The sequence below is a fragment of the Manis pentadactyla genome, chromosome 1 (assembly GCF_030020395.1).
Source record: "Manis pentadactyla isolate mManPen7 chromosome 1, mManPen7.hap1, whole genome shotgun sequence".
NCBI classification, from domain to species: domain Eukaryota; kingdom Metazoa; phylum Chordata; class Mammalia; order Pholidota; family Manidae; genus Manis; species Manis pentadactyla.
Genome location: NC_080019.1, coordinates 63,410,161 through 63,554,339, shown reverse-complemented (window position 1 = coordinate 63,554,339; position 144,179 = coordinate 63,410,161). Strand labels below are relative to the sequence as shown.

The 144,179-nt window shown below is 46.0% G+C and overlaps 2 protein-coding genes across 2 annotated transcripts; both read right to left on the bottom strand.

The window, feature by feature from the left end:
* Positions 1-44,033: 44,033 nt before the first annotated feature.
* On the bottom strand, positions 44,034-113,937 carry SPSB4 (splA/ryanodine receptor domain and SOCS box containing 4). Its single transcript, XM_036920766.2, has 2 exons — positions 113,110-113,937; positions 44,034-45,451 (listed from the first exon to the last, which is right to left on the bottom strand). The coding sequence occupies exons 1-2, from the start codon at positions 113,801-113,803 to the stop codon at positions 45,324-45,326; spliced, it is 822 nt and encodes a 273-aa protein (XP_036776661.2). The 5' UTR covers positions 113,804-113,937; the 3' UTR covers positions 44,034-45,323.
* On the bottom strand, positions 113,797-126,353 carry LOC130682800 (spidroin-2-like). The gene is made up of 2 exons (XM_057497739.1): positions 125,489-126,353; positions 113,797-113,956 (listed from the first exon to the last, which is right to left on the bottom strand). The coding sequence occupies exons 1-2, from the start codon at positions 126,192-126,194 to the stop codon at positions 113,928-113,930; spliced, it is 735 nt and encodes a 244-aa protein (XP_057353722.1). The 5' UTR covers positions 126,195-126,353; the 3' UTR covers positions 113,797-113,927.
* Between the last annotated feature and the right edge of the window lie 17,826 nt (positions 126,354-144,179).

Below are 144,179 nucleotides of genomic sequence, written 5' to 3'. Positions count from 1 at the left end.
GAACCTATATGCTGAGAAGCTGGAAAACCTAGTAGAAATGGACAACTTCCTAGAAAAATACAACCTTCCAAGACTGACCAAGGAAGAAACACAAAATCTAAACAAACCAATTACCAGCAAAGAAATTGAAGTGGTAATAAAAAAACTACCCAAGAAAAAAAACCCCGGGCAAGATGGATTTACCTCAGAATTTTATTAGACATACAGAGAAGATATAATACCCATTCTCCTTAAAGTTTTCCAAAAAAGTAGAAGAGGAGGGAATACTCCCAAACTGGTGAAGCCAACAACACCCTAATACCAAAACCAGGGAAAGACCCCACCAAAAAAGAAAATTACAGACCAATATCCCTGATGAACGCAGGTGCAAAAACACTCAACAGAATATTAGCAAATCGAATTCAAAAACACATCAAAAGGATCATACACCATGACCAAGTGCGATTCATCCCAGGGATGCAAGGATGGTACAACATTCGAAAATCCACCAACATCATCCACCACATAAACAAGAAGAATGAGAAAAACTACATGATCATCTCCATAGATGCTGAGAAAGCATTCAACAAAATTCAACATCCATTCATGACAAAAAATCTCAACAAAATGGGTATAGAGGGCAGGTACCTCAACATACTAAAGGCCATATATGATAAACCCACAGCCAACATCATACTGAACAGTGGAAAGCTGAAGGCTTTCCCTCTGAGATCGGGAACAAGACAGGGATGCCCACTCTCCCCACTGTTATTCAACATTATACTGGAGGTCGTAGCCATGGCAATTAGACAAAACAAAGAAATACAAGGAATCGAAATTGGTAAATAAGAAGTCAAACTGTCACTATTTGCAGATGACATGATATTGTACATAAAAAACCCTAAAGACTCCACTCTAAAACTACTAGAACTGATATTGGAATACAGCAAAGTTGCAGGACACAAAATTAACACACATAAATCTGTGGCTTTCTTATACACTAACAATAAACTAATATAAAGAGAAATCAGGAAAATAATTCCATTCACAATTGCATCAAAAAGAATAAAATACTTAGGAATAAACCTTGCCAAGGAAGTGAAAGACCTATACCCTGAAAACTATAAGACACTCTTAAGAGAAATTAAATAGGACACTAACAAATGGAAACTCATCCCATGCTCTTGGCTAGGAAGAATTAATATAATCAAAATGGTCATCTTGCCCAAAGCAATTTGATTTGATGCAATCCCTATCAAATTACCAACAACATTCTTCAATGAACTGGAATAAATAGTTCAAAAATTCATATGGAAACACCAAAGACCCTGAATGGCAAAAGCAATCCTGAAGAGGAAGAATAAAGTGAGGGGGATCTTGCTCCCTAACTTCAAGCTCTACTATAAAGCCACAGTAATCAAGACAGCTTGGTACTGGCACAAGAACTCACCCACAGACCAGTGGAACAGAATAGAGACCCCAGATATTAACCCAAACATATATGGTAAATTAATATATGATAAAGGAACCATGGACATACAATGGGGAAATGACAGCCTCTTCAACAGATGGTGCTGGCAAAACTGGACAGCTACATGTAAGAGAATGAAACTGGATCATTGTCTAACCCCATACACAAAAGTAAATTCGAAATGGATCAAAGACCTGAATGTAAGTCATGAAACCATAAAACTCTCAGAAAAAAACATAGGCAAAAAGCTCTTGGACATAAACATGAGCAACTTCTTCATGAACATATCTCCCCCGGCAAGGGAAACAAAAGCAAAAATGAACAAGTGCGACTACATCAAGCTGAAAAGCTTCTGTACAGCAAAGGACACCATCAATAGAACAAAAAGATACCCTACAGAATGGGAGAATGTATTCATAAATGACAAATCCAATAAAGGGTTGACATCCAAAATATATAAAGAGCTCACACACCTCAACAAACAAAAAGTGAACAATCCAATTAAAAAATGGGGAGAGGAGCTGAACAGACAGTTCTCCAAAGAAGAAATTCAGATGGCCAACAGACACATGAAAAGATGCTCTACATCGCTTGTAATCAGAGAAATGCAAATTAAAACCACAATGAGATATCACCTCACACCAGTAAGGATCGCCACCACCCAAAAGACAAACAACAACAAATGTTGGTGAGGTTGCAGAGAAAGGGGAACCCTCCTTCATTGCTGGTGGGAATGCAAGTTAGTTCAACCATTGTGGGAAGCAGTAGGGAGGTTCCTCAAAATGCTCAAAATAGACTTACCATTTGACCCAGGAATTCCACTTCTAGGAATTTACCCTAAGAATGCAGCACTCCAGTTTGAAAAAGACAGATGCACCCCTGTGTTTATCACTGAACTATTTACCATAGCCAAGATATGGAAGCAACCTAAATGCCCATCAGTAGATGAATGGATAAAGAAAATGTGGTACATATACACAATGGAATATTACTCAGCCATAAGATAAAAGCAAATCCTACCATTCGCAACAACATGGATGCAGCTAGAGGGTATTATGCTCAGTGAAATAAGCCAGGAGGAGAAAGACAAGTACCAAATGATTTCACTCATATGTGGAGTATAAGAACAAAGAAAAACTGAAGGAACAAAACAGCAGCAGAATGACAGAACCCAAGAATGGACTAACGTTTACCAAAGGGAAAGGGACTGGGCAGGAGTGGTGGGAAGGGAGGGATAAGGGCAGGGAAAAAGAAAGGGGGCCTTATGATTAGCATGTATAATATGGGGGGAGCATAGGGAGGAATGTGCAACACAGGGAAGACAAGTAGTGAGTCTACAGCATCCTACTTCGCTGATGGACAGTGACTGTAATGGGGTTGGGGGGGACTTGGTGAATGGGTAGTCTAGTAACCTTAATGTTCTTCATGTAATTGTAGATTACTGATAATAAAATGAGTTTTTAAAAAAAGAAAAATAGGAGTTTTCAGGCTTAGCTAAAAATGAGAATATTTTTAGAAAAATGCAGCAAGCACTTAGCAATTTGTTACATCAACATTAAATCAAATGTGGTGAATAGTCAAAAATAAATAAATAAACAAATAAATGTCACATTTTTATCATAGATTTTCCATTGAATGACTTTTTAGTAATCTTTTACATACCTGTATGTTTTACTGTGCTGTCTTCAGGCTTAGAAGATTTGTCTCTTGTTTCTGACTTACAGTGTGAGTTTAGACACTTCAGCCTCCTTCAGACCCAATATTCCCATCTGTAGATAGAATAAGATTATCTCTGATTTTTTCTTCTGTCTGTACCTCAGTGTTTGACACATTGAAATCACATATAAGTGCCAAATAAATGAGCATTTGAAGGTATTTAGAAATGGGTAAAACTGAAATAAATGGATATAAACACCAGTGTTTAGTAATAAAACAATAGCTTTAAAATATATTTTCTGTAACAAAAGGCTAGTAGGAAAAGAAACCCTTTTTGACAGTATATTTGTAGTGTTCAGTTTGAACAAAAGATTTCCTAAAACAGAAATTGGAGGAATTTAAATAGTTGTTTTTGTGTGTTGTATTGCAAAGATGGTATTTCTGAATGGTAGCTTATCTAGTAAGTTGGCTGCCTTGGTGAAACTATCTAGGCTATTGTTTAGCATTTATTGAATGAAGCTGTGTGTAGGATGTAATGGTAAATAAATGTGGTGAGGATAGGGATTGTCACGGCAGCTCCTAGAGGGAAAAATAAGGTAAGTTGCCGTAATCTTTATAATTAGAATTTATAACCAGTTAAATTTTAAACAGAGGGAGAGAGTATATTAAACACAGAAATCAGAAGTATCTCCAATGTTTGAACTGGTGATAAAGAAATTGGAAATGAGAACCAAATGATGCAGGGGCTGAGGTTGGAAGTTGGTGGGAAAGAAGTAAAATACATGATTTTAATCATAGATGTTGTAGTTTGAGAGACAAAATATACATGTTAAAGGACCTGAGAGCAAATTAAAGTAGAAAATTTCTACATTCAAACTACAATTGAAAATAAACTGTGTTTAAGGTGATTGGGGTGGATCTGTCAGATAAATGCCAATCTGACTTTTAAAAGTGGGAGGAAGATGTGCTCTGTCGTCCAGGGGATGGTATATGAAGAGACAGGAGGCAGAGCAAATGGCACATGGCAGACAGTAAAGCTTTACAATTTAGAAGCAAACACTTTTATTAGTAGAAATTAATGGTGAGATGAGAGGAATATGGTACCCCTGAGGGCCTTACATTTGAAAGGGGATTCATACTTAGGAAGGGTGACAAGCTGGGAACTGTTTAAAGAAGGTGATTCTGGCAGCTGTGTATAAGATGTATGGTAAGTAAGTGTGGTGAAGACGGAGATTGTCACAGCAGCTCCTAGAGGGAAAAAATTAAATAAGTTGGCATAATCTTTAGAATTAGAATTTGTAACCAGTTAAATTTTAAACAGAGGGAAAGAGTATCGTTAAACACAAATCAAAACTATCTCCAAAAGTTTGAATTAGATTTTAGCTGCTGGTGGTGATCAAGAAATTGGAGATGAGTATTAATTTGGGGTGGGAGGTAGCATTGAGATAAACCTTGAGCATCAAGAAGCTAGGTTAGATCCTTCAATCTGTGGGATTCAGCATTTTTGTCTTGTTTTAAATGTGTTACCTTATTTTTGTCATAACAGCTCGGAGTCTGTGAGTGCAACATGTAAACAGCTGAGCCAAGAACTAATGGAAAAATATGTAGAACTGAAGAAAATGAAAGTACATAACAATGAGTACAGGGCAGAGATTAAAAAGGTAAAATCTACATGAAAAGTTGTATGAATTTATGGACTGAGCTATGGCTGGGAGATTATAGGAGTTATTTTTAATGAGGAAAATATTCCCCAAAAGTCACTTGGTATTCAGGAGGAGACAAGCACCTGGAATGTGCTTAGAAAAATTATTTCTTTGTCATCCTCAGGGAATCCATATTAGTATTTTCAAGATAATCAAAGCCTACCCTTTTGAACCCTAAAACTTTATTATAAACATGTTTTGATGAAAAGCTTTCTAAAAGACACACACATTTTTTTGCTTGCAAAAAGATATTATATGAGTTGGATTCAGTATTTTCTCATTTCCTTACAGGTAAAGGTAGTTAATGGGCATGGAGATTTGCTTCTGTGCCATGGCAGAGGTCATCACTCATCACTCATTGGCTGTTGGGGTGAGCAGAGCTGTTCATCTCTGCAGTTATGGGCCCTGGCTGTCGTGTTGCAGACTCATATTTTGTATTATTTCTGAGATTTCTTCTAGCCTCTTCCTCTTGTCTTTCTGTTATCTCCTGTGGATCAGGAAACCATATAAGAAAGGTTTTTTAGATTTGCAGCTAAAAACAGAATGAAGGTCACAGGTGCTATCCTATATAAATAATGTGTACATGGACTTCATTATTGGTTCTCAGCATTTGAATACTCATCTCTCCCTGTTTTGAGATCTAATAAATGATTGTGGGTCTGATCACTTGACCTTCAGTATAGAAAAGCTGTTGGGCTGGTACAACCAACTGGGCTTTGTATTGGGTTGGACAGGAAGGGTGAATTAGACAGTTAGGAAAGATGTCACTCAGGATTCCAGCTTAGGCAGGTGAGTAGAAATAGAGAAAAGATAGAGGGCAGGTTTGAGGAGGATAATGATTTTGTATGAAATACACAAAATAGGGAAGCTGGTGGGAAAGGGGACATTGGTTTGAGATAAAGACTGGACTTTCATATGGAAATATCTAATAGTCAATTCCACAGAAGACCTGGAGTTCAAGATTAAAATCTGAGTAAGATATTTAGCTGTGGAAGTGTTTGCACAAAGTTGCATTTGAAACACCCTGAGAGACTTAGAGATTATAGTGAGATAGCACGGAGTGTGAGGAGGGGTGGCTTGAATGGAACAGGAACTACTGCATTTCATGTAAAGGATCTTAGAATGGAGCTAAAAAAAGTTCAAAAAGAAAAGAAACTGGATAGTTTTTAAAAAGGAAGCAGGAGGCCAAGGAAGGCAGGAGTCTTCTCAAGTAGGAATGGGCAAGCAGAAAAGCTAAGGAGAATGAGGACTGAAAATAAGTGCCTGCCATGTGAAAGGAGAGCAGCCCATGTGGAGGAGGTGAAGCCAAGTTAGAGGAAGACAGTACAGGGGAGCGGGCAAGGGTCTCCAGTGAACTCGCTCATCTTCTTAGAATGTTTTAGTTACATGCACATTAATTCATCTTGAAACAGCCTAAAAAATCCTTTCCTTTCAGAAAGTGTGTGTGTGTGTGTGTGTGTGTGTATGAAGAAGGCAACTTCGTCTACTGAAAATCACTTTTCTGTGGAAAAATTTGTAAGATATTTTTATTGTGTTTGTTATATTTATTTGTTTTTTCTCCTTTTCCCTTCTCAGGAGGTTTTAAATCAGATAGAGTCACTCAAGTTAGAAAATCGTCATCTTTCTGAAACGGTGATGAAATTGGAATTAGGTTTACATGAGGTACATAAATAGAAACATGGGGGAAGGGTGGAAAGACCAGAAGCTGCAGAATTAGCCCTCTGTGAGTTGGAAGACTGCTTGGAGACCTTAGAGTGCCGTGTAGTGGCTGGCATTGCAGGGTCTCTTTTCATCCAGATAGTGGAAAATGTTATACAGGAGAAAGAGAGGGTTATCAAGAGGGTTAGTGAGGAGAGAGAGGGACTTAGGCAGGAGAGGGACACACTTCAGCACCACTTGGAGGAGCTGGGCGATAACCTATGGGATGCTATTAAAGAAGAGAGACAGTTACTGAAAAGACAGGTCACGCTCCTAGAAGACTCCTCAGTGGCAAGCGGGGAGGCAGCAGGAAAAGCCGTGTTGCAGGAGGCCATGGGAGAGGGGGAGGAAAGACTGGTGCCTTCAGCCCCGGAAATGGTGGAGGAAGAGCCCCTGGTGGAGGAGCCCGAGGGAGAAGAGGAGGAGGCGGGGCCGTTGGCAGATGTTCTACCCAGGTCACCACCAGAGGTACCATCTTTTCCTGTTTTAAAGGCCCGCCCAGCTGTAATTAAGAAAATAAAAACAGAACAACCGCGGGCTCCTCAGGGGGAGGAGCAACCCCCTCCCCAGGTTGTGGAGCACTCCATGCTCTGCCCCTATACCCAGGATGTTGGACATGAGCGTGCGGTATAAGCAGCTCTGCCTACTTTGGAAGCTCTGTCTACATGGCTTTTACGTCTCTGGGATATGGGGGGGGGGGACATAAAATTGTTATGTCGGGTACAGAGACGAGTAGAATGGTTTCCCTAATGACTCACTGTTCCCTCCTGCAGTGGTTCCAAAATGCCCGTCATGCCTCCAGGATTTTAGACACTCCTGGAATGGCTGACAGCTGCAATCGGGATAGTTTGGTCTAATCAGGGTGGTTTACCCTATTTCCCCAGTAGTTGGAAAATGTATACAGAGCTCCAACAGGTACTGTGGGAATTGGGTATGAAAAATATCATCTATAATATAGATCCCCAGGGCCCTGATGAGGAGGTGTTCACTATAGGAATGAGAAACCTGGTGCTGCATACAGCTCCCACATCTCTCTTTGGGTCCCTAGTGAATACTCTTGCCCCCCACTTACAGCAACCCATAAGGGAGGCTACTCATATGTTAGCAGATCTGGGGGAGGTTGAAACAATAAGGACATAAGTACGGGCCATGACTGAAAGGACAAGTGCAAAAGGCCCCATGAAGGTCTCGAGGACCCAGATGTGGGTTGATTTGATAAAGGCCAGGGTAGTGAAAGAAAAACTCGATGGGCAGCCCAATAGAATACTGTTAGAACTGTGGCACCAATTAAAGCCAGAGCAGCAGTTCCAGCCACTGAGGTGCAGGACACGGAAAATAGAGTCAAGGCCTCATGCCCAGCCTGTGTCCCTGCAAAACCTCCTGGGAGACAGTACTCAGGATTCCCCCAAGCCCTCAGCCCCACAGGAGGACCATTGGGCATTGTGGTCTGACTGAGGGGGGTGATCAAAGTCCCCACCTTGGGGGACATGGTGGGGACCAGAGGCCACATGTAGAATTAGCAATTCATTGGTCCCCTGTGAATGTACAAGGTGTCCTGGTGCTGGTGGACACAGGAGCTCAGTGTTCTCTGATTCGTGGCAACCCTGCATGGTTTCCCAGGACCCCCTGCTGTGATAGATGGCTATGGGGGTAAGGCAGTTAGAGTGAAGAAAGCCCAAAACTAATTGGGAATAGGGCGTTTGCCCCTAAAGGAGTATACCGTGTACATTTCTTCCATCCCTGAACATATTTTGGGGGTAGATATCCTGCAGGGCCTGTGGTTACAGACCACTGAAGGAGAGTTCAGACTGAGGGTATGTGTGGTAAAGGCAGTTCTGAGGGGACATGCTAAGCACCCACCTGTAGCTCTGCCTGTACCATGGCGAGTGACAAATACTAAGCAGTATAAATTGCCTGGGGGGCACAAGAAAACTGGAGCAACTCTACAAGAGTTGGAGAGGGTGGGCATCATAAAGCCCACTCATAGTCCTTTTAATTCCCCAGTGTGGCCAGTGAGAGCCAGAAGTCTCTTGGTGTATAACTGTAGACTGCAGGGAATTGAATAAAGTCACACCCCCTTTGCATGCTGCTGTCCTCTCTATAGCAGACATTCTGGACACCCTCAGCCATGAGCTGGGAACATATCATTATGTAGTTGACCTTGTTAATGCTTTCTTCTCTATTGACATAGCAAAGGAAAGCCAGGAACAATTTGCCTTCATGTGGGAAGGCCGACAGTGGACATTCACTGTCCTTCCACAGAGATATCTCCACATGGACTTGTAGCCCAGGACTTAGCCACATGGAAGAAACTGCAAACAGTGCGGTTGTATCACTACATTGATGATATTATGCTCACATCTGATTCTCTTTCAGATTTAGAAGGTGCAGTTCCTAGACTATTGCAACATCTACAGGAGAAAGGATGGGCTGTGAACAGCACCAAGGTTCAGGGACCTGATCTGTCTGTGAAATTCTTGTGAGTTGTCTGGTCAGGTAAAACTAAAGTTGTTTCTGAGGCAATTATAGACAAGGTCCAGACTTTCCCAACCGCTACCACTGTGGCAGTGTTACAAGAGTTTTTGGGTCTTTTGGGCTCCTGGAGAGTGTTTATCCCACACTTGGCACAAATTCTGAAGCCCTTATACCAGTTGGTATGAAAGGGCATCAGGTGGGACTGGATGAGACATGTGCAGCTGCTTTTACTATTGCCAAGTGGGCAGTCAAGGCCGTGCAGGCCTTGAATGTAATGGACTCATCAAGGCCCTTTGAACTAGATGTTCATGTAACCAAAGATGGTTATGGATGGGGCCCTTGGCAGCAGCTTGAATGGACATGCCAACCTATTGGATTCTGGTCACAACTATGGAAAGGAGCAGAGGTCTGGTACACCTTCATAAAGAAGCAACTGGCTGCTGTGTACCATGCCTTGCTGGCTACAGAGCCCATCACCAGAACAGCTCCTACCAAGGTAGTAACCATGTATCCTGTTGCAGGGTGGGTGCGAGACTGGACCCAAAGGCCATGGAGTGGTGTGGCACAGACAACACCTGCACTGACCAAATGGGGTGCATATTTACAGCAGCGCAGCACCCTCTCTACTAGCCCCTTAAGTGGAGAACTCCAATGCTTATTAGGGCCACTGACCTATACCAGTGGAAAGCAGGAATAACTTGCTTTTGAGCCATTGGTAACTGAGACTCCTTATCAGGAGGAACAATCCCCTTTACCTGAATATGCTTGGTACATCGTGGCTCTAGTCATGGGTAGCCCCAAAGTGGAGGGCTGTGGCTTTCCATCCTAAGACTGAGACAATATGGCTGGAGGATGGAGAGGGGAAGAGCAGCCAGTGGGCTGAGTTGCGGGCAGTATGGCTCATGATCACCCAGGAGCCCTCCCCCATAGTTGTCTGCACTGACAGCTGGGACGTCTATTGGGGCTTGACCCTGTGGCTACTGACATGGTATCATGCCAACTGGATGGTTGGTCACTGACTCCTTTGGGGGCAGGAGTTGTGGCAAGACCTGTGGGCCTCTGGTCAGACTAAGACTGTTACCGTATATCATGTGACTGGCTATTTGCCTTTGGCATCCCCAGGGAATGATGAAGCAGACACATTGGCCCACATGTGCTGGCTGCAAGGAAAACCTGCCTCGGATGTGGCCCAATGGCTACACCAGTGTTTGTTGCACATGGGGCAAAAGGCAATGTGGGCTGTAGCCCATCAGTGGAACTTGCCATTAACCTTTGAAGAAGTCAGCAGAGCTGGAAGGAGCGCCTTGTGTGCTCTAAGAAGGACTTATACTGAGTCCTGCAGCAACATGGGACAATAGTAAGAGGGCCAATACCCCTTGTCAAGTGACAAATAGACTATATTGGGCCTCTGCCCATATCAGAAGGGTATCAATATGCCATGTGTGGACATGGCTACTGGACTATTGGTTGCTTTTCCTGCATGTTGTGCAGATTAGCAAACCACCAAGAGGGCCCTGGAGCATCTCTTTGCAGCCTATGGCCAGCTGCAGGTGATTGAGAGAGATCAAGGCACCTACTCTACTGGACATGTGTCACAAGAATGGATGCAGCAATTAGGAAAAAAGTGGAAATTTCATGTACCATATAATCCTTTTGGGGCAGGCATGATAGAGAGGCACAACAGTTTGTTGAAATCTGGCCTGAAGTTGAACACCAATAGTCTACAGGGTTGGTCAGTTCACCTATGGAGAGTGCTGTGGCCTTTGAATGAGAAGCCACTTAAAGGAGCTTTGAGCCCTGTGGATATGCTCACCCACCTTGCTGCCTTTCCTATACAATTGTACGTCCAAACCAAAGGAGCTACTGAAGCCAGGATATGGCCAGCAGAGCAACATCCTGCTGCCAGCCCTACTGCATTAATCCCTGGAGACACTGTTGAATGGACCTGGCCCTGGACATTTTGACACATGGACCAGCCATGGCTGGCCCTTCTGGCACCTTGGGGAAAGGCCTGGAAGCTGGCCTCCTGTGTATTCCTGGAATAACAGCTGAATGGCCCCCAAAGGTCACAGTAGGGTACCCCAAACATCCAGGAGTTAAGAGCATCTTGCAGGGAAGTTTTGTTTTATATTTATGGCCAGTGCATGCACCTCCCGTAGCCCTATATATTGACCCATCTGTAACTCCCACAGGGAGGAGGGGTGAACGTCTGGTATATGAGACCAGGACGAGATCCCATTCCTGCCACTGTTTTATCACAAGACTACTCTCTTGCATGTATCCTACCTGATGGACAAGATTTGCCTGTGCCGGTGTCATTGAAACATGTATCTTATCGCCCTTAAGGTTATTTTTCCCTACAATCCCTGTGGCCTAAATGCATCCTCTGGCTGCAGCTGCCATGTGATGATTGCTCTGAACCCTCAGCTACTGCCTGCCTGTGGAATGAACAGGCTATGGATTTAGTCTGCATAAGACTTTGCACCTAGTAAATCCTCCGGCTTGAGGATTGTCATGATTTTATGCTGTTGCTATTATTATGTCATTAGTCTCGTCACAGTGCTTCAGTGTTCTCTCCCAGGGACCACTGTGGAAGAAGGGGAGTGAGTAGATTGTAAAGTGAGATTTCTGGAGGGGTGGCCTGTGGGTAAGATTGTAACATTTCCAGACTATCTCGCATATCCTCAGGGGTGGAGAGAAGTTCATCTCCACGTTAATGGGTAATTACCTGGGCAACCGAGGGCGTGTCTGAACCTGACAGGTTAGGGGGAGGGGCTTTCTTGCTTCTTCTGGAGCAGGGGGGAGAGATAGCGATGGACTGCAGTTTGTAGGCAATAAACGGGTTTTAAACTTTATTTCTCTTTAACTGATTTCTGTTTTTAGAGGTATTTTGCCCTGGGATTTCCTTTCCTCGAATTTACAAGGTTCTGTCCACCCCCTTTTCCCAGTTTCCACCAATGGTAATGTTTTGCAAAACTCTGGAACATAATCAACAGGATATTGACATTATAAAAGCAAAGATACAGAACATTCCCATCACTATAAGGATCCCTCATGTTGCCTTTTTTAGCTATACCTAATTCCCTGCCACCTACTAGCTCTTTAACCCATGGCAACCATTGATGTGTTCTTTATTTCTATAATTTTGTCATTTCAAGAATGTTATATGAATTAAATCATACAGCAACCTTTGGAATTGGCTTTTTCCACTCAGCATTATTCTCTGCAGATTCATCCAAGCTGTCACATACACAACAGTTCATCCCCTTTCATGACTGAGTAATATTCCATGGCATGGCTGTGCACATTGCCTACCCTTTCACCTGATGCAGAACTTTTGGACTGTTTCCAGGATTTTTCTGTTGTGACTGCAGCTTCTATAAATATTCATGTACAGGTTTTGGGGTAAACACAGGTCTTGGTCTTTATTTCTATGGAAAAAATGTCCAGGAGTGCAGCTACTAGGTCTTATGGCAGTTACATGTTTAGTTCTTTGAGAAACTTCCTGTTTCCTAGCTTTCAAAGATCTCTCCTTTTTTTTCTGAGATACATGCAATAAAATCCAAAATCTTAGTACACAGTTTGATGAATTTTGTCATGTGTAAACACTGTGTAAACACTTGTATAACCATTCCCTGGTCAAGATACCAAACTTTCTTGCTACTTTTTCCCCCTTCACCTATCTCACCAACCATCAGGGAAATGCAAATTAAAACCACAGTGAGCTGTCCCCTCACCCCAGGCAGAATGACTAGTACCAATAAGAAAGAACAAGTGCTGGCAAGAATGTGGAGAGGAGAGAACCCTCCTAATACTGCTGGTGGGATTATAAATTGGTGAAGACCCTATGGAAAGTAGTATGGAAGTGTTTCAAAAAACTAAAACCAGAAATACCACATGACCCAACAATTCCACTTCTGGGAATTTACCTGAAGAAAACGCAGTCACTAATCTAAAAAGATATGTGCACCCTTATGTTTACGGCAGTATTATTTACAATAGCCAGAATACGGGAACAACCTAAATGCCCACTGACAGGTGAATGGACAAAATAAGAAAGCTGCTATTGTACATTCACAGCGATGTATGTCTAATTCCTCTATATCTTCACCAGCATTTGGTGTTGTCCCCAATCTTTTAAAATTGAGATATAATGGACTTACAACACCGTGCAAGTTTAAGGTATGATATGATATATTGTAATATGATTATTATTGTAGCTTAGCTAACACCTCCATTGTGTCATATAATTATCCTTTTTCCTAGTAGTGGGAACAATTAAGATCTTGCCTCTTAGCAAATTTAATGTTTATAATTCAGTATTGTTGTCTATAATCATTGTACTGTGTACTGAATCTCTAGGCCTTTACCTACCAGTTCAAAGTATGTAGCCTTGAACAACATCTCCCCAGTTCACCCACCCACAGGCCCTGGTAACTACAATTCTGTTTCTTCAGGCTCACTTTTCTTTTAAAATTACATATGTAAGTGAGATCATAAGGTATTTGTCTTTCTCTGTCTGACTAATCTCACTTAGCATAAATGTCCTCAAGGTCGTTCCATATTGTTGCAAATGGCAGGATTTCCCTTTTTCTTACAGCTGAATAGTATTCCATTGTGTATATGTACCACATCTTCTTTATCCATTCATCTATTGATGGACACTTAGGGTATTTCCATACCTTGGCTATTGTAAATAATGCTGCAATAAATATGGGAGTGAAGATAGCCCTTCATAACTTGTTTTCATTTCCTTCAGACATATATCCAGACATGGGATTGCTGGACCATAGATAGGGTAGTTCTATTTTTAATCTGAGGGGGAACTTCCTTGTTGTTGTCCATAGTGGCTGACCCATTTTATAATTCCCACTTAAAGTGCACAAGGGCTCCCTTTCTACACATCCTTGTTAGTGGTGTTGTCCCTAATTTTATTTTAGCCATTCTGATAGATGTGTAATGATATTTTATTGTTATTTTAATTTGTACTTCCATAATGGGTAATGATGTTGGACATCTTTTCATGTCCTTATTTGCCAGTTGTATTTCTGCTTCAGTAAAACATCCGTTTATGTCTTCTGCCCACTTTCTATCTGTATTGTTGTTGTTTTTTAATTGTTGAGTTTGACAGTTCTTTATATATCCTACATACCATTCCTTTGGTGGATAAGTGGTTTGCAAATATTTCTCTCGCTCTGTAGTTGTCTTTTTATCCTCTTTACAGGATCTCTCGTGGAGCAAAAGTTTTAAATTTTGCTTAAATCCAATTTATCACTTTTTCTTTTATGGATCATGCTTTTGGTATCAAGTTTATGAACTCTTTGCCTAGCCTTAGATCCAAACAAGAACAAATAGGAATAACGTGAATAAGACACAACTGTACAGGATGTGCCTTATTTAGGATCATGGTTACAAGTCATGCTAAATAGCGTAACAAGATGAGATTCAGGTAGAGGATGGATTAGCAGGGCCGAAAATGGGGGTGTGATTCCCTTCAGGAGGGGCTTTTAAGATTCAAAGAATCACAGATGTTGTCAGGGTGAGAAGAGGGCCTCAGAAATCATCCAGGCCAACCTTCTCATTGTATGGATGAGGACCCTGGGGCAGAGAGATGAACCCCTATCAGTGGATTCTTCACCAGAAGTGATGGAAACCTTCTATGGGTAGTTAAGAAAGTGCTTTGTAACTTTAATGCAAATGCAGCCCCTGGAGATCTTGTTAAAATACACGTGTGATTCTGTAGATTCGGGTGACATCTGAGAACCTGCATTTCCAGGAGACACCTGTACTACTTGTCCATGGGTCACACTGATGGGAGCCCAGTTTAGAGAACATTAAGCAGCTCACAGAATTTCCAGGTGAGCCAGAAGGCCCAGCAAGGTGGCTCCATGATCAGGAATAATGCCTGGATCCCACTGGGAAGCTGCAAGCAGCCTGCAAGGGCCCTTCTCACTGCTGCCCAAGCCCCCTGTTGCTGCTGCCCTTGCCGAGTGGGTTCCCTGGGGCATCTGTTACTTGGTGAGCTTTAGATTCAGTCTGGCATGAGGCATCTGACTGGCAGAGTGGGGTTCAGGCTGGTCCCCTGATGCAAAAGGAGCTTGGAAAGAGAGGTCCCTTAGCTCTTCTATTTGGTATTCCCTGAGCCACACAGTAGGGAGCCCCCAAAATCAACTCAAGGGGGCTAGATGGCCAGAGAGAATGGTAGTTGTTTACTATATCCCCTCTTGGAGACAAAGCTGCAATATCCTAACAACTAGTAGGATGTAAAATCCTGAAACTTCTGGAAGGAAGAAACATTAACTCAAGTGAGTGAAGGCCAATCATATTTTTTTAGTCTTCTATCTGTTAAAGAAGTGTGTGAACAATTTATTGAGTATCTACTTTTGAGCAAAGCATTGAGGGGGCAATATCCTGTGTTCATTTTTCTATCTTGTCAGGAATGAGGCTCCAAATATCTCTGGAATTTTCTTCAGGCTTAGGACTTTTCTCTGATTTGTGGAAATCATGGGAATGGTCTCTCTTCAGGAAAGAGAGGCTTCCCAGGCATCCATGACCTCTTTGAACTGCTGTTCAGAGGTCAGTTCATTTGCAGCAAATTATTAAACTCCATTTATTCATTTTACCCGAAGGCTCCTGGCACATTCTCCTTCACACAAAGGGGAGAATTGTCTGTCTTTCTGAAACATTCCAAAGCATACTTGAATAAAATGGTGATCTTATAACAATCAGAGGGACATGACACACCACAGCTGGAAGGAGCCTCAAGATGTTCAGTGCTTGCAAAGTACCACAAATGGAAAGGAAGGTGATAGGAATGGAATTGGCTAACAGGTGGTCAGTATGAAAATCTGCAGTCCTAGTTCAAATAGGCAGATATGTACCTTTAGGAAGAAAGCTGGAAATGGTAACTCAAATGGTTAAGTGTATAAGCTTTTTTGTTGTTATTTAAATTTCATTGAAAAGATAATTGTCTAAACAACAACCAAAAAAAAATACCCTGGCATATGGGGTTTATAATATATATACAAGTTAAACATTTGACAACACAAGCACAGAGGCTGAGATTGGGGACATGAAAGCATAAGATTTTAAGGTTCTTACTCGACATGTGTAGAGGTAAAATGTCACTTGAAGGTACAGCATGTAAGCTGAAGATGTATAAAGAAACAAGTAATGTAACAAAGAGCTATAGCTTATCAGCTAACAAAGGAGATAAAATGAAACATAAACAATATTTACCCAAAAGAAGGAAAAGGCAACAAAGAACAGATGGGACATGAACTTCCTTTCAGAAAAACCAAACCGATGAGGAGCCAAGGTGGTGGCATGAGTAGGGAGGTGGAAATCTCCTCCCAAAACCATATATATATTTGAAAATACAACAAATACAACTATTCCTAAAAGAGACACCAGAAGATACAGTACAACAGCCAGGCTACACCTACACCTGTGAGAACCCAATGTCTCATGTAGGGGGTAAGATACAAGCCACGGCCCGGCAGGACCCGAGCACACCACCCACCCCAGCTCCTCAGCAGGAGGAGAGGAGTGGGAGCCCAGGACTGCTAAACACCCAGCCCTAGTCGTCCGCACCGGGAGCACAGACACACAGTGCATGGTGTGCTGGATACTAGGGAAATGGAACAGTAAAACCTGTGAGCAGGTCCCCTGCAGCTGGGGCCCCTGGGACAAAAGAAAAGCGAGTGCTTTTTGAAAGACTTAAAGGGGCAGGAGCCTCACAGCTGGATGGAAATTGCCCAGCACACTCAGCCCAGCAGCTGGGAATCCCAGGGAACTCTGGGTGCCCTAACCTCCTGGGCAGCAGCGCAGTTCTGAGGCCCCTCACAGGAATAAACAGCCTCCCGCACATTCCCCCTCTGGTGCGGCCCTTCTGTAGCGGAGTAGCAGCCTGAGACTGGCCACGCCCACAGCAGCCATGCACAGCCTCCTCTGCAGCCGCCTGGGCCAGACTCAGAGACCCTGTTGGGGCACAGCTGCCCTACACAAGCCGCTAGGGGGTGCCATTCTCACAGGAAGGGAAGGCGACAGGCAAGCAGGAAGGGACTTTGTTCTCCCAGCTGACATACATGCCAATTGCCTACAACTAGGTATCACCATGAAAAGGCAGAAAAATTTGATTCAGACAAGAATAACCCAGACACCCCCTGAGAGGGAACCTGGGGAGATAGATTTAACTAATCTTCCTGAAAAAGAATTCAAAATAAAGGTCATAAACATGCTGATGGAGCTACTGAGAAAAATGCAAGAGCTAACGCATAAAGGTGGGAGGGAGACTACAGAAATAAAACAATCTCTGGAAGGACTTAAAAGCAGACTGGATGAGGTGCAAGAGGCTGTTAATGGAATAGAAATCAGAAAACAGGAACGCAGAGAAGCTGAGGCACAGAGAAATAAAAGGATTGCCAGGAATGAAAGAATATTAAGAGAACTGTGTGACCAATCCAAATGGAACAATATCTGCATTATAGGGGTACCAGAAGAAGAAGAAGAGAGAGAAAGGGATAGAAAGTGTATTTGAAGAAATAATTGCTGAAAACTTCCCCAAACTGGGGGAGGAAATAGTTGCTTAGACCACAGAAGCATACAGAACTCCCAACAGAAGGGACCCAAGGAGGACAATTCTTGCCCGGCTGCTGTGGAAGAGGCTCTTCCCTGCTGCCTCAGGCTGCTGCTCCACTATAGCAGAGCAGCGTCGGTGGGGAAATGGGCGGGAGGCTGTGGGGTCCCTGTCCCTTTAAGACTTTCAAAAAGTACTCGTTTTTCTTTGTCCCGGGGGTGCCAGCTGCGGGGACCCACTTGCAGTTTTTACTGCCCTTGTTTCCCTAGTATCCAGCACCCCATGCACTGTGTGTCTGTTCTCCAGTGCGGATGGCTGGGGCTGGGTGTTTAGCAGTCCTGGGCTCCCTCTCCCTCCTTGCTCTGACTCTTCTCCTTCCACCAGGAGCTGGGGTATGGGGCACTCGGGTCCTGCCGGGCCATGGTTTGTCTCTTACCGCCTTCGTGAGGCACTGGGTTCTCACAGGTATAGATGTAGTCTGGCTTTTGTACTGTATCTTCTGGTCTCTCTTTTAGGAATAGTTGTATTTGTTGTATTTTCAAAAATATATATGTTTTTGGGAGGAGATTTCTGCTGTCCTTCTCATGCCGCCATCTTGGCTCCTCCGCCAGGTCTTGCCTTTTTATCCACAAAGAAAAATCCAGGCACAGATGACTTCACTGACAAACTATATAAAACACTCAAGGGAGAAAAAGTATCAATTCTACACAAAGTTTTCTTGAAAGTTGAAAAGGAGGGAATCATTTCCAACTCATTCAGTGAAGTCAGTATTAACCTGATGCCAAAACCAGACAAAAGATATCACAAGAAAAGAGAGCTACAGATTAAATCCCTCACAAAATTGATGCAAAAATCTAAAACAAAACATTAGCAAATTGAATTAAAAATGTGTAAAAAAGGATAACATATTACTGGTGTGTTCACCCTGGAAATGCAAAGTTGGCTTAACGTGTCAGTTGATCAATGCAATTCACCATATTAAATTTAAGAAGATAAACCATATAATCATCTAAAACATGCAGAAAAACATCTAACAAAATCCAACATCCACTCCAGATAAGAACTCATAGCAAATAGCACTTCTTCTAAAGGGAATGTCCTCAACTTTTTAAAGGACATTATTTAAAAACCTATAGCTAACATCTTAGTTAAAGGTGAAAGATGAATACTAATGCCCCCAAGATCAGGAACAAAATGAGAATGTCTTATCTTACTACTGCTATTTTACATTGTACTAGAGGGTCTAGCCAATGCAGTAAGGCAAGGAACAGATGGAAAAGGAATCTAAATTGGTAATAAAGAAGTAGACCTGTCCTTATTTGCAGACAGCATGGTCAATCATGTAGAAATCTGATGAAATCTACAAAAGGACAATGGAATTAAGTGAGTGTAACGTTGCAGGATACAAGATTTATATGCAAAAATCAATTGTATTTCTATATACTAGCAACCAATAATCCAAAGTAGAAAATTGTTTTTTAAATTACAACACATCAACAAATATTAAATACTTAGGGGTGAATCTCACAAAAGATGTGCAAGACTTATTCACTAAAATTACTAAATGCTTTTGAGAAAAATTAAAGAAGACCTAAATAAATAGATTTGTTTTTCATTTTTCATGAGTTGGAAGACTCAATATTGTTAAGATGTCAAGTCTTCCTAAATTGATGTATAGATTCAATGTAACCCTATTGAAATCCAAGTAAATTTTCTTTTTGGGAAAAGTTGACAAATTTATTCTAAAATTTATATGGAAATACAAAGGACATAGGATAGTCAAAATGAATTTCATACAGAACAAAGAAGACTCAGAACTGATTTCAAGACTTACTACAGAACTATAGTAGTCAAGACAGTGTAGTACTGGCACCAAGATGGACAACTAGATCAATGGAAGTGAACAAAAATTTCAGAGGAAGACCACCTATACATAGATAGCAAAGTTTGTACAAAGATGCAAAGGCAATTGGATGGAGAAAAGGATAGCATTTTCAACAAATGGTGCTGGAGCATTTGGATATCTGTGTGCAATAGTATGACTTTGATCAGTGCCTTCCCTAATATACAAAAATGAACTCAAAGTGGATTAAAGACCTAAATGTAAAACCTAAAATTATAACATTTCTAGAAGAAAACATAGACAAAGATCTTTGTGATCTTAGGTAAAGCAAAGATTTCTTCAGTAAGATACCAAAAGCATAGTCTATCAAACAATAAATTAGTGATTTGGACTTCACTAAAGTTGAAAACCTCTGCTCTTAAAAGCTATTGCTAAGAGAATTAAAATACCAACCACACAATGGAAGAAAATAAAGCATACATTTTGATAAAGGATGTGCATCTAGAATATGTAAAGAAATACCACATTTTAATGATAAAAAACAAACAAGCCAATTTAAACCAGGCAAGAGATTTGAACAGATTATTTCAGCAAAAAAGATATATGGATGGAAAATAAGCATGTGAGAAGATGTTCAACACCATTACTCATCAGGCATCTTTAAGTTAAAATCTCTATGAAATACCACTTCACACTTAAACCTATAAGGCTGATCATATCAAATGTTGGCAAGGATATGAAGGAACTGGAACTCTCACACACTGGGAATATAAAATGATCCAACAACTTTGGGAAACAATTTGGCTGTTTTGTTAAAAGTTAAGCATACACCTACCGTATTAGTCAGCATCCCAGTCCTAGGTATTTACCCAAGAGAAAAGAAAGCATATGTCCACACATGAATATTTATAGCGGCTTTATTTGTAATAGCCCTAATCCAGAAGCAACCCAAAAGTCCATCAATGGTGGATATGGCTAAACAAATTGAGGTGTATCCATTCAATGGAATGCTACTCAGCATTAAAAAGTAGTTCACTATTACTGCATATAAAAATATGGTTACATCTTAAAATAATTATGCTACATAAAATAACCCAGATAAAAAGCACATAGAACCAGATATATCCATTAATGATCAAAAATGAAAATGACAAGCTATTAAACTCTAAGTTTAGATTCTAGTCAGTGAAAAACACATTGATGATAGACAATTATTAGTGTCTTGGAGAGAAAATTAGGGAATTTCATTTTCATTTTCAAAGGTTGAGGAGAAATGGCAAGTTGATTTAAACAGACTTACCCTGATCATTAACTCATGTGATTAGATGTAAATGTTCTTTTTCCCAAATCAATTCACCTGCAGATAATCCGTTTTTTAATAATTACAGACAATTTTAAACAATAATGTAAGGTTGAAGGCACTGGGGGGAGGGGTGAGCACGTCAGACACTGATTACGTGCCAAAGTCCCCAACTGCTGCCCCTTCCCAACCTGAAAAATGTGCCTTGGGCTAGCCAATCCTCGCGCCGCTGTAAATCTATGCTCTGCCTCCCCCTACCTTCTTTAAAAACTTGCTGGCTGCCCTGCTGGGCGCGACTTTCCCAGCCTCCATTTCTGTAGACTGAGAAACCTCGCCTGGGAATTTGCGTTCAAATAAACTACCTGGCCCTTTGTTGCCTCTCTTCGCCTGCTTATTTCAGTTAGAATTTATCTTACAAATAATACTAAAACAAACAGTATAATAAACTCTCACGTTCCTATTACTCAGCTTCAACAATTTTCAACTCATCAGCTGTCTTGTTTGATTTATATATCCTTGTCCACTCCCTGTGCCTCCAGCCCAACTTCATGCCATTTCATCTGGAAATATTTGTTTGTGTTTCTACAAGAAAAGGATCATTTTCAGTTTCTATTTTAAATTCCTAATAATTCAGAACCAGTCCTGGCAACTTCATCTTAAAATCTTGGCAGGGTTTGAGAGGAATATGGAACTGCCCCCATACCACACATTGATAAAGGAGAAGGGATTTGCCTGCCAAGAGACTTCTTAAAAGAAAAGAATAAAGGAAAAAGGCTGTTTTCTTTGTTTACTAAAAAAGAAAGAAAAAAAGGTTGATTTTTCTGTAGCTAGTGGGCAGTGATATTCTATTAGGTTCTATGTGAACATCCCAGGGGCTATTGTGTAACATGACCATTATCCAGGAAAGGAGCATGCATTTTTAGATGGAAATATGAAATTCTAGAACCAATTCCTGGTGTGCAGTTGGGCTTGGACGGGCCTTCGCACGCGCTTTACGGGCGGCCACTTGATACAGGAAATCTCTGAGCAGACGCTGCACTCTAGGGAGGGCTTCTAGGACATCGGCTCTCTGGAGATGTTTTCACACGACAATGGAATTCTTTGTTCTTCAAGACCTTCAAATCTGTCAGCCTCTTTTTCGTTTTTTCTCCCCCCCTTTTTTTTTCCTGCTGTGGAGCCATTTCCCTTCTCAGATGCAGTAACTGCACTGCTTGCTGACAAGGGAAATACCGCACTGAATCCAACGCACTTCTAGTGAGAACGGAAAAACTTGTTGAAAGCAGCAATGTTGGCATCCTGCTCCTTCCCTCCTATATTTTTGAATTTAGGTATATGGTGCATAAACAAGGTACATGAATCTGAAATAAATGGTTTGATGAATTTTTACATATTTATCTACTCATGTAATCGTCCCCTAGACAAAAACGTTGAACTTCCCTGGGAACCCATCAAGCTCCCTCATGCTTATCCTCAAGATCAACACATGCTACACACCCCTCCCAAAGTAACACCATTCTGACTTCTACAGAGAGCAGTGTTGCCTGCTCCAGAACTCAGCGAAATGGAATTATGCATTCTTTTATGTCTACATTCCTTCATCAACCGTGTCTTGAGATCCATCCATGTTGTAGTCCATTTCTTTTTTTCATGTTTTTTTTTATTTTGGTATCATTAATATACAATTAGATGAGAACATTATAGGTACTAGACTCTCCTCGTAAGTCCCCACCACATACCCCATTACAGTCACTGTCCATCAGTGTAGTAAGATGCTGTAGAGTTACTACTTGTCTTCTTTGTGTTGCACTGCCTTCCCCATGCCCCACCCACTACATTATGTGTGCTAATCGTAATGCCCCTTTTTTCCCCTTATCCCTCCCTTCCCACCCATCCTCCCCAGACCCTTTCCCTTTGGTAACTGTTAGTCCATTCTTGGGTTCTGTGAGTCTGCTGCTGTTTTGTTCCTTCAGTTCTTTCTTTGTTCGTATAGTCCACAGATTTGTGAAATCATTTGATACTTGTCTTTTTCTGCCTGGCTTACTTCACTGAGCATAATACCCTCTAGCTCCATCCATGTTGTTGCAAATTGTAGGATTTGTTTTCTTCTTATGGCTGAATAATACTCCATTGTGTATATGTACCACATCTTCTTTATCCATTCATCTACTGATGGACACTTGGGTTGCTTCCATGTCTTGGCTATTGTACATAGTGCTGCGATAAACATAGGGGTGCATCTGTCTTTTTCAAACTGGGCTGCTGTATTCTTAGGGTAAATTCCTAGATGTGGCATTCCGGGGACAAATGGTATTTCTACTTTTAGTATTTTGAGGCACTTCCACACTGCCTTCCACAATGGTTGAACTAATATACATTCCCACCAGCAGTGTAGGAGGGTTCCCCTTTCTCTGAGACCATGCAATGTTTGTTGTTGTTTGTCTTTTGGATGGTGCCCATCCTTACTGGTGTGAGGTGATATCTCATTGTGGTTTTAATTTGCATGTCTCTGATGACAAGCGATGTGGAGCATCTTTTCATGTGTCTATTGGCCATCTGAATTTCTTCTTTGGAGAAGTGTCTGTTCAGATCCTGTGCCTATTTTTTAATTGAACTATTTGTTTTTTGTTGGTTGAGGTGCATGAGCTCTTTATATAATTTGGATGTCAACCCCTTATCAGATATGTCATTTATGAATATATTTTCCCATACTGTAGTATGCCTTTTTGTTCTATTGATGGTGTCCTTTGCTTTACAGAAGATTTGCAGCTTGATATAGTCCCATTTGCTCATTTTTGCCTTTGCTTCCCTTACCCAAGGATATATGTTCATGAAGAATTTGCTCATGTTTATGTCCAAGAAATTTTTGCCTATGTTTTTTTTCTAAGAGTTTTATGGTTTCATGACATACATTCATGTTGACGATCCATTTCAAGTTTACTTTATGTATGGGGTTAGACAGTGATCCAGTTTCATTCTGTTGCATGTAGCTGTCCAGTTTTGCCAACACCAGCTGTTGAAGAGGCTGTCATTTCCCCACTGTATATCCATAGCTCCATTATTGTATATTAATTGACCATATATGTTTGGGTTAATGTCTGGACTCTGTATTCTGTTCCACTGGTCTGTGGCTGTTCTTGTGCCAGTACCAAATTGTCTTGATTACTGTGGCTTTGTAGTAGAGCTTAAAGTTGGGGAGCAAGATCCCCCCCCCACTTTATTCTTGCTTCTCAGGATTGCTTTGGCTATTCAGGGTCTTTCATGGTTCCATATGAATTTTACAACTATTTGTTCCAGTTCACTGAAGAATGCTGTAGGTATTTTGATAGGGATTGCATTGAATCTGTAGATTGCTTTGTGCAGGATGGCCATTTTGACAATATTAATTATTCCTACCCAAGAGCATGGGATGAGTTTCCATTTGTTAGTTTCCTCTTTAGTTTCTCTTAAGAGTTTCTTGTAGTTTTCAGTGTATTGGTCTTTCACTCCCTTGGTTAGATTTATTCCTAGGTATTTTATTCTTTTTGATGCAATTGTGAATGGAATTGTTTACCTGATTTCTCTTTCTGCTAGTTCATCTTAATGTATAGGAATGAACTGACTTCTGTGTATTAATTTTGTATTCTGCAACTTTGCTGAATTCAGATATTAGTTCTGGGAGTTTTGGAGTGGAGTCTTTAGGGTTTTTTATGTGCAATATCATGTCATCTACAAATAGTGACAATTTGACTTCTTCTTTACCAATCTGGATTCCTTGTATTTCTTTGTTTCGTCTAATTGCCATGGCTAGGACCTCCAGTGCTATGTTGAATAACAGTGGGGAGAGTGGGCATCCCTGTCTTGTTCCCGATCTCAGAGGAAAAGCTTTCAGCCTTTCCCTGTTCAGTATGATGTTGGCTGTGGGTTTGTCATATACTTGTTTTGTTATATTAAGGTATATTATGTTAAGGTACTTTATTATGTTAAGGTACTTGCCCTCCATACCGATTTTGATGTGACATTTTATCATGAATGGATGTTGAATTTTGTCAAATGCTTTTTCAGTATCTATGGAGATGATCATGTGGATTTTGTCCTTCATTTTGTTGATGTGGTGGATGATGTTGACGGATTTTCGAATGTTGTACCATCCTTGCATCCCTGAGATGAATCCCACTTGACCATGGTGTACGGTCCTTCTGATGTATTTTTGAATTTGGTTTGATAATATTTTGTTGAGTATTTTTGCATCTGTGTTTATCTGGGATATTGTTCTGTAATTTTCTTTTTTTGTGGTGTCTTTGCCTGGTTTTGGTAGTAAAGTAGTGCTGTCTTCACTCCATAGAATGAGTTTGGAAGTATTCCCTCCTCTTCTACTTTTTGGAAAACTTTAAGGAGAATGGTTTTACGTATTCTCTAAATGTCTGATAAAATTCAGCAGTTAATCCTTCTGGTCCGTAAGTTTTGTTCTTAGGTAGTTTTTTGATTACCGATTTGATTTTGTTGCTGGCAATTGGTCTGTTTAGATTTTCTGTTTCTTCCTTGGTCAGTCTTGGAAGGTTGTATTTTTCTAGAAAGTTGTCCATTTCTTCTAGGTTATCCAGCTTTTTAGAATATAGATTTTTATAGTATTCTCTAATAATTCTTTGTATTTCGTGCTGTTCTTTGTGATTTTTCCTTTCTCGTTTCTGATTCTGTTTATGTGTGTAGATTCTCTTTTTCTCTGATGAGCCTGGGTAGGTGTTTATCTATTTTGTTTATTTTCTCAAGAACCAGCTCTTGGATTCATTGATTTTTTCTATTTTATTCTTCTCAGTTTTATTTATTTCTTGTCTTATCTTTATTATGTCCCTCTCCTGCTGACTTTGGGCCTCATTTGTTCTTCTTTTTCAAATTTCAATAATTGTGTCTTCAGACTATTCATTTGGGATTGTTCTTCCTTCTTTAAATAGACTTGGAGTGCTATGTACTTTCCTCTTAGAACTGCCTTCACTGTGTCCCACAGAAGTTGGGGCATTGTGCTGTTGTTGTCATTTGTCTCCATATATTTCTTGATCTCTGTTTTCATTTGGTCATTGATCCATTGATTATTTAGGAGCATGTTGCTGAGCTTCTATGTGTTTGTGAAACTTTTTGTTTTCTTTGTACAATTTATTTCTAGTTTTATAACTTAGTGATGTAAGAAATTGGTTGGTAGAATTTCAATCTTTTTGAATTTACTGAGGCTCTTTCTGTGGCCTAGTATGTGCTCTAGTCTGGAAAATGTTCTATGTACACTTGAGAAGAATGAGTATCCTGCTGCTTTTGAGTGTAGAGTTCTGTAGATGTCTATTAGGTCCATCTGTTCTAGTGTGCTGTTCATTGCTTCTGTGTCCTTACTTATTTTCTGTCTGGTGGATCTGTCCTTTGGAGTGAGTTGTGTGTTGAAGTCTCCTAAATTGAATGCACTGCATTCTATATCCTCCTTTAAATCTGTTAGTATTTGTTTCACATCTGTCGGTGCCCCTGTGTTAGGTGCATAGATATTTATAATAGTTATATCCTCTTGTTGGACTGACCCCTTTATCATTACATAATGTCCTTCTTTATCTCTTATTACTCTCTTTGTTTTGAAGTCTATTTTGTCTGATACAAGAACTGCAACACCTGCTTTTTCTCCCTATTGGTTGCATGAAATATCTTTTTCCATCCTTCACTTTTAGTCTGTGTATATCTTTGGGTTTGAAGTGAGTCTCTTGTAAGCAGCATATAGATAGGTCTTGCTTTTTATCCATTGTATTTTTCTGTGTCTTTTGATTCTTGTATTCAGTCCATTTATATTTAGGGTGCTTATCGATAGGTACATACTTTTTGACATTGCAGGCTTTGGATTCATGGTTACGATATGTTCAAGGATAGCTTCTTTACTATCTGTCTAACTATAACTCACTATGTTAGTATAAACACAGTCTGATGTTTCTTTATTTCTCTCCCTTCTTATTCTTCCTCCTCCACTCTTTATATGTCAGGTGTTTTATTCTGTACTCTTTTGTGTTTCCCTTGAGTGCTTTTGTGGATAGGTGATTTTATTTTTTGCCTTTAATTTTTTGGTTGGTCTGCTTTATTTGCTGTGATTTTATTCTCTGTGCTGACATCTATTTAGCCTTAGGAGTGCTTCCATCTGGAATAGTCCCTTTAAAATACACTGTAGAGGTGGTTTGTGGGAGGCAAATTCCTTCAACTTTTGCTTATTGGGAATTGTTTAATCCTTCCTTCAAATTTAAATGATAATCTTGCGGGATACAGTAATCTTGGTTCAAGGCCCTTCTGTTTCATTGCATTAAATATATCATGCCATTCTCTTCTGGCCTGTAAGGTTTCTGTGGAGAAGTCTGATCATAGCCTGATGGGTTTTCCTTTGTAGGTGATCTTTTTTCTTTCTCTGGCTGCCTTTAATACCCTGTCCTTGTCTTTGATCTTTGCCATTTTAATTATTATGTGTCTTGGTGTTTTCCTCCTTGGGTCCCTTGTGTTAGGAGATATGTGGGCTTCCATGGTCTGAGAGACTATTTCCTTCCCAGCTTGAGGAAGTTTTCATCAATTATTTCTCCAAAGATACTTTCTACCCCCTTTTCTCTCTCTCTTCTTCTTCTGGTACCCTTATTATGTGAATATTGCTCCATTTGGATTGGTCACACAGTTCTCTTAATATTCTTTCTTTCCTAGAGATCCTTTTATCTGTCTCTGCCTCAGCTTCTCTGTATTTCTGCTCTCGAATTTCTATTCCATTAACAGTCTCTTGCACCTCATACAGTCTGCTCATAAGCCCTTCCATTGATTGTTTCATTTCTGTTATCTCCATCCAGACCTCATCCCTTAGCTCTTGCATATTTCTCTGCAGCTCCATCAGCATGGTTATGACTTTTATTTTGAATTATTTTTCAGGAAGATTGGTTAGATCTATTGTGGCAGGCCCTCTCTCTGGCATTTGAGTGATTTTGGACTGGACCATGTTCTTCTGCCTTTTCATGGTGATAGAAGTGATTACATGCAAATGGCCTATGTATCACCTTCAAGAACAAAGTACCTTCCTGCTTGCTGGTTGCCTTGCCCTTCTCTGCTGCCTGTTCTGTTTAATCACACACAGGGCACAATGTATGGGTTAATCCCGAGCTGCTGTGGGTGGGACAGCCCCTGGAATAGCCTAGGGCACTGCCGGGTCTCGTAGGCATGAAGCATGTGTTCTCTTGTGAGAATGGCACCCCTTTGTGCCTCCCTGACTATGTGCCAGCTTCCTCTGCCTGTGCCAGGCAGCTGCATGCAGGAGTCAGCCTCTCCATCTGACCCAGTTTGGTCTGCGCTGGGAGAATGCTCTGTATGGCTGCTGTGGGCAGGCCTGCTCCCCCAGCTGGTCCACAGCAATGTTGAGTCAGCTGGTTTACTTGCAGTGCTGGTGAGGGGGAAAGACCAGCAGGCTGCTTATCACCATGAGGGCCTTCGGAGCTGTGTTGCCACTCAAGGTGTTAGGATGCCTGAAGTTCCTTAAAATTTCCAGCCTGCTGGGCTGAGTGTGCCGGGATGATTTTGTCTACCTGTTAAACTCTTGTTCCTTTAAGACTTTTAAAGCACCTGCTTTTCATTTGTCCCAGGGCAGCCGTCTGTTGGGACCCATTCACAGTCTCAGTCTCAGATTTTACTTTTCTGCTTCTGTAGTATCCAGTACACCATGCAATGTGTGTTTGCACTCCCAGTGCAGATTACTAGGGCTGGTTATTTAGCAGTCCTGTGCTTTCACTCCCTCCCCACTCTGATTTCTTTTCCTCCTGCCAGTGACCTGGGGCTGGGGGAGTGCTCGGATCCTGCCAGGTCACAGCTTTGTATCTTACCCTTTTTGTGAGATGCTGAGTTCTTGCAGCTGTAGATGTAGCCTGGCTGTTGTACTGTATTTTCTGGTCTCCCTTTTAGGAATAGTTGCATTTGTTCTATTTTCAAAATATATATGGTTTTGGGAGGAGATTTCCACTGCCCTACTCACCCCGCCATCTTGAGCATCCTTGCAGAGCCTTTTAAAGGAATTTCCTCTCTCTACAGCCTTCCAGAAAGGCTTCCCTTGTTCGGGTCCATGCACTGCAGTGGGGGGTGGCCAGATCCCAGCAGGACTGGTGGACCATGAAGAGCAGATAGGCAGCCCCGGGCTGGGATCCTTTCCTGCCTCGATCACACCCAGTTTGGTCACATCTGTATTGTGAGGAGTATCCGTCCATTTCTTATTTTTAAAAAGTATTATATACTGTTCTATTTTATGAACATGCCATTACTTTTTTTTCTCTTCCATTGATGGGCATTTGCATTGTTTCCAGTTTGGGCCTGTTAGGAATTGTAACGCTACCTCTGGGCAGTTAAGCATATGGCTTCTTGCAGACTGCATTGATTTCCACTCTTAATGTGTCCTTTGATGAAGAATTGTTGATTTTTATGAAGTTCAATACATTTATCCTTTGTGTGGTTACTGCATTTTGTGCTCTATTTAAGAAGGCTTTGCCTACCCCAAGATTTTCTCCTATATCTTCTCTAGAAATTTTACTGTTGTCGTTTCATCTTTAGGTCTATAGTCACTTTCAATTTAGTTTTTGTCTGTGATGTGAAGGAGGGTAGAAGAGTCACGTTTGTTCCATAGGGATATTGAGTTGGTCTAGCAGCACTTATTGAAAAGACTATCCTTCCTCCACTGAATTTCAGTAACAATTCCCTGACCATGCGAGCATGAGTCTGTTTCTAGACTTTATTCTGTTCATTGGTCTATTTGTTCATCCTTACACCAACATCAAACTGTATTATTATATTTTAATAGTAAATCTCAGTATCTGGAAACATAAGTCCTCCTATTTTTGTTTTTATTTTTTTAAGATTGTTTCACCTATTTCAGGTCCTCTGCATTTTCAAATGAATTTAGAACCAATGTGTCAATTTCCACAACAGAAGTCAGAAAAAATTAATTGTTATCACCTTGACTCTATAGATCATTTTGGGAAGAACTGACATCTTAACAATACTGACTCTTCCAACTGACATGGTCCATTTCTCCATTTATTAGGATCTTCTTCAGTATCTCCTGACAATGTTTTATAGTTTCCCATGTAAAGCTCTTGCACATCTTTCATTAGACTTTCCTGTTTTTGTTACTATAAATGGCATTGTTTTAAATTTCATTGTCTAATTGATTCTAACATGGAGACACAATTTGGAAAATACTGACCTTGCATCCAGTGACCTTTCTAAATTCTCTTATTAACTATCATAGCTTTCTATAGGTTCATTTACAATGTTCAATCTGCAAATAATGATGGTTTTATCTCTTCTCTTCCAATTTTTATACTTTAAAATTTCTTGTTTTTGACTTACTGAACTGCCTAGGATTTCCAATATAATGTTGCACAGAAGTGGTGAGAGTGGACGACATTTCTTGTCTGTTATCTCAAGAGGAAAGCATTCAATAATTTATTCAATCTGGTATTAGCTGTAGGCGTTTTGCAGATATCCTTTACTAGATTAAGAAAGTTCTGCTTTTCCTAGTTTTCTGAAAGTTCTCTCTTTTATATGGTCAATATGGCGAATTGTAACATTTTTTTATTGTTATGCCAATCGTGTACTCATAAAATACACCTTTTTATATACCCCTGAATTTCATATGCATTTTCTTGACGATTTCTGCATCTCTGTTTTGAGTAGTGTCTCTGGAAATGTTGGGTGTATGGTAGGTGTTCAGGAATGGTCAAATGCATAAACTCCTGACTGTGGTCGTTACTGTGAGGGCTTCACTCACTCGTGGTTTCCCTCGCTCTCATCTACTCTACACCTCTTCTCCTCTTCAGTCTGCAAGAAGCACTTCAGGAAAGGGACCACTTAAACCTTACACCATTTGAAATGTGCTCAAACCTGGTGGAGTGCCCAAAAAGATCAGACTTGCACCGGGATAATTCTAATCCCAAAAGCTCGACATCCTGGAGCTGGCTCATGCTGGCTTGCAACAACTGATGGTTAAAATTTCAGGAATTTTGCTAGCTGGTTATTGATTACAGCCATTATTAAAAATTAAATCATATAAACTTGCAATTAAATAAGTTATATTAAAAACAGAGGTAATAAATATGCAGAGCTCATCACTTTTTAATTATTTTACTGTCATCTTTGCCCTTCAGGTAATTTACATTTATTATAGCTATACAGTGGATATACTATATAATGGTTGGCTACCGATCATCTTTTCCCAGCTCTGCATTTAGTGACATCATGTTGGAGCTTGAAATGGGCCATGGAGGGAGTATTTATGCTATGGAAAACAGCAAATACTACAAATCAGGGCTTTTTATTTTTCCCTGAAGAGTGGTTGTTAAACATTTACAAGCACACCACTGTAGCAACCCTGCCATCTGCTCCCTGCATCTCTTCCCTGTTTAGGACCATCTGGCATACTCTATATTTACCAGTTTACTTGCGTGTATACCTTCCCTACTTAAATGTAAATCCCATGAGGGTGGAGATTTTTGTTGGTTTTCTTCATTGTAGCATCCTTAGCATCAGCAGCAGTGCCTGACACATAGCAGGCCCTGGATAAATATTTGTTGAGTGAATAACTGAAAGAATGAATAGTGAGTGTCCTCACATTTTCCTTTCCTCACTCCTGCATGTGCCGAGTCATTAAGCTCCATGGACTTGGCTCCTATGCACTAGATTTCTCTTCTCCAACCCCTACTCACCAGGTCTTCATCTGGGTCTCCCTTCTTTCCCTGGGACCAAAAGCCTTTCCCCAGATTGCTCTATCTCTTGCCTGCTGGCTTAGGCTCCCTCCACAGACCCTCCAGGAAGGTTGTACAAAAACACAATCTGGACCTCATCATTCCTGCTTCAAACCTATGATGACTTCTGCAATAATGTTTAAAAAATCTAGCTCCAGGCCCTGAACCTGCTGCTTTCTGTTATACTGTTGGGTTATACTTTGGGAATATTGTAATTTTGATGGTAGCCTAAGGCTCCTTGGAGATGTTTCAGGTGCTTGGCATCTGATGTTCAGGTAGGAGAGGCAGAGGGGTTGGGTTTGAAAGCACCCCAACACACACATTTGGAATAAATTACTTCTTTTCTGTTTATATGCCAAGTTTTAGATCTTTGCAATTTTGTTTGAAAAAAGAAATTTGTAGAGCTATAGGATAAAGTCCACTGAATAATCTCCTCTTGACACTGATATATCCTCATCCTTCCGTCTTTGCCCTACTCTGTATGGACCTCTATCGACAACACCAGTCAGGCTCCCTTGCCCACTATGCTCTTGATGGGAGATTGGAGGAGAGACAAGAGACAGGTCAGGGTATTTATGCCCTGGCTCCCTCCTTGTTAGGCTGTGGTTGGCACTGGCTGTGTTCCTCTAAGGCTACAGCTCCTGTTGGGTGGCTCCCTCTTAAAGCTATAGTTTCCCATTTTCCAGTTCTGCTTCCTTCTCTTATCCCTCCAAATCTGGGGCTGGTAATACTTTTCCCTTCCCACTGTGGCTAGCCAGGGTGCTTCCCTCTCACTTGTTTCCTGAACTTGCCCACCCCTCTGCATATACCCACTTTGTCAGACTCTTCTCACAGCACTTGTGAGTGGGCTGGCTCTTTCATCCTGAAGCTCTGAGTTATCCTTGAGTGTGGTGTCTAAGGCCCTCATCCTTCATCACCATGCCTTTCCCCATCCAGCTCGTCCTCTATCATCTGGGACCCATCAACACTCCCTGTCGCACTCCAGTCACTTTCCCATCTCTGTGCATCATTTCCACTGGGCTTTTCCTCCGCTGGGCCAGTTGCTCATCCTGCCCACGGGCACTTGACGCCTCTCTGCTGCAACGTGTGGATGCTCCTGGGCTTCAGGCACAAGATACCTCTTGGGTCTGGCAGACAGCATTGGTACACAGCCATTTGGTAACTTAAAGTGATGACTGGAAGGCAGCTCTTTCCTCCAAATGCCATCCCTGTGTAGCAAATCATTTCTATAGTAGAGTCATCTGTTAGACAAAGAATCCCCAGGCACAGGGCCAGTGTTACTGAGGCCTCCAGACTGACTGGGAGAATGGGAGTTAACTTACCCCAATCCCCCGACATGGGCTGAGGGGACTGGGCACTTGACCACCACCAGGAAAAGGAAAAGAGCCTTATTTGTTGGGTGGACAAAAACAGGTGAGGACACGGTCACCAAGCCAGAGTTGGCTTGTTGCTGGCTTATTTACCTCCAAAACCCATTAAAGAAGTGGATAAGGGCATCATTACTATTGGCCAAATTGGACATATTGCTTAAGAAGGCAAGGTTTGAAACTATTAAGAACCAAACCATTTTTATAGCCAGGTCTCCCTACCTCCAATTCTTCTATTCAAAATAGTACACTTGAAAGCAAGCCCCTTTCAGGCTGCTCTGAAAGTATTATTCTACAGTTATTCTGACTGATCATGACAGTGTTCTCTGGGAAATTCTCTACATACCACGGGACCCCATGTTGGGGTTGGCAGGGCTGGGATTGGTCAAGAATTGTGTACCATCAGGGCGGAAGGGGCCTGTCCTCCCTCCCTGGCTCTGGAGACAACCACTTCAGCATTACTAAAGGAAAAAGGAGAAGGGAAGGACTTCCGAGCTTCGGACAGAATCACACTGGTGACATCAGTCACCCAGAATCCTCCCTCCTCTGAGAAGCCTGAGTGGGCTGGGGTGGTTTTCTCTGGTCTGTGATATATACATTCTCACTAACATCAACAAGGTGACCACTGAGATGACCTAATCAAGCACCTCAGACAGTGGAGCTCAACCTTAGCTACATGTTAGAGTCAGCTGGAGAGCTTTAAAAACTACCCAGGCCCAGTCCCACCCCCAGGGGTCCTGATTTAATTGGTGTGGGAAAGGGTCTGAGCACTGGGACTTTTTTACAAAGTTCCTCAAGGGATTCTAATATGCAGGGAGGTTTGCCTAATCATATCACCCAGCTCACTAAAAAGAGGACCCAAGAATGCTTGTTCTCATCCTCTTGGAGTTCACTGTCTAGGCAGACACGTACATTCCCTCTGGTGTCTGGGGAGAGACCCTGGGTGTCTGTGAGCTCCCCCAACATCACTGTCTGGGGTAGGGAGACACTGCAAAGTCAAGTCCAGAATGGTGACCCACACTCCTGAAGCTTCCCTTCGTGTGTTTATGTGTGTGTGTGTGTGTGTGTGTGTGTGTGTGTGTGTGTGTTATAGTAATAGTCCATGAGGAAGGCTCGCACATTCCAACACTGTTCTGTGGGAGGGTGCACCTAGGGCTGGATCACAAACCTGAGCCTCTTCTCAAGGGGCTGTCACTACTCAGCATCAGCCAGCATCACCATAAAGGGATGTAGGCCAGGTCTTACCACATCTGCCTATTTTTCAAGAGACTCTAGAAATCCAGTTTTGTTAAAATACTTGACTTTTTTTAGTTGGGTTCAATTTTATTAAGACACACACACAGGGGGGCACTCAAGATGGTGGTGTGAATAAGGAGGCATAAATCTCCTCCCAAAACCATATATACTTTGAAAATACATCAAATACAACTATTCCTAAAAGAGAGACCAGAGGATACAGTACAACAGCCAGGCTACATCTATATCTGCGAGAACTCAGCATCTCATGAAAAGGGTAAGATACAATGCTGTGACCCAGCCAGACCCGAGCACTCCCCCCATCCCAGCTCAACAGCTGCAGAAAAAGAATCAGAGTGGGGAGGGAGTGGAAGCACAGGACTGCCAAATAACCAGCCCTAGTAATCTGCACCGGGAGCACAGACACACATTGCATGGTGTACTGGATATTAGAGAAACAGAAAAGTAAAATCCAAGACTGAGACTGCGAGCAGGTCTCCACAGCCAGCTCCCCTGGGACAAAAGAAAATCTGGTGCTTTAAGAGTCTTAAAGGGACAAGTGTTTAACAGGTGAACAAAATCGTCCCAGCACACTCAGCCCAGCAGGCTGGGAACCTTAAGGAACTTGAGGTGTCCTAACCTTTGGATGGCAATGCAGCTCCAAAACTCCTCACAGTGATAAGCAGCTTGTGGTTCATTCCCCCTTGCCAGCACTGCAAGCAAACTGGCTGACCTGCCATTTCTGCAGACCAGCTGGGGAGCAGTGCCAGCCACAGCAACCACACAGAGTCTTCTCTGAGTGTGCAGTTAACCAGGCCAGACCCAGAGTCTAACCCCTGTGTGCAGCTACCTGGCACAGACAGAGGAAGTCAGCACAAAGTCCGGAAGGCATGAAGCGGCACTGTTCTTGCAGAACACATGCCATGCACCTGCGAGCCCTGGCAGTGCCTAAGGCCATGAGAGGAGCACTCCGCCCATGACAGCTCAGGGAATTAACCCACAGACTGTTCCCTGTGTGTGGATAACCAGCACAGGCAGTGGAGAAGGGCAAGGCAACCAGCAAGCAGGAAGGTACTTTGTTCTTCAAGCTGACACATGTGCCACTTGCTGGCAATCACTTCTATCGCCATAAAAAGGCAGATGAACCTGGTCCAGTCCAAAATGACTCAAACGCCAGAGAGAGGGCCTGCAGAGATAGATCTAACCAATCTTCCTGAAAAATAATTCAAAATAAAAGTCATAACCATGCTGATGGAGCTGCAGAGAAATATGCAAGAGCTAAGGGATGAGGTCTGGATGGAGATAACAGAAATGAAACAATCAATGGAAGGGCTTATGAGCAGACTGTATGAGGTGCAAGAGACTGTTAATGGAATAGAAATCCGAGAGCAGAAATACAGAGAAGCTGAGGCAGAGACAGATAAAAGGATCTCTAGGAAAGAAAGAATATTAAGAGAACTGTGTGACCAATCCAAATGGAGCAATATTCACACAATAGGGTTACCAGAAGAAGAAGAGAGAAAAAGGGATAGAAAGTGTCTTTGAAGAAATAATTGATGAAAACTTCCGCAAGCTGGGAAGGAAATAGTTTCTCAGACCATGGAAGCCCACATATCTCCTAACACAAGGGACCCAAGGAGGAAAACACCAACACATATAATAATGAAAATGACAAAGATCAAAGACAAGGACAGGGTTTTAAAGGCAGCCAGAGAGAGAAAAAAGATCACCTACAAAGAAAAATCCATCAGGCTATCATCAAACTTCTTAACAGAAACCTTACAAGCCAGAGGAGAATAGCATGGTTCATTTAATGCAATGAAACAGAAGGGCCTTGAACTAAGAATACTATATCCAGCAAGATTCTCATTTAAATTTGAAGGAAGGATTAAACAATTCCCAGATAAGCAAAAGTTGAGAGAATTTATGGCTCACAAACCAACTCTACAGTGTATTTAAAGGGACTTCTCTAGATGGAAGTACTCCTAAGGCTAAATAGATGTCACCAGAGAAAATAAAATCATAGCAAATAAAGCAGACCAAGCAAATACTAACTAAAGGCAAAAAATAAAACCACCTATCCACAAAAGCACTCAAGGGAAACACAAAAGAATACAGAATAAAACACCTAACATATAAAGAGTGGAGAAGGAAGAATAAGAAGGGAGAGAAATAAAGAATCATCAGACTATGCTTATAATAGTGTAATAAGTGACTTAAAGTTAGATCCCAGTTAGATAGTAAAGAAGCTACCCTTGAACCTTTCGTAACCACAAATCCAAAGACTGCAATGGCAATAAGTACACATCTATCAATAATCACCCTAAATATAAATGGACTGAATGCATCAATCAAAAGACACAGAGTAATAAAATGGATAAAAAAGCAAGACCAATCTATATGCTGCTTACAAGAGACTCACCTCAAACCCAAAGACATACAAAGACTAAAAGTGAATGATGGAAAAAGATATTTCATGCAAAAAATAGGGGGAAAAAAGCATGTGTTGCAGTATTTGTATCAGACAAAATAGACTTCAAAACAAAGAAAATAACGAGATAAAGAAGGACATTACATTATGATAAAGGGGTCAGTCCAAAAAGAGGATATAACCATTATAAACATATATGCACCCAACACAGGACCACCAACAAATGTGAAACAAATACTAACAGAATTAAAGGAGGTAGTAGAATGCAATGCATTCATTTTAGGAGACTTCAACACACAACTCACTCCAAAGGACAGATCAAACAGACAGAAAATAAAGAAGTCTACACCCAAAAGCAGCAGGATACACTTTCTTCTCAAGTGCACATGGAACATTTTCCAGAATAGACCACATACTAGGCCACAAAAAGAGCCTCAGTAAATTCAAAAAGATTGAAATTCTACCAACCAACTTCTCAGATGACAATGGTATTATACTAGAAATAAATTGCACAAAGAAAACAAAAAGGCTCACAAATACATGGAGGCTTAAGAAAATGCTCCTAAATAAGCAGTGGATCAATGACCAAACTAAAAGAGAGATCAAGCAATATATGGAGACAAATGACAACAACAGCACAATGCCGCAACTTCTGTGGTACATAGCGAAGGCAGTTCTAAGATGAAAGTATATAGCAATCCAGGGCTATTTAAAGAAGGAAGAGCAATCCAAAATGAATAGTATAAAGTCACAATTATTGAAACTGGAAAAAGAAGAATGAATGAGGCCCAAAGTCCACAGAAGGACAGACATAATAAAGATCAGAGAAGAAAGAAATAAAATTGAGAAGAATAAAATAGAAAAAAAAATCAATGAAACCAAGAGCTGGTTCTTGAGAAAATAAACAAAATAGATAAACACCTAGCCAGGCTTATTAAGAGACAAAGAGAATCTACACACATAAAAAGAATCAGAAATGAGAATGGAAAAATCATGACAGACACCACAGAAATACAAAGAATTATTAGAGAATACTATGAAAATCTATGTGCTAACAAGCTGGTTAACCTAGAAGAAATGGACAACTTTCTAGAAAAATACAACCTTCCAAGACTGACCAAGGAAGAAACAGAAAATCTAAACAGACAAATTACTACTAGCAATGAAATCAAATCATAATCAAAAAACTAAACAAGAACAAATCTACTGGATCTAGATGGATTCACCACTGAATTTTATCAGACATTGAGAGAAGACATAATACCCATTCTCCTTAAAGTTTTCCAAAAAATAGAAGAGGAGGGAATACTTCTAAACTCATTCTATGAAGCCAGCATTATTCTACTACAAAAACTAGGCAAAGACACCACAAAAAAAGAAAACTACAGACCAATATCCCTGATGAACATAGATGCAAAAATACTCAACAAAATATTAACAAACCGAATTCAAAAATACATCAAGAGGATCATACACCATGATCAAGTGGGATTCATCTCAGGATGCAAGGATGGTACAACATTTGAAAATCCATCACCATCATCCACCACATTAACAAAAAGTAGGACAAAAACCACATGATCACCTCCATAGATGCTGAAAAAGCATTTGACAAAATTCAACATCCATTCATGATAAAATATCCCAACAAGATGGGTATAAAAGGCAAGTACCTCAACATAATAAAGGCCATATATGACAAACCCACAGCCAACATCATACTTAACAGCGAAAAGCTGAAAGCTTTTCACCAAAGATCGGGAACAAGACAAGGATGCCCACTCTCCCCACTATTGTTCAACATAATACTGGAGGTCCTAGCCACAGCAATCAGACAACACAAAGAAATAAAAGGCATCCAGATTGGTAAGGAAAAAATCAAACTGTCACTATTTGCAGATTACATGATATTGTACACAAAAAATCCCAAAGACTCCACTCCAAAACTTCCAGAACTAACATGTGAATTTGGCAAAGTTGCAGAATACAAAATTAATACACAGAAATCTGTTGTATTCCTACACACTAACAATGAACTAGCAGAAAGAGAAATCAGGAAAACAATTCCATTCACAATTGCATCCAAAAGAATAAAATACCTAGGAATAAACCTAACCAAGGAAGTGAAAGACCTATACCCTGTAAACTACCAGACACTCTTAAGAGAAATTAAAGAGGACACTAACAAATGGAAATTTATCCCATGCTCTGGGGTAGGAAGAATTAATATTGTCAAAATGGCCATCCTGCCTAAAGCAATCTACAGATTCAATGCAATCTCTATCAAAATACCAATAGCATTCTTCAACGAACTGGAACAAATCATTCTAAAATTCATATGGAACCACAAAAGACCCTGAATAGCCAAAGCAGTCCTGAAAAGAAAGAATAAAGCAGAGGGGATCTCGCTTCCCAACTTGAAGCTCTACCACAAAGCCACAGTAATCAAGACAATTTGTACTGGCACAAGAACAGACCCACAGACCAGTGGAACAGAATAGAGAGCCCTGATATAAACTCAAGCATATATGGTCAATTAATATATGATAAAGGAGCCATGGATATACAATGGGGAAATGACAACCTCTTCAACAGCTGGTGTTGGCAAAATTGGACAGCTACATGTAAGAGAATGAAACTGGATCATTGTCTAACCCCATACACAAAAGTAAATTTGAAATGGATCAAAGACCTGAATGTAAGTCATGAAACTATAAAACTCTTAGAAAAAACATAGGCAAAAATGCCTTGAACATAAACATGAGCAACTTCTTCATGAACATATCTCCCCAGGCATGGGAAACCAAAGCAAAAATGAACAAGTGGGACTATATCAAGCTGAAAAGCTTCTGTACAGCAAAGGATACCACCAATAGAACAAAAAAGCGTCCTACAGTATGGAAGAATATATTTATAAATGACAGATCCGATAAAGGGTTGACATCCAAAATATATAAAGAGCTCATGTACCTCAACAAACAAAAAGGAAATAAGCCAATTAAAAAATGGGCAGAGGAGCTGAACAGACACTTCTCCAAAGACGAAATCCAGATGGCCAAGAGGCACATGAAACAATGCTTCACATCACTAATCATCAGAGAAATGCAAATTAAAATCACAATGAGATATCACCTCACACCAGTTAGGATGGCCACCATCCAAAAGACAAACAACAACAAATGTTGGCAAGGTTGTGGAGAAAGGGGAACCCTCCTACACTGCTGGTGGGAATGTAAATTAGTTCAACCATTGTGGAAAGCAATATGGAGGTTCCTCAAAAACTCAAAATAGAAACACCATTTGACCCCGGGATTCCACTCCTAGGAATTCACCCTAAGGATGCAGCAGCCCAGTTTGAAAAAGACATATGCACCCCTATGTTTATCACAGCACTATTTACAATAGCCAAGAAATGGAAGCAACCTAAGTGTCCATAAGTAGATGAATGGATAAAGAAGATGTGGTACATATACACAATGAAGTATTATTCAGCCACAAGAGGAAAACAAATTATACCATTTGCAACAATATGGATGGAGGTAGAGGGTATTATGCTCAGTGAAATAAGCCAGACATAGAAAGACAAGTACCAAATTATTTCACTCATCTGTGGAGTATAAGAACAAAGAAAAAACTGAAGGAACAAAACAGCAGCAGAATCACAGAACCCAAGAATGGACTAAGAGTTACCAAAGGGAAAGGGACTGGGGAGGGTGGGTGGGAAGGGAGGGATAAAGGGAAAAAGGGGCATAATGATTAGCACACATAATGTAGGGGGTGGGCACAGTGAAAGCGGTATAACAGAGAGAAGACAAGTAGTGACTGTATAGCATCTTACTATGCTGATGGACAGTGACTGTAATGGGGTATGTGTTGGGGACTTGATAATGGGGGGGAATGTAGTAACCACAATGTTGCTCATGTAATTTACATTAATGATATAAAAAAAAAAGACACACACACACAGATGCTATGTGAGATGACAAAACATCGCAATGGGACACAGGGCCCCAAACTCGAGGGAACAGAAGAGCTGCTCCTTGTGCTCTGGCCTGAGGCAAAGGTTTCCAGTCTCTGTCAGGGGTTGGAGAGTGACTCCGCACAGCCTCCTGTCTGCTGGCCGAGGTTCCGCTGTGCCTCCCATTCAGAGGCTGCAGCCGGGATTCTGGGCCTGGGGCATGAGAACACGGTCCTGGCACAGCTCAGTTGCCATGGGACTGTTACTTGTTCTGGCTTCCACTGAGACTGTAACGTCTTGAGGTGATGACATCTTTGTTTCTTAGTGAAAGGCCCCAAAGAAGCCAGCTGCTGATACAAGCGATGGAGGAGAAAAGCAAAGGGAAAAGGGGTGGCTTTTGTCGAGAAAGTGAAAGTGTTAGATGGGATGAAGTGCAAGCCAGGGAACTCAGCAGGGCTCAGGTCTGTGGGGAGCCGTGCCCACAGACTCCCTCGGTAGGCAGTTACAAAGCGATTGGCTGACTGTTTCAGCAAATGCCTCCATCAGAAACTCATCATGGGGAGAGAGGCCAAACCTGAGAGAACAATGAGGAGGATGAGAGGGGCTTAGGAGTGGTCATGAGCCTCCTAGGATATCTTCCAGGGACAGGCCTTCAGTGGTGCATGGGATGTGTATGTGTGTGTGCGTGCACGCACATGTGCAGCGGAGCTAATACACAGGAACTCCAGAGATATGGTGCACATACACAGGCAGACTGAACTGGAGCTGGGGCAGGGTGCGGCACAGTGTCTCCTGGCCTCAGCTCAGCTCACTGGGGCACAGAAGCTCCTGCTTTGAGAAGGATGGACAGCTGTAAGTTTCCCCTACCCAAAAAGCACCCCGAACTTCCTTTCCTGTGTTTGGCCCACAGAGGCCTTCCTTGATCACGCTCAGTAAGGCTGTCCTCTGCTCCCCACTTGCCAGCCCCTGCCCAGCTCCCTTCTTCCCTCTGACACCATCTCATTGCTTTGCTTATGTGTCGTGTCTCCCCTGTAGAACATGAAGTCTAACAGAGCAGGGCCACATCTCCTTCAGGCTCCCAGGCCGTGCTGGCACACATAAATGCCCAGCAATCCTGTGGGATGGCCAAGGGAGTGAAAGTGCCCGAGGCCCCGGAGGCCTTGGGTATGCTCTTGGCTCTAGCAGAAACTCCTCTCCTCCCCACCAAGACTTTCCTTGCAGGTTCCACAAGCATCCCAGCTGCACCCACCCTTCCACCTTGCAGGCCTTTGCTGAGCCCGTGTTTCTGATTCAGGGCCCTGTGGGAAGGAGCCAGCCCAGGCCTTAACCTCCCAAGGCTCACAGCTTGCTAGCAGATGAGGCCACAGGGCAGGGAGGGGCTCTGGGCCAAATGCTGGGGTGAGGGCTCTGGATGCCAGGAAAGATATCCTCAGCCCAGGAAGGGAGGAACTGACTCTCAGAGCAGCCAGAGAGGTTGGGGGTGGTAAAGGAGGGCTTCCTGGAGGAAGATTGATCCACGCCAGTCTTGGACAGGGTGAAGTGAGGATGAGGAAGGCATTGCTGGGTGAAGGAAATTGCATAAGCAAGGTGTGGAAGCCACGACAACACAGTGAATCCAAGCTGGGAAGCTGGTGCTGAGACTGGAACCCTATGAGCTGGCAGAGGACGGGTCCTCACCCACCGGCCACCTGTGCAGGCCCCCCAGTGTGTAGAGGAGGAAGTGACTTACCCAAGGTCCCAAGGTCACAGTATATAAGTGACGCAGCTGAGACTCAAATCCAGGTCTCCTGACCCCAAAGCTGGGGGCCTTGCCTCTGCAAGAAGCTGCCTCCTGCTACCAAGGTGACAGAAGCTGCCTGAGGTTGAGCCTAGACCCCAGCCCCAAGGGTGGAGTGGCAGACTACTGACCCCTGGGGGGCAGTATGTGCTGCTTTTGTACTGTCTTCCATAAGGTTGTCTTTCCTTAACAAGCAGGTATGGAGTGCCTCTTCCTCCAGGAAGCCTTCCCTCCAGGCCTTTCTTCCTCTAGCTCCCTTGGTGAGCTCCCTCTCTCTTTATTCGGCTGCACTGTAAATGTTAATGGGCTATATCTGCCTGAGCTCTAGGTGCTCAGAGGTTGGCACAGTGCGTGTTGGTGGCCCATGTTTTTGAGGGCATGCTGTGCTAGTCCTGACCCAGACTCCAGTCTGAACTGGCTCCTGACCTGCTTCCAGCTCCAAGCCTCACCCTTCCACAATTTGCTCTCCTCCTTAGTGACAACAAGCACTTCTGAAGTCACACCCAGTGCTGCCTTTGGGTCCACTTTGAAACTGTTATCCCATAGGGTTTACTTTCTTGACCCTGTGCCCCCCACAGAGACTCCCCTCAGACATCATGGCCCTGGCATCAAGAATTTGACCAGTCTTTCCACCATCACAGCTGCTTTGCATGGACCCAGGGCACAGGCACATTCGCTTTTCTGAGATAGAGCAGGGGAAAAGGACAAGGGTCATGCCATGTAAAATCTACTTAGCTTGCGAAAAAGGCCCAGTTTATTCTTTAACTTAATTTATATGCTGTTCTTCTTTTTCTTCCAGTCCCTTAACCAGCTAAGTAACTTTGTAACCACCATGAGAGATAAACCTCTGGAGTGTAAATGAACCTATGTGGGTGAAGATGCTGAGATCTAGATTAACAGTCACCTAATAGCCCTATACTTAAGACAAAACTTCAAAGGAATTATGAATCACCTGCGTACATAATGTCTTATGCTGACCTCTACCCAAAAGGCCCTATAAAACCCCAAACCCAAAATCCTTAAGTGTTCCTCCTTTCTGAGGTCACCTGCACTCCCATCTGAGTGTGTACTGTCTTTTCAAATTAAATTTTCTGAATTATTTTCCATGGCAAAGACAAGAACTCGCTGACCTCCACCTCTGGTGGAAACTGTGCCTCTTTGCCATCTCATTCATCTTTCTAGTCTTAGTCCTTTTCTCTCTGTTTTATTTCAGACCAGTAGGGAAGTGGAAGTTCTCAGAACATAAACTCACTCCATCCAATGCTCCTTGGCTCCCACAAATTCAGGGGTGGCAGGGATATGATTCATGCTATTCGAATCAAGCGGACACTGGACGCCAGGTGACCTTGGTTTTAGGTGTTGGCAAGGGATTTGCACTGTGCTGAGCAGGAGTTTAATGAACCTCCCTTTTCTCCCTCTGTTATTCCTTGCTCTCTATTGTCTGCACACCTGCTGACACTCACTCCTACTCTTGCTTTATTTAATGAATGCTTTTCTTGCTGGCACTTGTTCAACCTCACTGAGAATTCTTTCCTGATCAGAGTAAAGAGCCCTCCCCAGTCCGGGTTGAGGTTTCACCTAGTATGCAGGGAGAGACCCCCAGACGCAGCTGCCCAGCAACACTTCCAGGCCAGACCTTTGCACCATGCCTAGAGTTTGGCTCAAGTGGGGACAGCAAGAGAGAAGAGATGAGAAATGTCTGGAGAGGGATTCACATTCCTGCTTTCAGTGGGCTGGGGACAGACCAGCCAGGTTGACGGAAGGAGCCCTCCCAGGCCCTCCCTAAAGAGCAGTTAATAAACAGCTGAAGGACTGAACGACACACTTTATTAGAAATGCTCATCATTCATCGGTCAAATTCACATTAAAGTGGGGGAAGGCAGTGCCGTCTGGGGCTCTCGAATCCCACCTCTGTGACAATTTCCAGTTAAAAATGAGTCTGGGCAGAGAGTGTTGGCAACACAAGAGATGCCCAGTGGTGGCTGGGACAGCAGCAGTGTCATTCCCATGAGAGGACCAGGCTTGGAGCATGCAGACGGGGGGCCTCCCATATCCACCCTCCCGGTTCCAAGGCTGCCCCATGGCCCCAAGCTGATAAATGAACAGCACATCATATACACACATTTGAAACAGAAACAGACTCCTACAAGTCTCCTACAGTGAAAAAATAATTTGCTCAAATAAAGCTTTGTGGCAGCCAGGCTGCATCCTGAATGGGTGGTTCCTGGAGACCCTCAGCACCCCAGAAAGGCTCCCCAGCTCCAGACCGTCATCCACGAGTGTCACGTGCCCCATGTTCCCCCATTAGCACCTTTGGACTAAGTACTGCCCTCTCCACACTCTTTCAAAATGCAACATTATTTAAAGTAATAATAATAATAATAAAGGATACACTGTCCCTGGCGTCAATTAGCCAGATTGAGCTTCCCTGAATAGAGGTGCCTGGGGCATCTGGACAACTGTGGATCACCAGCAGGGAAGGTGGGGAGGCAGAGCACGGAAAGGAGTCACAATGTTCAAAGAGGTCAGCTGGAAGGTGTCTAAACACTGCTTTGTCTACGTGCCAATTCCGCAGTTGGGCATCCCTGGGCAACAGTTTCTCAAAGCAACAAAGTCCTAAAGGGTCAGGGCAATCGTGCTGCAGGGGCGGGTGCCCAGGGGGCCGCTGGCACCGAGCTGCTTTCACCGCTCATTACGCAGAGGCAGTTTTCTCCCAGAGCCGCCGGGTTTCCCCTGGCTCTTTCTGCGCCAGGGCACACAACAGAAAGTCTCCTGCCCAGATGTTTTATTCATCCCCCTGAATAAGGAAACAGGCTCTCTGATCAATACTGGTGGCCCCTGTGTCCAGGGAGTGGGCTCCAGGCTCTGCGCGGCTTCCCAGGAGATGTCTGACCTGCGAGGACTGCTCTCAAGGCAGCAAATACTATTGGCAACAGACATTTCATTTTCAAAGTTGGGAACACGTCCTGGTCTCTAAACGAACGGCATGTCCTGGGCAAGTGGGGTGAGGACGAAGACCCCTTCCTGAACGTACTGTGTGACCATGAGATGACAGCCTGGGCCCTGCGGTGGGAGCCCACTGCTGCTCCCAGCCCCTGGCTCACTGGTACTGCAGATAGTTTTTGAGAGATTGAGGCAGGGGCAGGGAGCCGATGTCCCGTAGGCGCTGGCGGCCCAGGGCCAAGCGGATGGATCTCCGGCACAGGTCCGTCAGTGGCAGGGGCTCAGCTGCAACGAGAGGAAAGTGGATTAGAATCTTGCGTGTGCCTTCATCACACCTTTGCACCCTCACCCACCCACTGTTCCTCTGAGCTGAACTTCAGGGCTCAGGACTCCTCCTGTGAGAAGCCTTCTTTGGTTATATTAGCTGACGGCTTACAGCAATGTTTTCAAACTGTGGGATGCAACTGACTAGACTAAAGAATCATGAAATCAATTCATTGGGTGGTATCCAGCAATTGAAATAAGAAAAAAAAAAGAAAGAGAAAATGGAGAGCAATCCCCATAGCAAAGGCAAATATTGTTCCATGGAAACTTTGTCTCTGATGTAGGTGTATAGTGAGTATCAGTATAAGAAACACTTCTCACTACAGGTCGTGAGAAGCTGGAAGCCACTGACCTGGGGTGGCTCCCTCTTAGAAACAGGTTAGGATCAGGGAGGCTATTTGAAATGCCTTTGAACCCCCCATCTTTTCCTATAGCCTCTTTTGATGGTCAGTAGAGGGATGCATTTTCTTCTAAAATTCAGTTCAGGAATATTTCATGAATTAAAATCTGTAAGCCCTGGAGTCTCTGGATGTAAGACCGAGTGCAACTAGGTTTATTACAGACATACTTATTAAGCTCTTATTCTCTTCCAGCCTTCTGGCTGGACCTGTGGATACCGAGATAACTAAGCCAAGGCCAGAGGCAGCCCTGGATGTAGAGGAAAGCTGGTGGTTGTATAAACAGGTGAATAATTATAATGGAGTGTAATATATTCAATAATTCCTAAATACACAGGGACAGAAGTTAGGAAGTTACTATATGGAAGAGTTGTTTGAAAGCTTCAGAGAGAGGATACCTGAACAGGGTTTTGAAGGGTGAATAGTTTCATGTGCGGTGAGGCTGGGGAGGGTATACTAGGAAGAGAAAGCAGGCAGCAGGCACAGAGGTGTCAACAGGAGAGGCGGGGGCTCTTGAGGGAGAGGAGCGGTCAGTTGGATGAGGACAGGACTGGAGATGATGGTGCCCCGTGTTGTCTTGTACCCAGTTTCCCCAAGCCTACAGGAGCATACCTGAGGTTTTCAACTTAACCAAAGCTGCATCTTGACACTTTTTTGGTACCAGAACAAGGGCTAGTTTAACAGCATTCTATAATGTGCTAAGACACAATAAAACCATATGTGGTAAATACTATAACATAAGAGTTGTGCTAGGAATAATATCACAAGGATGGGAGGTGATCAAGAGCGAGTTTCACAGGAATCTTCATTTACTAGCGCTGCAGGGTTAATGAGGAGAGCCGTGAAGGTTAAAGCAGGACTTGGCTGACTCGTGGAAGCCACGCGCCCAGCACCCCAAGCTCCCCTTCACCAGGGGTGAGGCTGCAGTGGCACAGCTGCAGGGAGTGTTGGTGGCTTTAAGACTTTCACCTCTGTGTCCTCTTCTGATCCTCCTACAAACCATCGGGGTTGACTAAGGGGGCCTGACATCCCCCCTTTTCCAGGTCCTGAAGGCAGATCACCCACGCACTGTCACATGGTCACACGATAACCATGACCAGGCCAACACTGGATACCTCCTCGAGGTGTCCCCCTCTCTCCCCTAGGAACACCCTTCCACCCAGCTCTCCTGCTCTCTGTTCCCCACCTGGTTCTTATCCAAGCTTTGCACCGTCTCTCGAATCATGCCTCTACAAAGCCTTGCTCGCCCCGCAACCCAGATCCTTCCGTCCTCCACATCGTCCTGGAGGCTGATCTCCCTACTGCAAGTTTCCATGATCTCTTTTTAGTTCCTACAGCACCAAAGCTTAACGCCTATGCCACTGTATGTCGGGGAGAAAGGAAGCGAACAATCCTTATTTAATAAGCAGCTGTTACTTAGGGATGTAAGGGATGAAATGTAATTGTAGCTACTCTTTTTGAAGGCTTATTATGTGGCCAGGTGTTGTGCTAAGCTCTTTATTTCTATCAACTCACATGAGTATATATATATATATATCAAACTCATATTACAACAGTCTTTTGTGGTCGGAACTATTATTATTAACCCCATTTTAAGGTGGAGGAAATGGAAACACAGAGAGGGTAAGGCTCTTATCCAAGGCACACAGTTGGTAAGTGGCAAAGCCAGGAGTTGAACCCAGGCAGCTAGAGGCTGGAACCTGTTTTGTATCTTAACCACAGTTATTGAGCATCTGTTTTGTCCCCTTTGCTATGCTAGGTTCACCTCATTTAGATGAGCCTACTTTAGAGAAAAGGACACTGAGGTTCAGAGAGGTGGAGAGGCTTGTCCAAAATCACACAGCCCCAAAGCCTCTATTCGGAGTGCATGCTGCCTTCCTTAAGCCCACGTAATAAAAGGCTGCCTTAAGGTGGGAAGTAAAGGACAGGGTGAGCAGTCGCCCAGGCTCACTGCAGACTGTGACATAGTCCACAGGCCTCACTGTGGTACCAACCATTTTCTAGCTCAGTGTTGCCCTCCTCTCCCACTGCGAGGTCGTCACACACCTAAGCGGGCTGCCCTCCAGCCAAATGGTTTTTCCTCCCTCCTTATACACCAGTCCCAAAGTGGGCCCTGCCAGCCACATTCCCATCCCCATGTTCTCTGGGGCTGTGTCAGACCCCACCTCCTCTCCTGAGGATCTCCAGGAGTTTGGATTCCCTGATTCTGAGCCCCAGTCCTATACTTTTGTGCCTCTGTGAAGCGTACTGTGAGCTCTTATTTTCCTCATCTATAAAGTGGAGCAACAATTCTCAGGTTTACAGAGATAATGAGAGGAAATAACAAGGGCACAGCGCCTCCCCCAGGCACAGAGTGCAGCGGGAGCCCAGGGAAGGGGGTCCCCCACTCACAGCACGTTGTCGGCACACGCCTGGGCGCCATGAGCCCTGAGCAGGCCGACCGGAAGTGTTGTCCTCCTGCACTCAGACAAACATGATGAGGATTTTTCAATTCATTAATTTAACAATGTGTGGTTACAGGGAGACCGTGAACTTAAAGGACATGACCTTGACTCGTCTTAGACCCATAGTGCACAGCCTGGGCCTGTCATGGGGATGCCCAGAAATCCTGTTAAATGAATGACCTGGTGTGCTGCTTTGGGGCATGTTTTAAGCCATTGAAATACATTTCTCTAACCTGGCAGCCTTTCCCCACTCTCCTATAAATCCCTGAGAACACGGCAGGTCTTAATTGCCAAGAGGCTTGTGGTGAAGGTTGCATTAGAGTGTACGACATGTAGCACAGGGAGTGGCACACAGTAGGTGTTCAGTACACACGTCGAGCCACTGCCTCCCATGTAGGCATGTGTTTGGTCGCCATCGTGAGGATAAGCATGCAGGGGGCATGAGGTGCACTCTGGCTGGGAGCCAGCGGTTACTGCCAGAGTGAGGGAAGATGGGCTTGTGTTTGCATCAGGAAAATGATGAGCTGCTAAGATCTGATAATTATCATCAGTGCTTGAGAGCTTCTTAAACCCCCTTAAAGCTCTAGGCACATACTAGGTCCTCAGTGCACCAAATACTGGGCCTTGTCAGCAGGCCCAGGTCCCTGTGTGTCCCCTGCCTAGTAGGAATTGCAGAGAAGGAAAGAATCCACTTATATTAATTCCCCTATAGTCACTGAAATCAATCCAGAGCCCAAACTCCAAAGGAAGCAAGAAAGGGGGGCTGGACAGTAATTCCACTCCTAGGAATTTACCCAAAGAAAACAAGATTCCCCAACTCGAAAAGACATATGCACCCCTACATTTATTGCTGCACTACTTACAATAGCCAAGATATGGAAACAACCTCACTGTCCATCAGTATATGAACGGATAAAGATGTGGTACATACACACAATGTAATATTATTCAGTCATAAAAAGAAAAGAAATCCTGCCATTTGCAACAAAATGGGTGGATCTAGAGGGTGTTATTCTCAGTGAAATAAGCCAGGTGGAGAAAGACAAATACCAAACGATTTTACTCATTTGTGGGGTATAAAAACAAAGCAAAACAGAAGAAACAAAAACTAGTAGACTCATAGATACCAGAATGACCTAGTGGTTACCAAGGGGAATTGGGGAGCATGTGGGGAGACAGAGAAGGGGATTCAGGACACAATAATTCACCATCACAATGTAAGCTGGTCACAGGGATGGTAATATAGCACAGAAAATACAATTAATGACTCTGCAACATCATACTACGTTGATAGACAGTGACCCCAATGGAGGTGGTGAGAACTTGATAATATGGGTGATTGTTGAACCACTGTGTTGTGTATTTGAAACCTTCATAAGATTGTATATCAATAATACTTAAATTTAAAAAATTGTAACAGTTAAAAAAAAAAGAAAGGGGGGCTGGAGTTCAGATCCTGTCTTTAGCTCTAAATATGAAATATAAATCATCTCCCCTAATTTATGAGGGGACTTTAACCTGACGGTTGCATGGCAACCCCAAAGGGCACGGAGAAAGCCCTTGCCGCAGCTGTGCAACTTTCAAAGCTCCACGGATGCCCACTGCAGGCTGGGGCCATCCTTTGACTCCTCCTCACTCTCCTTGGCTTTGGAACCCTTCTTAGAACTGCCAGACTTTCAGCATTGGAGCCATTCTCAGAAATACTTTCTGATGAAAGATAGAATTAAAAAGGAATCATTATTTGCAAAAGTGAATATCCAAAAGGCCAATAAATTTATGAAAAAGCACTCAGTTTCATGAGTCACCAGAGAATTACAAATTAACACTCTAATGTGACTCTGCTATATGCCAAACAGAATGGCTAAAATGAAAACAAGACAACAGCAAGTTCTGATGAGGATGTGGAGCAACTGGAAAGCTCATACTGCTGTGGGTGGGCATGTGAACTGGCACAACCACTTTGGAAAATTGGGATCATTAACTCAAGCTGAACCTAAGGCCTGTAGTTTTACTCCTGATGTACACATGTTCAGCAAAGGGCACGTACACAAATGCTCGTGGAAGCATTATTTATAACTGTACTAAACTAGAAACAATGATTTTCACCAACAGTGAAATGTATACATAAATTGTGTATCTAAGCAGACAGACACAAGAATGCAGGAACCACAATTATATGCAGAATCATGGATGAATCACTCAAACATAATTTTGAGTGAAAGGTAAGTACATTTTGTGTGACTTCAAAAACTGGCTGACAAAGCTAGGGCAGTGGTGACATTGGGGGAGCAGTGGCTGGGAGGGGACAGGGTAGAGCTCCTGGGGGCAGGTATTGTTCTGTTTTTTGATTTGAGCTCTGGCTATGCCCGTGTGGTCAGTTTTAAAAATCATTAAGCTCAATCACCTAAGATTTATGCACTTTCTGCTTATATGCTATACTTCAAAAACAAATTTACATTAAAAAAAATAAGTCACTGAGTTAGGAGTGCCCTGGCTCCCTGGTGTGTGGCGTGGATTAAACAGAAGCCAGGCACCCTCCCACCTACCCCAGTGGGGCAAAGTCGGGGAAAGGGGCTGGCCTGGAATCCCAGCCCCCAGTCCTGCCATCAAGGCCAGACAGCTGGTTTGCCTGCTCACAGCCACATTTTTCTTGAGTGTAAAGTGGGGATGGCAACACCTTCATCTGTGCATTGTGGTGGTGGTCTGACACAACTTGTCCTTTGCCTTAAAGGCATTCTCTCTACAGTATATCTTATTTCAGGCCATCAGCCCAAGAGATACCTTTAAAAATAGTGATAATGTACTTATTGTTGTTCTAAAAATACCTCAGTACATCTTCCTAGTTGACAATAATGCTCTGCTCTTGATGAAGAATTACTGGAGCCAGGGCTGGATGTCTGGTTCTGTGCTAAAAATACCATAAGGCAATCAATTCCAAAGTTCTTCAGTGAACTGCATTTTTCATAATTCTTCACCACTAACCTGCATGACCCCAAGTAGGCCACAGAGCTTCCCAGGGAATCTGTTTTGCTGTCAATAAAATGGGGACTTAGCTCATCTGGTTGACAGTCTACATCTGTGATGGAAACAGTGGAGATGTTGGCACAGAGATTAGTGGCTCATGCTGCTTCTCTGGGCCCTTTGAAATCTCTCTGCCCGCAGTGGGGACATGCCAAGAACATGAGCCACCATCCTATCCCCATCCCCACATTTACTTTTTGAAAAAAGATAAATAATTTAAGGTCAAGAGGTGAAATTATTTTACAACAGTTTTAGACAATGGTCAGCAGATGGGGGAAGGTTTGAGTGACAGCCCTGAAATCTGAACTTAAGTAGATCTGGGTACTGTATGTTTGTTTTCAGGAAGAACAGTGAGAAGACAGACATATGGGCAAGCACACATACACTCTGTGGTCAGGCACTGCGCTAATCGCTTATCCACAGACTATGGGGTTGGTGTCTGAAGACTCAGAATTGCCCACGTGCCTTTGGGCCTCCCCTCCTGTTACTCCCTCAGCTAGAAGACCCTTCCCTGTATTGCCTGCCAAGAAGCCTGCCTTCTCTTTCAGGACCCAGATCAAGTGTCTCTCCCCTAAGGATCTGACTCGCCTGTTGTCTGGGTCTGCACCTGTCAGTCTTCAATCCACTTAGTTAATTATACAAGTGGACCAATGTGTCATTACCTGCTCACTTCTAAAATATAAAATTCCTGACCCAACTGGCTGTCATGGCTGACAGAGACCTCAGCTCACATCTAGAAAGCATTTGGAATCTGGAGTTTTCTCTTAGCAAGCTTCACTATGTCCCTGGCAAAAGGGGTTTTATCTCCAGCCAGGACCAAGCGGCATCTGCAGCTGAGCTGTGCCAACAGCGCCATCAGCACAGATGGTCCCCACAGCCCAAGGGGGCCTCAGTTTTCCCTGGGACAGACAGCGATCAAGTCATTTCATGTGCAGAGGAGAGCTGCCCAGCAAAATATCCCTAAATAATGCATGGCCTTCCCTAGCAACACTGCGGAGTGAGGACATGGAAACCTGCAGAGAGGGGAAGCCAGAACAGGGAGGGCTAGGAAAAGCCACCTGACTGTGTGCGGCTGTGCTCCAGGGGCAGCCTGAGCCACACGCTTTTACCCTCCTACCACGTCTTCCTGAAGTGACTGGAGAGGCATGCGTGCGTGCGTGCGTGCGTGCGTGCGTGTGTGCGTGTGTGTGTGTACGAAGGCCCTGACAGCAGTGTTGGAAAGCAAGAAAGGCAGTCAGCCTAGAAATTAGGGGAAATTCTGGGAAGACAGAAAGCAGGTGGACAAGATGGAGAGAGCAGGGGAAAATGCAAGCAGAGGACCTGCAGCCTTATATACCAGGGGTGAACATGGCTCACCAAAGGAGCCTGGGAGCAGCCCCAGATGCCAGCAACAAATGGCAGCCCAGGCATAGAGCAAAACCGTAGTTCTTTAATCCCTTAAAGAACTATGAGCCCAGTGTCATGGGCAGTTGCGGTCCCTGATCTGCCCCAGCCGAAGCCTACTCTCTGAGTGAGATGGGCATTCTTGGGAGGCTCCTGGTCAGTGCTGACCTCCAACAGGGAAGCTGAAGGGAGCATGGACTGGCCCTTCTCCACAGTAGAGCTGGCAGCAGTGGGATGTGGAACACACTTCACTGAGAAGTACCGAAGCGCCGGGCCTGCCCTCCAGCTCCCCGACCCCAGTACCCGACGGGACAATGTGTCTGTCAAAATACTCTCACCCAGACTCTGTGGTGCCCCTAAGGCAGCTGCTGCAGAGCAAATAGCAGCTACATTTCCAGATGTGTCCAGTGGATCTAAAAACCCAGTCTGAAAGTTACTCATGGAGGTACTCCAGCAAAACAGAAAGGAATCCAAGAAACAGGATGGCATGAGCTTCAGGGAAAAGAGCAAACGGAACCCAGAAGCGAGGGGAGGGAGAATGCATGATATGAAGACCTGCTATGTTGTGATGCTGGGAAGAGCCTCCTTCCAATGGCTGTCATTTCCCTCAAGTGCCATCCCCCCACAATGCACTGTGCCTCCTCACCTCTGACCCCAGCCCTCAGTTTCCCCCCCACTCAAGTCTCCCATTGTGCCCTCTGGAACTACCATGCCATGCACAGAAAATTGCACCCCTGACTTCTCTGAGTGTTCCCTCCAGCTCCCACCTTACCCGCCCAGAGCAGACCCTCCCAGGATGCCAGTGCCCTTCCGTCTCCTCTCAGGAGACCATCGGGGCTCTCAGGGCCAGGAGGTGGGGCAGGAACCCTCGCTCCCTCTTCCGTCTGCTTGTGAGAAGTCCCAGCTCCTCTGGCTCATGCCACTTGGTTTCATTCTCCCCTGATCCTTGCTGCTGTCATCTGCTGACCTCTGGCCCCTCATTTGGGCTCTGCCTGGCCTCCCAGGTCCCCTCTCCACCCACATCTGCCACCCCCTGATGACAGACTCCTCCAGAGGCACAACCCACTCATCACTCCGGCTCCTGGTCCTGGACTGTCATCCTCAGGGCCACTGCCCTCCGCCCTGCTGTCTCCTCCCTGGGCCACACCGTGGACCGCAGTCCCTGACCATCGCATCCACCACCCCCACCGTGACCATTGTTTCCCCTCACAGAAGCCTCTAGGCCACAGAGCCCTCTCTTTTTTCTCTATCAGCATTCCTTTTCTTCACCTCCCTCTTCACCTAGCTGGACAATTTGCACTATTCCCAGGGATGTAGGGTATGGGGGCAGGCAGGTGGGATTGGGGAGCAGGTGAGTGATTGATGGGGGGCAGGGTTGGGGACTGGAAAATGAATTGCAAGCAAGAAGCATCTTGAGGTCAGTCCATCTCTGTTCAGTTCCACTTCAGGGCCTGCTCTCCCTGACTCCGCCACACAGCTGCATAGAAAGCGGCTGAGCGCTGGCAGCCCTGGGCTCTGGCTGGCCTCAGCCACCAGCTGGCAGAGGGGCCCTGCCTTGCTCCCCAGTGCCTCAGTCTCTGTCAGTGTGGCAAGTGGCTTGGCAAGAAGGTTCAGGGTCCTTTCCATCAGCTGACACGTGGCAGAAGAGAAATCACATCTCATGCTGGCAGTGGAAGGACTCTGATGGGACCCAATCAAATCAGGCTTCAGTGCACATGAGGGAATGGATGGGGAGGCAAGTGGCGTCTGTGAAGCAGATACTAGCTGTGCCTGGAGATCCGGAGCCATGGCTCCCAAGCTGCTGGCACAGGCCAGGCGGGCTTCCTGGGGGAGGTGCTGCTGAGCCAGGGGCCTGTTTGGCCATAACCTGCTGTTATATGAAAGGCAGGACTGGCTACTCAGAGGTCATATCAGCTTTACTGACTGAGGCTTGTTTCAGCCACAGGCTCACATTAGCATTGTCAAAGGAAGGAGGGATCTGGGGGCCTCAATCCCCCATCCGAGGGCCTTCGGTGCCCTCCTGGCCAAGACCTCAGCAGGGCTGCAGCTGCCCGTCCGCTTGCTTTGCTGCCCAGCCCTGGCTCTGCTGAAGCCACAGGCAGGTGTGAACATTGCCCTCTTCCCACTGTGAGGAAGAACAATGGCCCCGGCAGGTGCTAGGGACTCAGTCTCTCCTGGGGATTTGCGGTCTTGGCCTCTGTTGGGCCTTCTCACTCTTTAAGCAGACGTAGCCCGGAGAAACCACTGTGTATTTGGGTTGGGGAAAAGCAGCGTGATGGAAAGAAGGTCCCATGACTTTCCCAGCCTCTGAGAGCCTGGCTTGCATGTGGGGAGCTGTACCAGACAGGAATCCTAGGTCAGCATCCACCCTAGAACAAGGATGAATGCCAGTCCCTTTTGGCTGCAAACTTGGTATTTCTCTGAACAGTGTAAGATGTCTTCAGGGGCCCATTCTGCAGATGTAAAAATCAAGGTGGGAGGAACATCGTTATTTAGTTAACACCAGCTTCTTAAGCAGGTTTTGGAGGGATACCAGGTTCCAGTGTCATTTTGTCAACTTTGAGGATAAAGTCTTGTCCAGCTGGTGCTCATCACACACACAAGTACCCTTCACACTTCTACTTACAAACGTGCTTTGCAGGACCTGAGTAGGGAGCTGGGCACAGAGGCTTGTGGGGCTACAGACAGGACAGGGAGACAGGAATAAATGGTGGCAGCTCAGAAGGGTCTGTGCTTGAGGGAAGGAATTGCAGAGGTGCTGTGAGAGCCAGGAAGAGGGACACCTAACCAGACCTGGGTGTCCAGGATGGCTTCCCGGAGGAGGCTGCAGCTAAGAGAAGTTTTAGGAGGCAAGAATTAGCACTACTGTGGGGTGAGGATGTTTATTGGCTTCAAAAGCATATCTCTAAGATGTGGTCAAAGAAATCTCTTTTGTGTAACAGTGGAAGAAGTTTATCATTTTCTCAGATGACACTTTGAGGAAACAATAATTAATTGTTGGAGAAAATATAGTCTGTTAAAAAAGAAAAAAAAGTCAATGACCTCACCTCACGGAGGTGTCCTCACCACCCACAGGGTTGCTCACTGCACCCCAGATATCTTAGTTGAGTGCCCGTGTGGATGCTCAGGAGTGTTGCAGGGATGAATGAACGCCATGAGGTGATGTGTGCATCATGCTTCAAACGAAAAGAGCTCTAAAAAGGGCACATTCGCCCTTCCATTTTGATAACCCTGAATTCTGATTGCAATGATTAACACTGGCATTCCTGAAGCCTGAAACACTTTTATTTTGGAGGGGAAACTAAAATGACTCTAATACCTAAATTGTTAGTTTTCACTAATACCCAAATTAGTGACATTGTCATAACAACTTCTACCCTGGGCTCCAGATGGGGACCCTAGTGAGCTGCTCACAGTGTGGTCCATAGACCAGCAGCATCAGCTACATCTGGCAGCCTGTCGGGAATGCAGATCTCAGGCCCACCCAGACCGACTGCAGCAGAACCAGCATTTTAACAAGATCCCCAGCCATTCCAATATGCTGGTCTACAGGCTCGCTCCATGGGGTTGCTCCACAAATGCCCCAACACCCTGCGGAGACACCGAGTCCCTCCGTCTCCTCCCCACCACTGAGCTCCTCCAGTGGGATCCCTGACCTAAAGGGTGTCCCAGGCCTCCAGGCCCCTCCAAACTGGCCCCGCCCCCAAGCCGTTCTGGGTCCACCTTCTAAACAGCTTGCTCCATCTTGACTTTCCACCTTTATGACCAGCCCTCTGGTCACTTCTTGATTCCACCACAAAAAGCAACCTTCGGAGGGTCTCACTGCCTCTGCCATCTCCCCATCCAGCCCAGCTCGGCCCCTCTGCTGGGTAAGCCTTCCTCCCACCCTCTGGACACCCTTCCTCAGCAGAGGCCTTTGAGAGAGTCTCAATTATGGTGATTCACCTGAAGAGATTATGGGACAACCCCAGCTGGAAATATTCCGGCCTGCTGCCAGATATCATTGTCTAATTTTTGGTTTGGGAAATGTGGGCTCCTTGCCCCCGAGCTGTGATAAATCCCTGGCCACTTGAAATTGCTCCAGAATCACCTCCTGTTGTATCTGCCCTTGTGGACTGTGGGCTCCCGGGCAGGGGAGCTCCTGTGCTTGCTGCTTTGTCCTTATGGCTCTGCCTGGCACATCATGGGCTCTCTGTCATTGGCATTCTGCAGCTGCAATGAGCCCTCATCTTTGCAAAGGAAACTGCAGCCCAGCTCTTCTGATGCACAGAATGAATTGAAAAAGTAGCCCTTTCATATCGCACCATGTCAGCCAAGGAAGCCTCCTGCAAGGTCCCCGCAGGCAGACGGAATTAGTAACACACTGTGCCAGCCCCCCAGTGTGGTGGAGGGATGCTCCTGACTCAGCTGAAAAATTTCCCAGAAAATCTGACCGTTTTCAACTTGGAGCCCACGCCAGGGAGCTGCATGATGGCTGGACACCCTGGCCTTGGGTGAGGACAGCCCCCTGCCACGCAGGAAGAGCCCCGGGGAGGGGGGCCTCTGGCCGGCCCGCACTCTCACTGCGGAGAGTCCCAGCGCCCCCAGAAGTTTTACCTGCCAGTGCAGCCTTGGTAACAGCCCGACTATCCTTACAGATACTGAAAGAAGCACATCAACACCAGTGGACGGGAGAGGGGGGCAGACTGCCTCACCTTCAGGTGGTCAGTGCTCGCTCCAGCCAGGACAGGGCACGGCGGGTCCGTGTGGAGAGGAATAAGGAGTGTGCGGGCAGCACGACTCGCCCACCAGACAGCAAGATGTCCGGAAAAGCCCCTGTGGCAATGAACACCATGTGCTACCTGCACAGGAGCAGACAAACTCCCAAGTTCAAGAACAGCTAAAACTAAACAAGGCATTGTTCAGACATATCTATATGTGAAAAATCTGTAAGTTACAGAAACACAAATTCAGAACTGTGAGGGTTGGTGGGGCTGAACCAGGAGGGGCACAGAGGTACCCAAGTGCCGGTGTTCCAGTCCTTGGGTGGGGTGACGTGGGAGCATGACATTATAAAGACACCAATACACACATAAGCACATCAGGATGAAAGAGGGCTATGCGTGGGAGCATGGATGGCAGGGTATCCAACTGGGGATCATGTTTAATCCAGTTCTGTGCATCAGAGTTTCAGTTAAAAGCAAAAAACGTTTCAAAGAAAGCAAAAGTGAACAAGAAAAGTTATGAGTTGGCCTCCATCTGGCTCAGCCAAAAGCTTGGCCAGATGAATTACAATTAAATGCTAGTTGATGAGTAATAATGGAGTCACCCTTGCCTGCTGAGAACTTATCACTGCTTTGGGGCAGGCATTGCTGGGAAGGAAAAGCCGTAGGCCTGGAGCGAGGAGCCCCAGAGTGGAACTCCGGCTTTGCACAGCAGCTTCCTCTGCAGGAGGTACGCCGTCCACCGCCCGCCTCCTGGGATGTGTGGGGAGGAGGCGCACGGGGCAGGGGCAGGGACAGGGCACCAGCGCAGGCCGCAGTGATCAGTGCCTGACAGCCGTAATTGTTTCAGGGCGGTTAGTCCTTTGGGACAAAGGGAAAACAGAGGCAGCTGGTGTGGAGAGAGCTGAGGCAGGCGCCCCACGCAGACGCCTCCGAGTCAATAATCACAGTTCTGAGCAGAGGTCTAAGCAGAGGTCTGAGCAGGCCAGAGCAGCTAGTGTGTCATGAAACCAGGGTCCAGACCCAGTTCTGTGGGTCCCTGACCGCAGCCGTAATCATCAGCCTCTTCCCCTTTTGGGGATGTTCCTTCCAGTATTTTCAGCAGAAGCAGGAGCATGTCTTACTGTACTTACTCTCACTATGACCCAGTGAGGTAGCTACTGGTATGAATGCCCATTTCCAGACTGGGGACACTGAGGCACAGAGCAGTGAAGTAACTCACTTAAAGCTATAATTAAGTGGCAAAAATAGGACTGGGACTTGGGTAGTATGGTGTAGGCTGCAGTTCGTGTTGCTGAACTCTGCTGGGGAAGTGGGATGACGGTCACTCCAAAGGAAACCCAGCCCTTCTAATTCGGTCTCTCAGTCTCAGTGTCCCCATGCCCCATCTCTCAGGTCTGCTCCATGTGGTGGCACTAGCAATATTTCTGTGCAAAGAGATCCCCAAATGGACTGGAGGTGGGTCCCTGACCCAGCAAAGCCCAGCCACGGGCAGGCAGTAGGCTGTAAGATGGCCCAGATGAAGGACCCTGCCTAGTTATCCCATCCACCTGGTTCCAACTGGGCTTTGGCCTGCAGAATTTGGAAAGCAGAAGGAAACCAAAGCAGACTTTGCGAGCGGGCTTTCCCCCCAGGCCCAGCCATGAGAGCCACCACCATCCTTTCCTGAGGCAGCCTGGGGGCTGTGCTCCTTACAACCAGGGCTAACTGGCACAGCCGACTGCTGTTTTCTAGCAAGTAGCCAACGTCAGGCAAACTTCCTTCCACTTGCAGAAGATCATCACTTTAGCCTCTTGCTAAACAGCATAAGCCCTGGGGGGTTAATATGAAGGCCTTCTAATGGATTTATTGTGTTTATTTGACCTTTCCAAGTGTGAGCTCAGAAACAGACCCAGAGGAGGATGGTGGAAGCTTGTTTTTCTTAAGTTAAGCAAAACTGAGTAAACTGAATTCTTGGATGGGGTCCACCAAGTTTTCTCACCCTGGCTCCCCCCTCCTGTACAGTCCAAGGATCCAGTTAGGCTCAAGAGCAACCCCATATTTAGGGATAACTCTGGAAGAGGAAAACTGTTTCCTAAGCACTGGTAAATAATGAGGCCTGCAAATAAATATTCCCTGTGTGTCAAGAGCTGTGATACAGAATAATAGCCAGCACATTTTGAAACAACTGCTCTATTGCCACTTCTAGTTTCAAGGCAAATGACTTCTTGTTTTAGGTAACTTTTTAAAAAGTTAATGACCAGTCCATGAATGAAAACCACTTCTATTATTACAAATATGTTGGATTTTAGACCAGCACCAGCAAACTCCAATGCCTACGGGCCCAGCAGGCAACCTAAGTGACAGCAGGAGCAGGTGTAAGCAGCAGGCAGGGGCAGAGTGGAGGGAACCCATGGATGCCAGAGGACACACACCAGCTCCAGGCTCAGGTCCAAGCAGGAGTGTGGGCCTGGTATTACAGACCTCCTGTTTCCAAGAAACCAGAGATATGGATTTCAATGGGATATTTCTGGGTTACTTTAACTTAGTATGGCCAAACAAAATATTTCTAGGCCCAGACACAGACTCCAGCTGACAGGAACACCTCTAAAGTGGAGTGAAGCTCATGCACCATCTTTATCAAAATTTGGCACTTGCCACCCAAGGTAGGGAGCAGTGCATCCTAAGCTGCCCAGAGATCTGATCCAACCACAGAGGCACAGACTCGATGGGCCAGGAATTTGCTCCCTGCTCTTCTGTGCTGTGGATGACTCCAGCTGTAACACCCGCAACTGTGTGTAAAAAACTGGAACGTCAAGAAAACCCCATTTTCTCTCTGTGGTCTCTCAGCATGGATTCTGTGTGTCCATCCTGGGGAGACCTCACTCACCTGGCCGCTGAACACCCACTCCTTCACACCCAGTTTTTCTGTGTGGGTGCCAGGTTGGTCAAATGTACAGCCCACTGTCCAGGGGTAAGAACGCCTGGGGCCAGGGAAGGGCACGGGGACCACCACCACATAACAGTGATGATACCACTGCCCCTGCCGCCCACAATAACCACGGCTAACGCGGGGTTCCCCCAGTGCCGGGGCTGAGCACGCACCCCTCGGAAACTCCTTTAGGCCTCATAGCACCCTATGAGGCAGGTACTGTGTTTACTCCCCTTTCACAGATGAGGAAACTCAGGCAGAGAGGGGGTGGGTGGCCCCAAGTCACCCAGAAGGAAGAGCTGAGCTGCCGGCTCCAGAGACTGTGTTCCTCAAGAGACACTATTCACTGCCCAGAACATTGGGGTGTTTGGTGTAAAATGCCTATAATATCTATTTTCCCATAAAATCAGGCACCTTATTTCTTATTTCACTCCAGATAAGGGGTAGCAGATGGTAGAGTTGTGAAGGAAAAACATATAAATAGAGAAAAACGACAGATAAAATGAACTCTTTTGTGTGTGTGAGTTGGGAAAAGGCAGAAAAATACCTTAGTTCAGGTCGTGGCAAAACCAGTTTCCTAGAGCAACATAAATTGAGAAAATCAGCAAGTTCCAAACCATTTTCATCACTTCCTGCAGAGACTTTGTATCAATTAGGCAGCTGCTCCCCATTCCCCCTTCCTCCAGCCCCTGGCAAGCTTAATCTGCTTTCTGTCTCTGTGGATTTATCTATTTTGGGTATTCCACATAAATGGAATCTTATAATAGGTGGCCTTTTGTATCTGGCTTTTTTAACTTAGCAATAATGCCTTTGAGGTTCATCCACACTGTAGCATGTAGCAGCTTTCCTTTTTATGGCTAAATAATATTCCATTGTGCTGACAAATCACATTTTGTTTATTCACCCACTGATGGACACTTTGGGTTGTTTCCACCTTTTGGCTGTTGTGAATAGTGCTTGAATGAATGAGTATTTGTGTGGAAGTATTTGTCTGAGCACCTTTTTCATTTCTCTTGGTTATACACCAAGGGGTGGAATTGCTGGTTCATATATTGATGCTGTGTTTAACTTTTTGAGGACCCACCAAACTTTTTCACAGTGGCTGCATCATTTTACATTCCCACCAGCAATTTCTTCATATCCTTGTCAACACTTATTTTCAAAAATGTGAATTCAGTTGGACAAGATTCCTGGAGTGAGAGATAGAAGACCCAGGTCGTGACTTGGCCATAAACTCACTGTGAGATAATATTAACAGCAACCAGCATTTCTAATGTGTATACTGCATCAAACACTGTTTTAAGAACTTTCCATAAATTGACTCATTTAATCTTCCAGACAACCATCAATACCTTCATCTAGGGACGGGGAACATGAGTGAGGAGGTCATAACCTGCCTACAGTCACACAGCTGGGAAGCGGGTGACTGAGTAGGGATCCCCACCCAGGCAGCGTTCACCCAGGCCCTACAGCCACATGGTGCACCTCTCTGGGCTTCTGGCCTGTGTGAGGGGAAAGGGCCGGTCTCTTTGCCAAAGCAGCGGAAACTTTTTGCCAAATGAAATTTTATGTAGAACCCCAGGCTACTTAGCAGTTAGAAGGGAAGCTGAACCAAGTGAAGGGTGGTCTCAATTTCCAACTGAGGTCAGAAGTAGGGCCCCAAGGACGTCGGAGCAATGGGGTTGTGGATCCCACTTGCAAGGTCCATGATTCTGAGACGTGATGGATAAGACAAAACCTCAGACTCCCACCCGGGAGCTGGGAAGGGCAGCTATTTGATACATTATATAATTATAAAGCACAGTTGTCTTTTCTGACGGCCTTCACAAACTATTTGCTGTCAGAGTGAATCATTCCAAAAACACTCTCAAGGACTTATATGAGACCCTAAAGAACTATTTACTAGGATAAAATACTTGGAAAGCAGGGAGATCTACTGATTTCACTTAAGTGCAAACTGGAGAGCCCCCACTTTCTTCTAATTTTGCTTTCAGCTCTTGGGGCAATCTCTCACAAGCCTGCCTCTTTCCTGCCTCATCAATTCAACCTTGGGACCTAGAATAATCAACAGTTATTGAGCACTCACCATGTGCTGGGCCCAGAATTTTGGAGACATCGTCTCCCTTGCTCGTCACTACAGCCCATGAAGGAGGTGCCACCGATTTACGGTCTCTTATCCAGAAGCCCAAGGCCAGACTGTTTCAGAAGTCAGAGATTTCCAGGGTTTAGTAATTAGATTGCATATGTTCTGTACTGCACAAAATCCCAGGGAACTAGGGCCTGCAATCAAACACATTAATATTTCTATAGCACAGCCTATGAATGTTTACACCAAGTGAAGTAAGGGATGACTATAATTAAGCTCACACCAGCTCAGGTTGCATCTTGCTGGCAAATGAGTTTGCCCCAAATTTGGGAATAAAGTTTGGAATTTCAGAACCAGAGTCCTATACTAGTATCTTCATTTTACAGAGAAATAGGCTCTGGGAGGTTAAGTGACTTGCCCAACTCGGGTATCACAGCTGGTGAATACTGGAAATAGGATTCAAGCTTTAAGTCTGCCTTTAGAGCCCATGTCTATCACCCTTTGTTACATGAGGAAAGAGAACAGATTTCTGGGGAAAAAGCTGACCCTTTGACTTCCTGCTCGCCACCTAGGGGCTGTGGGATCTGGGCAATTTGCTTCCCCCTGGGACTCTGAACTTCTGTGGCAGTCGTTAGAGTTATTCTCAAATATTCTAGTTCTCAGCCTCTGGGCACAGGACCAGCTTATCCTTGCCCACTCACTTGAAGGTAGGTGTGGCCCTCAGACTTGCCTTGGCCAAAGAAACGGTGGTGGAAGTAATGTATGTCACTTCCAACAGAAGCTTTAGGAACCAGTGTGTGTGTGCATTGCTGCCTTCTCTCTCCCATTCCTGATCGCTAAGGGCTGCTCCTTTTGCCTGGACCTGAAATGAGGACGCAAGCCTTGCAGAATACAGCCTCCAGCTGACCAGTGATGGGCACATAGCAAAGGAAAAACAAATCTTGGTTGTTTGAAGTCAATGTGATTTGAGGCTTGTCTGTTACTGCAGCAAGACCCGGCCTATCCTGACTGATTTAGGCTCCTTCTCTGTAAAATAAGTGGGGTGCAGCCTGAGTGAGGCATCACTCATAGAGGTCTGAGACAGTGCCTGGCAATGGACATTAGTTAATCCCATTTGCAGCCTGAATTCCCCAGCTATAAAGAATAGCGGGTAATATTTATCTCCCTTTGTTTGAATGAGTGAAACTGCTTGTTACCCCCAGGTATCCACGGAGAAGATTTTGTGTGTGTTTACTTCTGTATTGTCATACATGTGTCTCATCCCACTCTGGCTTTGATGGAAAAGCTGGGGCGAGGCGGTGGGAGGTTGGGGACACAATCCCAGCCCCAAGTCAAACGGCCACCTGAGGACTCCAGGTTCCTGACGGAAGTGACAGCTGTGGACTAAATCCTCAAGGACAGGACCGCAAAGGGCCTGCTTGTGCCAGGACGAGGTCAGGGGGGCCAGCAGCCTGCTGGCAGCTGCTGAGCACAGCTGAGGCACTGCCTTCCCCAGGAGGGGCTGCCAGGCAAAGCCTGCCTGGGCGCACAGATGGAGGGAGTGAGGCTGCGGGGAGGAGATTCTCTGTGGCGAAAATGTGCGCCTGCCATGGGACTTGCATTAAGACCCCATTTAGCAACACCGATTAGGGAGCTATAAATAGCACCTCGGCTCTCTCAGAGGCCATAAAACATACTTCCCCACCCCACTCCCAGCCTGCAGCCTGCCCTGCTTAATTGGGGCTCAAAATAAAATACCTGGTAGGCCACAGTTTGCTGGAAGGTCCTTGTCATAGTGATGGTGGCTGGGCTAGGGATGGGGCAGAGGCTTGACACAAGGCCACTGAGGCAAAGGTGGAAGCTGAGGAGGAGGGAGGGGAGGAGAGAGGAAGAGGGGGGAGGGAGGGGACCCTTCCACAGGTTACTGTGGAAGTCCCAGGCACACGGGAAGAGGCTGGTGCCTGCATCAGACTACTGCCCATCTGACTACAGAAAATCGGCAGCCTCAACTCATCACCTTTCCCAGCTGAAGGTTTGACAAATGAAGACCGCCGAGGCAAGGAGATGCACCTGGCTGGCCCTGGGGAGATGTAAGAGGTGGAAGACCTGAGTGTGAGTCCTGGCTCAGTCCCTGAGCTGCTGGGGTACCTTGGTGAGCTCTCCACTTCTCTGGGCCTCCAGGCTTTCCTCCTGCAAAATGAGGGGCCGAGGGAGCAGGCCTGTGAGTTTGTGATGCCTAGCTGGTGCTCGGCAACGGGACTCCCACCGCTGTCAACAAGCAGGAGGAAGCCCTCCCTGTGCTGGCTCACCTCCAACGTACATGAAGTGAAGGAAGCAAGGGCCACCTCAGGGCGTGGGGAGACGCTGCTGCACATGTATTTGCAGAAACTATCTTGGAAGACAACACAAGCAGCCAGCAACATTGGTTGCCTCTAGGGAGGATGGCTGGGAATGGAGGTGGGCAGTAGACTTATCACTGTCATGTTTTAATTAAACCTGATGAATGTATTTAGTATAAATAAAATCTAAATTTAAGAAAATCCTGGACTTCAAAAGGCCTGGGTTTTAAAGAATGAATAAATGACTGACCAGACCAGTGGGGTCACCCTCCATGGACTGGTCTCTTGGCTGACTGCTCTCTGTCTCAGGGGCTCCTTGAACTTCTTGCAGTCTCTCAAACTTGACTCTGCATTTTAGAGCATCTGTGCCTTTGCATGTGCTGTACCCACCTCTGAAATGCCTTTCTCAGCTTTTTTCATCTAGGAGTATCTCTACCTCTCAACTCCAATATCCCTCCTCTGTGAGCCCTTCCCTGATGCCACAGCTACCCTGAACACCTGTTCCTCTCTCCACGGCACTCCCTAGAGAGCTTTATTCGTGCTCACCTCACCAAGTCATCCTTATTTGTGTGGCTGCCCCAGTAAACTCAGGGTTATTTGAGTCAGAGCCCGGGTCTGATGCTGGGGTGTACCCCAGGCCCGAGCACAGAGTGCTGCCAGCACAAGCCTCTGCATCTCTGCATCTCTGAGGGATCAAGCACACGCAGAGCGTCCATTCCAGATGATCACTTTATGGTTCATCTGCCGAAAAGCAAGTCTCTGCTGCCACACTTCCTCATCCTTTGGCCTCATTTGAATGCTAGGAAAGTTAATTTTTAACGTTAGCCTGAGCAAAACACAATTACAAAGGGATGCCCTGCAGCAAGAAGTAATTGCAGTAGATGCACTCAGCAACACGGTGAGGGGCCTGCCCAGCTGTGCTGCCTGACTGTGGATAATTTATTTTGTGGATTATTCATGGCAAAGGTGTCATCTAGGCCTTCCCCTCGGCTGCCTTCCCATCTGCTGGCTCGGGAATTCCAAGGTAATGAGGTGCCCACAAGAAGGGGGCTGCCAGGCAGAGGGTCTTGGCTCTGAAATTTAACTGGCTGGGAGACCTCAGCAAGACCCTGACCCGCACTGGTTCCCATCCACAGCACGAGGGGTTTGGACCAGGATCCCGAAGGCCCTGCTCATTTGGTTGCTCTATCTGGAATTTGAAACATCAGTCCAAGCAGGACAGAACAGTGAGAGAAGCCCACTCTAGATAAACAAATAAATTCTCCAAGTCAATAACAGAGATCAGAGGAGGGGCTGTAAGTATGTCCCAGCAGTTACAGTTTGATATTCACATCCAAGACACACTCCCATGGGTAACCCAGAAACACAAAGAAATTCCCTCCTTTTCCCAGGTCTCCGAATCAAAGTCATCACTGAAATGTGTCTTCAACCAGACTGCCCACTGGGTTGGCAGTGAGGAAGACAGGATACAGCTGTTAGTGAGTGAAATATTCCAGGGGAACCAAGTGACCTTATCAGAAGGATAGCCTTGATTACCAACCCGATTGATTTACCCAAAAGATCAATCATTTATAAACTTCCATTCTACTGATCCTTATGTTATTGCAAATGGATTTCTCGTGGTTTTGTCTCCAGCATCCTTTCCTTCCTGTTTTAGTAGAACATCTCAGGATTCCCTTGGTGTGTGTGTCCCCAGGACTTTACCCTGCACCAGCTCTAGGGATGGAGTGTGCGACCAGGGATGAGCCAATCAGAACATTCCAATCCTTCGGCCACAGTGACTGGGTCGGGGGTGGGTCTGTGAACCGAGCAGGGCCAATCAGAATGCATTCTAGGACTTGGAATAGGCAAGGCTGGTACAGCATGTGGGCCTCTGCCAAACAAGGGTGGCACAGATGGAAACAGGGGCTCCTTGCAGTCGTTCTGAGACTCGAGACAGAAGACCCCAAACCTAGAACCTCCAAAATGTATGTGTAGGAGGACCTGAGGTGTGGTGCTCTGTGGGACAGGAGATCTGGAGATTGGCGTGGAATCACCGATTGTGTAATATCATGTAGGTTGAGAGTATGGAGAAGGAAAGCCCCATGAGAAACTCCTAAGTCACCAGTCGGCAAGAGGCAAGAAGGGCTGAGAAATGGAGATCTCAGCAATTGTGTCTGAACACTGGATACAGGTGAAGCCAAGCCAAGTTTATCCCAGAATTAGTCAGTGATAAAAGCACATGCATTCCCTTTATTATCTGAGTTTCCTGTTCCTTACTTGAGACTACATCTCGTGAACCACCCCCACCCTGCTGGGCCTTCTCTAGACCCTGGGCTTGAGTTGTTGAACTATGATGAAGGCAGTTCTTAATGGAGATACCCTGGTGAGTGGAAGAGTGGCTCTGGCCCAGTGAGGAAAGGCAGGGGGTTAGGACTGACCTAAGAGGCCTAGAGTTAAAGAACCCCAAGAGGCAAGCAACCCATGGTGGGCCCCACACACACCTGAAGGGAGAGGTGCTACCTACATGGAATGGCCTGAGGTTTCCTGAAAGGACTCCTTGCCCAGCACTACTTCACCCACTGGTGCCTCAAAATCCACCTAAGTATTTTTTCTCAAGTTCAATGCAACATAAAAGAGACAACAGAGAGGGTATGTCCAAGTTAGAAGGGATCTCAGGGATGCCAGTCCATGCAGGTGCTGCACAACCAAGGATCTGCTGTCTAGAGGGCTGAGGGTGGCTGCCTCGGTGTCCTGATGGCTAGGAGACTGCACAGACTCAGGCATTTTACAGATTAGGGCCCCTGGGACACGGAGTCCCTTTTATCAGCCCAAACCTGTTGTCTAGGTAAATCAACCCCTTGCTATCCAGGAGCTCCGCCACGAGGTGGCGATGTGGAGTTACCGCATGCAATGTGGCTTTGAGGTAAGCGGCCATCACGGATTTGCTTTTAAGAAAATGCATCTTTGTTCATCTCAAAAGAGAATGAGCATACAAAACTATGATTAATTTGAATATAAATTTGAAGCCAAACCAAAGAATTTTAATCGGGGTTGCATACATATGCTGTCTCTTCTTTCTAACTCAGCCAATGAGAGAGTGGAGAGAAGCCAGGCTTTGAAATCAGACTGGTCTGGCTTTGAAATGCCATGCATTAGCTATATGTCTTTGGCAAGTCCCTTGTCTATGAGCTCAACTATCCCTCGGTACCAGTGGGTTCACTGCTCCTCTATACAGGACTGTGGTGAAGGAGAATTTCATGTTGCATTCGGACAGTAGGAGTTCAACAGATCCTCAGTTGATGGAATGCAGTACCCAGTGAAGTGTTTTGCATAGTATAGCAAGTACCCGATAAATTATTACTCACTTATTACTAGAGGCAAAAGGGAAGCAGGCCTACCAATGAGATTATAGGCCGTGGGCAGTAAGAAAGGGGGCTTTGTAGGCGATGTGGGAAAACTCAGGGGAGGCTAGAAATGAGTGTGCCCGTGGCTGCCCACCATCTCCCCAGAGAAGGCTGATGCTTTCAACCTCAGTGTGCAGCATCCCTGCCTCACCATGCACCTCGGCTCTGAAACCCTTTTAGAATCCCCTCTGCCTGCGGAGACATTCTGTAGGAGAATTCCCATTCACCCGTCCCTGTGAGCTCCCTGGCCTCAGCTATGAACAGTGGGCTCAAGGGTTCCTGAAAGCATGATGCTACAGAAGATTCTCAGGGAACTGGGTCTCCTCATCTGAGGAGCCTGTCTCCCAGGCTGACTTTCCAGGCTGAGAGCCTCATTCTCTCCGTCTGCAAACTCTGCAGCTGGCTTGGATGGTGCCCACATCCCCTCCAAGGCTGGGTCCTGGGAACACCCCTCCCTTTCGGGCTGACAGGCCTTCCCAGGGGCTCGGAATTCCCTTAACTTCAAACCTCCTCAACTCTAACGGAGCAAATTATATGACGCTTTATTTTTCCCAGCTTGAACGGGCAGAGCTAGCACCTCATAAAGTGACAGGGAAAATATTTGGCTGGTTTCATAAACCGGGGCCACAAAGGCTCCCTTGTGATGGGCAGCCCTACCCAGATCTGGGCAGCAAGGTCGGCAGGCACCACTGCCTGCCGACCACTGGCCACCTGTGTGCAGGCCACGAGACCTGGCAGCTTCTTGGCCCCAATGGGCCATCTCCTCCCACACACCTCCCCACCCTGAGCTGCCAAAAACAACCCCAGCCATTGGCCCTGCAGAGGGGATCATCGAGGGCATGGTCAGGAGGCCCTCAAAGAAGCTTCTGTGGACTGTCTGCAGTGCGTCCGGGTCGCAGTCTGGCCCCAGCAGGCTCCCCTCAAGGAATCCACCCACAGACTTCCCTCAGGGGGACTCAAGTGCTTTCCGACCCCCGTCTTTACCTCTGCCACGCCCCCTGCCTGGATCACCGCTCTGTCCTCGCCGCTGAGCCTGTTCCTGCCCCTTCCCAGCCCTGCACAAGGGCCTCCTCCAGGCCCGGTCCCTCCAGAACTCCACACCCGCAGGGACCATTCCTTTACGTGAGATGACAGCATTCATTGCACGTGCCCCTCATTAGATGATTAATCACTCCCTTCTTGGGGTGCCTTTATTATTTAATGCTGGGAATATTTATTTCACTGACACTTCATTTATTTGAAACTTAGGGAAAGAGCTTTTTCAACATCAGTGAATTCTTCTGATAAATTATCCTTTTAAATACCAACCTACTTTTAGTTTGAGTTCTTTGGATGGGAATTTTTCTAAAATACCCTCATCATTTTTTTTTTTGATAAATTTGATTTTTTTTGTGAAATGATATTACACCCTCATCTTAAACTAGTCATACTAACCAAACTAAAATCCGATTGTCAGAATTCAGAATTAGAAAAGAAAATGCCGCTTTTGGTCGCGTGACTTTTGTTCTGCTCAGCAACTGAGGTGGGGGCTATGTGATCCTTTGCCAAACAGCGATGCGGTGAGAGCTCTTGCTTCTGTTGCTGTTGTGTGTAGGTTGGGGGTCTGTGCTGAGGGGCTGTCGCTGGTGTCGGTGCCCCTGGCCTCACTAAGCCTGCCCTCTCATTTGCTGTTTCTATTTGGTGAAGGGAGATAACCAAGCCAGTGGAAAGGTAAGTAGAGTGTAAGATGAGCAGCAAAAAGTGTCTGAGATATTTTCTAAACTTCAAAACAGAAATCAGGTTCCTTTCAAGGTCCTACTGAGTCTTTCCGTCCATTCTCAGGGTCGGGGCTGTGTAGAGCCAAGGGTGCCAAACGAGTGTGCTATTCCCTCGTTGATGTGTCCCCGGGGAGATGAGTTGGCTCCACTGTGTCCACACTGTGTCTGACCCTCAGTGGCTCAGTAATAAGACCCAGCTGACGTGCTTCAGGCAACTTGTGACTAGGAGGTGGCTCACCCCAGAGCACTGTTACCAACCCTTGCTTTAGAATTAACTGTGGCTTGAAAGGGCATGCTGGGCCTGCAAGCAGAGCCGGCCCAGCCTCATCACTGGCCCAGAGTGGCCGGGGCTCCAGGCTACTGGCAGCTGCTGTCTCCAGAGGATGCACCTTTGGGATGGGTGAGAATTTCTAAGGCCTTGCAGCAAACGGCCCCTGTGTCTGATGTCTGATTCTTGGGAAAAAAGAGATGTCAAACAACTACACAGCACAGAGGGCAGGCATGGCCACTTAGGAGCCATTTCACTTCTCGTAAGTGACCACAGCTGGTTTGGGCTGCAGTAAATCCTCTTTTAAGGCCTGGGAGTAGAGGGGCTGGACAAAGAGCTGGCTGGGCGTGGTAGCTACACAGGTAGTCAGGATCCAGGGACCAGGCAAGCAAGGGCCTAGGAGCCCAGGTGGGAGGCAGAGGCAGGTGTGGCCTCGTGCATAGGTGGGGTAGCCTGGCTGCCCTGAGGCTTGATGAGTCCTGCCGAGCAGTGTTCTCCTCTCTAGAGATGCTTTCCTTGGGCAGCCACTTGCATCCCGAGGCATCTCAAACGCATCACTTGGGCACTGTTAATAAATTTGTAATCTTGCCCACACCCAAAATTCTTATACACACAGAGCTTTACTTTCTGCTTGCTTCCTTTACAGAGACCCTGCCTGCCTCCCCAGCCTTGTTTCCTGCCATGCTCCATGTGTGCCACCGGCTGTCTCAGTTCCTAAATTATACCAGGTTCCTCCTCCCGCCAGGGCCTTTGCACATGCTGCTTGTTCTGTCTGGGATACCTTCTCCTTCACTCCTGCTCCACAATAGACACCTTGCTAGTTAACTCCTCCTCTAGGCTTAGTGGTCCCCTAGATTGGCCTTCTCTGACACATAAGACCAGACGCTCCTCATGCACTCTCCCAGCACCCTCTACTTCCCCTGTCTGCCACCCAGCCCACAGTAACTATAAGATAATTTCTGGAATTGGTCATGACATCTCTCCACGCTGAGTAGTAAATTCCTCGGGGTGGCCACCTTGTGCACTGTCTTATTTCCAGCACCTAGCACAGGACTTGGCATAGGGCACACAGTCAGTGCATATTTACTCAATTAATCAATCCCTACATCCTCCACTCTGACTCTAGCCATGCAGAACTGTCCCCAGTCCCCAAGTCCTCTCATAACTGATTTCTTGCTCTTTCTGCCTGTATTAAGCTTTCTTATCTAAGCCATCCCTGTATTTGATGAAAGAACAAATGAATCATGAAAGTATGTGCAAACAAACTATTAGAATTTCAGATAATTTGTATGGAACCATAAGCCCCTCCACTGCACCACCGGGAAGGCTCTGAATGTGCTGCTGGAGAAGCTTTCACAGAGAAAAAGGCCTAGAGTGGGAGTACTGCCTGCAACAAAGCTCAGTGAATTTACAAGCATCCCTTTAAAATACTGTCAGGAAATCCTAAAATGTCTCTGGTGAGCAAGGGCTAGTGAGTGGAAATGAATAGTGTAGAATGTGTTATGATTCATTTAAGATGAGCATGCATCATTGGTACTTCTCATATTTAGTGTGCTCTGTTTTGTACGTAAGGAAAGGGAGAATATTCATGAGAGGGAGAGAACATAGGTGTCCATCATTTGGGGAATATTATGCAGGTAATAATAAAAGCTACCTGCAGTGATCACTTCTATGTGCCAGCACCATGCCGGGCAGTTTTTATCCATTTAATCCTCAGGAGGACTTTGACAGGTGGGAGTTATCTCTGTTTTAAAGATGAGATGATGGAGATTCAGAGGCTGACTGACTCTGCCAAGGTTACAGACGTAGCTGTGGTAGAGCTGGGCCTTAACCCTGGCAGCTGGATTCTAAAGTCTGTCCCAGCTGCGGAGTGAGGTTCTGGGCAGGGGCCTTGGGCAGTTATCCTCCAAGCTGGAGATGAAGTACTGCCATGGAAACAAGGTTTCCAGCCTCCCGGCCTGCCAGCTGTGTTCCCCAAGCCTCCAGTCAAGTCTCCTCCAGCCCCGCCGCCTGGGTGTCTACAGTAGTGAGAACGGGGAGAGGTGGGCCCTCAGACCACTCAGACGGGCCCCCATAGCACACAGGGTCAGCCTGCTGGGGGCTGTGGCAGTCTCCAAGAGGACAGCAATTGGGTCCTAAGGTCACTCACCCTTTGTCACAGGGACCTATTCCACTGCCAACCTTGCAAGGTCTGAATGTTTTAGAGCCAGAGCTATTCACGTCTGACAACTCACACCTGTCCTGCACTTGTGGAGCTGCAGGTCTCATGAGAAGTCAGTCTTCCGCCTCCTGGTGGTGACACTCCCTGCATGCTCACTGTAAATCTCCACCACAGAGGAGCAGGTCCTTGGCCTAGGCCCTGTAAAGGGGGCCTCTGACCACTCACAGGATTTCTTGTTTGGTTTCTGCAACAAGCATTCCCCAAAGTGATACCCACTGGTTAAGGGGGCACCTCACCTTCTCTTTCTAGGCTCTGGGCCCATATGCAGGGCCGCCCAGGGTTGGCTCCCCTCATGTCCCTCCACATGCTTGGCCTCACCTGCTCGAGCCATCTGGATGAGTCAGTCTGAGCTTGTGGAGGCCTATGCCTCACTTTGGTTGAGCAGATGAGCCCTTTACCCTGTGTACCACTTGCTAGGTGCTAGAAATGCATAGCGTAAGCAACAGAAATGTATTATTTCCCAATTAGGGAGGCTGGAAGTCCAAGGTCAAGGTGTTGGCAGGGTTGGTTCTAGACACTCTGAGAGAGAGTTTGTTCCACACCTCTCCACTAGCTTCTGGTAGTTTGCTGGCCATCTTGGTTTGTAGACACATCCTGATCATTGCCTTTGTGTTGTGGCATTCTCCCAGTGTCTATGTCTGTGTGTCCAAATGTCCCCTTTGTATAAGGATACCAGCCACGCTAGATTAGGGCCTCTACTGACCTCGTCTTAACTTATTTCATTTGATTGCATCTTATTTGCAAACAAGGTCATATTCTGAGGTGTTGGGGGTGAGGACTTCAACATATGAAGTCCTAACACAATTCAACCCCTAACATTCTCTCTATGTTTTGCAAAGGAAGACAAGGACTACAGGGAAAAATGAGGTGCACCCCAGCATCTGACTACAGAGTAGCTGGGTTAACAAGATCCCCAAAGACACCTCTGAAGAGCCACGAGGGAAAGAGCGAGCCCTATGTGCAAACAGTGGTCCAGGAAGGCAGAACCAGGGGCCGGAGGAGGAGAGCACACAGACGCCACATGGCTGACGTCCACCACATAGCTGACGTTCACCACCACAGACCCGCGGCTTCCCGGATCTGGACGAGACCAGTCAATACCGTCCCGTGCCTGATGGCTGTGCACTTTGTCACAGTCTCTCGGCCTCAGCACGAGCCTAGTCTGATGCTACAATCTCTTGTTCTTAACTGAACTGGAGTTCACAGTGAAATGCCTTCCTGATAAGACTCACAACAAAGCTCACTTAATATAAATCCCCTCTAAGGAAATGGCAGCCCCGATCCTGAGATACTGAAAGCCACTAACCAGTGCTTGAAGCTTTAAAATATATATGTTAGCTTAATTTATTAGAGAAACTTTTTCTGGAAAACCAGTTGGCTTTCAGTATTAGCCACCTCAAAAACTGTTTATGTGCCTTGACCTATTAGTTTTCCTCCTAACAATCTACCATGCTGATATAAATAAAAAGGATAGCATATATAAGCAAAAGCATTCACTGCAGTGTTATTTATAAAAGGGAAAAATCAAAACCAACCTCACTGTATAAAGTAGAGGATGGTTAATTAGATTATGGTTTAACCAAATGGTGACATATTATTTCTTTATTAGAAATTATATGATCCCATCAATGCCACCACCACTTATCACTGTTCTGAACGCACTAGCCAAACAATTAGAAAGAAGGCAAAACTGTCATCACCTGCCTATGATATGCTTGTACAACTGTAACACCCATGAGAATCAAAAGAGAAACTACTAGAGAAGTAAGAATTCAGCGAAGCAGAAAATTACTGGTAATCAAAAATCAACAGCTTCCTTCTAAACATATAATAAGTTAGGAAATATAATGGAAGACAGGATTCCTTTCACAATAACAACAAAAAAGATAAAGTACCTAGGGATAAATGCAACAAGAAATATGTAAGACTTGTAAGACTAAAAATCTAAATTGTACTAAGGACGGAACAGAAAACTTGAATAAATGGAAAGATATTTTATGCAGGGACTGGAGTATTCAATACCTCAGACATCAACTGTCCCCTAAAATAATCCATAAATGCAATAGGTCTCAATTAAAATCCCAACAGGATTTTGAGGAACCTTACCAAAATGGTTCAATAAGGTTTGTCTGTAAAAGTAAACAAAAGGAGAAACAGGAAAATGCTAAAATAAAGAATAATGAGGTGGGAGCAGTCCTATTAGCTATTAAAGAAGATTTTTAATCATAGCATTACAGTATTTAAAACCACTTGGTATCGGTGAAGGTTTTGACAGATAGATCAATGAAACTGCATCATTTCTGCAACAATCAGCAAATACCTGCTGCTTGGTAAGTGATCTGGTGGAGAAGACGGGGCATGGATTTGATCAGCGGCGAGTCCTAGGCTGTCCTCCCTGCCTGTGATACCTGCTCTGAGCCTATTTTTGTTTCATGTGAGTATTGTGAGGCTTAAATAAGGTGATCTATGTAAAGTGCTCAGAATAGAGTCTCAAATGTAGTGGATACTCACTGAAAAGTGACTATTATTTATTAATAATTATTTTTTAATTTTAAAATTATTTCAATTATTGAGTTACTTTAAATTATTGTATTTAACTATTGCATATCCACCCTGCCACCCAATTGGAGGCTTACTGGCCTCTGTCCTGTGGCTCCAGCCACACCCAGCTCCCCATCTGGTCCTCTCTCCCAAGTACAGCTGTCTGCAGATCCCCGAGCCCATCCCTCTTCATTTAACAGAGGGGAGGCCAGTTGCTCTCGTCCATGGGAAACAAGCAGAAAGTCAAAGTGGAAGCCTCAGGAGATATTCCCGAGGAAGGATCAAGACTATGGGAAATCTGAGTCCTTGGAGAGAAACATGGGCAACCTCAGAAACAGCCTCTTGTTTGACAGCCTTTGTCATGGGCCTGGAATGGCCCTATTAAAGCTCTTCCCATTCCTGAGCTGGGTAAGGGCGGGGACAGTGGCAGAGAGGGAGGGATCAACGTGGTGGCTCCGAGGGCCAGCGGAGGCCCCGGCCTGACCTCAGGCATGGCCTGTATCAAGGCAGAGGGGTGCTGGGTCACATGGGGGCTGGGCGCTGGTGCTGGAGAGCCCCCATGCAGGCTGAGTGGCCTGGCCTGGTTCCAGCTCCAGCATGGACTCTCAAGAAAAGACGGAACAAGAAGAAATGGTACTTCAGGGTGATGACTCTGGAAGCCACGTACCAAAGACACCAGGCTGAGGATGTGGGACCCCCAGACGGGAAGATCAGTCAGGGTGCTGATGCAGCCGACCAGTGGGGAGGGGAGGCGATGGGTCTCTTTCCGCTGTGGAGCACTCTAGGCACAAGGCTCTGGACTACAAATTTTTCAAGAGCCTTAAAAAAATGTCTGAATCTTGGGGTGAATTTATTGGCTCAAAAATGACTGAAAGAAAGTTGTAAAACTAAAATTAACACATTTAATTAAATATTTATGCCCCCCTCCCAATAAAAGAGCATTACTTCAAGTAGTCAAAGTGCAGCTCAACACAACTTAACTCACAGTTACACCTTCATTGTATTTAATGCAATATGCTGAATATTTCAACTTGTTTGTTACAATGTTACCAAATATGTAAGAAGCATGAGCTGGAAAAGATAAACGACACAGAGTATGGAATTAGAAACTCAAATGCTTTCCACACTCTAGGAAAGTTGGCAGGGTACAGTGAGAAGGAACCCGTCAGGGATTCCTATAAAGTCCTGCTTCTAGGCCTCAGAAGCAAATCCAGCTGGCAGGACAGGGAGAGCTGGCCTGGCAGCTGATCCTGGGAAAGAGTCTCCATCTCCCGGAGAGTGGACAGCATTAGCTGGCTGCTCAGTTAGCTAAGACTAACAGAGACTGCATCAAAAGAAGTATGAGGTCCAGATAAAAGGAGGTGAGGTCCCACTATAATCTGTTTTGGAGAGGCCCTGACTCTCTACCATACTATCCATGTACCTCCTTTGGTCACTAAACTCACTTGCTATCTTGTGACCCTGTTGAGCTGCCTCCTCCTGTGGCCCTGCATGGTCATCACATCCCAGGTTTGCCTCGTCTTCCGGGGGAGACACTTAAGAGGATCTGGTTGAGGCAGAAGGTGCGCTGGTGTCTACTCTGCCTTGGGTGTCATTCCTACCCACTCTGTGTTCTTATGGTTTCCAAAATCCAGACCCAGACCCCCAGCCCGGACTTGCTCACAGGGTCTCATGGCTGCCCACCAGTTTGGACCCAAGAGCTCCAATAATGGCACAGCTGCTCCCTGCCCCTCCCTCACCTCGGGCGGGTCTCTCTACCCACAGTGCCAGCTTCACCCAGCTCAGCCCCTGGCCTGGCTGCCTAAGCAGAAAGCACTGGAGCAGATCACCTAACTGTTCCAGGGGGACTGGCACAGGGGATTGCTAGCCATCCCTGTGATCCAGGTTCCAGCGGCTTCCTGGGGAGTTGGTGTGGACAGGGGCCCTCCCAGCCACCCCTCACTGATGGAGAAAAGTGAAAATTCCCACCTTCCTCCTTATGTCTGGGGCTTTGCAGATGACAGAGCCAGATGACATTAGGATTTATGTGAGTTTTGACAACATCAAGTCCTAGCAAAGTCTCAGGGGAGCCTGGAAGGGAGCAGGTGGGGGAGTGAGGAATGAATAAGTCTGTTCTGAGCCCCGGGACAGCCTCTTCCATTATGAATTTGTATTCATCCCGTAGCCATGGTGCTCCAGGCAGTGGCCCAAACAATACAGAGGACACAGCTGTTGAGGAGCTTACAGCCTCAAATTTTCCGCCTCAGAGTAGCCCGGAAATCCCGTCCTGAACATGCCCTCCACAGTCCCGGCAGCAGAGCAATCCTCTGGGGATGCTGCAGGGGCTGCAGCATCGGTCACACCTGCCACGGGCACATTTCTGTGGCACCCGGCCCCATGCCTGCCTCGGCCTCCCTTCCCCTCCACTAACTTGAAGCAGGCCCAAGAGAGGGGCCGTGAGCATTCTTCAAATGAGAACAGACTGGTGCCACCCTGTTTGGGAGCAGAATACACTGTGAGAGAGTCAAGACTTTTTATTCAACATCTTCTCTCATCAGATGCTTCCCTGGCGGCCCGTGAGGCACGTCTAAATCCCCCATGTTCCCTGAGATGGAAAGTGCAGCCAGAGAGAAAACATGTAGCGTCAGAGACAAGGGAATCGTAAGCAGCAGGGCAGGGAGGTGACATTAGGAAGTGCATGTTGCTCAGTCAGAAACCACGGTGAGCAAGTGAGGCATTAGCCCCAGGGGACCAGAAGACACATTCACAGTGACCCCGCCTAAAAAGCGAGGGAGCTGGGGTGCTTATACACTGACCTCCAGACAGATCCTGAAGGCTGCTGCTGAGGGCAGCTGGTGGCACAGTCAGCTCCCACGGCAAGGGGAAGCTGGGCACTGACTTGGAGGCTTCGTGCCAGTCTGCTCAGGCCCCTGAGGGTGATGGGAGCTTGACCAGAGTCTCAGTTCCTCCTCAGGGCGCAATAATATGGTCTCCACATGAACGCCTTTTCTTACAGGATTCCTGAGGTTGGTTTAAAAACAAGGCCAGAAGCAAACCCAAGGCCCAGCCCATGTTCCCTTCCTGCCTCCTCCAAGGGGCCTTCCCCACTCCACTTGTCCTTCATTGAGCTCAGGGCACAGAAGGGTGTCCAGTCTGGCTCCTTCCAAGGTGAGTTCAGGGACCAGGAGCCACCCTGTCCCACCACGTTCACCTGGTAAGGGTGGACAGGGTCGCTCCTGGGGTGCCTCGTGGTAGCCAGCACAGATCTGCACAGAGCTGGAGCAGGACTTTGACAATTCATCAAGTTCATTCATTTGCCAGGTTCCTGAGGACGCACTCTGCTGAGCACCAGGGTGGAGGCAGGAGGGGTGGACGGTGCCCAGTCGGGAGGGCTGCAGCAGGAGGGCGGGGCTGCCAGGGGACCACAGGAGGAGAAGGAGGTGGACGCAAGTGACATTGGCCACAGGGGGTGACCACTGTATTCCAACTGGCTGTAGGCAGAAAGTCTGCCACAAATACTGCCCTAGAAATAGAGTGAGCATGCCCAGCTACCACTAACTAAAGGGACACAGGCCCAGGGGCACTGTGAAACATCCACTGTGTGCCAGGCACAGGGATGGCTTTCCTACAGATGCTACACCAAAGCCTGTGCCCTTGCCGGGGTGACGTACTGTGAGCCCCCACTTCCTAGAGAGGAAACTGAAACCCAGCACATGGCAGTGACGTGCCCAAGGTTACACAGGAGGCTTATGTGGTATTAGGGAGGGGGCTGTTTGGCTCGAGTTCAGCAAGCACGGCTCAGGCTCCGGATGGCTGAAGGGTGGGCACAGGGCTCTTCAGGCCCAGCTGGTAAGGAGGACCCAAGGCCTCCAGTTTGAGCCGCTTGCAGAGATTGTGCTGCTTATGAAGATATAAATGTGTGTGACAAATGTGCATGTGGGAGGAGGGATGGGGGAGAGCACAGCCCAGCCCTGGCAGCCTGCATATAACCTTTCCCTAGCAGTGCAAGGTGGCAGGGTGGCTCTGCAGATCCCGAAGCGTCCCCAGCTGTGACGAACCCACTGGGGCCTCCAGCCCAGGTCAGCCTCTCTGGGCCTCCTCCTGTCACCTAAGATGGAACATTCTGATGGATTAAATTACACCTCAGTTACTCTAGCAGAATGAGCATGTTTCTGCAAGGAGCCAGACCCCAGATCTGCCACTTATGAACTGAGCGACCTTGGGCAAGTTAAGTGATCTCTCTGAACCCTAATTACCTCATCGCCAAAGTAGAAAAGAAAGTAATGTCTACTCGGCAGATTTGCTAGGAAGATTTACAATAGTAAAAGTGCCTACCACAATATATGGCCTTACTACATATTTTATTATTGTTGTTGTCATTATGTCCAGCTGGCAATAGGTTTAAGTTCTAAGAAGCCTTGATCTCTCCCTACAGAATCTATTATGAAAGGGAGCAGCTTCATCTCCCGGCATGGCCTCGGCAATATTCCCACATCAGCAGGGCTGCCTGACCTTCTGCCCCCTCCCCACCCCTCTCCCTGAGTGGGGGCCCTGGCACCTTTCACCTTCAGGCAAGTCAGGCTCAGCCCCACCAACACCTGCCCAGACCTCATCCCCACAGCCTGCGCTCGAGGTTGGCGGCCACCGTGCAGCCCACAGTGCCCTCTGAGCAGGGCCAAGCGAGAGAGGCACAGGAGCGAGAGCTGGCGCCCACGCAGCAGACTGGCCCTGAGGCAGCTGTGTGATCTTGGGCACTTTGCTTTATCTCTCTGAGCCTCTTAAAATGGAAAGAGCATCCCTCCCTGCAGTGGAGTGGGGGAGAAGAAGGAGACGATGAGGTGCTAGGTATACACTGGCACACAGGAGGGCTCCTTTCCAGAGGAGGGAGGCATTGCTTCCTCTCTCCTTGCCTTGAGACTGTGCCCAGGCCACTCACCCAGCCTCGGTTTCCCTTCCTGCTCTCCCTGTCCCAGGGTGCTGAGGGCTGGGGGCCACTCTGATGCAGCAAGCCTGGGAGGCCCCCGGAGATGCTGCGGACCCTAGAGCAGTACACTGAGCCCTGGGAGAGTACCCCAGCAAAGCCGGCGGCCCCCTGAGCTGGGCCTGCTGCCCTGCAGTGCTCTGGAGGAGCATGGCTGCATCACGGCCTCAGACACAGTCCTGGTGCACAGGGGCCACGGAGCTATGGCTGTATCAGTGACGAAGGCCACTGAATCTTAAAAAGGGTATAAATAAATAAATAAATAAATAAATAAACATAGTTCAGGGAACTTGCCAAAAAAGGAAAGAATCATTTGTGAAAAAACTTGATGGTAGATTAGAAATTGTAGCACCTTCTTGTTTCTGGTAGACTATTTCACTTCAGAAGAAAATAGCTATTGGTTAATTCTATCTTTAGGGAAAAAAATGACGAAGACCTTAACTGTATTAGGTTCTAGTCAATACTTCTCAACTGACTCTGTCAATGGTCAAGAGTTCATGGTGGATGATGTTACTGAGGGGCTTTGATTGAACGTAGGCTGTCTTCACCCTGGAAGTCTTCCTTTTCTTTACTGATAATGCTAATAATAATATCATCATCGCCTGCTATTTATCCAGGCCTGTGTTGTGCCCCTCGCTCTACGTGTGTCATCTCTAGTCCATAAACAATGCTGAGAACCAAGGTCTACCCCCTCCGCCAGCCTTGCAGAAGCAAAAGCAGAAGGTTAAAGAGGTGACACAACTCGGGCCAGGTGTCCTGGCTGGTGTCATAAGGGAAGCTGAGATTTGAACCCAAGCTTAGCTTAACTCAGAGACCACCCAGGCCCTCCCTCTCGCTGTCCCGGTGCTGCTAACACTGGGTTCGCAGCTTCTTCCAGAGCGTTTGCTGCTGTGTCCGGCGATACACTGCCCAGAGAGGCGGTACCTGGGGCTACTCTGGTTCCGATTAAAGCAGGTTTTGCTGAATAGAGCTAGCGAGTGAAGGAGCTCTACCCTCTGCCTCCTCATCTGCTTTAAAAAAGGAAGCTGAGCAACAAAGGAAGTCGTCTGCCCTGTCGCCATCTCTGTAGGTTTCAGCCTTTGTCCCCCCGCCGTTCACCCTGAACCCGGGCCCCGGTACCGCCCACAGTGGTCACTGCCATTGGGCTTGTCCCGAGCAAAGCTGGCATCCACATCCTCACTGGCAAGCAGCACCTGCGCTACTTGGTTCCACCCTCTGTCAGCATAACAGGCCGTGGCGGGAAGATGAGGGGAGCAGGAGTCTGGGGTCCCTGCGGGAGCCCTGAATTCTGTCACTAACATGAGCCACATGCCTCCCTTAACCTCTCTGCAGCCCAGGTTTCTCACTTGCTACATGGGGATAATTATGTCCGGTCTTATTGCTCAGGACACTTCTTTTTTTCCTGATTGTCTTCTTCTATTGAAGCATAATTGACATACATTATATTAAGGTGTACGACGTAGTGATTCGACAGAATTCCATTGAATTTTAAAAAGGGTAAAAATACCCTTTTTAAAGGGTATTATGAAATACCCCAATGAGAGCAGTTACCATCTGTCCTCATACAAAGTTATGACAATATTATTGACCATATTCCCTGGGCCGTACTCTTCACCCTGTGACTCACTTATTTTATAACTGGAAGTTTGTGCCTCTTTATCCCCTTCACCTACTTTGCCCATCCCTCTGCCCCTTCCCCTATGGCAACCGCAAGTTTGTTCTCTGTATTTACAACTCTATTTCTGTTTTGTTTGGTTGGTTTTTTAGATTACACATATAAACGAAGTCATGGTATTCATCTTTGTCTGACTTCCTTCACTTAGCGTAATACCCTCTGGGTCCATCCATATTGTCACAAATGGCAAGATTTCATTCTTGTTTATGGCTAAGTAAGATTGCATTACATATATATATATATCTCCACATCTTCATTTATTTGCTGAAGGGCATTTTTGGTGATCAAAAATAATATATAGTTGATTTAAAAGTAGAAAAGCATTTGTAAGTAAGAAGCATTATGCTTGTTGAGACAATAATTTCTATCATTAATAACTCAAGTTTATGGTACTCTTACTCTATGCTCTTTATTATTAAATGCTTAATACATGCAGAATATATGCAGTGTCCCACATAATCTCCACAATAGCCTTTATGGGGTAATTATGGATATTATCCCCATTTTATAGAAGGAGAAACTGAGGCTTGTTTTCTAAGCATTACAGGGCCCAAGGGCTTGATCCTGCAGCCTTTTGTCTTCAGCAGCTACCCTCATTTCCCAGGGACTTTCACACTGTCTCATGGTTATAAAAATCATCTCTGTGCTGGGCCTCTTCCCTGCAGTCCTAGACAGCACTTACTCTTAGATGCCTGAAGGGCACCTCAACCCTCACATGTTCAAAGTCAAGTTCCTGATAGTCATTCCCACAACCTCCCCGTCTTGCATGATGGCCCCTCCTTCTTCACAGCTGAGTTGGTCCAAAACCTGAGGATCATTCTTGACTCTTTGACTTCTCTTTTTCTCCCTGCCTGCAGCAAATCCTGCTGGCCCCACTTTCAAGATATATTGAGAATTCAACTACTTCTCATCACCTCTGCTGCTGCCTTCCTGATCAGGCCATCAGCATCTCTCACTTGTACTGAAATAGCCTCCTAACTGGCCTTCGTACTTCTACCCTGGCCACCCTACAACCTATTCTCAAGACTGCAAAGTAATCCCACTAAAACCTAAGGCAAATCACATTGCCCCTCTTCCCAAATATCTGTTGTGAATTCCCATCTCACTCAGAGAGAAAGCCAAATGCCATACGTGGTCTGCCTATTCCATGCCTCATTCCTCTCTGGACTCATACCCTACCTCTTCTCCCTTCATGGCACATGGGCCTCAGGGCCTTTGCACTTGCTATTATTTCTGCCTGAACAGCCCTTCCCAGATAGACCCACATGGCTCATTACCTCTCCTCTTCCAAGTTCTTTGCTCAAATGTCACTTTCTCAACAAGGCTTCTTCCCACACACTCCAGCCCCTTCCCCATTTAACTCTTCTCCATAGTACTTATCATTAACTAACATTTTACTATTCATTGGTGGACTGATTGTCTATCTCCATCTACTAAAATATAAGCTTCATGAGGACAGGGATTTTTGTCTGTTTTGTCCCTGCCATTTGTATCCCTAGTGCACGGAATAGTGCTTGACACAGAGTAGGTGCTCAATTAATATGTGCAGAATGAAGGAATTCTTTTAAAGTGACTTGTCACATGGTGGTAGAATTGGGGTTTAAATTCTGGGCTGACCCTAATTTGGGAGGCAGGGAAAGCGGGGGGTTGGGGTGGGGGACGGCCCTGCTTAGGATTTCCTGTAATTTATAAGCAGTCTGGAAGGGAGGTGGGAGCAGAAAAGATGGGGAGTGGCCAGCATCACCCAAGACAGGTGTTCGCGAATGTCCTCATCTGTCTCACAACTGGATATACTCAGATTTGACCGGCTGCTTTCAAAAAAGGAAAAAGAGCCATTCCAAATCAAGCTCTGTCGTGACTTTCCCGAGGTCACCCAGTCCATTAGTGGCAGAGTTGTCAACACAAAAACTCTGGAGAGATTTCTGTGAAATCCCTGAAAATTGGTTTTTCAAAAATAACTGGCTTTTGACAAATTCCCCGAAGAATGAGGTAAGGGCTTCTGTCCAAATGAGTTCATCATTCCTGACCCTCAGGCTGTTGGCAGACACAGGTTTGCTTGTGAAAGTCTGTGCTAAAAGAATTCACTGCAGCGGAGGAAAATGATAAGCTGTCATTAGAAACACATCTTCTCACTGTCCCCCCTCCCCCACAGCCCCTTTCTCACCTCCACAGCCTCACTTAAGCCGGCCCCTTGGCCAGTCTTGCTCCTTCAGTCTCTGTGCCACTTGGCAAACACCCAGGTTTGTCCCTTCCTGTGCACAGCCTCCTTTATTAGATATCTGTGTCCCCTCTGTGCCCCTTGTTCCCTTTCTGAGGTCTGTGGGGACCTGGGGCTCCTACTGAACTGTTCTACTTCTGCTGGACATATGGGCTGGACCATGTCAGCCCATCTTTGCAGATGCAAAGCCCAGCCTAGGTCTGGTCAGCTGGGGGAGGTGGAAAAGACTCTGCTGGTGTTTGGACAGTGAATACTGACTGCTGGATGAGGGTGAGGATTCTTCACACCCTGCCCCCTTCCTGGAGAACCAGTAACCTCTTGTGGAGATTGGTTTGCCCTGAGAAGTGAGTGCATGGGGATGGGGATGCTCTCACAAGCAGGATCAAGGCTGCCAGGTAAGGCTCCCGGGTGCACCCACTGGTGCCCGACACCCCCCCTGCAGTGTTCCATTCAGTTACCAAGGAGGCAAGTTGCAGAATGGTAAAGTCTAGTGTGGTCGCATTGTGCTTTGTGAAACAGCAAGTGCATACATCAGTATTTAGATATGTGTACGTAAGTGTTTGTATATGCCAGAACATGTCTGAGGAGCTCCACCCAGATTCGGTCAGAGTGGGCCTGTGTTAACTGGGGCTACCCAGAGATAGGAATCTGGGAGCAGGGAGTTCTGGAAGGAAGTGTGCTCAGGAAATAAAAATGAAGGAGAAGGGAGAGTAAAATATGGAAGAGAGGAAGACAAGAAAGGGGCATTAATGAGTTGACACAACTGGCTCATTTGCTTGGGACCTTCTGAGCAATTCCATAGAATACACCTCAGATTTGTCCCACTGGAAGCCGGGGAACACAGGTATTTATCCATGAAGCCCTGTACCCCCAGTGGTTAAGGGGTAGCCCTAGTGGTAGGTCCAAACTGGGCCTGCATCAGGCTGAGTGGCTGCCTACAGCTTAGGAAACAGCAGAGTGGCTTGGTGCCGCCACAGTGCAGGAACAATAGGGCCTTGGACCATCCATCACTGAGGCTCTGCAACCCGGTGGGCTAACGGGATGAGGTGTGGGCACCCCAGAACGGGCTAGGAAATGGGGATGGATGGAGACCACTTTCTATAGCCTTTTGTATGTATTGATCTGGAAAGCACATCAAGTGCAAGAAGCAGGAAGTCCACCTCTTTGCCTGCCACCTAGAAGGAGCCTTCAAGAGTGCGTCTGGAGTGGAGCATCGCCTTCTGACGTTTCTTATAGTGCAGACCGACGCCATGTGTATGACTGTGCCCTTTTGTGTGTCCTCATGTAACACTGGCAATACCTTCCCTTCAGGCTGGTGCTAAGAGCCTCTGCTGTCCTGGGGGAGGGGGTGGGCAGCACTGGCTCCATTTCTGAGACAGGCTTGGGAAGGAGTTTCAGGTCCAGATGGAACTCAGAGAGCAGGGATCCCTGCCCCACGTCGTAGATGGGATTTATCACTCTGATGCCGTGGTCCCAAGCTATTAAACACGACGCTGCCTAAACAGCCAGTGGGGCTTGAAATCTCTGCTCCAGGTCGCTTCCATCTTCCTGCTCGCTGAGCACAACCAAACTTTTGCTTCCTAAAGAAAAGTCTGTTCTTTAAGGTTGTAAACACAGAAGTGTCCCACAGCCCCCACCGTGGTCACAGGCAAAGCAGGAGCTCCTCAAGCAGGCGGCTGGACCCACCTGCATTCTCCTCCCACTCTGCCTCTTCCCCTACCCACGTCAGCCTTGGCAGGCAAGGTGGGAGGGCAGGGCTCTGGGCCCAGGCCGGCTCTGCTGCTCCCTGGCTGCATGACCTCAGGCAAGCTGCTTCACCTATTGAGCCTCTGCTCCCTCATCTGGAAAATGGGTACGTCACACTCGTTTCTCAGAATATTTGAGGCTCCAACTGAACCATAGTATAAAGCAGCTGCCAGAGTGCCTGACATTGTTGGGACCCAAAGATGGGCTCTGCCAACACATCCTGAGCTTCTCCCCTCCTGCGGGGTCCCTCCAACCGGGTTACCTCCCTGCGTGGCCTGCCCCTGTCCATCCTCTTCTCCAATCTTGTCTACACAAAGGGCACTGTGGCTCCCACCCCTCCGCTGACTGGGGATTCTCTGCACACCTGGCTCTCATCATGAGCCGCCAGCCCCTCCTGTGGCTCCTACTGCGTCCAACTGAAGTCTGAAGGCAGCTGAGAGTTCCAGGCCTGCCTCACCCCAGCCCCATGGACCCCCACACCTGTCACACTACCACAGCATGCTGCTGTCCACACTGCCTGCCACTCCATTGACACGGGGCCTGAAAGCTTGTCCTCAGAGCAACGGTCTGGATCCCACATGCTAGCCTGCCTACGAGGGACGGGGAGCCCTGGCCCCCTGGGTGTGTATCACCTCGGGGACTGTGGCCGCCGAGGCTCTGGGCCTTCCCCCTCCCCAGCCCCTCCCCTCTTAAACTTGTGCCTGCTCCTCTTCAGGGCCAACGTTCCCAAGCAGGACAGTACCGACTCTGAGGCAGTTCACCAGGAAGTCAAATCTCAGCCTTGTTTCTCACCAGCTGTGTGACCCTGGGCAAGTCCCTAGGCCTTTGCTGCCCCAGGAGGAATGTTAATAGCAACCTACCTACAGTTACTTATATGAGGTACAGGATCTGATACCAGAGCCTGAGACACAGTATCAGAATTATAATATATATGTATATGTATTTGTATATTTATACATAACATATGTAGTATATTTTCATCATAGTGTGACTCATTCTGTCTGTCCTTTGTATCACTTTACAGCTATTCTGTCACTAATAGTCACTCTGCAAGATAGGTTATATTGTCCTTGTTTTACAAATGAGTACACGGGCTCAGGGGAGTAATAGACCCACAATCATAGCCCAGGCCTGCCCAGTCCCAAAGAGAGAGCTCTGCTAGGCCATGAGCTCTTACATGCACACACCACGAGCTGGGTCCTAAGCTCATCATGTGTATTATCACACATACAGGCCTCATAATAGACCTATGAGATATTACTATCATCCCCATTTCAGATAGAGAAACCAAGGCACAGAGAAGTTAGGTAGCATATGCAAGGCTACATGACAACCAGCAGCAGAGCCAGGATTGGAACCCAGGGAGTTTGAGACCAGAGCCTGTGCTTCTAACTGCCATCCTTGGTGTCTCTGCCCTGCTTCGCCCTCTCATTTCATGTGATCCTTCCAACAACCCCTTAAAGCAGTTGTATTAGACCCACCTTGCAGCTAAAGAAACTGGGGCTCTGACACAGAACAGGTATGAAATTAAATGAGGAGCCAATGTATTTCCAGCTGTAAAAATAAAGTGGCTAAACATGGCAATCAGACAAAACAAAGAAATAAAAGGCATCCAGATTGGTAAGGAAGAAGTCAAACTGCCACAATTTGCAGATGACATGATACTGTACATAAAAAATCCTAAAGAATCCACTCCAAAACTACTAGAACTAATATTTGAATTCACCAAAGTTGCAGGATACAAAATTAATACACAGAAATCTGTTGCATTCCTATACACTAACAATGAACTAGCAGAAAGAGAAATCAGGAAAACAATTCCATTCACAACAACATCAAAAAGAATAAAATACCTAGGAAGAAACCTAACCAAGGAAGTGAAAGACCTATGCCCTGAAAACTACAAGACACTCTTAAGAAAAATTAAAGAGGACACTAACAAATGGAAACTCATCCCATGCTCTTGGCTAGGAAGAACTAATATTGTCAAAATGGCCATCCAGCCTAAAGCAATCTACAGATTCAATGCAATCCCTATCAAAATACCAACAGCATTCTTCAACAAACTGGAACAAATAGTTCTAAAATTCAGATGGAACCATAAAAGACTCTGAATAGCCAAAGCAATTCTGAGAAGAAAGAATAGAGAAGGGGGGATCTTGCTCCGCAACTTCAAGCTCTACTACAAAGCCACAGTAATCAAGACAATTTGGTACTGGCACAAGAACAGACCCACAGACCAGTGGAACAGAATAGAGACTCCAGACATTAACCCAAACATATATGGTCAATTAATATACGATAAAGAAGCCATGGATGTACAATGGGGAAATGACAACCTCTTCAACAGCTGGTATTGGCAAAACTGGACAGCTACATGTAAGAGAATGAAACTGGATCACTGTCTAACACCATACACAAAAGTAAACTCAAAATGGATCAAAGACCTGTATGTAAGTCATGAAACCATAAAACTCTTAGAAAAAAACATAGGCAAAAATCTCTTCGACATAAACATATCTCCTTGGGCAAGGGAAACAAAAGCAAAAATGAACAAGTGGGACTACATCAAGCTGAAAAGCTTCTGTACAGCAAAGGACACCATCAATAGAACAAAAAGACATACTACAATATGGGAGAATACATTCATAAATGACAGATCCAATAAAGGGTTGACATCCAAAATATATAAAGAGCTCATGCACCTCAACAAACAAATAGCAAATAATACTATTTAAAAATGGGCAGAGGATTTGAACAGGCACTTCTCCAAAGAAGAAATTCAGATGGCCAACAGGCAGATGAAAAGATGCTCCACATCGCTAATCATCAGAGAAATGCAAATTAAAACCAAAATGAGATATCACCTCACACCAGTTAGGATGGCCACCATCCAAAAGACAAACAACAACAAATGTTGGTGAGGTTGCGGAGTAAGGGGAACCCTCCTACACTGCTGGTGGGAATGTAAATTAGTTCAACCATTGTGGAAAGCAGTATGGAGGTTCCTCAAAAAACTCAAAATAGAAATACCATTTGACCCAGGAATTCCACTTCTAGGAATTTACCCTAAGAATGCAGAAGCCCAGTTTGAAAAAGACATATCACCCCTATATTTATCGCTGCACTATTTATTACAATAACCAAGAATGGAAGCAACCTAAGTGTCCATCAGTAGATGAGTGGATAAAGAAGATGTGGTACATATACACAATGGAATATTATTCAGCCATAAGAAGAAAATAAATCCTACCATTTGCAACAACATGGATGGAGCTAGAGGGTATTACGCTCAGTGAAATAAGCCAGGCAGAGAAAGACAAGTACCAAATGATCTCACTCATCTGTGGAGTATAAGGAGAAAGAAAAAACTGAAGGAACAAAACAGCAGCAGACTCACAGAACCCAAGAATGGACTAACAGTTACCAAAGAGAGAGGGATGGGTGGGAAGGCAGGGATAAGGGGGAAAGAGGGGCATTACAATTAGCACACATAATGCAGGGGGCTGGTGCACGGGGAAGGCAGTACAACACAGAGGAGACAAGTAGTGACTCTATAGCATCTCACTACACTGATGAACAGTGACTGTAATGGGGTATGTGGGGGGGATTTGATAATGGGGGGAGTCGAGAAACCATAGTGTTGCTCATATAATTGCACAGTAATCATACCTAAAGAATTAAACAAGCGAATAAGCAAACAAACAAACAAATAAATAAATAAAGAGGCTGAAAACTTTTCTCAAATTCTTTCTGTATTATTACATTTTAGAAAACCTCCACTGGGGAATAAGGCTGTAGCTACTTAGTGTCATTGTATATTTTGTCCTCCTAGTCTGTGTTCTAACCACATAGACCTGTAGACTCCAGGCTTGCTGAGGAGCAATGGATGATTTAAGAAAGCTGTAGATCAGAAACAAAATAAGACTGCAGAGCACCAAGAAACCCTCCACCTAGACTTCTGCCCAGCACTGGGGCTTTGCAGAATGGCTGGCCATGTGCCTGGCTGTTTTCTGGAACTGCACCAAACACCTTGGGAATCCCTGGGGAGTGGACCTTCTGATAGTAGACCAGCAAGACAAAAACTGGGATGCATGCTCTTGTCGCCATGCCCACAATGAAGGGAGGAGGCATCATTAACTGAGTAGTGTACTTTCCCACAGAGGCAAGGTGGGGCTTTAGGAACCTTTGCAAAACAGTGTTCTAGGCAGCACCTATTGATCAGAACTACATTTCTCATCTTCCTTGCAGCTAAAAGCGGTATGTGACAACATTTTAGCTATTGAGTGGTAAGCTGAAGCATACTATGGTATTTCTGAGACATCTTTTTAAAGGGAGACAATGTGCACTCCTGCAGCACTTCTTCCATTCTACTACTGGAATATGAGTGCAAAGGCTGGAATTCTGGCAGCCGTTTGGGACCACCAGGTACCTCTGGAATGGAAGTCACAAGCCAGGAAGGTAGAGCAACAGGAAGAAGCCTGGGGCAATGATCACATCACAGAGCCTCATAACATCCTTGGACTGCCTGCTTGCAGTTTCTCTAAGCTGAGAGGGAAATCTTGTTTAAGCCTGTATTATTGCCAATTTTGGGTTGCACACAACTAGACCTAACTCACTGATATACTTCCAACCCCTGTTCACTCCGCAAAGTGTACTTCTAGCATGCGTCCCAATTTTCAAGCCCGTGATTCTATCAAGCTGCTTCACAACCTGTGCCTGTACCTGTCACATGCTATTCCTCTGCCTGAAATACATTCCCTTCTCTCTGTTTGGCAAACGCAACTCATCACTCAAGATGTAGCTCAAGTGCTCCTTCTGGGAGCTGTCCTGGTTTCCAAGATGATAGTGCATCCACCTTTTGCATTCTCAAGGTGCTATGGGTCTCCCGTTCCACAATAGCCTCCATCACCCTGTCCTGTAATTATCTATATTCATAGCTGTCTCCAGGAGCTTCTGGTAGCAAGGGAAATGTCTGAGCTTCCCGGTGGGCTCAGGCAGAGGAAGCACAGTAAATGCAGAATTAATGAACAATATATGAATGAGTGCCTGGAGGGGTCAGACATCCTATGCTATAGAAAATCCAGCAGCTCCCATAGCCAGGAAGGTCCTGGAGAAGGAGGGGTGGACAGTGGCACAGAGAATACCAGCTTGGGCTATTGGGCCAGGCTACTGCCTGTGGCACAGAAAATAGACATTGCAAACCTTCAAGAGATCTTTATACAGCTTAGCGGAATGTTTCCAAGGTAGTCTCTGAGTGTGTCTCTGAGAGGTCATGGCCCCCAGCTGCTTCCAGGGCCTGGATCACCATTTGGCAGTGATTGACAGGACAGCTGCCTAAAGGAGCTCCAAGGCCCTGGGTCAGGCAGGGGAGGGGGTCGAGCATAGTTGGAAGCTGAGCTTACTTTGTGCTGGCGCTGTATGGCCGTCTGGTTTGGGTCAGAGGTCTCCAGGGACAGGCTTGATTTATAGGCTTGTGCAGCAGCCCAGGCAGTATGGGAGGAGGGCACAGCGGGGCCAGGGCAGAGGTGCAGGGAGGGAGGGGGAAGGGCCAGGCAGAGGCCCCCTCAGAGGTTGAGCAGGCACCATACTTCTCCTCCTGGCCTCGGAGTGCCGCAGGTTGCCTTTAATAGAGAAACATTGCCAAAGAAGATTACTGGAAATACCGTCTTTATTAGGTACCCATTGTCTACCCAGGGCTGTATCACATGCTGTTATTTGGAAGACAAGACAAATCCATGTGAGCTCCATCCAGTGATGCCAGCCTTGGGTGCTGTGCTGGGTTTTCCATATTGACAGGCTCGTTGACCTCTCTCTGTCACCTTCCAGCACAGCCCATATTAGCCACATTTTATAGATTATGACAGAGAAGCAAAAGCACAGAGTCCCACAGCCTCGAATGGTACAGCCAGGATTTAAATCTGGGCTTTCTGCCTGACTTCAGAGCCTTTCCCCTCTGCCCTGCAGAACGCCCAGAGGGTTCTGAAGATAAGGAGGAAGAGGTAAACAGGCGCCAGAACCCAGGGAGGCAGAACCACAGAGAAAGACATCCAAGGCTGGTCACCAAGAAGGTAGTTGCCTTCATCTTACCTGGTTACTCCCTCCACCCAAATGTGCCCCAGCAGCACAGAACAGGGGTGTTACTGTGGACTGAGATCATTAATGAGGGCTTGGAAACAAAGCTGGCATCTCTCTGAGCCTTGAGAGATAGGCCCCACCCAGGGCTCTGCTGGGGTAGGGTGAGGATAGCAGAGAACTCATGAGGCACAGTTCCCACGGGCCTGCAAACCAGCAGGGAAGCCGTGTGCCTGCCTGGCATTCCACACCTCCTGCCCTCAGATATGCAAGGTGCCTCCACCATTTAGTTAGGACACCTGAGTGAGTGTCCTCAGGTGAGTCCCAGGGCAGCCCCAAGTCACACAGCTCTGCAAAACCCGGCCTTCAACCTACACCTAGAGAAGTTCGGCTCATCATGCTGAGGCCTAGGAAAGCAGGAATGGCATAGAGCATTGCATTTGCTTTAAAAACGCTGCTGCTGCCCATCATGATTAGAGGAGAGAAACCAGGGGCAAGAAATTCTGAAGGGGCCCTTGACCCTTGGAATCAGACAGACTAGGATTTGACAACCAGACCTGGCCAGATGCACACATGCCATCAGGGCATTCTGAAGGGGCCCTTGACCCTTGGAATCAGACAGACTAGGATTCGAATTCCAGCTGCAGCCTGTGACCTTATAGCTTCTCACAGCCTCGGCTTCCTCATCTAGGAAATGGGGATGTTGATATGACCCACACAAGGGCGAAAAGATTGAATGGAATTACATATATATGTACATAAAGCACTTTGGGGCAGGGAGATGTTTATCAAATGGTTACTTTGACTTATCTTCACCACCAGTTTTACTGGAAACACATCAATTCTGTGGTAGGGAAGGTGGCTCTGGTGGGACTCAGACTACTCCCTGTGTTCTGCATTCATGTCTGTGGTGGGCACATCATGAGAAACCAGAGCCATACCTGAGCAATGAACCCATCCAGGGCTGGTGTGAGCAGGCAATCCATCATCAGCAAGTCAGCCAGAAATGTCCCCTCCCAGCCAGGAACGCAGATGAAAAGCTGATTTCTCCCCCAGGAGGGAGCCGGCTCAGTGAAACCAGACACCAGGCTACTTCCTGCCAAGCACACCAGTATGAGGTGCTGGTGAAGCCCAGCTCTGGCCTTCGACCTCTGCCCTTGATTTGTTTACACACAGCAGGGCTGGGGTTACAGCCTGAGATGGGCCATGGGTTCAGAAAACGACAACCAGACCTGGCCAGACGCACACATGTGTCCGGGACAAGAAGAGTGTGCAACACCTCTCAGAGCATGACGGGGTGCTGGTGAAAAGCCAGGTCAGCAGGAAGGAGAAAGAGCCCGCACAACCCCCTCATAGTGGCCGCCAGAGGTATTCGATTCAACTGCAGTTGGACAGCATGGCCAGAAAGCTGCCTGCATGCTCAGGGCTGCGGGACATGCGGGAAGAAACTGCTGGTCCCCTGCTCTAAAGAGCCTATTGTCCAGTTGGAAAGGCAGGACAGACTCTGCAGAATCTTAAAATCATAGCCTAGGGCAGTCTCTGCTTACAGGACAACAGGAATAATCAGCAGTGCTATGCGAAGCAGTCTTTAACACGATCTGCTTGTGCCAGTTACAATGGGCTTTCAAGGGTCTGATTTTATTCCTTCTCTGTAACAGTCCTCTTTTCTTATTCCTCCCTTTTCACCCAGGAGGGGAAGATGGAGGCTCAGTGGGCTCAGGGACTTGGCCACAGATGCAGCCTTGGCAAGGGGCACTGCTCTTCCCTGCTCCTGAACCTGGGTGTCCCGGGCTGATGCCCCCGCCACAGCAGCTGCCCCTCCCCACACAAGGCTCCAGGGCCCTGCTGTCCCCCAGGCCCTCGTCTTCAGCATTCCTGGCATACCTCCTGCCATTGCCCCCTTCCTGGCTCTCCCCACCCTGCACCTCTGACATTCTCTAAGGTTTTCTGGCCCTGCTGCCCACCTCTCCTTGGACAGGCATCTGGGCCACATCTGCTTCCTACACCCGCGCTGCTCGGGCTGGCCCTGGGGCCCTGGAATCACTCAGAGGGGCGCTGGCCTCCTTGCGGTGCTGGCCCCAGAAATAGTCCCGTGATGGAAACAGTGGCCCACACCCTCTGCAGTCCTCCCCAGTAGCTCTGAAACAGTGCCGCCAGCTAGACTTTCGTGTGATGGTGCATGTGTACTGTCTGGTAGAGTAGCCACCAGCCACATATAGCTATGGAACACTTGTGTGTGGTTCATGCAATTGAAAATTTGAATTTTCAATTTCATTTCAATTAATTTAAACTTAAATGTAAGTAGTCACATGTGGCTTAGTGGCTACTATATTGGACAGCACAGTAGTGTAAAATGCTTATTGTCCAAAAAATCAGATGTGCAGACATTCTCTTGGTATTAAATACTACAGAATAATAGTGACCCTTTGAGGTCATCTTGTCCAGTCCCCTCCTTCTTGCTGTGGGGAAATGGAGGCACAGAAATGGGCAGTGACTTGCCCAAGGTTACATAGCTGGTAGTCAAGCTGGAATGGGCTCATCCAGCTTTACTGGTTACCAATCCAGTGCTCTTTCCAGGACCTATCCCCCCTCTACCTCTTTTCCACCCAACACCAGACTGGCTAAATCAAGTTAGTTCAGCTGGAGAATTCTTTTTCGACTCTCATACATCTGAACAATCCGTTTCAGTAAAACACCTTGAAAAACCACAGAGGTTGCCTATGCCACCAAGAAAGGAAACAAAAGCCCACCATACCCTCCTGGGTGGCTTGCCCAGCTTGGAGGTGACAAATGCCCGGCCAGCAGTTGCCTGTCAGAGCTTTGGGGACAAAAGAGGAGGCAGAGCCCACCTGCCAAGAACCCACGGTGGTGTCCCTCCCAGGGTGAAAGAAACTGAAGCACAGTGGTCAGTGGCTCAGACTGTGGCCATGGTAGGGGGAGGGCTTGAAGCCCTGGGTCACCCACCCACCACCCAGATAGGGAAGATCATGGACCGCAGATCCCCAGCCATGGTCCTGCTCCCACTCAGTTCAGCAGCTTGAAAAAACAGAAGAACACTGTGGGGCAGAGACCTGCCAAGCCCCTATTGGGCTTCCCTGCTCTCAGAGGCCCCTCCTCCTGGCTGGACTACCATGTGGCTCCTAGCAGACCTGTGGAACTTTGTGCTTAAACACAGACACACACAAGAGACACACAGACACACACACACACACACACACACACACACACACACACACCTAGAATTCCGCTTCTGAAGCAGCAACATGTTGCAGAAAAGAAAGATGGGGATCAAATAAGCCCTTCCACTCACAATATGACCCAGGCAAGGCTCCCAAAATTTCTGGGCCTCAATCAACTCATCTGTAAAATGGAAATGGCAATATCATCCTGGATCAAAATCTACTTTCCCCAAAGTTCTAATAACATGAACCAAGAGACATGTTCCAGTGGAAAAGAAACTTTAAATATTGCTTCTTTAAATAAGGTTGTTTATGACATTTTTTAGAACAGTGGGACATTTGAGTCTAAAGGACAGAAGGAAATATCATGGCCCACAGGCCCCCGTGCCCAGACTCTGCCAACCCCTAAGCCTCATGGCCCTTGCTGTCCCCTGCACCACACCTGGCCTTGCTGGCCTTCCTATTGGCCACTGACTCTCTGGCTTGTCCCACTGACTCACTCTCCCCCCAGATCTACCCATGGCCACCTCACCTCATCATACAGGTCTCACTCAAGTGCCTGTCTCCACAAAGGGCGTCCAAGCAGCAGCTCGGAGATGCCCCTCACCCCCCATCACAGTCTCTGGTCTTGTTCTCTAAATCACATTTATGTATATCTACATTTATCGCGGTATTTTGTGTTTGTTTCTGTCTCTCTCCCTAAATTGTCATCCCAGTAAATGCAGTGCCTGGCACATAGGAGATATTTTTAAAAATTAGCCATCAAGTGATTGACTGACTAATAAAAAGCCTCTCTTGTGACTGTGGCTCCCCAGCGGGCTGTGGGTTCTGAGGGATTGGAAACCAGGCCTGCCTGACTTACCACTGCAGCCCGGCTCCTGGCCCGGGTCACCACAGGGTAGGCCCTTCACCAACACCAAGCAAAGGGATAAATGACCAGTGTCCCTGTCCCTCCGCACACTGTGAGGCAGACGGACTTACAAAGTCAGTGGTTGAGGAAAGAGCAACGGCTTCTTTAAAGCAGATCATATTAGTGGCTACACGCAGGACTAATTTCAGTGAACCATTCCTAGCTATTTGGAAACTTAGGATTCCCTTCTTCAAAGTCTCAGTGAGTGGCTTGTAAACTCTTTCTGCTGCGCAGATGCTGTACAAAAAGGGTGCTCTTTTCCTGGGCCTTGTCGTCCACTCCAATGTGCAGGGTTTTTTCAACTGGCCTTGTGAACCCTGAGTTATCTGGCCATTTGTTCAATAGATGCTTACTGAGAACCCACTACAGGTGCTGGGGATGAAGGGCAAATGGCACGGCCTAGCCCAACTTGTAAGGGGAAATGTGGCCACCAGGAGGATTCAAGACTGTGGTGCACCATCTTGGGGCAGAAGAGGCACATCTGAGAACACCACACCCCCTGCGACCCTGGCGGAGGCATCAGCCTCGGCAGTGCTCCCACACAACCTGCTGGCCCAGCCTGAGCCCCTTGGGTCACCCGCAGAGGAAACAAGGGGAGAAAGGCAGCCTTTCCAAACATGGGCACCCAACAATGACACGTAGGCTGCAGGGACTGCATCCATTTCCTTGATGCCGAAGTCAATGAGAAGGATCTTTAGGTGCCCCAGACCTGTTCCAGCCAAGACTGAGAGCCTGAGCCCTGCTTCTGCTTCGGGCCATACTTCCTGACGACCAGTTCCGGTAAACCAGAGACATCACTGCTGGCCCACCTGCACCCCCTCCCATCCTGGCAGCCTCCTTCCAGCCAGTGCTGGGTTGATGGCATGATCAACCGGGAAGCTTGCTGCGCACATGCATGCACACACACACACACACACACACACACACACACACACACACACCCTCTCTCTCGCTCACTCACACATACACTCCAGGGCCCACTATTCGACAGGTGAGAGATAGCCAAAATCTGTGTTTTTCACATATCCTTGAGGGATGCTGTCCCAGCAAGGGTGCAAAGTGAGCAGCTCCAGGACTCTCATGGCTAGAGACCCAGCAGGTAGGAGGACCCAGAGGCAGCCAATCAGAGGCCAGTGGGAACCTCAGCCTGCACCTAAAGGGAAGCGCATCCGGGACTGTCAGGACTGTACATCCTGGGAAATCGCGCACCAGCTCACAGTGAGGCAGAAGCTGCCAGGGTGCAACAGCAGTGTCAGGGCCATGGGAGCCAATGCCAACGGGCACCCACATTAGGAGGGAACAGAAAAGATACAGGCGATGTCAGGAGCAGGTGGGAGGGAGGGGAGCCAGGGCAGCCATGCAGCTGAAGCATCAGTGGGGTGTCTGAGCGTCCTCCTTCTCCTGGACCCAGCCTGTCCTCCTGCAGCTCTGTGCTCACCCTCTCTCCTTGAGGCAGCTCGGACTTCCGGGGGAGCCGGCCTGAATGTCCTGCCACTCTCAGCACCTGGCCTCTGTTGAGCTCTGAGAGTGGCCCTAGGCCATGATTCTGGCCCTTCATCCGGGGAGGGGGGGCGTCCACCCTTAAAGAAGGGAACACAGTCCCATGTGCCCCTCCTTGCAAGGCCCAGACACCAAGCACAGAGCTGTCACCCACCTCCCTAAACACCAGAAGGAAACCCGCTCTCACCCAGGGACACCCTCATGAAATGCATCTTGAGGGAGAAATATCAACCAATAAGGCAAGATCTGGAATGCGGCTATGACTCCAAATGGATCAATGCAAATGCTTCTGAAATGACTCTTAAAGCCAGGACGATGATGTCTCTGCTGGCAGCTCTGGCCCCTGGCTGCTACCCACTGGGATCACTGGCCTTGGAGGTGGGAGAGATGGGGGGCAGGTGTGTTCCCAGTGGCCCATGACGGAGCAGCCTGTGCCCAGGGGCCTCCCAGGAGGTGGGTCAGGAAGCTGGACTTGCAGCTCTATTTATAGCAGTGGCCCAGGATGAAGAACAGGGGAGAATGAGCGTGGCAGTATTTTCTAAACTCATGCTGTCGAGGCTTAATTACATTCCAAGCAAATAAATCATTAAGGAGGCACTGAGTCCTGGAAGATCTCATGAAGAAGTGCCATTAAATGGTACAGCCTTAACTTGAATTATGGAAGGCCTCAGACAAGCAGCCTTATTAGTGTCTGGGCTAGGCAGTAACTCACACTAACTGTCCCCTTGCCTGAAGCAAGGGACAAGACTGGGAGGATCAGCTGGCTCCCTGACTGCAGGCAAATATGCTGCTGCCAGCTTAGCAGGTTGTGTGCCTTCCCTAGCCATTTACAGCCTCCTGTAAATCTGCTTCCTCTATTCATTCAAGAACCCAGCAGCCCGCACTCGGAGTCAGCGCCTACTCCAGTCGGCAGGGGTGAGAGTGAAGGCAGCTTGGCTGCACAGCAGCGTCTCCTCATCCATGGGGATTAACTGGGCTCATGTGCACTGGGTGCCTACTAGCGTTTCTATAGGGCTGAGGAGGTTTAAATTAGGTGATATCTGAACCATGCTGAGCCATGTTTGGCCTTTTGTAAATGTTCAATCAGTGACAGTTTAACAAAGAACTGTTTCTACGTCTGGTAATCCCTTCCCAAACAAAGTCACCCTCATGGGAAGTCCATGGGTAACTGTATGGATTTACTTGCATATTCCTCACTGACCACGGTGCAAATTTGGGTTCCAGGGGATGTAAACTGAGTCATGCAGTGGCTGGAGAGGAGGCAGTGGGGCTGGGTAGGAAAGGGTGGGAACATAGAAGGCACAGTTGGGCTATGTGTGGGTAGGTGGGGGGGAGTGGGCAGAGCCAGGTTTGGCTACACGGGGCTCTGCTGGGGCAGGGGGCATAGGCCATTTCCAGCAGAGGTCAGACGCACAGAGGCATAGAGGACTGGACAGGTCAGTTTGCTGCAGGGTCCAAGTGGGGGTTAGACAGGTGAATGGTAAGGAGTAGGGGACAAGTCATGCATGTGGAGGTTTTGCCCAGACCTGCTAAGTCTTATCTGCATTTAACAAGGTCCCCAGCTGACTTGAATACACATTAAGGTTTGAGAAGCACTGCTGACAGCAAGTCTATGCGTAAGTCCCATCATGCTCCCACTTTACAGATGAGGACACAAGTAGCTGAAAAGTTAGGAAACTCACCCCAGGTCATCCATATAGTAAATGGAGGGCACAGTTATCTCTGGTCTCTGACTGCTGACCCCCCTGTTCTGTGGTCTGAGCAGGAGTGGGGGACAGGGTCTCTGACCTATGGGAGGCACTGGGAAGCTGTGGAGTCTGTGTGTGAGTGTAGGTGTGTGTGTACGGGGGTGGGGGAGGACTCCTATGTGAGCTCTGCCCAAGCTCCAAAGGCCACTTCCCAGGAAGCCCTCAGGCCCCTCCCTGGCCCTGGCTCACCATTCTCCTCCTACACTCCTCTATCCCCCATCATCTGTCACCGGTTTTTTCGAAACAGACTCACAAACTGCATTGAATTCTCTCTCCTATTTCTGGCAAGGGACATTTTCAAGGGGATTCAAAGGTCTGGTTTTTAGTTCTGGTTCTGCTGTTAATTAGCAGGTGACCTTAGGCAAGTCCTCCCAGCTCTGGGGTCCATTCCTCTCCCACCTACAAAATGCAGCCCTTCACGGGCTGCCCTGAGGGTTGCTCTCCCCACCCTGCCGGCTCTGAGATGTGGAGACCACCACCTCTCCCCGTTCCCTCTCCTCTGTAGGTCCAGGGGCAGCCAGCCCACAGCTGGGCCTCATAACTACCCTTTCAGAGGCAGATGCCTCCCCTCAGGCCCACCTCCTCAGCAGCTCAGTCCTGCTGAGCACGTGCGGCGAGGACACCACTTATTCGGACATCCCTGCTGAACACACATTCACCAGCAAGTCACCACTGGGAACTACAAAAGTCTTGAACCAGACATTCAGCTGAAAACACTCACAGGGGAGGCTAAACACTCCCGGGTCATGTCTAGCCTTTGGACCTCAGGTGGCATTTCCATTAAATATCTTAAAGAGAAAAGAATCAAAAAAAATCCCCAAACCAGCACATTCTTGTGTGAAATGTCTCAGATTGCCAATGTGGACAAAAATTTAATACCAGTAATTATTTCCACTTTTAATAACACTAATGATAATTTTGCCAATCTCTGGGAGCTGTAATAGTTGTAACTGGTAATTTTTGAACCCACCCTTTCTCAGCACCAACAATGTGCCAGGCACTAGCCCAGTCACTTTCTGTGTATTATCCACAATCCTGACACCTGGTGGCACAGTACATTTCTACTGCTACAGGGGAGGAAACTGAGGCTCAGTTTTCCTAATGAGCAGCTAATTAGCATCCAGGTCAGGATTGGACCCCAGCTTATTCTACAGGACCAACTGTGGCCCTGAGAGAAAGCTGGCAGCACCATACTGTTTCCAGTGACCTCTATGCATGACTCCAGGCAATGCACTCCTGTCTGAGCCTATATTTCAAAGTCCCCTTCTTACAGGCAGACTTCCTAGATCAAACCCACTTATGACTATGTTAAATGTGAAAAGCTCCCCTCAAAGCAGGGCCATAACATCTGAGCAAAAACTTCTCTCAGCTGAAAGTCTGTCCCTTTTTGTGGAAAACAAAGGATAGGGGCCAGTTTGTGAATGTCGAGATCCTAAATTGAACTGCCTAGCCCATCATGCAGCCTCTGCTTGGCCTTAGTGTGGGGACCAATGTGCTGTGCACAGCACACAATGGGAGGTGGGAATGGGTCACTCAGGGATCAGGCTTCAATAAGGCAGCAACTCAGAGCCCGCCCCTCTCTTCCAGCCAACTGTGACTCAGGTCCCACTGTAGCAGAGAAAAAAAGTTAGGCAGGTGGTGGGAGGCCATTATAATACATTATATGCATTACATTGCATTAGATACATATAAATACATTTATTGAGCACCTAGTATGTGCTCAGTTCCAAGGGGTGTGATGGAAGGCTAAGATGCAGTCCCGCCTCAAAGAACAACCACTTCCAGCAGTGGCAGTAGCAAGAACAGAAAAGGAAAACACACTCCTTATGGAACTTTTGTACAAGTAAGGGGCCAGGTGTCTCACTGTGCTGACACACACGCTACATTCATTATACAACTCAATGTATTGATGAGATTGATGAGTTTATATAACTCAAATGATGTTAGTCCCACACTGTGTTTGAAGCCTCCTCAACAGCAAATGAATGTGATTCTACTGCATTAAACTAGAAACCAAATCATTCACAGGCATCCATCAGATCCCAAGATGAGCTCAGCACTGGGCATGGTGCAGTTGGTGATATAGGAATAAGCATGGGAGTATCAGCAGGTACCCTTCACCCCACGCTGACCATGAGCCTCAGACCGGACCCTTCTTCCTTTCTACATCATTTCTAATGCAGCAACTCTGCAAGGTATATGTAATTATTCCCACGTCTCAGATGGGAAAGTGAAGGTTTGAGGATGTTAATTAATCAGAAGGGGGAAGAAATGGAATTCCAGTCAGGATTAAACATTTATTCTTAAAGATTGGAAACTGCCTAATGTCAAAACACTGGGTTCTGAATAATTAAATTCTGATACAACCATACCACAAAAACCCACACAGCTGTTAATAAAGACTGAGGCAGTTCTACATCAACCATATTAAATAATCCAGATCTATTAGTGAGGGAGATGGAATTTAAAATGGTGGCATGAGAGATGAGACAGAGGCTTCCTCCTAAAACCACACATAATATGAAAATATAATTAATATGACTAATCCTGAAAGAGCAACAGGAAAGAGGGCTGTGCCAAACTGCATACACCTGGAGAAAAGAATAAACCTCATGGAACAGGGTAATGTACCAAAGCTGTAGCCTGGTGGGACCCAAGCACTTCCTCCACCCCAGCTCACTGGCAGGAGGAAGAGAAATGGATCAGGGAGGGAGTGGAAGCCTGGGACTGCTGAATACCTAATTCCGGAGATCTGCTCTGGGAGCACAAACCTACATTTAATGGTGCTTTCATGGTACTCTCATGATTAGAAGGTTAAAAAGCTAAGACAGGCAGAATACCTGGAGAGACAGGGATTCCAGCTGCTTGTGGAAAACAGGGATTCCTATCCGGATGCTCTGGGACAAAAGAAAGGCGGGCAGTCTGAGAGACTTCCTAACAGCAAGAAGGCTACTAAAGGGGCAAGGATTGCACAGAGCTTACTGCTCAGAAGAAAAGACAGGTAGACAAAATTGTCCAGGTGCACTCTGCCCAGCAGATTGGGAACTTTCAAGACCATCAGGTGCTACAGCTCCCTGGCTGGCTGCACACCTCCAAGGACTTCCTCCGTGACACACAGCCTATTTCACTTTTCTCCCAGCCAGCCCCACCTGGCTTGCAAACTGACAAACCATACACTGGAGTTGGATCAGCCAGAGGGAAGCCCTGTATACAGCAACAACAAACACAAAGGATGCAGGTTTATACCTGTGTGCTCGGACCACTGGTTCTGGCAATGGAGGCAGGCATACCAGCTGGGAAGCAGGAAACAGCTCTTTCCTACCCCCAGGCACCAATCCCACTTCACTGAAACCCCCAACATTGCTTCAGGGGCTGAGCAGCTCCAGAGAGTAGAGCTTCTGGGAACTAGAGGGTGCCATAAACAAATACGAAACACCAAAGGAACCTGGTTCAAAGTAAAATTATGAATACAACACCTGAGAGTCAAATAAAATCAACCTAATGAATCTTCCTGAAAGGAATTTCAAAATAAAAATCAATAACATGCTCATGGAGGTACAGAAAAATATTCAAGAACTCAGGAATGAATTCTAGTCAGAGATCCAATTGTTGAAGAGCACAATGGAGGGTACTAAAAGCAGATAGATATGGTGGAGGAGATTATAAATGAAATAGAAATTAGAGAAGAGGAATACAAAGAAGCTGAGGCACAGAGAGAAAAAAGGATCTCTAAGAATGAAATTTGAGAGAACTGTGTGACCACTCTAAATGGAAGAATATTTGCATTATAGGGATACCAGAAGAAGAAGAAGAGAGAAAAGGGGATAGAAACTGTCTTGGAGGAGATAATTGCTGAAAACTGTCCCAATCTGAGGAAGGAGATAGACTCTCAGGCCATGGAGGTGCACAGACCTCCCAACACAAGGGACCCAAGGAAGACAACACAAAGACATAAAGTAATTAAAATGGCAAAGATCAAGGATAAGGACAGACTATTAAAAGCAACCAGAAAGAGAAATAAGATCACATACAAAGGAAAGCCCATCAGGCTATCATCAGACTTCTCAGCAGAAACATTAGAGGCCAGAAGGGAGTGGCATGATGTGTTTAATGCAATGAAGCAGAAGGGCTTCAAAACATGAATACTTTATCTGGCAAGATTACCATTTAAATTTGAAGGAGGGATAAACAATTTCCAGATAAGCAAAAGCTGAGAGAATTTACCTCCCACAAACTGATTCTACAGTGTATTTTGGAGGGACTGCTATAGATGGAAGTGCTCCTAAGGTTTAAGAGCTGTCACCAGAGGTAATAAAACCACAGTAAAGAAAGTAGAACAGTTAATTACTAAGCAAATGCAAAATTAAATGAACTATCCCCAAAGACAATCAAGGGATAGACAAAGAGTATAAAATATGATACCTAATATAATAGAAGGGAGGAGAAAAAAAGAACCTTTAGATTTTGTTTGTAATAGCATATTAAATGAGTTAACTTACACTCTTAGATACTAAGGAAGTTAACCTAGAACCTTTGGTAACCATGAATCTAAAGCCAGCAATGGCAGTGATTACACAATTATCAATAATCACCCTAAATGTAAATGGACTGAATGCAACAATCAAAACACACAGAGTAATAGAATGGATAAAAAAGCAAGACCCATCCATATGCTGCTTACAAGAGATTCACCACAAACCCAAAGACAGACACAGACTAAAAGTCAAGGGATGGAAAAAGACATTTCATACAATTAATAGGGAGAAAAAAGCAAGTGTTGCAGTACTTGTATCAGACAAAATAGACTTCAAAACAAAGAAAGTAACAAGAGATAAAGAAGGACATTACATAATGATAAAGGGGGCAGTCCAACAAGATGATATAACCATTATAAATATATATGCACCTAATACAGGAGCACCAAAATATGTGAAACAAATACAAACAGAATTAAAGGAGGAAATATAATGCAATGCATTCATTCTGAGAGACTTGAACACACCACTCACTCCATAGGACAGATCAAACAGACAGAAAATAAATAAGGACACAGAGGCAATAAGCAACACACTATAACAGATGGACCTAATAGATATCTACAGAACTCTACACCCAAAAGCAGCAGGATACACATTCTTCTCAAGTGCACATGGAACATTCTCCAGAATAGACCACATACTAGGCCACAAAAAGAGCCTCAGTAAATTCAAAAAGATTGAAATCCTACCAACCAACTTTTCAGACCACAAAGGGATAAAACTAGAAATAAATTGTACAAAGAAAGCAAAAACGCTCACAAACACATGGAGGCTTAACAACATGCTCCTAAATAATCAGTGGATCAATGACAAAATTAAAACAGAGATCAAGCAATATATGGAGACAAATGACAAAAAACACACAATGCCCCAACTTCTGTGGGACGCAGTGAAGGCAGTTATAAGAGGAAAGTATATAGCAATTCAAGCATACTTAAAGAAGGAGGAACAATCCCAAATGAATAGTCTAACATCACAATTATCAAAATTGGAAAAAGAAGAACAAATGAGGCCTAAAGTCAGCAGAAGGAGGAACATAATAAAGATCAGAGAAGAAATAAATAAAATTGAGAAGAATAAAACAATAGAAAAAATCAATGAAACCAAAAGCTGGTTCTTTGAGAGAATAAACAAAATAGATAAGCCTCTAGCCAGACTTATTAAGAGAAAAAGAGAGTCAACACACATCAACAGAATCAGAAACGAGAAAGGAAACATCACGACGGACCCAACAGAAATACAAAGAATTACTAGAGACTACTATGAAAATCTATATACTAAGAAGCTAGAAAACCTAGAAGAAATGGACAACTTCCTAGAAAAATACAACCTTCCAAGACTGACCAAGGAAGAAACACAAAATTTAAACAAATCAATTATGAGCAAAGAAATTGAAATGGTAATCAAAAAACTACCCAAGAAAAAAAAACCCAGCCAGATGGATTTACCTTGGAATTTTATCAGACATACAGAGAAGACATAATACCCATTCTCCTTAGAGTTTTCCAAAAAGTAGAAGAGGAGGGAATACTCTCAAACTCATTCTATGAAGCCAACAGCACACTAATACAAAAACCAGGCAAAGACCCCACCAAAAAAGAAAATTACAGACCAATATCCCTAATGAACATAGATGCAAAAATACTCAACAAAATATTAGGAAATCGAATTCAAAAATACATCAAGAGGATCATACACCATGACCAAGTGGGACTCATCCCAGGGACGCAAGGATGGTACAACATTCGAAAATCCATCAACATCATCTACCACATCAACAAAAAGAAGGACAAAAACCACATGATCATCTCTATAGATGCTGAAAAAGCATTCGACAAAATTCAACATCCATTCATGATAAAAGCGCTCAACAAAATGGGTATAGAGGACAAGAACCTCAACATAATAAAGGCCATATGTGATAAACCCACAGCTAACATCATACTGAACAGCGAGAAGCTGAAAGCTTTTCCTCTGAGATCAGGAACTAGACAGGGATGCCCACTCTCGCCACTGTTATTTAACATAGTACTGGAGGTGCTAGCCACTGCAATTAGACAAAACAAAGAAATACAAGAAATCCAGATTGGTAAAGAAAAAGTTAAACTGTCACTATTTTCAGATGACATGATATTGTACATGAAAAACCCTAAAGACGCCACTCCAAAACTATTGGAACTGATATCAGAATACAGCAAAGTTGCAGGATACAAAATTAACACACAGAAATCTGTGGCTTTCCTATACACTAACAATGAACTAATAGAAAGAGAAATCAGGAAAAAATTCCATTCACAATTGCATCAAAAAGAATAAAATACCTAGGAATAAACCTAACCAAGGAAGTGAAAGACCTATACCCTGTAAACTACCAGACACTCTTAAGAGAAATTAAAGAGGACACTAACAAATGGAAACTCATCCCATGCTCCTGGCTAGGAAGAATTAATGTTGTCAAAATGGCCATCCTGCCCAAAGCAATATACAGATTTGATGCAATCCCTATCAAATTACCAACAGCATTCTTCAATGAACTGGAACAAATAGTTCAAAAATTCATATGGAAACACCAAAGACCCCGAATAGCCAAAGCAATCCTGAGAAGGAAGAATAAAGTGGGGGGGGGATCTCACTCCCCAACTTAAGCTCTACTACAAAGCCACAGTAATCAAGACAATTTGGTACTGGCACAAGAACAGAGCCACAGACCAGTGAAACAGAATAGAGACTCCAGACATTAACCCAAACATATATGGTCAATTAATATATGATAAAGGAGCCATGGACATATAATGGGAAATGACAGTCTCTTCAACAGATGGTGCTGGCAAAATTGGACAGCTACATGTAAGAGAATGAAACTGGATCACTGTCTAACCCCATACACAAAAGTAAATCCAAAATGGATCAAAGACCTGAATGTAAGTCATGAAACCATAAAACTCTTAGAAAAAAACATAGGCAAAAATCTCTTGGACATAAACATGAGCTACTTCTTCATGAACTTATCTCCCCGGGCAAGGGAAACAAAAGCAAAAATGAACAAATGGGACTATATCAAGCTGAAAAGCTTCTGTACAGCAAAGGACACCATCATTAAAACAAAAAGGTACTCTACAGTATGGGAGAATATATTCATAAATGACAGATCCGATAAAGGGTTGACATCCAAAATATATAAAGACCTCACGCACTTCAACAAACAAAAAGCAAATAATCCAATTAAAACATGGTCAGAGGAGCTGAACAGACAGTTCTCCAAAGAAGAAATTCAGATGGCCAACAGACACATGAAAAGATGCTCCACATCACTAGTTATCAGAGAAATGCAAATTAAAGGCACAATGAAATATCACCTCACACCAATAAGGATGGCTACCATCCAAAAGACAAACAAAAACAAATGTGGCGAGGTTGTAGAGAAAGGGGAACCGTCCTACTCTGCTGGTGGGAATGTAAATTAGTTCAACCACTATGGAAAGCATTATGGAGGTTTCTCAAAAAGCTTAAAATAGAAATACCATTTGACCCAGGAATTCCACTTTTAGGAATTTTCCCTAAGAATGCAGCTGCCCAGTTTGAAAAAGACAGATGCACCCCTATGTTTATCGCAGCACTATTTACAATAGCCAAGAAATGGAAGCAACCTAAGTGTCCATCAGTAGATGACTGGATAAAGAAGATGTGGTATATATACACAATGGAATATTATTCAACCATAAGAGGAAAACAAATCCTACCATTTGCAACAACATGGATGGAGCTAGAGGGTTTTATGCTCAGTGAAATAAGCCAGGTGGAGAAAGACAAATACCAAATAATTTCACTCATATGTGGAGTATAAGAACAAAGAAAAACTGAAGGAATAAAACAGCAGCAGAATCACAGAACCCAAGAATGGACTAACAGTTACCAAAGGGAAAGGGACTGGAGAGGATGGGAGGGAAGGGAGGCACAAGGGCAGGGAAAAAGAAAGGGGGCATTACGATTAGCATGTATAATGTGGGGGTGGGTCATGGGGAGGGCTGTGCAACACAGAGAAGACAAGTAGTGATTCTACAACATCTTACTATGCTGATGGACAATGACTGTAATGGGGTTTGTGGTGGGGACTTGGTGAAGGGGGGACCCTAGTAAACATAATGTTCTTTAGGTAATTGTAGATTAATGATAACAACAACAACAAAAAATAGCAGCAGACTCACAGACTCCAGGAAGGGACTAGTGGTTACCAAAGGGGAGGAGTGTGGGAGGGCGGGTGGGGTGGGAGGGAGAAGTGAATTAAGGGATATTATGTTTAGTACACATGGTGCGGGGGGTCACAGGGAAAACAGTGTAGCACAGAGAAGGCAAACAGTGAATCTGTGGCATCTTACTATACTGATGGACAGTGACTGCAATGGGGTTTGGGTGGGGACTTGATAATACGGGTAAATGTAGTCACCACATTGTTCTTTCATGTGAAACCTTCATAAGAGTGTATGTCAATCATACCTTAAAATAAAAAGATCTAATAGTGGGGAAAGGAGATTCAGAGCAATGTTTACATCATGATCACATTTGTGTAAAAATTCTGTCATAAAATTCTGGAAGAGCGCATGCTCACGGTGGTTGCTGGCAGGGAGAGGAGCTATGGCATGGGGGGTATTTCCCAGGACACCCTTTAGTAGTATCAAAGTGTGTTGCCACAGGCACAGTTTGGCTTTCAAAAGTAAATGCACACATATTTTTAAGTCCCTATTCTGTCAACTTGCCCACGTACGTTCCTGTCCTGAGGAACTCCATACCCACTTGGGGGAAGAAGGCATACACCTGTGGAAAGGTGAGTAAAGGGGCAAATGGGGCCAGGGAATAGCCGGAGGGAAACTCAGCACTGATCTGAGGGTTCAGGGGACGGGCCCTGGACTGATGGCAGGAGGGGAGCTAGGGTCAGAATGACAGGGTAGGGAGGGCCAAAGGGAAGGCCAGGTCTGGAGCTTGGGCAAGAGGGAAGAAGAGGTGATCCAGACATCAGGTGGCTATGGGAGCTGCACCACCTGGGAGACACATGGGAGTTGAGCAGGAAAGTTGTAAGTTCAGTGTAGACCGGAAGGATGGCTCTGGCAAGGTGATGGTGTGTCCTTACAGTCATCCTGGCAGGAAACTCTCTCTGGCCTTCGTCAATACCAGAAGCCTTGGCTGGCCGCCAGCCTCCTCTGCTGAGCCAATGTGCCAATAAATACTTGTTGGCAGGTCAATTAAACCATCTAGGAACGTCATCTGGAAATACGGTTTCCTCAGCTTCAGGCAGGTAGACCAGCCCTCTCTGCCGGTTAGGCCTGAGATCCTGTGTTTCCCACCCTCCACCCCCCAGAAAGCCAGCCCAGGACACCGACGCCCGCTCTGCGGAATCAGCCCTGCTCTGCCACTGGGCCAGGCAGCAGGAGCCAGGGCGTAGGATGGCCTGGGTTTAAGCACAGCTCTTCCCCTGGCCTTGAGCAAATTCTTCACCTTTCCAAGTACAATTTCCTCACCTATAAACTGGGGATAATATAACAGTAACATTGCCTCAAGGTTTATTGTGTGGACCCAAAAAAAAAAGAAAATGAGCAAAACATTTGGCCCAACGCAGGGAGCATGGGTGGCATGAAAAACAAGTGTGATTATCATGACCCTTAAATCAAAGCTGCATATCGCTCCCAGCCTGCTTGAGGCTGGGCTGCCTCTCTGCTTCCTCACTGCCCAAGACCTGCAGGACAGAAGACAAAGCCAACTGCCAGCCCTCCTGGCTGCCAGCATGTGGGAGGAGGAGCTGGAGCTGGGGAGCCCAGGAGCCATTCTGGAAACCAGCCTGGAGCAGATTCCAAAGGCAGGTCCTCCTCAAAGCAGGCGCACTCGACCTCACAGCAGCCGGGACACTTTCAGTGGCCTTCTCCAGTTACTGACCAAAGCATGCCTGATCCACAGCCCCCGCTGGGGTTGTCTTTCTGCAATAGCTTTTCAGAACACCTGCAGAGCTCTGTGCTAAGTTAGAGAGCTTTGAGGGCTGGAGATGAAGCTGGTGGGAGAGACAAATGAAAGGGACAGCATCGCAGGGCCTCAGTGGCCCTCACTGCTAAGGGCAAGGGCCAGTCCTTTGCCGTGTGGCCGCCTGGCCCAGTGGAGTAGCCTCTCCTGTTCCTTCTCCTCTTGTCTTGTCTGTAAACATCTCCACAAGGGCCCACTGGGCCAAGCTCAGTTTGAGTCCCAGTATCCCCAGTTACTAGCTGTGTGGCCTTGGGCAATTTACTCAAGTTCTCTGTGCCTCAATTTCTTTGTTGTAAAATGCAGATGATGATACAGGTATTAGGTCAGAGTGTCACAAGGATTAAATGAATTAAAATTTGTAACGTGCTCAGAATAGAGGTCAGTGCAGACTAAGCACTATGTAAGAGTTAATTATTGGTCGCGCTGCTATCATTTGGACCCTGGCCCCAGTTATCTGGAGACAGCTTGCCCATTTGCCTGGCCTCAGGTCCATGCTTCTCAGCTCACTCATAAGGCAGAGCCCATGGGCGTCCTGCAGCTCTTTGCGGTAAACCTCGAGATGCTAAGCTGTTTCACCCCACGGTGTAGCTGAAAAACACCTCTGCAAGAGGAAAATGTGCTTCCATGGGCTCTTGCCCTTAACAAAACATGTGTTTCAGAGTTACTGCGGTTAGCTTTTTCTAAGTCTTGTTTTCATAGTCATAAAATTTCCAAAATTGAGCAAATGATATCCATTAACTTACTTCTGTCATATTAGAAGAGAAGCCTCTGTTCAGGCCACATTTGTTTTAATCCACAGGTAAACCCCAAGCTCTGGCCCAGCTCACCTAGCTGAAGCATTGGGCCCTGCCTGCCATGGGTCTGTCCCATGCTGGCAAGCTTTGTCATGCCCACTTTACCAAGGAGAACACTGAGGGACAGAAAAGAGCAGTCATTGTGCACAGTCTCCTGGTAAGTGCTGGGGCCGGAGCCTAACCTGTGAGGGGCCCTGGGCAGATTTCTCTCCCCTACAATCTTATGGGAAAGTGACCCCAGCAAGCAGCCCTGAATTCTGCCTCAGTCTGTCTTGGGCTGCAGTCCCCCACACATCCCAGTCAGGTCTGCTTCCTGACCTGCTGTAATGTCCACAACTGGTGCTGGCTTGGAATTCCTCTCATGCACAGAACCCCACATTGGGTCAGCTTCCCTGCCCAGGGACTCCCTGGGGCCAAACCCTTCCCAGTGCCCAGGGATCCCCCAGTGGACCTCAACCCAGGCCAGAAGCTGCAGGCATCACACAGTCCCTTCCCAGCCAGACCCTGTCAGACTCCACTGAAGCCTGTCCCATGACCCACCCTGTAGTCAGGGCTTGTCCCAGGCTGACCCTGGGCCTTTCAAAGCCCAGAGAAGCTGAGCTCTTCCTTTCTGCAATCCCGCCCTGCCCAAGATAGAGAATAGGCCAGAGCCACAGTGGACAAGCCAATCCTGTCACCTAACAGGAGATGCCGTGGGCTAGCATCACATGACATCCCAATCTCCCCTTGCCTCCTGGACAGCCTTCCCATGGGAGGAGGATGGTGCTGCAAATGTCAGTCTCTCCAAGCTTCTCCAGCCCCCTGAGGACCCAAGAGCTCAAAATGCCCCCAGCACAGCTGTCCTGTCCCACCCAGCCCCCCATCAGATCCCACCATGGTTTGGCAGCTCCTGAGCCTAATGCACATCAGGGGGCCACTGGCTACAACCTCAGTAGCACCTTAGTTTTGTGCCTGAAAACCAAACCAGCAACAGCTAACACCCAGTGTGAGTCCCCCCGCCAGAGGAAGCCCACCCTGGGGGCCAGCGGTTGGCTCAGGTAGCTCCCGCTGGGTGTCAATATCAGCCTTTAATCCCAGTTGGTGTTACGAACCAAGATCTCACAGCAGCTGTGAAAGGGACCTGATACTCCAGATGAGTACAATGAGTCATAGGCATACAAGCAACCCACCCAAGACACAAAACCACTGTGCACTGGGGACACAATTAGAACTAAGGCATATGTCCCAGAGCCTTTGCACGCAAAGTCCACCCTTCCAGTCCAGGGACCAATTCTGGCAAGCAAGTTTTCCGATTCCATTTGAAGAGTATTGTTACTGCTCAGCACTGGGGTCTGCCTGGTCCCAGTGTCTGTGGGGGCTCCGGACCTTCTCCACGAGGCACTGGGATGACTAACTGGACCTTTCTCAGGACATACTCACTGCCCCAGACTTACTGGTTCCTCAGAGGAAACAGAACAACACTTTGCCATCCAATGAAAATATGAACAAGAATGTCACCTATTAGGCCAGAGAGCTGAGCACAACGGCCACTTTCTGTCGACCTTGAAAATGGTCAACCCCCACCCCCACCCCATGCTCAAGTAAATGTAAATTTTACTTGAGTAAAATCTTGCTCTTGACATCTTGCCTGGAGTGTTACTCTCAGTCCCTCAACTGAAGTGGGGGCAGGGCATGGAGCATGGGGAAAAAGTGAGCTTCAGAGCTGACAGACCTGAGTGGACCTCCATTCTGGCTCTCTGCAGCTCTGCTCTTCCATGTTCTCATCCCTGAAATGTGGGCAATTACATCTCTCAGTTAAACTAACCTGGAATTCCAGCTTTAAGGACCCATCTCTGTGAGCTCCCTCAGGGCTGAGGCAGCAAGTCTGTTCAGAAGAGGGGTGTTGAACCCACAAGGCCGCACTAAGCTGGGATCCAGCCGGGATAGGCAGCCACGCACACCTCTGTCCAGAGACCACCCTGCCTCCCTGAGAACTCCTAACACCAACAACCATTTTTGTTACTATGATGTTTAAGTCGCCTCACAAAATAATCAAGCATGTTAAATGAAAGGAGTCCTTAGAATTGTCAGAGGTCAAACCCAATAGCCTGTGGGCTCATCTGCAGCCTGCAAGGGTGTTTTGTTTGCCCACACAGAGCTTTCAGTAGCTGCGAACTTTAAAAATTGGGATAGTTCACACAAAACCTACGATTTCTGAGTCCTCTGGGAAAGATCAGAAGATTCTACAACTTTCAGCTCTCATTCCCATGAGGCAATAATCAGATAAGATGAGAGGCCGCTGCTGCCTTTCAAGGACAGTTCACCAGGAAGAGCTAGAATTTGGGTTTTCAGCCCCCACATATAGTAGGTGGTCAATAAATGATAGTTGTTATTACCATTACTGATTATTTATTAGTGACTCAAGTCTACAGCATTCTGGTGCACTCTCCTGTCTGTGAGCTTGAAGCTGGGCACACAGGGGACATCATTCTGCATAACCCTCATATAGAAAGACTGATGGCTAGTGACAACACTCAAAGCCCTTATTCAGTATATCCTAAGCACTTCACATATATTACTATCTTATTCGATCCTCACAATAAGCCTAACAAGATTACTATCATCCCACTTTTGAAGATAGGGAAACTGAGACCCAGCCCAAGATCACCATGGCAGCAAGAGAGTCAGGATGCATGCCCAGGAGCCTGGCTGCATAGCCGGCGTCCCAACCAGGACTCCACAGGGCGGAGAGACGGAGGGCGGGGCCTCACCTTCACTCCACCGCGCCCCGCGAGTCCTCTAAGGACCGGCAGACTCCGGAGCCCCAGCACCCCCCTCAGCTGGCTGCACTTACGGTCAAGGCCATTGACGTAGCGCATGGTGACCTCACAGTGGCCCCACACCGCGCTAACCACCGGGTACAGCTTCTTGCCCTTGAGGCCACGGAAGGCCACGCCCAGGTACTGGCCGTCCACGACGAAGCTGAGCGTGCCCTCATCCATGTCCAGCACCACCAGCAGCGAGTCCGGCAGTGCGAAGGCCTCCTCAGGCCCCAGGAAGGCTGGGTAGGCCACCCCGGGCTGGTTCTTGCCGTCGTGGTAGAGGCGGCTGCGCCCCAGGTCCCAGCCCCACGACTCGGCGTCACTGCCCACCAGAGCCGTGTAGCCCACAGAGTGAAGGGGTGCCCGAGCCGTGGCCACACCAACTACGGCGTGGGTGCCACGCTGCCGGGCCGGCCAGCTGATCTGCCAGGCGTGCAGGCCGCGGGCATGGCCCACCTTGCCGCGGATGCCGTCGGTGCTCTGGGCCACGGGGTGCCGGTGGAAGGTGAGCCGGTCGTCATCCTTGACGAAGACGTTGAGCGAGCGGTCCTCAGGGTTCCAGGCGTGGCGCAGCTGAGCCGCCAGCCCCGCAGCAGGCATGTCCAGCAGCTGGTCCAGCCGCGCCGGCCGCCCGGGCTCCGTTCCCCGCAGCTCCAGCTTGGCTGGCCGCAGCCCCGGCTCTCTCACCTCCACCGACTTGAGGCTCCCTGAGAGCTTCTGGCCCATGGTTCACTGCCGCGAGGGGGCCGCTGCAGGCCGCCGCTACCTCGTGGGAGCTTCCGCTCCCTGCGGCCAAGGATGGGCCGCAGGGCTGGGGACCAGGCTTCTGGACCGCACTTCTCCACAGCCTCTACTGGGCTGGGGCAGGGGCCCAAGCTCCTGCAAGGAGGCAAAGGGCACGAGTTATTACAGAGACATTGACAGCAGGTTATGCCCATGCCTTGGCTGACCCCTTTGTGTGCATTAACAATAATAATAATTGACATAATAATCCCTGGCTTTTATCTAGTACTTGCCATATGCTAGACACTCTTCTAAACATCCTACATGTATTAACTCATTTAATCCTTGAGACCTCCTTGTAAGACATATAAATTATTATCCCCATTTTATAGATGAGAAAGCTAAAGGGCAGAGAGAAGGTAAGTAATTAAAGCTGCACAGCTGTTAAGGGGCTGAGCCAAGATTCACACTGAGGTCATCTGGCTTCAGAGTCTGTGCTTTGCTCTTAGAGCAGTCAGAGGCGATTTTATAAGGACTGAGCTCTGAGAAGTTAAGTGATGTGCCCCAGATCACAGCACCTGGAAAAGAACCCAGGAGCGTTTGGTTCCAGGGTACAAGCCCTGTGCTGGGAGCCGGAGTGCCCAGGAATGGAGGCCCCAGGGTATGGCCCACTGGTGCCCATCCCCGGCTGCCCTGGGGAGCTTAACTGCCATCTAGAGTACAGAGTAAGAATCTAGCAAGGTCACCCAGGGACAAGGAGTGAACACAGTCCACCATCTGAGGGTGGGGGGGATCTCTATGAGAAGGTGAGTGGGAGGCAGGGGCAGTAAGGGACCTGGTGTCCAGGCTCTGGAGCCAGAAGAATGGACCCCGATTCTACACCCCATCTCATAGCTGTGTGACCACAGGAAGGTCTCTTAGCCTCTCTGAGACTCCAGTTTCCGCATCTATAAAACGGGAATAAAATGCCTCCCTTTGGGTGGTGTGGGAATCTGAGAAACAATAATATGAAGGGCCAGGCCTGAGACTCTGTGGACAGGCTTTCCTCTCTAGCTCTATCCTCTGGGCATCTCACACACACCCCTTTCCTCGGGGTGGGCAAGCACTTTCTGTAGGCATATAAACATGCTTGAAAACATTGACCCCAGACAACTCCTCTGAGGCAGGATCCCAGTTTTCAGGGAGGTCTGGGCCACCACCAGTAGGAGACCTGCTAGAACCCAGGGTGCTTGGGCCACTTGGACAGGCCCTGGATGTGGGGAGAGATGGGGAGGTGAGCCTGCAGCCTGTCCAGAGCAGAGCCGTGCACCTTCCCTTCTCTGGCCTAAGAGCTGCTGGGCTCAAAGCAGCTTCCCCTGAGGTAGACCAGGTGACAGGCATTTTTCAAGCCCTGCCCTGCTTGGCCATGACCTCCCACCCAAACTGCGGCACACTCCCAATCAGAGTCCAGGTGGAGAAGCAAGGAACGCCACTGCCACACAGCACAGGCAGGTGTACTGTGGATTTCTTCCTTAACCCGCTTATTTTACTCTCAACTCCCATTTTCTTTCCTTTCTATTTCAGACCGCAGCTTCAGTTCATGCCAACCCTCTCCAGCAGCTCTTGCTAATGTTTAACCAGAGAATACCAGAACACATAAACATTTGCAACACGGGACAGTTCTCAGATAGCAGAATACTCCTCATTTTCCAAGTCATCCAAAATAAAGGAGGAATAGAAACAAATACAAATTCTATCTTTGGCAAAATTGGAACACATTGTAACCCAAACCACAGCTTGTAAGGAAAGGCTGCCAAAAACTGTAAAGGGCTGCCACAAGCATGAAGCTCCAAAAGGGTGTGAGAAAGCACCTGAAGAAGACACCTGTGGCTTCAGATAAAGCTGGCAGGACCTGGCGCTCCCTGAAGGATAAAACTTCATGAGCAATTCCTAAACAGGAACAATGGTCTGGCAGAGGGAAGCTGCCTCTGACACCTGAGGGGAGAGGGCACACAGGGCTAACAAAGAAAATCACACGCCTGCTGTCCCCACAGGAAGCAGTGTGTCCGTGAGGCAGGAGAAGGGCCTGCAGTGGGATAAGGCCACAGCTGCACATCGCTGCTGTCCGGGTAGACGCAAGGCTAAAAGAAATCATCACCACAGTCCTGTGAACAAAGTTACATGGACCCAAGGAGCAATCCTGCTCCTCTAAAATACTTTCTGTATTCCTCAAAGGTACCTCCTCTACATGCATCCCCTGCAAAATGCTGATCCAAGAAAGTTTACCTCTTTCAAAGGGCAAGTAGCTCACATTCCCATAACAGAGGAAAAGAACAGGAAAAAAATAATGCAAACTAGGAAAATGCACCAGGAAAAAGCTATCACAAAGCAGACAAAAATTACAACCAAATTTGTGAACTAATTTTATGATCACTTATTTCAGAAGAGCAATGACTAGTACAGTTGGAAAAAAAAGATATTTTACATAGTTATAAAGGCAACCTCCAGAGGAAGTAAAAATAAAATACAAAGCTTTCAAATTGTCAGGAAGAGCACAACACAAAATAAAACAGACTATACACTGAAAGATTTTGCTTTAAGAGGCAATTGAAACAAAAAAAACAAAGACATAAAATACGATAATAAAGCTAAAACCAAAATACTAGCTATCGATGAATGGCATGTAAACTGCTAAAAAGAAAAGATTCTAAGATTGGGGGACAAGACAAAACCCCCAGCCATATGCTACATAGAAGAGACATCTCCAAAAAGAAGTGATTCGACAATGTTGAAAATAAAGGCAGGGCAGGTATAGATAGACCAGATAAGAGCTACCTCAAAAGTAAGCAGGCCCTATAATCTTAATATTAGGCAATGAAGTTGCACTCAGGAAAAGCAATTTTAAATTAGACAAAGAAGAATAACTTTAAAACAATAAAGAATGCAATTCACAATTGAAGAGCTAACACACTAATCACAGAGCCAAAATTCAGAGCAAAAGCTACAGGAAACTACTAGGACAGAGAGGCAAACAGTAGAGGCAGGTGATTTTAATGCACCTTTTAGCACACGGCAGATCAGAGAAATGAAATTAAGACAAAAAAGTCAAAGTTGCATAACTAATAAGACACATTTAATTGATGTATATATCAAAAAATACCCCATATATTAGGTCACAAAGAAAACCTCATGAAAAAGCAGAAATAATACAAAATCTGATAACACAAAAGAAAAACTCTAAATTCATCACAAAATTATGGATATAAAACCCTACTGCTTCGACATTTTCTAAAGCTCACTCTTAAACAACCCAGATAAAAACAAATCTACATAGAAGTTATAGAATATCTAGAAAATAAGAAAGAGCTTCAGTTTCCCAGTCTGTTGAAATGGGACTATAGGTGCCTTTATGTAACTTACAAAAGCGACAGATTCCAATCTTCCCCTGCCTCACAGGCAGGTACCCTTGGGCAGCCTCTACAAACTTAGAGTGAAGCCCTGGGTGAGTGTCTGTTCTACTGATTGAATCCCCACTATGCACCTTGCACCTCACACATTATCTTGCTTATTTCTCATAATCTGGTTGAGGCTCAAGGACTTGGGTGAAGGTCATAGATTAGAGAAAAGCAGGGGACTGGGGAACTGAGGCTCCATGAGGAAGGAGGCTGACCAAAGGTTCATGGTTGAGAGATGGCAGAGCTGTTCTCACCCTGGGTCGTTTGCACCCAAAGTCCCCATTGCCTCTGCTGCCCTGGGCTTTCTCCGTCACTGGCCTTAGCTCTCAGCACTCACTCTGTGCCAGGCTGTGTGACAACTGCACTGCAAGAACTACAGAGCACGTGTGCCTTTATTCAAAAGAGGTAACAGGCTCGGAGGGAGTGGCCCAGGGCCATGGCAGGACAAGCCTGTGCTCTCCCATCTTCTTTGATGCTGTTGAGAACAGGGCCTCTCTGCGGGGACAGCTCTCCAGGGCCTACCAAGACGTTTCTAAGGGAAACTGCTGTATCCTTGTACACAGCCATGCCAACCTTGGAGTTACTGTTGTTCAAACACCTTAATGTGCTTCAAAGCAAGAGCCATACAGTAGCCCCAGAAGGAAGTGCTGGGTTACTGAGGACAAAGTGCCCTCCCACTTGGCTCTAGTCTCAGGGCATCAAGAGCACTGCCCATATCAATGGTGGGCAGGGATACCAACAGCTGCCCCCCCTGGGGGTGTGGCAAGGCAGACATATGACAGCTCCTTTGCTGCTCCCCCACGGACAGGGGCTACAGAGGAAAGCTCACGTCCCCTAATGGCCATCTCCTACATATATATATATAAAACCAAGGGCAGGGTCTGAATCCCTGTTGTCCAGTGGGCCCTGGGCAAGGTCTTAACTCTTTCAGACTCATCTGAAAAGGGCTGCTAAGTTCGTGCTAACCTTGCCTGCCTTTGCAAGGATCAGGGTAGACATCTATAAAGTCTGGAATGGCACAGGGCACCCAGAAGGCACCCAGTAAATGTTAAGTCCTCCTTTAAATGGTGCATGCCCTCCAATGTTGCCAATTTACCACCTGTGTGCATCCTAAAGAAACAACCATGATTATGCACTAGGATGCAGCTACAGAAGCCAAGGGCAGAGTGGTTCACAGCAGCAAGAATGCAGATCAACGTAAATGCTCACCAATAGAGGTTGACATCCTGTTGCCCTGAGCCCCCAGCCCCTAGCCCTGATCCTGGCCTACGGTGAGAGCTCGAGTCCACTAACCCCAGCCCCGCCCTCAGTCCTTGCCCTGAGAAGCTCTGGCCCTTACAGTCTCCCACCACTGGTGACAGAATTAACAAAGGAGTCAAAGAGGGGATGAGTAGCTTGGTCTAAGTCCCTTGGAACCTGTCAAGGACATTGGTCAGGATTGGAAAGGAGGGACAGAATGACCAGCTGATGACAGGCTCAGGGACGGAGCTGGGAGAAAGGGAGTCACACACGCAGAGCCCCATTCCCTGAACTGGCCACAGGCCGGTCTTCTTGTCTTTGTCCAGGGGAGCAGGGCCCTAGTCCTTCCTTCCTCATCACCCCAAACCTGCCTGTGAGCTCCACCTCGTCAGGAAGCCTCCCCTGACCCACCAGGCCTTGAGGGGCCTGCCTGTACCTCTGTGTACCCCAAGCCAGCCAGGTCTTCCTGGTCCTGCTGCCCTGCTTTTTGCTACCCCAAGGAGTGTTCCTCTGAGGACAGGAAGCTTTCACTGGACTTCCCCACACCCCCACCCCCGGCCCCCACCACTGACAGGGGCACAGCACTTTAAAGACAGGGCAGAGCACACTTTTGGGTGTGGAGAGGAGACACTGGGCTTTGGGGAGGTCTCATTTTCTGCTGTTTTTAGAGGATACAGCAGGGAAAGGGCCAGGGCTGGAGTCGGGAGATGAGTTCTGCCACTAACACTGTCACCACCTCTGAGCACTTTTCCCTGGATCTACTCTGTCCTTTTGTCAGATTCTGCTGTGCACCCTTCCTGCTTCCAGTCCTCATGTTATTCATTCAACAAATACTTAGTGGGTGCCTGCCATGTGTCAGACTCTGTGCTGTTGAGAACTAGCGACACAGCTATGGCCAAGTCAAGCTTAGCCCCTGCCTTCTTTCTGCAGCTGGAAGGAGTGGGCCCTTGTCACATTTTTCTTCTTGTCTCCACCACACAATGCACCACTGGGCCAGGCACACAGGAGATGCAATAGAATCTAACTTCCTGATAGGAATAATCGTTGCTCAACCCAGCAAACAGAGGACATACTGAGCAATGCCTAAGAGTGCTCATCACATTCCCCCCAAACCAAACTTAATTTCTTAGTCCATGCTTGGATGGGGATGCTTAATGACATTATGCAGCAGGATCCGTCCTGGGGCTTCACTGATGGCTGAGCAAGAAAACAGAAACTCACATTGCCAACAGCCTTTCCCAGGACTCTGATTAGTGCTGCATCCTGACAGGGAAACGAGGATATGTGAAGCATTATAATCACCGAGCTTAAGGAGCCTCGGTGATTTTCAAAATGTGACACTCAGTCTTCAGAGGACCAGACCTGAAATCCCATTCTTGGAGGCCTGTCTGGCTGCATGACAGACAGCCGCAGGAACTGGTAATGACTGGGTGAAATGCCCACCCTTTGGCTTCAGACTTGCTGGTAAGGGGTGGGTGAGGATTTCATTCCTTCTTCTATCCAGCCTAATGATGCCTCCCTGGGGATCTGAAGCTACAGGAACGTGTAAGACCCCATGGATTCTCTGCAGGAAGAGCTCACACCAGAGGGAGTATGACAAAGACCCACTGACAGGTCTGAATAACAACAAGGACTGTGAAAAGCATTTTGATACCACTTGAATTCCTTTAATAGACTGCATATTGCTTTCAAATACATACCACAGCACTTGTAAAATGTAAAGCTGATCCAGTCATGCTCCCCGTTGAAAATCCACCACAGGCTCTCCAGGGCTATCAGGATAAAGTGCCGACTCCTAACCCCAGCCCTCCCAAAATGCTCCGAGATGCTTCACCAGCCCGTTGTCCTCAGTGAACCCTTTCCTGCATCCCTGCCACTCTGCCTGAATTTCCCTACAGGTACACGTGGACTGGCACATCCATGCCCTGACATGCTGTGGCCTTCGTCCCTGCACATCCCCTGCACGCCCCCTCCATGCACACATCTGGGTAATGCATTCAGCTCAGGAGTCAACACTCTGAGGAGGGCCCCCACCTCCAACCTTGTGCTCTCAGGGCCCCTGTACCTGTCCCCACCCTGGACTTGGCACATGGGGCCATGATGTCTCCTTAGAAGCCTCCTTCCCACCAGATAGGGGACAACTCACGAGCAGGACGGGGCCTCCTCACTGGAGACCCCAGGACTCTTCACGGCTCTGGCTCAGAGAAAGTAGTGGTGCACAGGCATGGGCAAACGACTGCAAGCAGCCTCCTGCTGCACGAGAACTTCACTGAGGTGTGAGCTGGGAGTGCAGCATTCCATGAGCTCCAGCAACTCATTTCATGTCTTCATTCCTCAGTTTTTGTCTCTGTGCAATGATGCCAGTGCTACCCACTGAGCCTGGTTCAACTGGGAACTTTTTAAGATTTTCTTAGTACAACTGTTAAGTAGAGAGGCTGTTTTATTAAAAGATACTCAGTCAGCATGAATCCACCATTGAACTGAAGAACCTCCGAGGTTCTAGGCATAGACATCCATTAGCTTTTCCCTCTATACACATGCACGGAGCTCATGCTGCAGCTGGCTAGGCAAGCCCTTTCTTCCCGAGGGCCCACTAAGAAAGCCATCTGTCCAGGTCCAGGTGGAACCGTCTCATGCCTGTCTGCCTGGAGCGTGAATCAATGAGGCTTCCCCGAGCTCCCCTTGTGGAGTTTCCATGGGAATCCTCCCACACGTAACTGAGCCAGAAACCCTTCCCCACCCTCCAACCCCCAAGGTGGGATCTCTGGTCGTCAGCCAGTGAAAAGAGCAGGGGATGGAATGAAGAAGACTTGCTGGGTGGTGACTGGGCCAGCACGCTCTGCAAAGTCATTTGAAAGAGACATACCTCCCAGGCAGCAAGGCCAGGGGCCCTATTTGCACATACAGGCCCAGCAGGCCTGGTCACCACTGCAGCTGTCCCTAGGCCCAGACTGCTTCAGGCACTGGGAGTTGTTCTGTGGGACAGCTGGCTTCGGTGAGGCCCAGCATGGCTCAGACTGGGGCAAGGCTGCAAGAAAGAGGATGGGGGAGGGTACTGCATAATGGGACCCTCTTGGGAAAACATCTATAAAGAAAGCACAATAATCTTCATGTCCCGCCCTCATTTAGCTCCCAAGCTGAACTTTGTCCATTGGTATAACTGGTTATCTGAAAACTCAGGATGCCTGAAAGAAAAGCAAAACTGTTTACACCTCAGACTTGATCTTGGAAATCATTAACAAGGACCTGCTAGGATTTCTGAAGGTTCCTTTGTTAAACCTGAGGTGTCTCTGGGAGAATTTTTGAGACAAGAGGCGAGGGATGAGGGAGGAAGAGAGGGAGAGGGGATGATGAGGAAGCAGGGACACAGAGAGACCCAGAGAGAAAGAAGGGAAAGAGGGCCAGGTGGGAGGGAACCAGTCAGCCCCAAGAACCAGCGTGACTTGCATCTCACAGCATGTGGCTGACAGGTGAAATGTCTCTGGGGCTTAGGTGATTGGAACAAGCCCTACTCCTTTCTGGAGAAGGCAGAGCTCAGGTTTCACCACCATGATGATATTTCACAGCACAAAATGCCAGGTGGGTAGCTTTGGAGCTGCTCCGGGCCTCTGCCTACACCAGCATATGCAGGTGCGGCCAACTCCTGGCTCCAGAACCCACCTTGTCTGCCTCATCAGTGGAGCACCCCCCAGGTCACATCTTCTGCTCCTGCTCCTCACTCTCTCCATGTGTCTTTTTTTATTTCCAGCCCTGTGTGGATTCTTCCAAACTGGGTGTCCAGTCCTGCCTTCTCTCCTCAGCACCAAACCCACCTATCTGGAAGCCTCTGACCACCCCAGACTAGGTGTTCCTCTGAACAGCCTTGTAAAGCCAGATGGCCTCTTTCCACCACAGCCTCCTTCTGTGGGCATGTCCACCCTCTCCAGAGGCCCTATTTGCATTTCCAGACATCAGACATCTGGAAGTCCACAGGCACCTGAGAATCTACACATCCAAAGCTGAACTTGGCTTCTTCCCTCTCTGGCGTACCAGGTTCCTCTCTGCATGCCTCGCTTCTGCTGGGGATCCCCCTGTCTCTCCATCTCCCTCACTCAATGCCTTCAGTGCTCTCTCAGATCACACCTTGCCCAGATTACTGCAGTAATCTTCTAACAGGGCTCCCTGACTTCAGACTGTGTCCCCCAACCCACCCTCCACATTTATGAATTTGTTTTTAAAAATGACTACAAAGCAAAGATTTGTGGTAACTTTCTCCAGGTCCCAACACCCATCCTGATTTTCCATATCAAGTGACCTGTTCTAGCTTGGGGGGAGCGGGGGTTGCCGGAGACCCTTCATTTCTGTACCAACAGAGAATGGACCTTTCAAGAGCCTGGCTAGGTAACAACAGGCAGGCAACTCAGGGAAAGTTAAGTAGCCCCGGCATGGTGAGTACTGGGTCTTTTCCTAAGTGGTGAGGAACTCTGCCCTGGCTCAGGCCTTGGACACTTCCTGGGATAGGAGTGAAGCCCTCCGGGGACAGGCCTCCTATGAGGAGGTGGAGTCAGTCTTAAGGAAAGACAGGGGGAAAAGTAGTCTAGGCAGAGAAATAGCAAATAAAGAAGACCGTGGAGTGCTGGAGCAAAAGGCCAGGGAGGGGAAAGTAATGAGAGGAAAATGGTGAGAAAGGAGTGGGGGGCACAGTAACCAGGACTGGAGGGCCTTGGCAGTGTCTAGATTTTACTCCATGGAGTGCTGAGGTCGTTCTAAGAAAGGAAGGGTCTTGATCTACTTATATTTTTTAAAGATGTTTCTGAAAAATGCTTATTACTCTTTGCTAATCCAGTACATGAAAAATTGTATATTATTGTAGTTATAACTTGCATTTTTCTTATTGAGTGACATAGAGTGTCTTGTCACATGTTTAAGTGTTATTTTGATTTTATTTTGTGTATATGAACTGTTTATGGTCTCTGTCCATTCTTGGTCCTTTGCTCGCTAACTTGAGGAAACTTTTTAAAAACATTTTTTCATTAAAGTATCATTGATATACAATCTTATGATGGTTTCTCATAAATAAAACAGTGGTTTCAACATTCACCCATATTATCAAGTCCTCATACCCTCTATTGTGGTCACTGTTGAGCAACCTTTTACACATTAAAGAGATGAGTCTTTGTGATAGGAGCTGCAATTCCTTCCCCAATTTGTCATCTGTCTTTTGGCTGTTTGTGGGGTGTCTTTTCCCTGAAGATTTTCCTTTTATATAATTGGCATATATATAACTGATTTATATCATTTCAGATAATTATCAATCTTTGAAACAAAATAGAAATAGACACCGGAGAGATATTTGAGTGCAATGGCTGGCAAGTTAGATATTGTTTGTTTGCAAAAGATAGCTTAAATTCCTTTTATTGCTACTTTTTATGGGAGTAACAAATGGAATTAATCAGAAGGTACATGTATCAGAGGAATATGTTCTTATATAAAGAACGTTTGCATCATGCTACTGACACTCTTTCTACCAACTCTGTTAATCAGGAGCACTTTTTAAAAAATGAAGGTCGTGGGGGATGCGGAGAGATTTGCCATCAGCCTAAGTGATGGTCGGAGGACAGAGGTGCCAAGGTGGGGGAAAAGTGATGGAGAGACTGGGTGAGGCGCAGTGTACTGATTTTCTCTTCCTCTGGTGCAGTAACCTGGGGAAGAGGGCGGGCAGATTTTCCTTTTAACAGCGTTTCCCTGAGGCTCAGGTACAACATTTCACTTCTTCCTGATTTGGGCTCATCAGATTCATGGAACAGAAGGTGCGTGGAAGAATGGAGGCTCCGAAGAGGAGAGACCTCCTACCTTCACCCTCATAACTTCCCCAGAAGGAGAATTGGACAGGCTTGGAAACTGAGGTGAGAGGTTAGAGTACTTGCCCAAGGTCATACCGCGGGCTGCAGGTGGAGGCGGAATTCGAACTCGGGCCCGAATCCAGAGTCAAGAGGTCTCCACCTCTTCTGGACAGCGGTGCGGAAGTGCCCTCCTCTCCCGCCCAGTCCACAGCAGCCCACGCGCGGCCCTCCGGGAGGCGGGAGCAGCCACTCTCTCCGCTTCTCCAGCCAGGGAGGGGTCCTGCGCTCGGCGTCCTCTCCTGGCTCGCAGCCGGTGGCGCGTTTTGGGCTTCCCAGGCAGACACATTTGCCCGCGCTCCAGACTCTGGCCTCCTCCCTCCTTCCCTGAGCTCCCACCCCGCTCGCCGCTCGCGACCCCCTTCCCTTCCTGAGCACCGCTAAGTTTCACTCCAAGCAAGGCCACGAACTAACTGGCCCCTAGCAGCGCTCGGGCGGGGCGACCAGCCTCCCTAGCCCAGCGTCGGGGGTAACCGGTAACCACTTCAGCAGCGCCAACTTGCGTTGCAGGCACTTGAATTCCACCGCTCCGAATCACCCCCACCCCTGACGAACAGACCTCCAGAATTTACTTCTCCCATTATAAATACAGATGAGGTTGCTGCTGAAGAGCCGGAAACTTGGATGACATGCTTGGACTCACACAGCTAATAATACCAGGTAACATTTGATCGAGTTTTTCCTATGTGGCAGGCACGGGTCTACGCACGTTACAAGCACCGCCCCATAGATCCTACCTATGAAACGCGTACCATTACCATCCCCATCCTACGGATGAGGAAACCGAGGTTTGGCGCCTTGCCCAAGGTCACCCAGCCAGGGAATGACGTATCTTAGACCCAAACCCAGTCCGTGTTTTAGGGGAGGCGGGGGGAGAGTGGAGGGCAGGGTTTTGTGCGGTCTCCGTTACGCAGAGAAGCAGTAGCTTCCCATCAGGGGCCGTTCCCAAACGCCCCAATGCTGTGAGCAAACCGCCCAGCTGGGACTGCCACGGCAGGCAGAGAGGAATTCCCAGGGACCCGGACGGGACCCACGCCAGGAGCGCCGGCGGCGGCGAGTATCCGCCCGCATGCGGTCCGCGCGGCCAGCTCTCAGCTCCCGGCTCCGCGCCTCGCCAGGCGCTGGATAATACTCACCATAAACGGGAGGGCGAGCGCCTGCCCCGGAGGAAGAGCCTGCGCTGGCAGGTCCTGGACTTCTCGGAGAGACGTCTGTCGCCGCCGCCCACTCAGGGGCGCCCGCGCGACCCCCGGAGATGCTGGCTTGCTCCCCGGCGCCAGGGGCGCGCCCGGCAGGGTGGCCTGGAGTTGGAGCGTTCTTGGGGAAGTTGGCGCTCCGGCGAGGCGGGAGGGCGCGGGAGGTCGGGTGGGAGTGGGGAGGCGCCTTCCTGCGCGGATCCCGGGGGCGCGCCAAGGCCCGAGCTCCAGCGGTTCCGAAGCTCCGCGCCCGACGCGGAGGGCGCCGAGTCCAGAGCTCAGGGCTCACGGGCCGCGCCTCGGCCGCCGGCTGCTGAGGCGCCCTGCCTTTTCCCCCGCGCCCTGGGTGCACGCAGCGGTGGCTGGCGCTGGAGGCCGGGCCGGGACTGCGGTGCTCCCATCTCCCTCCCCAGGGGCCGGGAGCCTTTGTGCGCGGGGCGCGCCGGCCGCCGCGGTCAGCTCTGGATGCTGCAGCCGCCGCCGCCTCCCCACGCCCTCCGCCGCCGCCGCCGCTGCCCGCTCCCCGCTTTCTCTGCCGGCCGGGAGGCTGCAGCTGAAAGCCGATCCGGCTGAGCTCATCCCAGAAGGCCACTAATCCAATAGCCGCGGAAGGCGCGGCCGCCGGGAACGCCCCTTCCCCCACCATCCCGCGCCCCGGCCCGTCCCAGCTCCGGCCGCTGCCGGCGCCGCCACCTTCCCGAGGCCACCAGCTGGCGGGAGAGGGAAGTGGAGCCCGCGCCCGCGCCCGCGCCCCAGGGCCAAGTCGGCGCGGTCGCCGCGGTCGCCATTCACCCACCCGCCTGCCGGCGCACTCCCTCTGTCACGTACTCATTCTTGCGCGCGGGCCCTCCCCCATTCATTCAAGTGCGCCGGGAGCTCCGGGGTGGGTGTCCCGAGGGGGAGGAGACACCCCCAGTCACTCGGCAGCTTTGGTGTCTTTACCCAACGCACGTGGGAAATAGCTGCCCGGGAAAGAGTATGGTTTAATAGCTTCTTCCTCAGACACGTGTCCACACTTTATTTTTTAAGATCAGGCTCCAAGTCCTCTTTTTAAGTCCAATTTCACACCACACCTGCTTCACGGAGCCTTCCCCGCACACCCGAGGCTCAGGAAGGTAGTCTCGGCTCTGCTGGCTACCAGCGCCGACGGTGGGCGCGTCACTGCGAGCCTGAGCCGAGAGATGAGGAAGAGGGCGTGGCCAGGGAGGAGGCTTAGGGTACTTCTGGCGTCTGCGCCTCCTTGGGGAAACTCAAAGTTCCTGGTCTGCATCTCCTGTCTGTGCGCCCAGAGTTGGCTTCAGTTCCATCCCACGGTAACCTGGGCTGTCTCCAGCCCTCGGTGTGTCAGGCCCCATTGCGCTTGGATGTGGAGCGCCCCTTTCATCAGGGATGCAGCCAAGTACAGCCAATCCAACCCAGTGAGCGAAATGTTTTGATGGAGGCCCTGCAGCTCCCTTCCCACACCGGCAAGCTGCCTGGGAATGTCTCCTCATGGAGGTGGCTACACGAATTTAGCTCTGGAGGCAGGGGAACAGGATGGTCACCTGGCTACCGCAGCACAGAGTCCACAGTGTGACTGCAGTGTGAGCAGATGTAAGATGAACTGGAGGGACAGACAAGTGGCTGAGGTCTAGGGGGGCCATCCAAAGAGTTTGACCTTTCCTTGCGATCAGTTAGTAGGGAACCCTTTCACCGTGATAGTAATGGTCAGATTTGCATTCTAGAAAGAGCTCTCAGCAGCAGAGTGGACGGATGGAGGAGACCAGCTTGGAAGCCGCAGAGACAGTCCAAGCAGGCGATGATGCTTTGTGAACCAGGAAAGCCATGATGGGATGGCAAAAGGGCACATTGATCAAGTACTTACTGTAATGATTTTATTGCATTTCTTATTGCCAGTTTGTATGTCTGTCTCCCTCCTAACCTCCCAGAAAGCAAGTATCTGCATTATGCATCTCTGGGTCGATCCCCTGTGCCAAACACAGAACAGATGTTGAGTAAATGTGATTTGAATTGACCTACGTGGCAGTTCTGACCTATCTGCACACTTACTGTATTTCTAGAGACCCTCAGTGCTTCCTACCTATGTCAGGAGAACCCTGGAGCCCCTACTCTGTGAGGTGTGGTGGGGGCTCTGGACATGGTTGGCGAGCAAGAAAAGAAAATTTGAGGAAAGATGGGTGAGCAATGGCTACAATTTTATAATATTTTTTATTAAGGTATTATTGATATACACTCTTATGAAGGTTTCATATGAAAAAAACAATGTGGTTACTACATTTACCCATATTATCAAGTTCCCACCCATACCCCAATGCAGGCATTGTCCATCAGTGTAGCAAAATGGCAATGGCTACAATTTGAGAAACGAACTCCTCCCTCATTTGGGGCCTCCAGAGCCTTCCAAATGAGACTTTGCTTCAGGCGCAAAAGAGTGGCCACAACAGCACCCTAAGGGTCCCTCTAGGCCCCAGAATACTCCAGCCTCTGGTTATCAGTGGAAGCAACCTTCCATTTCTGAAGAAGCCAGGATAGCCAGGCTGTTAGAACTCTTCAGGTTGAGATGAGCAGCCTCTCAGGTGGCCCCCAGTACCCCTGCCTGATAGTATTCACACCTTGTGTAACTCCTCATCTGAGGTGTGGTCTTGGCCTTATTGACTTGTTTCTCATAAGTAGAATATAGTAGAAGTACCAGGATGTCCCTGCCAAGATTAGGCTATAGAAGGACTGTGGCTTCTGTTTTGAGCATGAACACACACACACACACTCTCTCTCTCTCTCTCTCTCTCTCTCTCAGCCTCTCTCTCTCTTGCTCTCTTTGGGATTGCTTCTCCCAGAGAAGCCAGCTGCCATGTCCTGAGGCAGCCCTGTGGAGAGGCCCATGTGGAGACAGGCTGAGGCCTGCTAACAACCATTTGAGTGAACTTGGAAGCAAATGCCCAGCTGCCACCCCGACCCCCAGCTGAGCCTTCAGAAGTGACTACAGCCTGGTCTGACACTTTGACTGCAATTTTATGAGAAAGACCTTCAATCAGAGACACTTAGCTTCACTGTGCCCAGATTCCTGACCCACAAAAACTCTAACATAATAGATGTTTGTTGTAAGCTGCTAAATTTTGGGGTAACTTGTTGCACAGCAACAGATAACTAATACAAGATATTCTTAACTGTCTAATGGTGATTTAAAAAATAAACCTTTGCAAATCAACGATTAATGCATGCTTTACATATCCTTAATTTTGATCTTTTAAAGGGTATCTGTCGGATGATCAGCTATGGAAGTACATTTTTCTGATAATATTTCTTTCTCTTAAAAAAAAAAGCAGTTCCTGTGTGGTGGTCTCCAACAGGTTCTTCACAATGGTATAAAGGTCATATCAAAATGTGGGCAAAGGGTTTGTTTGTGTTTATACAGAGGATCAAAGCCTAATTTGGCTACCCAGAAAACGAATTAAGATTCGATATGAAGAAGAACTTCCAACATCAACATCCTCTGGAAGAGTCATTACATCTTGAAACTTGAACAAAAACAGAACATCAAAAAACTTGAACAAAGATCCTGGCCCTGTTGCAGTTGTAGCTGCATTCATCCCACCGGTTCCTGGACTTGCCATTGGAATGAAGAAGGAGATATCTAAGCTGGCCTGTGCATACAGTAAAACAACAAATTTGACTGGATCTATATTGTCGGAGCTCAACCAAGAATTAGGAGAAGTGCAAGTTGCAGTGCTCCAAAATCGTGCAACTATGGACTATCTACTGTTAAAAGAACATATGGGATGTGAACAGTTCCCAGGAATGTGTTGTTTTAATTTGCCTGATTTTTCTCAAACTATTCAAATTCAGTTAGACAATATCCATCATATTATTGATAAGTTTTCACAAATGCCTAGGGTACCTAACTGGTTTTCTTGGTTTCACTGGATATGGCTGGTAATTGTAGGTCTGCTTTTGTTATGTATCTGTATTCCTATTTTGTTAATGTGTGTACACAATTTAATTAGTAGTCTGTTAAAACCTATACATGCTTATGTTACTCTACAAGAAGTTATGTCAAAGAAATAATCAATCTTCCCATGTTTTCTTTTGTCTGCTACTTCTATAGCTTTTCTTCTTCCTTCCTAATTACAGCCCTTTAGTAGAATTCTTGCCTCATATCGAAAATTACCGAGTATCATAATTCTTCCAAGTGGTACAGATACCTCAAGACAAATGCTGGGCATAGAAGCCACAGGGCATAAATCTGCAAAGAAGTAAAAAGCTAACCTTTTCAAACAATATTGCTTCTCTCTCACTTACCAACTTTACATTTCCCTGTATGGCCCCAGAAGATGACTGGTTAGCCAGAGACGGGTAAGATTCCTCAGGGGAGGAACAACCTAAGACAGGCACAGTCGCAGGGGGCCATCTGGTGAGAAATTGGGGATCAACAGAGGTGAGGCTTAGAACCTCATCCCCCCTGTTCTGAGAGAAATCTTCTGCATACGTGGATGTTTTGTTGCCCTTGTCTAGCTTGGATTAATACTTAGTCTATAGGCACAGACCTGATCATCTACATTTGCCCTCTTACAGCACACCAAATAATGTTTTCTACCTTTATCTTGCATCTACCTACCACTTCAGCATTTTATTAAAAAAAAAATAAGGGAGAAATGTGGGATTCACATATAAATCAAGTATAAAAATCAAGTGAATAATCATATCTGACTTGATTGTTTATAGTTCATGATGTGTGATCAAAACCGAAAGTTTCTGTGATATGACTGCCCTTGCACTGTTCACCATGTAAGAACTTATTCACTATGTAAGAACTTGTTCACCATGTAAGAACTTGTTTGTTATGCTTCAGAAGATTGGAGACTGTTGAGAATTAGACTTGGGGTTGATTAATGATTGTGCATTGAGTCCCCATACAGAATTTTATTGTTGTTAACAACCATTTGATCAATAAATATGAGAGATGCCCTCTCAAAAAAAAAAAGAAACCTTTGAAGAATGAGCCAATCTTACTTTAAAGAAAGCACAGTATTTCATGGGCATAGCCAGGCAGGCTCAAATTTCAATTCATATTCTTTGGGTCTTAGCGTTTGTGTTGTGAAATGGGGACAGAAGGATTTCCTGAGTGTGGTTATGTGTGGTAGCTTGTTGCATAGTAGGTGCTCAGTAAATCCTTTTTCATATGCTTCTCAGCAGGAGACCAATATTCTACAGCTTCCGTGGAATTCTTGGGCTAAGATAAGTCCTGCCTAGAACAGAAGGTATGTTAGGGGTGCAGGTCCACTATTTATAATGCAAAGTTGTGAACCCCACCCTCTGTTTGCCTCTGCTCCCCACAGGGCTTGGTTTAAAATCTACTTACCAGGTTTCAGCTATTGCAACCTTGCTTTCTTTCTCTGTCTTCCAAAAATTATCAACCATGGTTTAACAGAAGTTGGGGAAAAACTCTCAGTTCTGAGAAATTCTGGAGTTTGAAGCTTGCTCTGATGAGATGCACACCAGAAGCGAGAGTGGCAGTGTGGGAGGTCTGCATGTCTTTTGTCTTTCCTTGCAGGAAGCCCTGTTTGAGCCCAGCCTACAGGGCAGCGTTGCCTGGAAGATGCTCCTCTCTCTGATGTTGCTCTTCTCGGCATCCCAGGTACCATGACCTCTTTCCCCGGCGGATACACCTGTCTGCTCACTTCTGCTCTGCTGTCAGAACTGTCTTTATAAAGTAAAAAATCCTCCCTGCCATTTCCTTCAGAGGTACCCCACGGCCCCCGGGATGGTTTTCCCAATTCTTAGCTGAATCTGGCTCCTTCACTCATCTCACTTTTCTGTACCTGTGCTCTGGGCCAGGCCATACTGAAGACAAACTCTTCCTCCTTAACACAGGGCTTTGCACCCACTGACATTTCCCCTGGTGCCGACTTCCCCCAGGTGACTGTGATTCCCTCCCGCTCCCTGAGCATCTGTGTCCCATGCCCCTCCGGAAGCTGTGCTGACAGCCTAGCCAGGGTGGGCGATTTTTGCTAAACTGGTAGGATTTTTTTTTCTTTCTTTCTTTTTTTTTGACACATGAACTACTTTGATTGTCAAATTGTATCAGTCCAACTATATGTTTAATCATAATCCAAAGAGTCTGTAAATAGAAAGTGTTTCAGCTTATCAATTTAGCCTTACACTCAAAGATAGATGGAATATTATTTTTTTAACAAAGATATTTTCAGCACCAATAATTCCTACCAGTTTCAAAGCATCCTGTGTCTTAAAAAAAAAATTATTTGAGGGACTACTCTGTATCTGCCAAATTTCATCAAGATATTTAATTTCTTTCAGACTCATTAATATGAGTCCTGCATAGCACAATCCAATGTATTTAATTATGAGCCTTTTAAGAATGCAGAAATGAGCTAAAGTACTATTTTATATATATTATTAGCCTATGTATACTGGTATGCATAAAAATTTGAATAAATATGGATTTATTTTAATTACTAAATATTGAGGTTCAATTTAGACAATATGGAAAGATACATGTTCATACACTGAGAACACAATAGTGGATTTAATGTTAAAATTATTTTAAAATACCCCGGCACTGTCCTTGCTTATAACTATTACTAGAGATTTACTCTTTTTTTTCCCTACATAATTCTCATACACAACTCTATGTTTAGAATTAGAATGGCTGGTTCTCTGCCATTTTTCTTACTTTTTGACTCCCTTTACCTATTTCTCTCACCCCTTAATCTTCCACCTCTGGCAGCCACCAATTTGTTCTCATCTATGAGCTTATTTCATTTTTTTTCTTTTAGATACCACATATAAGAAAGATCATAAAGTATTTGTCTTTCTCTGACTTATTTCACTTAGTATAATTCCCTGTGGGTCCATCCATGTTATCACAAATGGCAAGATTTCCTTCTTTTTATGGCTGAGTAATATTCCATTGTGCATATGTACCACATCTTCTTTATCCATCCATCCATTGATGGACACTTGAGTTGTTTCCACATCTTAGCTATGTAAATAATTCTGCAAAGAACATAAGGGCTCATATATCTTTTCAAGTTAATGTTTCCATTTTCTTTGGGTAAATACCCAGAAATGGATCATATGGTAGTTTTATTTTTATTTTTTTGAGGAAACTTTATACTGTTTTCCAGAGTGGCTGCACACACTAGTTGACATTCTGACCAACTGTGCACAAAGATTCCCCTTTCTCCACATCTTCACCAACACTTGTTATTTCTTGTCTTTTTAATAGCAGCCATTCTGACTGGTGTGAGGTGTTATTTAATGTGGTTTTGATTTGCATTTCCCTGATGATTAGTGATGTTGAATATCTTTTCATGTACTTGTTGGCCATCTGTACATCTTCTTGTCTATTCTCATCTTCTCTCCATTTTTAAATTGAATTATTTGGGGGTTTTTTTTTGCTATTGAGTTGAATGAATGCTTTATATATTTTGCATATTAGCTCCTTATCAGATAGATGATTTGCAAATATTTTCTCCCTCTTAGGATACCTTCTCATTTTTTTGATGGTTTCCTTTGCTGTACAGCAGGTTTTTAGTTTGATTTAGCCCCACTTACTCAATTTTGCTTTTGTTGCTGTTGCCTTTGGTATCTGATTTAAAAAATTGCCAAGACCTATGTCAAGGAGCTTACTGCCTATTTTCTTCTAGGATTTGTATGGTTTCAGGTCTTATATTTAAGTCTCTAATCCATTTTGAGTTGATTTTTCTGTCTGGTATAAGATAGTGGTCAAGTTTTATTATTTTGCATGTGACTGTCAAGTTTTCCCAATACCATTTATGAAGAGACTATTCTTTCCCCATTGCATATTCCTGGCTACTTTGTCATAAGTTAGCTGACCATAGATGCATGGGTTTATTTCTGAGCTCTCTATTCTGTTCCACTGATATATGTGTCTGTTCTTAATGCCAGTTCCATACTGTTTTGATGACTACAGCTTTGTAATATGGCTTTAATCAGGTAGCATGATACCTCCAGTTTTGTTCTTCCTTTTCAAATTTGTTTTGGCTATTCAGGTTTTTCTGTGGTTCCATGTAGGAAATCCTAAAGACTCCATGAAAAAACTGTGAGAACTAATGAATGAATTCAGTAAAGTTGCAAGATATAATATCAATACACAAAAGTCTGTTGCATTTCTCTACATTAGTAACAAACTATCAGGAGGAGAAATAAAGAAAACAATCCCATTTACAATTGTATCAGAAGAATAAAATACCTAGGAATAAATTTGACCAAAGAGGTGAAAGACTTGTATATTGAAAATTGTAAGACATTAATGGAATAAATGGAAGAAGACACAAATAAATGGAAAGCTATTCCATGTTCATGTATTGGAGAATTAATATTGTTAAAATGTCCATACTACCCAAAGCAATCTGCAGATTATATGCAATCCTTATCAAAACTCTGATGGCATTTTTCAAAGAAATAGAACAAATAATTCTTCTGTTATCTTATTAAGTTACCAAATGTCTGGGAAGCTCAACTTCCAGTCTGTAAGATGGAACTAATAAAAGTACCTTTCTTTTTTGTCATTTTGGGACATTGAGCAGCTCAACTATCTTCCTAAGCTTGAGGGATTTCCTTCTGCATGAATCTAGGTAGGAAACAGAGTTTGCTTCCCACTGATATGGACAAAAGCCCAGCACTCAGTCATGGCTCCTGAATGTTTTGCAAACCCTCTTCACATTTTATTTTTGGTAAAATCAAACCAACAAAACCCCTTCAACTCCTGGCCTCCCTTGCCACTGGATGAGGATTTGAACTGTATTCTGCCAAACAGACACACTAGTCAGATTCAGAAGTGAGGGACTTGAGGAAACTCTCTAGGTTGAGGGCATCCATTCTGGCTGATCCTTCCGGGAAAGCAGGGATCAGGGACAAGAGTGGCAGGGTCCTGATGTTAGCTAGGGCAGGTTCCCTCACTGGGCCATTCTGCAGTGTAGTCCTGGGTGTTCTCCTGAAAGCTTGGTTCAGAGCCTAGTTTTCAACAATCCCAGTGACTCTGTGAGCTATTTAATCTGTCTTACAAAGTCCCCATCTGTGTGAAAAAGGTGGAGTGGAAGAACCCCTTCTGTTTCCCTCCCTTTTCCAACCTTCTTTACAGCTTGGTCAATCAGAACCCCCTTTCTGGGTCTTCAAAGTGGAACCAGCCATTCAAAAAAGCAAGGATGGTGGAGAATTCATTCTGATGAGGGCAGGGCTGGCTGTAACAACATCCAGATCCTGTGTTGGCATTAGCAGTGGTGCCCACTCCCTTGTCCAGTGAGCAGTGCTTGGAGTGGCAACAGTATCTTCAACACATGGGGTTTGGGGTGAGATTCCAGGTGTGGTTTGTTGCACTGCATTTGTTGTTGATTTTGTTGTGACTGTTGTTGTTCTTGCCTGGTTTTTTTCTGGATCTGGTTCTCTGGCTCCCCAGTCTTCTTTGCTTTCCCAGTTTCTTTCTCTTTGAGTCTGGTCATACAGTGAATCACACTGATTGAGTTTTGAGTGTGGGACTAGCTTTGCATTCTTGGGATAAACCCCACGTGGCCATGATGTATTATCCTTTTAATACATTGGTGGATTCTACTTGCGTCTGTGTTCATGAGGGATTTTGGTCTGTGCTTTTCTTGTAACATCTTTGCTTGGCTTTGGCCTCAAACTAATGCTGGCCTTCAAGAATGAGTTAAGAAGTGTTCCTTTTTCTTCTATTTTCTGAAGGAGTCTGCATAGAATTGGTATTATTTCATCCTTAAATGTTGCATAGAATTCACCAGTGAAGTAATCTGTCCCTGGACTTTCCTTTGAGTTGAGATTTTTAAATAGAAATTCAATTACTTTAATAGATGAGGAGGTATTCTAATTATGTTTCTTTGTGAGTGAACTGTAGTAGTTCATATCTTTCAAGAAATTTGTCATTTTATTGAATTGTATATACTGACATTAAGTTACCCATAATAGTTCCTTATTATCCCTTTAATACATGTGAAATCTGCAGTGATGTTACTTCTCTTGTTTCTGAAATTGTTAAGTAATTTGGGTCTTTTCCTTCTTTTTTTGCCTGTTCAGTCTGCTCAGCAGTTTATAGATTTTATTCATTTCCTCAAGGAATCAGCTTTTGTTTCATTGATTTCCTTTGTTTTTCTGGTTTCTACTTCATTGATTTTTGCTCTGACCTCAACTGTTTCCTTTTCATCTGCTTGCTTTGGCATCCATTTGCTCTTCTTTTTCTAGTTTCTTCAGGTGGAACCTGAGATCATTCATTTGAGGCCATTTTTCTTGTCTAAAATAAGCTGTTAGTGCTATAAAGTTCTTTCTAAGTACCATTTTAGCTGCATCTCAGAAATTTGCAATGTAACGTTTTTATATTCATTCAGTTCAAAATGCTTCGTAACTTAAAATTTTTTTTTCTTAGTTGACTCATAAGATTACTCAGAATTGTGTTATTCTGTTTCCAAATATTTGGAGATTTTCCAGACATCATCTGGGCATTGATATCTACTTTAATTCTGTTGTGTGCAGAGAAATTCTTTGTGTGACTTGGATAGCTGAAAATTAACTGAAACTTATCTTATGGCTCAGAATACAGTTGATCTTCATAGATGTTTTGTGTGCACCTGAAAAGAGTGTGTATTCCACTGTTGTTGGGTGGAGCATTTGGAAATAGCAATGAGGTCAAGTTGTGTGTGTTATTTAAGTCTTCTATATCCTTACCAATTTTCTGTCTACTTGTTCCATCAGCTAATAAGAGATGGATGTTGAACTCTGTGACTATGTTTGTAGATTTGTCTACTTCCTCTTGCAGGTCTATCAGTTTTTGTTTCATGTACTTTTAAGCTTTGTTTTAGGTGCATACACCTTTGAGTTGGTATATCCCTTTATGAAGTGAGCCTCTTTGTGCCTCCTAAGACTGCTTTGAAATCTATTTTTTTGATATTCCTATAGCCACCCTAGCACATTTTCAAAATTAGGGTTAGCATGGTGTATCTTTTCCATTCTTTAACTTTAGACCCATATGTCTCTTTATAAAAGGGTTTCTTCTGCACAATATATAGTTCTTACTTGATTCTGTTACCTGATCGGGTAATCTCTGCCTTTTGATTGGGGTATTTAAACTATTACATTTGATGTGAGTACTGATAATGGTTGGGTCTAAATCTACTACCTTGATATTTGTCTTATATTTGTCCCATGTGTTCTTTTCCCCTTTTCCCCTCTTTTTCTGCTTCTTTTTTGATTATTTTCTTACAAGTCCATTTTATTTTCTTTTTTGGTTTATTGGCTGTAAGGCATTGTGTTATTTTAGCGGTTGCTTTAGCAGTTTATAGTATACATCTTTAACTTGTCACAGTCTACATTCGAATAATATTATACCATTTCTTGTGTAGTATTAAAACTTTACAACAGTGTATTTTCATGTCTCCCCTCTTGGCTTTTTGCATAGTTATCAGACATTTTACTCCTAAATATATTAAAAACCCTTAAATACATTGTTATTTTTGCTCTGAACAGTTGATTGTCTTATAAAGAGTTTAAAATAAAAGTCATTATATTTATCCATATAGTTACCATTTCAAATACTTTTCATTCCCTTGTATAGATCCATGTTTGTATCTGCTGGAGTTTCCCTTCTGCCTGAAGGGTTTCCTTGAAACAGTTGTTATAGTGCAGGTCTGATGGTGATAAGTTCAAGTTTTTGTATATCTGCAAAAAGTCTTACTTGCCTTCATATTTGAAAGATATTTTCTCCTGGTAAAGATTTCTAGGCTGATGGATGTTTTATTGTTTCATCACTTTAAAGATGTTGCTTCATGGTTGATGATTTTTCTCCTTCACAACAATAATAGTATATTTATACTATACAGCAGTAATACTGCAATGCCTTTTGGGTTCCCAGACCTGATTCCAATATGCATGTGTGTGTATGTGCCTGTGTGTGTGTGTGTGTGTGTGTATGTGTAAGCTTGTGGGATGGGGTCTTTCCACTCACACAACACCAAGCAATTCTCAAATACCAGCAGGAAGTTAAAGTCTCAATTCTGAGGCTATCTGCCCAAGACAGCACCAGATTCCCCAGGTTAAGGGCTCAGTCCTCCAAAACTGTCCCCCACCGCCCCTCCAGGCTCAGGTTGCAAGCCCCAGGCAGTTCCTGTGCTTCTCACCTACCTGCTACAGATTGGAGGATCCCATTAGTTTACTAGAGTGGCTCACAGAACTCAGAAAAACACGTTTACCAGTTTAATGAAGGATACTTACTATAAAGAATACAAGTTAACAGCTAGATGAAGAGACACACAGGGCAAGCTCCCAGATAAAGGAGCTTCTGTCCCCATGGAGCCTGGAGCTTGGCTCGGGGGCACGTGGAGGCATTCTGGTTCTGGTTCCCCAAGCGCAGAAGCTGTAGCTCTCCCCAGGAGAGATGCAGGATCTGAGAGAGCGGCAAGCTCTTCTCAGGGGTTTTTCGGAGGGCTTCAGTGCCTAGTCATGACTGACTAAATCATTGGCCACTGGCTGGTTGACCTCCAGCCCCGGCCCTGGCGGGGGGCAAAAGTGATTAAGTTGACAAGACACCCATTTCACCTTTAAGACTCCACAGTCTTTCTGGGAACTGTGGAAAAAGACCAAATACACCTGGGAAATATATATTTGGTCGTCTTATGACTCATTACATCACAATGGTCTTTAAGCTTAAATTGTTTCTGACAAAAAAATCTGCCCTCATCCTTTTTGTTCCTCTGTATGTGATGTGTCCCCTCCTCCCCTCAGGCTACTTCTAACATTTTTTCTTTCTCAGTGATTTCAATCAGTTCAATTACATGTACCTTCGTGTCATGTTCTTCATGTTTCTTGTGTTTGGGTTTCATTGAACTTTCTGGATCTGCGGGTTTATGGTTTTCTTCATACTGGGAAATTTGGGGGCTATTATTTCTTTAAGTACATTTTCTGCCCCCTCCATTTCCTTCAAGGACTCCTGTTACACATACACAAGCCACCTGAAGGTGTCGTGTAGCTTGCTGTTATTCTGTTCATTAAAAAAAAAATTGCTTTCTCTCTGTGCTTCAAGTGTCTATATTTATGTCTTCAAGTTCACTAATCCTTCTTTCTGCCACAGTGGGAAAAAATTACCATTAATCTTTTAATTAATCCCATCCTATATATTTTCATCTCAGACACTGTAGTTGTTATCACTAGAAATTCAGCTTGCTCCTTTTATATATCTCCCATATCTTTATTTAACATATTCAGTCTTTCTTCTAGTATCTTGAACAGATAGAAAGAATACAGTCATAACACTTTTTTAAATGTCCTTGTCTACTAATTCTTTCATCTGTGTCATGTCTGGGTTACTTTCAATAGATTGGATTTTCTCCTTACTTTAGGTTGTACATACCTGCTTCTTAGCATGCCTGGTAAATTTTTCCCACTGTGGGAAAAAAATTTTCTGCCACTTAAGGGAAGTTTTTCTGAATATTCTGAGTATTGTGCCCAATGTCCATGCTGGCTGGTGGGGACAGAAGCTACTTCTAGGCCTATGTTCCGTCTGGTCTTTCTGGCAGTTACTTTCCATGCCTTGGATAGTTTCCTCTAATGCACACCCTGATCTTTACTCAGCCAAGTCCTCAAGGGGGACCCTTTGCAAATCTCCATGATCCTCTCTTTGTGTAGCTTTCTCCTTTCCAGTGTTGGGCCCTGCAAAGCTTTAGTTGTCTTGTCATCCTTGCCGTGAGCTCCATATTCCCAAATCAAGGAGATCACTGAGCTCTGCCCGGCATCCTGTTTTGCACCCTGGCCTGGAAATTCTCCCCAGGCAGTAAACTAAGTCAGTTACAGGGTTCACATTTGCTCCCCATCTCTCAGAGATCACGGTCCTTCACTCCCTGTTATCTAGTATCTTGAGAACCACTGCTCCACAGATTTCATCTGGTTTTTCTTTAGATGGGAGGACACATCTAGACTCTTGTTCTGTCTTAGATGGAAGCAGAAGCCCTCCTTTTGTACTTTGTACATAGCCAGAGGGGTTTTCTGATGTTTATAATGGAAAATCTGGCTGAAACTTTACCTTGCATGGTTAATGCAAGGATTAAATGAGAGAACACATGTAAATTCTTAGGACAGTGCCAGCACAGAGCAAGTGTTGAGTTAATGTTGATGCACCAGTCAGCTTTTGAGGTACATCAAAACAACGTCCACTTCTCAGTGGCTAACAATAACAAACATTTCTAGTTCATATGTCTGCTGGTCTATTGGTCTGCTTCACTCTGTCAGGACTCAGCTGTGCTTGACTCACCTTAAGCACCAGGTTTTCTCATTCTGGGACCCAAGCTGACAGTAACATCATCCTAGATGGTACAGCGTGAGGCCGAATAAACCACTGAAATGCATTGAATAGTTCTGTTCTGATGTGGTGCCTGTTGTATCTTCTCATTTTCCATTGGCCAAAGCAGGTCAAATGGTCATGCTGAAAATCAATGGGATGCCACTATACTCCACCTGCAGAAAGTCCTGGCTGAGAAGGGATGTATGATTCTCTTATAGAGGAGGGAACTGATAATTGGGAACAATAATATAATTTACCATAGCTAGTGATTGTTATTAACATCCTCTTCTGCAAGTAAATTTCCCTGTATGTTTTGTTCAAAGCAATACTTTGTTAGGAATATGGGGTAAACGCATGTCTGTCCACTCACATTTCCTTTACCTTGGCAGGTATCTGTTCTTCATTTGGTTTGTTATTGCCCAGTGGTTAAGTGACTGTTCAAGGTCACACAGCTAATAACTGGCAGAGCTGGGATTTGAACCCATGTCCATCTGCTGTGCATTGGGCTTATTTTAGGTATTTAGTGGGATTTTATGTTCCTGGAAAGCAGTGACATCTTATACTTCTTTTTATCATGCACAAAATCCAACATAGAGACTGAGCCCTGGATAGGTGTTCAAAAACATTATTAACTTTTCTTTCTGAAGAGAGAAGCAGGTGATTTAGTGTTCCCTGAGTCCTGAAAGACATACTGGGTGTGATGTTGGGAGAAATATTATTCCCTTGGCTCTTGCCCCTCTGGGGGCCTAGTCCTCACAGCCCGCTGATGGGAGATGAGGCTGAGGCCGCTGTGCGGCTGGGAGGATATGTAGATAAACAGGGCTTTGTTGGGACATGGAAGTAAGTCCATGAGGGCTGCAGAGGAGAGAACTCACTCTTAATGAGCGTCTGTGTGCTCGGCTTTCATCATTCATCATCCCATTAAAAGCACATAGTATCTTATGGGGTCAGGATTTCTTAGCCCCATTTAACAACCTAGCATCACCCAGCACTAAATAGCACAGCAGGAATTTGATTACAGGTCTGGCTGTCTCCAAAGCCCCGGCTGCTGCCTCTCCACCTGACTACTGACACGGAGAGCATCCCGTTTGCCCAGAGGAAGCCAGGGCACGCCGGCAGAGGATGCCTGGCCTCCAGCACGTGTGGAGTTAATAGCTCAGACTACATGCCATCAGTGAAATGGAACCATCCCCACTCCATGCTACCTGATCTGTTGCCACTAGAGACTTCTTTGTCAGTTATTACCTGTGTGGTAGTCAAGCATTTCATCTTTGTCACTGAATCCTCTTACTCTTCTTTTTATCATGCATCTTACTCTTACTATGTGTCTGACATAGTTTCTCATTCCCACTGAAGATAAACTGGTTTAAGATAAAACTGCAATTACAATGCCATCTATTAAAAAGATCCAGGATTCCTGTAGCATTAAAAAGACTATGTAACTGTCCATTAAAGAAAAGCATGTTATTGGCCAAAACCAGTAGAAGTAAATTCGAAATAAGTGATTAGAAGTAAATTTGGAAAAATTATCTGAGCAAAATCATGGACAGGTTCACACCCCTTCTCCTAAAGCCAGTGACCTGTGTGAGGTTCAGAGAGGTTTATAACTTGTCTGAGGTCACACAGCTAGTATTCTGATGCTGCAGAGTGCACATTTAAAATGTATTATCCAAGAAGCTGATACAGACTGGAGTCTGCAAGATTCTAGAAGGGCTCAGCTGCTTTCATGGGCAACATACCCCAGCAGATTTCCCTGGCTCAAAACTTTATCGTCTTTCCTCTGGACCTTGGCAGTCCAGTCTCCTCTCCCTTACCTCACTCCTTCCCCACAATGCTCTCCAAACAACACCCAGAGTGATTGTGGAAATTATTGCTCTGCTGAAAAGTCTCCCCAACCCCTTTTATATTACCAGAATGTAGTTTTCGTCCAGTAGCAATATACCCAGCCTCAGGGCCGAAACCTGGCAGGTTTCAGGCATTCCTGGAAACTGCATAAATAAGTAAATAACTCATGTATTTTACTTAATAGAATTGGTTTTACTCTATAGTAGTAGTTTAATACTGTAAGTGTTTTACTCTATAGTCGTAGAAGAATTCCGAAACTATTTTCTATGTTTTTAGCTCTGTACAAATAAATGAATATACTAATGTTGTGGGGAATCAGAGTTCCTACGCTGGGAAAAAGGAGCTAGAGCCATGAAACTGGGCAAAGCAAGCAAAATCCGGAGGCTGGAATTAGAGGTATCAGTATTTCTAACGTTGTCCACACAGGGCCTAGAAGTACTGCGTGACTAGATGAGCACATTCTAGCACACAATTCTTGGTTTCTAAAAAAGTATTCTGTGCTAAAAGGAACCTTGAAGAAGTGGCTTATTCAAGGACTGGGGCAGGGCAAGTACAAGATGACTCTGGGACATTGGACTGTGACAGGAAATAAGAAATAATAGGAATACATCAAAAGCACACAGGAGATGCCTGAAGGCAGCACGCATCCAACTATAGGACAGTAATGGATAATAACCAGTTGAGTTTAATAAGAATGCAGAAGTCCTTACGGATACATATGTGCATGCTAAGAGGACCACTCTTGCTTAGTGTAGAATGGCAACTAACAAGTACGGAAGGAATGACAATATTAGGAAACCAACATTTTGCTATCATCTTAGTAAGAGAGCCAGGCACCAATCATCAAGGGATGCTAAATCATGTGGGTGCAAGTCTACTGAGGAACAAGATATTACGGTCTCAATGAGTCTCTCCACAAAAATAATTATTAATTAGAAAAGGAAAATTAGAAATTTGGCAGGCACTGTTTTAACAAAATGATCAAAGTTAACATCACCAGTAATGGGACAAATCAGTATCATTGCCTCTTGATATGTGGCACTGAGAAGAACATGTCATTTCTGTGGTGTCTGGCCAAAATAACATAACCTGAAACTAATAATGAGAAAATATCAGACAAACCCAAAGTGAGGTACAAAACATTTGGCTTGACTGTGCCCTTTAAAATTTCAAAGTTATAAAAGAAAAAGAAAGGATGAGGAATTGTTGCCAATTAAAGGAGACTAAAGGGACCTGGTAACTAAATGGGATATATGACCCTGGACTGGGTCCTGGACCAGAAAAAATTTGCTGTAAGTTATATTTGGGTAATTGGAATATGGGCTATAAATCAGGTCCTATGAGATATCAATGTTAAAATTCCTGCTGTACACTGGATATGTAAAATAATTTCTTTGGTTTTAGGAAATATATAAGGAAGTATTTAGGGATAAAGAAGCATGATATATGAAACATACTCTCACTACTTCAGAGAGCAGAATGGGTCAAAATGTTAACAATTTGTGACTTGTGTTACAATACAGACGGCCACACAGTCTTTTGCTATGCCTCTGGCTGGGAGACAGACTAATTCCCACCCTTAAATCTGAGCTGGCCTTGGTGAGCTGTTGGGTGTCTGGAGCATGGGGAGGCATGCTCTGGACTTCCCTGGCTACACACAGGAAGCTTTGTACCTGGGGCCTGGGTCTCTTGCAAAGATTTCTCTGGGGCCTTGAACTTCTACACGATGCCCAACTCCGAGACTAACACACTGAAGAGACCCTGTGCCTGGGCTCCTGTCAACACTTCTAGCTGGGCTCAGCCTTCCAGCCATCCTTACAGGGTGCCGGGGGTCAGTGAAGCCATCTTGGATTCTCCACACGAGTCCGTCGGACAGCAGGATACCATTCCATGACCTATGTCAGCACCACGTGGAGCAGAAATCACCCGGCCCAGTTCTGCCCAAAGTCTTGACACAGAAAATCATGATATACAATATAGTTGTTGTTTTTATAAGCCATTAATTTTGAGGTAGTTTTTTATACAAAGTATTTAGTGCTAGGTGCTTGATTAAAAGGGAATTCTTTGAACAGTTTTTGCAAATTTTCTCTAAGTGTGATATACTTTTAAAATTAAATTTAAAAAATTTAAGGTCATAAATTAATGCTTGAAATGGTTGTGTATTTCTGCCTAAGCAAAAAGCATTTTTTTTCTCAGCAGGAAGAAAATCATTCAGCAATTCCTTAAATCCGTGCTAGACCCACGTTGAGGTTTTTGAGTGAAACGTTGCAAGTGGAGACCCAGGGGCTTTGTTGGCACTCAGTGTGGAAGTCAAGATTCATAGAGTGGAGGCACACCTTTGGACATGGCCCGCCTCTGGGCTCCATTGCCATGAACCCAGAAACTTCTCCTTCTCTGCTGAATACATCAGAAGTACTTCAACTCAACATATCCAAGACTTAACTCATATTCTCACCAACGTGAGCCCCA

Bases quoted from the DNA above. Each gene is read 5' to 3' on its own strand.
- LOC130682800 (XM_057497739.1), bottom strand. From the start codon at position 126,194: ATGGTGGGGGAAGGGGCGTTCCCGGCGGCCGCGCCTTCCGCGGCTATT. The intron at 113,957-125,488 runs GTGAGTATTATC...GCCTCCTTGCAG, and splicing joins CGCTCGCCCTCCCGTTTATG to GAGCTTGGGCCCCTGCCCCA.
- SPSB4 (XM_036920766.2), bottom strand. From the start codon at position 113,803: ATGGGCCAGAAGCTCTCAGGGAGCCTCAAGTCGGTGGAGGTGAGAGAG. The intron at 45,452-113,109 runs GTAAGTGCAGCC...CTCTCGTTGCAG, and splicing joins CTACGTCAATGGCCTTGACC to CTGAGCCCCTGCCACTGACG.